Source organism: Dasypus novemcinctus, chromosome 20 (assembly GCF_030445035.2).
Source record: "Dasypus novemcinctus isolate mDasNov1 chromosome 20, mDasNov1.1.hap2, whole genome shotgun sequence".
NCBI lineage: Eukaryota > Metazoa > Chordata > Mammalia > Cingulata > Dasypodidae > Dasypus > Dasypus novemcinctus.
In genome coordinates, this window is record NC_080692.1 from 12,750,872 (window position 1) to 12,895,050 (window position 144,179).

General features: G+C 44.3%; 1 protein-coding gene across 1 annotated transcript; it reads left to right on the forward strand.

Annotated features, from left to right (window-relative positions):
* Nucleotides 1-7,085: 7,085 nt before the first annotated feature.
* ITIH5 (inter-alpha-trypsin inhibitor heavy chain 5) lies at nt 7,086-112,160 on the forward strand. Its single transcript, XM_004480071.5, has 14 exons — nt 7,086-7,296; nt 16,093-16,134; nt 32,831-32,994; nt 33,946-34,047; nt 38,214-38,464; nt 53,031-53,200; nt 53,894-54,010; nt 85,458-85,626; nt 88,033-88,342; nt 91,656-92,206; nt 98,595-98,648; nt 100,738-100,854; nt 103,812-104,189; nt 105,372-112,160. The coding sequence occupies exons 1-14, from the start codon at nt 7,180-7,182 to the stop codon at nt 105,665-105,667; spliced, it is 2,838 nt and encodes a 945-aa protein (XP_004480128.2). The 5' UTR covers nt 7,086-7,179; the 3' UTR covers nt 105,668-112,160.
* The last annotated feature ends 32,019 nt before the right edge of the window (nt 112,161-144,179 follow it).

Consider the following 144,179-nt stretch of genomic DNA (forward strand, 5'->3'; position numbering starts at 1 on the left):
TTGAGGAGTTCCAACTACATTGTTTTTTGAAAAGTATCTAAAGTCTTGCATCCAGAGATATGCTGTGCATACTGGTTTTATAAAAAGATGGACTGAAATGCACAGCATGAAAAGCAGTCCATTCCAGTACTCCTCAAATCTTGGTCTATTCCTCAGTAACCAACTTTTGAGGTCTAGAACCCTCTGCCTTTTGCTCAGGCTTGGAGCATATGCTGGATTCTGACAAGGCATAAAAAAGATGAGCAGGGCACAGAGCCTGCCCTCCGCTGGGTCTTGGTTTAGTGGGAAAAACAGACATAAACAAACAATGTGGGCTCTCTCAGCATCACGGATAGCACCTACCAGCCTGATGAGTTCAGGAGACATCTGGATGGAGATCCATGTGCAGGGGCTGGTGTGGAGTCAGAGGGAGGCTTCCAGAAAAGAGAGGAATCCATGCAAAGATGGGGCAAGAAAGAACAAGAGTGGTTAGGGGACCAGAAGTAGTTGAGCATGCAGCACGCATGCTCTTTCTCACCCCCTCTCTTTCTCTCTCTTCTCTGAGTCCTCAGGAGGTGCAGCAGAAGGCTTTCCTTTCCCATTGCATGCTATTGAAGTTACCCAACAAGACCAATGAAGATAAGACTGCTGAGAAGTGGCATCTTTTCCATTATTATTGTTTTTTATTTTATTTTTTGCTGTTGCAGTTTCAATTTTAAATTAATTGATCAACTCAGAAGAGAAAATATGTTCACAGAGCCCCAAAGTCAAATTGTGGTTTGGGACTCTATGCTATGTACACCAGTAAAAAAACATGTTCTTAAACGTAGTCCATGCCTGTAGACAGGACCTTTTTTTTTTTTTTTTAAAGATTTATTTATTTATTTAATTTCCCCCCCTCCCCTGGTTGTCTGTTCTTGGTATCTATTTGCTGCGTCTTGTTTCTTTGTCCACTTCTGTTGTCGTCAGTGGCACGGGAAGTGTGGGCGGCGCCATTCCTGGGCAGGCTGCTCTTTCTTCTCACGCTGGGCGGCTCTCCTCACGGGCACACTCCTTGCGCGTGGGGCTCCCCCACGCGGGGGACACCCTTGCGTGGCACGGCACTCCTTGCGCGCATCAGCACTGTGCATGGCCAGCTCCACACGGTAGACAGGACCTTTTGATGAGGTGCTTCACATAAGAAGTGGCCCAGGATGGGTCTTAATCCTACGATAGGAGTCCTTGATGAGCAGAGTGAAATCTAGACACAGAGAAGAGAAAGCCATGGGAAGAACCTGAAAGTCAACGGAACCCGGAAGAGAGGGCAGAAGCCAGGAGAGGGTGTCATGGGCACTGCCAAGTGCCAGAGAAGCCACAGACCAGGAGCTCCAGCAGCCAGCCCCGGAGCACCAACCTTCTGGGGGAAAGCACTGCCTTGATGAAGCCTTGATTTTGGATTTCTCCAAGCCTCAGGACATGAGCCAATAAATTCCCATTGTTTAAGCCAACCCACTGCATGGCATTTGCTTCAGCAGCCAGCAAAACAAAAACACCAATATTAAATTTATACAGTATAAAAGAAATGCCTCACTTCTTCTCTTCTAATCTGTCCTGTTCCCATCCTCTCTCCACTGCACCCCCTTGCCTATAGTTAACTATTTTGCTTAATTGTTTCTTTTTCCTGGAGTTTCTTTGTGTAAATGCAAGCAACAATGAAAAAAAAAATCTCTTATTTTCTCCCTTTCTTACACTAATGACAGTGTACAATAGGAATACATTTTGCTCTTTTTTTTTAAACTACATATTATATGTTGGATATCTTTCTATATCAACACATAGAAATCTTCCTCATTCTCCATTACAACTACATAGTCTCACATTACACTTCCCTAGACTCCTACTAGTGAATTTTTCTTGCTTCTAGTCTGGGCATTCCAAACAATGCTGTAATGAATAACCTTGTGCCTACATCCTTTTTGTGTGTGAGCAGGTTGATTGTGTGATAAATTCCCCAAAGTGGGCTTGACAATCAAAGTAGATGTCTGTGAAGATTTGATAGAGGTTGCTGCTAGAGGCATCACATCAGCTGGCTTTTAATTATTAGGCAGATCACATAAATCTATGGAATTTTCTACCTATAACTCTTGACTGCTCTTGCAGTCACTTAGCCTCATGGTATACTGGATGGAGAGTGACTAGCACAGATGTCATTAAGAAAGACCTGTGTTCACTACGAGCTGTGTCGTCTTGATAAGGGGGCCAGTGTGGGTAATTGAAATAATCATAATTTTTAGAACTCCTATGTGTGTCATGCGATGTTTGTGGGGTGTATGAGCAGGATTTTGGGAATCAGTTGGGAGGTTTTTCAAACCACAAATGTTTCTTCTCATCCCTCCCTAAGATTCTGGTTTCACACCCTCGCCTTCCTGCCCCATCCCCCCAACATACACATCTCCCCAGGAGATCTATCCTTTTCACCATCTCAGCTCCAACGCCTACAGTGAGACACAATTCTCGATAAGAGTGGCAAACACCTCGGAGCAAAAGGCAGATCCTTAAAGTAAAAAAATTCAGCACTATGAAAAATATATACTATCGGGCCTTCATTTTTCTCCTTTTGTGAGGGCTGGAAACAAATAGTGCCATGAGAGTGCACTGATTTGCATTTGGGAACCACCGCACTATACTTCTCTCCTTTCAGCTAAACAAAGTTCTACAGGTGACTCCCCTAACTTGAAACTCCCTACCCCCATGTTTTGTCGTGTTTCACCCCAGTTCCAAAGCCTTTCCTTCCCATCCTTGTTCCCTCTCTTTCCCTTGTTCATTGGATGCTCTCTCATCTCCCTTTGACTTTCAAAATCTTCATTCAGGCAAAGATTAATTTCCACATCCTTCAAGAAGCCTTCTCTAACTATTCTCATCACAATCACAATCTCGCCCTTCTTTCCACTTAGCAGCTCATGACTGAGCACAAATTATGTTCCTTTTGTTAGTTCTACCTTCAGATCTAAATGGTAAATTCTCCTATGCCATGGGCCATGTCTCAAACGTCTGTTATATTGTACATAGCTAGTACAGGGTGGACATAGTGGTAAATTGGCATTTTTTCATTCATCTAGAAAATGCACTGCTTGCCTGCTAGAGTCCAGCTCATGTGCCAGCTACTGGAGATATAAAAATGAGCAAGATACAACACTAGCCCATGAAAAAATCAAAGTTGAATTTGGGTCATGGATCCGTAAGCTGATAAAGTAAAATAGCGGGAATGGATGTGGCTCAAGCAGTTGGGGGCCTGCCTCCCACATGGGAGGTACCAGCTTCGGTTCCCAGTGCCTCCTTAAGGAAGGCCAGCAGATGCACAGCCAGCAGATGCCACAACCAGCAGAGAGCAAATGTGACTCTGGTGGTTGGGCACTCGCCCCCCACATGGGAGGTACCGGTTCAGTTCCTGGTGCCTCCAAGATGAGATAAGCAGACAAATGAGAGAGTCTTTCACTGGGAGTGGGATTAAAAATTAATAATAAATAAATCTTAAAAAAATAGGATAAGGATCACACTTAGTGATTAGTTGATTAAATCAGCAAATCATTGATCATAGAAAACAGCATTTTTTTCATTAAACATTTTTTATTGAGTATGTCACTGATAATGACCATAGCCTAAATATATAGTAAAAGTTGTGAATTTACAAAACAAACATGCATATCATCATACAGGGCTCCCATACATCACCCCACTACGAACACCTTGCATGTTGTGAAACATTCGTTACAAACTATGACAGAGCAGCATCAAAATATTACTATGACCTGTAGCCAATATCTTACATTTGGTGTATTTTCCCCCAACCCACCTGATTGTTAACACCCTGAATTAGTATTATATATTTATTATAGGAAACCACATTCTTTAGCTCTGCTATTACAAATCTCTCTGGAGGAAACTCAATGGTTGGTAAAATAGCAGGAAAGTGGTTATAACTAGACCCCTGAGATAGGACAGGCTCCTGAGAAGTGGTGGAGCCACAGCCAAAAGGAACCCATTTCCTCCCCAGTCTCTTCAATCAAGAATGGGGGGGGGGGGGGCGGGGGGAAGCCAAGGTAATAAGAAACTGTGGCAAAGATGCAAAGTTGTCAGCCACCCAAGAGAAACACAAGGTCAAATGAGTAGATAAAACACCAAGGTGGGGGAGGATTCTCTGCCCACAGGAGAACAATGGCCTTACAGATACTCCAAAAGGAGCATGAGGTGGGGGGCTGGAAGGGGCGAGCCCAAAGGACAAGGGCTACTGCCTGGCTCTCAGAGTAGCAGGATGTAGGAACGAGGAATATGTCAGGGTATGAATTCAAGAGAAAGGAAAAGAAAAATATATACCCTGCTCTTTACTCTAATCATCAGACTTGGCTGGTTTTGCCATGGCATTGAGCCCATCAACTGGCAGTCTTAAGTGGGAGACCAGGATAAAGGTGATAACTCTAATGCGGCTGATTCTAAAATTCTGGAAGCTCTTGGCCCGTCAATCAGTTGCTTGGGGGAGCCATTTCCTAGAAGTTGCTGGGACAGAGCTACTTTGCTGACACAGGAGGAACAGCTTGTGGTCACCCTGGCACACTGAAACCCAGCTTCCGCCAGAGAGCATCTGGGTCCTTGCCTGAGAGTTGTCACTAACTGGTGCATGATCCTGCACAAGCCATTTGCCTGCTGAGGTGTCTCATTGGAAAAATCAGTATCGGACTAGATGTCCTTTGGCATTTTTTCTAGCTTTGAGATTTTATGAGGTCGTTACTCTTAAACTGGAAAATCAGCTCCTGATGCAGGTAAAATGAGAAATTTAGGCTTGAAGGACAAATGTATGGGGATGCCTTACCCCTTAATCAAACGTGCGCACTGTTGGGGGGTGGGAAATGGTTAACTTTTTTGGCCTTACTTATAAGGCCAATATAAATCATTCCCTATGCCTGTATACAGTTTGGGGAACCTTTTGCTGCGTCTGATTTTTATTCCACCTTCCTAATTTTTAAAGACTATCCCTGTTCATCCATATAAATGCTCAGATGTCACACAGAATCATGGACGATTGCAGAGACTCACCCAGATCACGTAACTGGTCAGTGGTCAGGTTCGGATCTCAGCACAGCCAGCCTGTGTTCCGCACCCACATGCCTCCTCCCGTCTCCTAATTTAATTCATCGAATGCTCATTGAGTGCCATCTATATATATAGCACAGTGCTTGCTGGCATGGAAAAGCCTATCAGCAGGGAACTGCTAATTCAATTAGAGACACTCACCTTAAACAAACATGGCAATGCATTACCACCCCCACCCAGAAAGAAAACTCGTCTTCTTAATGTCAGACCTCTGCAGAAACCACAATCAAAGAGCAGATAGAAGGCCAAAAGAAGAGTTAAGATGGGCCCTCCCAGCACTGGGAAAAAGGTGGACTGTGGAAAAGGAGTATCAAGATGCAGTCCCCATTCTGTTGGAGGATTGAAACAATTGTTGCTTTTGCTGTCTGCATCAAATAATCTGGCTTTGTCCAATTCAACTTTTAGTCCACAAGTAGTTATTTTTCTCTCAGGAGGAAAATAGTCACACCCTGATTCCAGAAGATTTGGGATTCTCCTCAGTTAAAAATGAGGCTGGTGTGTGCCTGCGATTTGCCTGCTGCCAGGTTTCTAAATCTGCCAGTGGCATGGGACTTATTTTGAAGTCACGGTTAATGATGTTAAAGAATTAAAAAGAAAAATCCACTCAGTTACTGCAAAGCGCTCTTTTACAGTGTTTGTGTTCTGTAAAAGAACCTTGCGGGACCAGCAGCTGTTAACTCTGATTGGTTGCATGCTTTCTAATTAGTCAATGGTTAGACTATTAAATGATTAAATGTTAATGACAGTAATTTTCCTTCCATTTATTGTACAGTAGCAACATGTTGGTTTGTTCTTCTTTCCCTCTCCTAATGACTTTTTGTTGAACAAACAGTATTTCAACAAGAGTAAATAAAATATTTCGAGATACCACAAACTAACTGCTTTCATTTTCCATGTATTTCTTTTAATTCTAAAGCCCCTGAAGAAGTATTTTACTTAGTTACGCTCCTACTGCTGGGACTTAGCTTGATATTTTCCCTCTTAGAATACATTATAAGCATTTTTCATGCCTCTATAGACTTGGCGACTTTTATTCAAAGGCTGCACAATATTCCAAGAGATGTTTGTCCCATTGCCGGATTTAATTATTTCCTTGTTCTTGAGGTTGCTCTCAGCCTCTCACCATTATCCAGCATATCAGTTTGGACGGAATTGTTACTACGGAGCCACACACACAGACGTCTGTAACGTGATTATCTTTTGGAACATCAAATGAAGAAGGGGCTTCAGCTATCAGATAAAAAGACAGCTCTCAGTCTATAAAAGGTCACGGTGTGAAAAAAAAAAAAAGTCACCGTGTGGACTGCTGGTAGGTAACAATTCTTCCTTCATCAGGACACAAATAGTCCCAATAGTTCGTAACCAAGATAAACACAGTGACATTCATGTTCATGATTAATAACCAAAAATTCAGACGTACAAATCCCAAGGGCCAATTCCACCTTCCTCTCTTCCCTGCCCACGTGCCTGACCAGCGAGATGGGACAGCACTGCCCGAACTCGGCCGCATTCGAGTGCTAAGGAGCGTCCCTAAATCTGGGTTTTAAGCATCCGAGGGGGATCCGCTGAGCACAGAGCGCTCCTTTCTCGACTTTCCGTTGGATTTAGGGCCAGCGGGTGAGTGCGCGGAGCGAGCCTGTCTCCAGAGCACCGGGGTCCAGGGCTGTGTCCTCGGCGACAGGAATTAAGAGTCTTTGGAGAAGCGTTTAGCCCCCGGCGGGAGAGGAAGAAGGGGAAAGGGGTGGGGTGGCAGGTGGGCGCCGAGTTTAACAAAGCCCCCCGCGGCGCGGGATGGGGAAGGCAGCGGAGCAGGCGGGGACGGCGGGGTCCGAGCTGGCGCACGCGCTAGGCGCGCGGGTCCCCGCGGCGGGCAGGGCGCGGAGCAGCAGGTGCGGGGCGCCGCGGGCGCCGAGCCGCCCCGGGTTCCGCGCGGGGCGGGGCGGAGCGGGGGCCGGGGCGGGGAGCCCCGGGGCGGGGCGCGCGGGGAGGCGGCGCCGGGGCGCAGCCCGAGCCCCCGCGCCGCCGCGCTGCGCTCCCCGCGTGTCGCCGTGGCTCTGGTCGCGCGCCCTCGCCATGCTCCTGCTGCTGGCGCTGTGCTTGGGGCTGCCCCTCTGCGCCGGGGGGCAGGAGCGCCTGGCATCCGGCTCGGAGCTGCCCGAGGCGCGGAGCCGCCGGGACCCCTTGGAGCGAGTGAGTCCAGAACTCGGGGAGCCGGGGAGGGGCGCCGGGCGCGGGCTGCGCGGCCCGGGGAGGCCCCCGCGTGACCCTGCCTTAACGCGAGCGCGGAGGACGTCACCCGGCTCCTCTCTCGTCCTTCCCCGCCGCCTCCTGCTCCGTCGAGTCCCCCCCTCTGGCCTGGGTGGGCGCGAGGGTCTGAAATGTCCCCGGTGCCCGCCCTCCGCCTGAAGCGTCTTGCAGAATTGGGTCGGGGACTTAAAAGTCCCGCAGAATCCGACGTTCTTCCTGGCTGCCGTCATCCGCGCTGCTTTCTGCCGGGGTTTTTGTTGGCTGGTCATTGATTCCTCCCCCTGAGCCCCAGGTGAATTGCAGGGTCTTAGAATCTTAGCGGCGCGGACGTGGGCAGTGTGTTGCTACTGCCCTTCCCGCGCCATCCAGGGACAGGGGACCGGCTGGGAAAAAGAGCCGACCCCCGGTGACCCGCCGCTCTTCCCATCGGAAAGCCGGGGGACAGCGCTTTTCCACTGGATCGTTAGGAATGGGCTGACAGTGGGACCAGGACGGGCCACCGGGCGGCCTCGGACCCCCTTGTGTGCCGGAGTTTGTGTGTGAAAGGCCTTCACCTTCGAGGTGAAGGGCGCCTGCAGGTGTGACATCTCCATGAGCAGGAAAGGGCTTTGCAAACCGTCAAGTGGGTCTATACGGATAGAACTGTGAGGTCTTATGCAGAGAAGTGGCTCTGTCGCTCCTAGAGGGTGGGCGTCTACACCTCCTGGTGCTGTGTAGGCATTTCACCTCTGTTTACACTATTTGCCTTTAAGCAGGTTCTCGCAGGGCGGCAGGGAGGTGTCTGGGTAGACGCTGGTTTTCTCTGCTTTGCCAGCGCCTGGTTCCCAGCAGTAGCTCTGGAAGGCAGGCTCCACCTGGACGGGGATTGTTGTGCTGATTCTGCCTTAAGAGTGTGCTTTTCTGAAAAATGGGAGTAAGGGTAATGCTCTCCTAGGGTTTTCGGGTTTTATTCTGCAATAACAATTCCAGGAACTGGAGTGGGAAAAGGGCAGGCTTTGGATGGGAGAGAAAGGCTGGGTCACTGGATTCTGAGCTCTGTGCATTCCATCTAGGCGTGAAGGACTGGTATACAGTGAGCACTCAATAAGTGGCAGGTGTTTTAGGAAGTGGTTGAGGGCATGGGCTCGATGCCAGGTTGCCTGGGTTTGATTCCTGGTTCTGTCACTTTGCAGCTCCGTGGCTCTGGGCAGCTCACCTGGTGCCTGAATTTCCTCCTCTGCCAGGTGTGGAAAGTGATGGGGTTGCGAGGATCGAATGAGTCCATACGCCCAAGCACCGAGCAAGAGTGGGCACTTAATGTTAGCTCTTGCTGTTAGGCTTGTGCAGCTGAAGTGCTGAGGGAAGGAATTTGGGGGAAAGAGCTTGACACTTGCGGTGGGGGAGGGGCAGGGACCGAGGAGAGTGTGGGAAGGCCTGAAACAAAGACTCTGCAAGTCCAGGAGATTTCACACCCTCCCAAGGTTTCCCGCATAGAATGACAAGGATTTGGCCCAGTTTGGTGATTTGCTGCTGACTTCAGCTGGTGGCGATATCTGTTCATCGTGAAAATGACTGCGTCAGAAAAAAGCCACAATCCCCAAACTCCAAAATATAAAGTTCTACGAAAATCTGCAGTTTCACTGTTATACCTTTTTTTTTAAGTTTTATGCGATGTAAAACGTAAGCATGAGCTCCAAAACTATATTCCCTGGGTTTAAACACTGGCTTACTGGCGAGTTACTTGACCTCTGTGAGCCTCTCTTTCACCAGCTCTGAATGAGGGTGAAGAGATTACTTAGTTAAAAGGATTATGAAGACTGAAAGAACTAATAGACTTAAAGTTTAGGGCAGTGCCTGGCAACGCAATTAGTGCTGCATTCTCAATAATTTTGATCTTCAAAACTGTAATATGCAAACTTTGTTTTTATATATGATGATTACCTTGCATTGCTTTTCCAGAGATATCTCATTTGTCACTTACCTTTAAATGCAAACAGTTACTGATGACAACTTAGATTCAAGTTCCTTCCTCCACACTGCCCTCCCCCCCCCCATCCAAATTATACTCATAGTGGAGGGACTCCTGAAAGCAAAGGTTTTCAAACTCTGGTATGGAAAAAGTCACTTGGGGAGCTTATTAAATATTCAGATTCCAGAATCCCACTACCAGTGATTTCAATCCATTAGGTTTGGGTGGGGACCAGATGACTGAGATGCAGGTGATACATGGACCACATTTTGGATAATACTACTTTAAGAGACTCTTTCAGGAAATTGGTCTGCTACAGATTAATCATTTTTGTAAATTTCTAATTCCTAGGGTTTTCTTAAATAAGGGTCGAATTATGTCCTGGTTATTATGACAGATGCTTTTAATTTACAAAATAATAGCCACCAATTTTTGAGCATCTATCATGTAGGTGCTTTATGTGAAAAAAATACGAGGTGACACGGTTAAGAGGACTTCAAGTGGAGCCAGACTGCTTGGGTTCAAATCTGGGACCCACCATTTACTGAGTGTTCTTGGGCCAGTAACTTAACCTTTCTGGGTCTCAGTTTCATCATCTGCAAAATAGAGTTGTTAACAGTTTCTACCTCATGGGCATGGGGGGATCTCGGTTTTTGGAGGGGATTAATGCTTACATAATTTGGAGGGCCCTCTTTTAAGAAAAAGAAAATTAGGAATACAAAATTAAGCTAAGGTAGGCATTCATTTGGAGTGATTACTAAATCACCACAAATTACAAACGCTAACAAGCTGACAAAGTCCTCAAACACACACGCTGTTGGGGACCTGTACAGGAGAGAGGCCCCAAAGCTTATCTTTTATTGGCTTCAAGTCAAGCCACGTCTACTCTTGTGGTTGTCGTGAGGAGTCGGTGACTTTATTCAGGCAAAACCCTTGTACCTAGGTACCTAGTAAGCCCTCAGGTAATGTTAGTTGTTTTCATTCTTTAGGTACAACCTATTTAAACTTTTAACTACCACTGCCAGATTGGTATCTGTGTACTCACTTTATTTTACCAGTGAGAACATGACAGTCCACCCAGGTCGAGGGTGTGCCCCAGCCTGATACACAGCGGCTAGACTAGCGCCCAGGTATGCTGAAGGTCAAGCTCTGGCCAAACCATCCTCCAAACAGCAAGCCACTTCCGCAGTCACCACTCAGTTTAAGTTGTTCCAGTGCGACTTTTATTTGTAGCACAGCTCCTGGCACAAAGAAAGCGCTCAATCCATATTTGTCGTCGTTCCAACATTGATTGCACTGATCCGTTTCTCATTCCCTGAATTAGGGATTCAATTCCCTGAATGGAGAATTGCTGGATTTTTAATTTCTCATAACTTCTCACTCAGAACTCAGCCTTTGCATTTGAAAATAAAACCAAACGCAAAGATCAAGACAACTGTGTTTTCACTCTTCCAAAAATAGTCAGTAAAAGATGGTGTGAGCTCCAGGTCACTCAATGCTGTCTCCCTTATGTACATGGATATGATTGTTGAAATGGAATTGTAAAGCCGAATGGGGAAGGAGTACACTGTGGGAGAGGTTCCAGAGATGGGCTCCCTCCCAAACCAGCCATATCGAGTTTCTTGGGGGAAAGGAAAGGTGGACTCCTGAGAAGGCAGTGATGAGCGGAATGTGATTTCACGATCCTAACTAGCATTTCCCCCAAAGTCTTGAATGCTCAAGCACATAAATCTTGCCTAATGAGCTGTCACAGTTCCAGTTGGGAATCCCAGCAAGGTTTCTGTATCCAAGGAGTAGCATGGTATATTTAGGAAGAGTTGACACTGAGATGGAGACCAGTGCTTTTGTTCTGGATCCCAGACTACCTTGTTATTTTCCCATGAGCAAGGTGTGCCTCCTTTTTTTTTTTTTTTTTAAAAAAAGGAAGGTATGGGGAATTGAACCCAGGACCTTGTACATGGGAAGTAGGTGCTCAACCACTGAGCTACTTCTGCTTCCCATCCTTAGATTTTACCAGTGAAAAAAAGAGGCAGGTTAACTTGCCTAAGGCTAGTTGCTTTTTTTTTTTTAATTTGCCTGGAAATTGACATTTTAGCTCAGATATGAATACTTTTCAGCTATTAGTGTAGTTATGGGTACCCCAAACTGTGAATAGTTAATAGCTGAATAACCTGCAGCCACAATACTCCAAAGGAAATGAGTTTTGTGAGGTTGATATGGAGGTACCCAAATGCGAATACTCCCAGGCTAACGGTTTCTTAGCCCCGATGATGGATGGCATCTCCAGTGCTGTCCAACCTCTAGCCCTTGACGATTGCAGGTCCTAGAGCAGAGCTGTGAGGTAACTGACTCGGTCTTGGTTTCAGGATTTCAGACCTCCCTGAGATGCTGATAAATTCTTGGTGCACATCCTTCTAGGAGCTCACGATTCCATTCGGTTGAAGGTGTTTGACTATGATCAGCCTGGATGCAGAATCTCTTAAATCTGTTATGGGACCCGGAGTCACAGACCCAGTGACAGAGCTTAAAAGGAAGAGCAGAGGCTACGAGCCTCACTTTCCGTCTCTCTTTTGGTTATCCTGAGTCACTGAAGCCTCCTTTCCCAAAGGAAGTGATCTGATTTGTGCATTCAGAGTATCTTTCTCCATGGGTACAGTTAGGTTTTGCTCCTCTGATCCCCTCCCACTGTCTTTTCCATCGGGGGACTTTTGGAATGCTTTATTTATTTATTTATTAAAGAGTTATTTTATTTACCCCCCCCCCATTGTTTGCGCTGTGTGTTATTCTGTGTCCTCTTGCATTCTCGGTGGCATCAGAAATCTGTGTCTTTTTTTGTTGCGTCATCTTGCTGCATCTGTTCTCTGTGTGTGTGGTGCCACTCCTGGGCAGGCTGCACTTTTTCACATGGGACAGCTCAATGTGGGGCGCACTCCTTGTGCGTGGAGCTCCACTATGTGGAGGACACCCCTGCGTGGCACATCACTCTTTGTGTGTGGCAGCACTGTGTGTGGGCCAGCTCACCACACGAGCCAGGAGGCTGTGGGTTCGAACCCTGGACCTCCCATATGGTAGATGGACACCCAATCAGTTGAGCCATGTCCGCTTCCCTGGAATGCTTTAAGGATATTTCTTTTCTCTTAATGAAATGATCAAATACTGTGATAGATCCAGAGGAAAAATAGAATCCTTATTATTCAAATTTTAAACATTTAAGCAGCTCCTGCTATTTTTTTTTTTTAACCTGTAGTTGGACTAATTGACGATGGGGTAAATGGGACAGTCCAAACTCCATAGTTCTCATAGTATTCTAGCTGCATTCTTTGTGCAAAGGAAACATTTGCCCAACTTTCTACATCCTGGTCCTGGGTCATGCTTGGTCTATATAGTTGGAGGGGAAGGGGCAGATCTACAAAGTCGGTGCTTTCTTCAGCATAGTTCTCTTATGCAACCAGGTTCTCTTTACATTTTCCTTCCCTTTCATCCCATGCCCACAAACATCCTACATGACCTTTTTATGGTCACTTGGGAAATGAGTGAACTTTTTTCCATTTCCTTTGAAACTTATGAACATCAGCTTGTCTATTATGATTTTATATGTTTCTTTAAGTTAGATGATAAGGTCCTGATGCCAGGGATTGTGGCTCTTATTTGTTAATAAATACCATGTTCTGAGCATCTTCTGGTGTGGGAGATATAGGCTCAGTTCAGGAGCACAAGAGAACCCTATTTGAGCCATCTCATAAGTCAATGAAAGTGAGTAGAAGCTCTAAGATGATTATTTATTGTAGTCCTTTTACCATTAGGGTAGAAGTCAGTTCTTTATCTGCCCCCAAAGTCACATCCACACTTTCTTATAAGGCAATGGGAAGACACTCAAACCATTAAAAGGATTAGAGATTCCTAACTAAAAACAATGGTGATGACATTGGTCATTTCCACTTCCAATCTTAGCTGGCACCAGGAATCTGTACGTACCAGGAAGCTTTGAAGCTGGTTCAGTCTGAGTTTAGACTTGGACTGGAGAACAGCCATAACGATCTGAGACATTCAGATAAACATCTCAAAAATGAAAACCCTTCTTTTGTTCTCCTGAAGACTTGTTTATTTTCTTGGATTTTTTTTTTTTTTTAAGAAGGAGAAAACTTCAAAGAAAATACTTTAGCTCAATCAGAAAACATGATGCCTGAGAGGGGTCAGGCTTTCCTTCTGATCGAGGTTATTTTACACGGTCCCCAGCCTATTCCACAATTTTAGGGAGGGAGGGGCTTGAGGTGAACCTGCAGAATTTGGTAAAGAATTTGTCAAGATGCTAGTTATAACTCTCCTTCTGACAATTCCTCATACATCACACCTCATTTTAGGAATTAGAAAGCAGTCATTCTGGGGAGTCAGGGTGGATGATAGCCTAAATTGTATACTTTCTTTTTCTTTCTGTTCCATGTTCTATAGAAGAGGAGACTCTAAAGTGGATTATAACGGTAACCTATATACCTCTCGAGGGGTAGGGATCAGGTGGAAGATGAAGGTTAAAACAATTTCTGTTTTACTTTTAGTTTTCAAAATGGAACTATCTTTTTTGTTTTCTCTGTTTTGGAAGTAGCGCATACTAATTTGTTAAGATCTGAGGTAATACAGAAAAGTTTAAAGAAGAATTCCACCACCTAAAGGTAATAGCCATTAACATTTTAATGTGCATTCTATACACACTAACACACTTACAAAAACAAACTCATGTCAGATATACTGTTTTACTACATAATTTAATTATGTAGAAATATGTCATGAATATATCAGTCAGGATAGGCTGGCTTATATTGTGATAACAAATAAGCTGCAAATCTCAATATCTTAAGTAACATAGATTTATGCTTTATTTCTTCCCTATGCAACGTGTCCATCTTCCCTTTACAACTATGTGTATTGTGGCCACTTGAAATTTGGGCTGATGGAGTAGCTACCATCTCAAATGCTGTGATTACTGTTCCAGAGAGAAAAGGGAGTTCTGGTGGACCTCACATCTGAAATTAAATATCATGTTCTAGAAGTGACAGATGTTGCTTACATTAAAAATCATTGACCAGAAATTGTCACATGGTTCCATCTCCCCATAGAGGGGCAAGTTCAATCTTTCTGGTGGAGAGCTAGAAAAATATCTAGCAGTTAAGCAGTGAACAGCAGTTAAGTCCTGTAAAATGAACAACTTATGGATGTCAGTAAATATAGATCCACATCAGCAATTTCAATAGCTAGATTCTATTATAATTGACTAATACATCATTATGTATTTAACCAAATCCCCTTTTAAAGGATATTTTAGACTTTTTACAAATATTGACAACTGTTTTAAATGTTGCAAGAAATTTTCTTGTACATTCTTTACATTCTTTTTTTTTTTTTTTTAACCTTAGAATACCTTTCTGTAAGTTGAATTTCTAAATGAAAAGATATGGATACTGGTGGGAAAGTAAATGGTATAGCCACTTTGGAAAACTGGCAGTTTCTTAAAAAGTTTAAGTTAACTTTACCACATGACCCAGTAATTCATCTCCTAGGTATAAATCCAAGAGAGTTGAAAGCATTTGTCCACACAAAAACTTGCACATGAATGTTTATAGCATTCCTCATAATAGCCAGAAAGTGGAAACAACCCACATGATGTCCTTCATCTGGTGAAAGGATGAACACAATGTGGTATATCCATGCAATGGAATATTATTTAGCCATTAAAAGGAAAAGAATTGATACATGCCACACCATGAATGGACCTTGAACACCTTATGCTAAAACATTAAGCCAGTCACAAAAGGCCACATATATGATTTCATTTATATGAAATATCCAGAAAAGGAAAATCTATAGAAATAGGAAGTAAATTAAAAGTTGCCTGGAGCTGGGGGGTATGGGAGAATTGGTGCTGTTGGCTGAGGGGTGCAGGATTTCTTTTTGGAAAGATGAAAATTTCTAATATTGATTATGGTGATAGTTATACAACTGTAAATATACTAAAAATCATTGAATTACATACTTTCAATAGGTGACTTTTATGGTATGTAAACTATACTTCATAAAGATGATTGAAAAAGATTTGCAGAAAGTCTAGACATATTTTTCAAATATTTTAAATATATAGTGTCAAATTGCCCTCTTATAAAGATGATTTATTACAGAATAGCAATTTACATTCCTATTATTTAAACAGTGATTTGCCATGAGTAATGCTCAACAACCAACTAAGGCTTTTAAATTAGTCCAGAGGGGCTGGTTAATTATTAATGGAATTTTCAGAAAGACTTATCATCTTCCCATACCCATCCTCTACGTGTGGGGAAGTGGAACAAGTCATCCAGAAAAGACACGGTGAGAAAATTCAAGGTTAGTTCAGTTTTGCTTCAAAAGTTTCCCGGAGTCTAAAGTTGAGTGATTGAGCTGGTCAAAGTGAGGCTGAAACTTTTACTCATTGTAATAGACACAATAGCAAAGAGGGTCATTTCAAGCCAAAAATAAAACAAAACAGAATACAGATATTTTGATTATCTCTTTGTTCTTGTCATCTCACGCATACTCTTCTCACTGATTAAGCATACTCAGGTGACAAGGTAGTATGACATCCTGGGCTAAGCGGTCAACCAGCTCTGAACTGGATGTATTCTAATTCTGGCCTGGAGACTGCCTGATAAATGGTCGAAACTACTTTTCAGGATGGATGGTCCTTTTTGCGAACTTGAATAGACTTTAACCCCTCTTACAACTCACTTCCTGATGACCTCACTGACCTTCTTCTCTTTTTATAGGTTGGACACAGGGTCCCCAGGCATCTCAGGTTGCCGAGGCTGGTACGTATATTCCTGGCACACCTCAAAAGCTGATGACCTCACGTCCCTGTTTCTCTTGAACTGTGTTTCCAGCTCCTCCAAAACTTGCTTTTAAAAGAATTCAAGCACCAAACAGGGTAGCTAATTCTTTTAGAAGGCTTTATTCAAATAGACTTTTCCTTCTAGAAAGAGAACTGATTATTTCTGTAGGACTGTAAGGGCAAAATATTTAAAATGCTCCACTAAATAGAGTTTCACACGCTTTCTTTTTTTTTTTTTTGAGAAGCAACAGCTAAATATGACCTTTACTTTTTTTATGGCATTCCTACACAGGAAATAAAGGCTTTGTTGTGAAGTAAACAACTAAAGGAACCAAAGAATTTGTTTGTAGATTAAGGCTTGGTGAGATGAAAGTTGGGCCAGTCTCTCAATACCTGTTGGAGGCAAACAGATTCAACTTGGGAAATGTTCAGAAATTCTAAGAGCTTATTTGAAGCTACTTCAGTTCTTCCTTCTTTCTGAATATGTGGTGAGATATAAAAATGTGAAGACATGCCTTCAGATTCTAGGGTGTGGATTACCCAGCAAGTTTCTCAGGGGTGAGGCTTTTTATCCAAGCTCTCCTTATATCTGATCTGTACCTGATTAGAGTTTGAGCCAATTCCAAATTTCTTATTGTTACTGTGTCACCGTGATTACCATCTTGGTTTGGACTGGGACTTTTTTTTCTGGCTTGGCTTTCTCTTCCTCTGATCCTCCCAGCTTTCCTCTCCATCCTCCAAAGTTGGCCAGTATTCATTCTTTCATGTGTTTCCCTATGTTCATATAATCATAGACAAACATATACCTTCCTAAATGTGTCAAGCATTTTAAAGGGTCTAAGATTGTACACTCCTTACCAGAGAAATAAATGAATTTATGACCATTTCACAGATTTTGGCAGAAAACAGGAGACTCCTGGGTCAGAGACAAAGGATGATTTAACAATAGCAGTAGCCAGAGAATCAGTATTTTCACCATTCCTTGAGTTCCAATTTCCATATGTTCATGAAAAGAGGACCAAGTTATGTCTACACATGCAATTGGTTGCATTATAGGGGGGGAACCACAAGCTTAATCTTTTATACTGAGCCTTAAGTTTGCTTGGCTTTTGTTCCTAGAGGGAGACATTATCTTTATTACACTGGACATTAAACAGACTCGCCCTTTGTTCTGGAAGGATTCACCATCTCTGCTCCCAAGGCTGTTCACTCTACACACATCCTTAAAAAGATAGTCCAGATCAAAGGCAGTCAGTGCCTCTACTTATAAGATGTGCTGAAGTGTGAGAAACTGTACATATATATGTTAATTAATTAATTAATTAATTCAACAATTATGTTTTGAGTGCCTACTATCTGCCCAGCATTGTTCTAAGCATTAGGGATACTTCCATAAACAAAACGGACAAAACCCTTCTCTTTTAAAGAGCTGAATTCTAAAGGAGGCCAGAGATAGACAGCAATACAAAGTAAATAAGTAAATTAAAAGTATATTAGTAATTGAGAAGATAAGTGCTACTGAGAAAAGTAACACAGCAGAGGAAGATGGGGCAATTTCATATACATTTGCATACTTGAGAACTTTATCATTGTTTTAAAACAATGGAATCATATAATGACAGTTAGTGTTTATTGACTGCTTACAATGTGCCAGGTTTTGTTCTAAGTACTTTATATGTTATAATTCCATTACCCTTATGACAATTCCTTTAGGTGTCTTACAGATGAGAAAATTGATTGAATAACTTGCCCAAGCCTACCTAGTTGTCAAGAGATGGTAGAACCAGGATTTTAGTTCCAACAATCTGGTTTCTGAGTCCATGCTCTTAACTAATACACAGACTACTTCTCAATTATATGAATTTTTCTATTCTTTATTATTCTCACTCAAAAGTATTTCACATGGCATACGTCTATTCATTTTTAAATGGGTGAATAATATTCTATTTTGTTGGCATATAATAATTGTTTAAGTATTCCACTGTTGATGAGCAGTCAATTTGTTCCAACTTTTGGCCCCTACAAACAATGCTACAAAAAAGTTTTTGCAGCAAACCTTTTCTTCATTTTTGTGTTTCAGCCATGTCACACTAATTGAGGTGCTCTGTCTGTTCTGTATTGAGTAGAATTTGGATGTCAGCCACTGGAAGTCTCCTACCACTACCAGCTCATGGTCCACAGGGAAGTGCTTGATTTTATTCTGAATTTAGACACCGTTTTTGTGAAATTCTCTGGCATTACAACAAGAAAAATGTTTACCCTTAAAATGAGAGGCATTTAGGTTTCATGAAGAGCTTTGGACACAGAGTCACCGACAGCCAAACTTCAGCTGTTTCTGTAAAACAAGGGGGCTGGTTAGAGGGTTTCTGAGGTTCTCTACCACCTCCAGAATTATTTCTTCTAATGGCCACTCAAGTATTATTAGACCAGAATAAAACTACAAAAAGTTAATCTTCTGGGCAGAGGCACTGTACCCTGCGTTCTGGCAAATGCCTCCCCAAACCTTCCTCCGGAACTTTTCTGGACAGCATCTTGAATATTTCAGGATGTCCTCAAGGTGGTTCGGCATTAATGACTCATGTGAGTCATACGTAATAAGCCTTAGTCCCTTGAGCTCTTAATTAAGACACGCCTTACCTCAAACTGCCCTTCCATCTGTTTAGCCTTTGTGGGAAAAACCATGAAGAAATTATGTTATGTCACGTAACATTTTCACAGGAAGATTTGGTGTTTTGCCTCGTTTTCCAGTTGATGTTCCAAACTGGGATAATTAATTAAATATGAATATGGAAAGCATGTTGGAATTTCAAGAACCGTGCACTGGGAAAAACTGAGGCAACCATTTTATGTCCTTCCTTTCATGACAGATTTTCATGTGCCTCTTCCATCCAGAGTTCTGTGCTCAGCTTTTAGTATTGTCCATTTCCTATTTTATCTACCTGTCGAGTCCTCAAAATGTCCCCTTCTATCTAATTAAACTGGCTTATTCATTGTTCCTGGAATGTGCTCTGCTCATTCTTATTTCCATGTCTTTTGTGCTATTAGAATGTTCTTATTGTTCTCTTTTATGACATACATTTTCTACATCTGGTTTTTAAATTGTTCCTTGCCTTTGCAGACCTCACTGCTTTCTCTTTCTTCTGCACTCTGAAAGCTCTTACAGTACATAATTAAGTATATGTAGTACTCTGTATCTTACTTTATTGCTTCCTATAATTTGCACTTTCTTCCCAAACTGATCATAAGAGCCTAGAGAGAAGAAACTGTTTGTAATATTTCTTCCCAAACCTTCATAGAGTTTTAGCCTATGTTGGTGTTTAACAAATGATGATTGGTTACCTCATCCTTTTCTGGGGAAATATATTTTTTCTTTAATTATTTAAGATTCAGAAAATTTGATTCAATTCCATAAATATGTTTTGTGGTTTACTCTGTGCTGAGACCTCTGAGTGGGGAAAAAGAAAGGATTAAGCCCTAAGTCATGGTGCCTGTCCCCCACTTGATTACAGCTGCAGCCAGCAGGGAAGCAGGTGGGTAGCTGGGAGGGAGAGAGTGTTGTACATAATTGAGACTAATATAGTACTGACCAAGAATGCTATGAAAAAGAAGCAAAGGCTTGGCGTGTAAGCAGGGGCTCCTATGGGAAAATAGTAACTGGAAAGGAGCAGTAAAACAAAAATAGTTTCTTGAAGCTTTTCTCAGCCTGTCCCTTGGGCACCTCATAGTCTTGGTGTAATATTGTGGAAAATTCTGCCACAGCCATAATCTTAATTAAAGGCAAAAGAAAAGAAAATAGATACTGTAATAGTTGAATTTTGTGTTTCATCAGGTGCCTTTCTGTTTTCACACTGTAAGTTCAAAGAAATTATAATTCATCAATAAGAGCCAATCAAAATGACATTAAAAGTAGTCTCAAGTGTCCCAAATGAAGGCAATTTTTAAAAAAAGTACTGGGCAAGGGCTAGCTACTGAAGGAACTAAAATTTTATTTGGAATGCTATGCAGCTAGCTATACCTTCTGTTTATCTAAAGTCTAAACTTAATAAATTTTTTTTTTCCTCTCTCCTCCCCCTCCCCCCCCATTGTCTGTTCTCTGTGTCTATTTGCTGTGTGTTCTTCTTTGTCCGTTTCTGTTGTTGTCAGTGGCATGGGAATCTGTGTTTCTTTTTGCTGTGTCATCTTGTTGTGTCAGCTCTCCGTGTGTGCGGCACCATTCCTAGGCAGGCTGCACTTTTTTTTCGCGCTGGGTGGCTCTCCTTACGGGGCACACTCCTTGCACTTGGGGCTCCCCTACGTGGGGGACACCCCTTGCACGTGGGGCTCCCCTACGTGGGGGACACCCCTGCGTGGCAAGGCACTCCTTGCGCGCATCAGTACTGCGCGTGGGCCAGCTGCACACGGGTCAAGGAGGCCCGGGGTTTGAACCGCGGACCTCCCATGTGGTAGGCGGATGCCCTAACCACTGGGCCAAGTCCGCTTCCCTAAACTTAATAAAGTTATTCCCACTGGTACTCTACTTTTATGTAAAAGCATTGCACATTACACTGATAGGAAGAATTTTTACAAAGCACCAACACTGCAGAATGGATCCAGCTTAATGTTCTATGTCTCGATTGTTTGCTATTCAATGGCTAATAACTGAGGTTCAGGAGTAACTTTTGAATCAGAAGCAGAGCCTGAATTGCATTTAGTATGCTTTTGGAGATGTTTGTTTTATTGGTTATCTAATGAGTACCACTGTGGAAGGCCTTGGACAACCAGGCTGCCCCAGGCATCCTTTTCTGAAAGAGGCGAGACCTAAGTCAGAGACCAAAGACTCCCATCCTGGATTTACTACCTCCTGCTGTGTGGCTTTGGGAAGTACAACAGGTCTATATTAGTAAAGTGAGGGGTTGGACTTGAAAGTCTCCTTTTTGTATACTTGGCCTTTGTGATTCATACTGTAGCCTCTTCCAAAAAGCTTTCAAGGGAATTTCTAATATGCAATGGCCTAGTTTACAAAACAAAACATGTAGAGATCAGAAATAGCATTGTGTCTGAAATAAGCAATAAAATGCCTAAAGCTCATGCAAGTGCAAGTCGCCCTGAACTAGGATTGTAAACTCGGATACCTACGGCGACAAAACGGGCTCGGTTTTCTATTGCTGCAAACAAATCTTCCCCTAAACTAAGAAATCACTGGATTATGATATTTTGTAGGGCAGGAATTGGGGCAGGGCTCAGCTGAGTGATTCTTCCAGCGCATGATGCTGGTGGACATCACTCAGTAGTTCTCAGCTGGCAGATGGGTTGGCCTGGAGACAGCTTCGCTTACCTGCTGGGCTTCTTGGGAAGGAGGGCTGAGCTGAGCTCAGCGGTTACTGCCTGTGCTTGGCCCCCCAGCATGGTGGGTTTGGAGTTCCAATGAGGCGGCCCGTGGTGGCTGGATTCGCTTTGTGGTGGTTCTGGACTGCCGGACACCAAGAGTCCTGGATGGAAACTATGAAGCGTCTTTTTATCTAGCCCCAAAGCCCTGCAACATCACTTCCAGCGAGTTCAAAAGGAGAAGTAAATCACTGAGGCACAGATTCAAGGGAAAGTGAATTAAACTTCCCCTTGGAAGAGGAAGCAAAGAATTTAAAGTCATTTTTAGTCTACTAGAGCTGAAGACCTCCTTGAGCGAAATAGGCTGGGAATAAGGAAACTTCCAGTGAACATGGCTATAGACTCAGTGTCAGTGAGACATTTGGGATTGGTAGGGTCTGTGGAGAAATGGGAGTCTGGGTGTCTGGGTTTGTCCTAAAGTGATAGCTACTATTACTGTGGCCAGAACTGCTGGAAGAGAAGTGGGAATTAGGGGTTTTCATGCAAACCTTGCCAATTAAAAAATATCGTTACTTCAACTTGAAGAATTTTAAAAACTGTGCAAGTCAAACAAAAATGTCTATGGGCTCTGTCATTTGTGATCTCTTCCTAAAACACACCAAGCAGTAAAGATATGTAGAGCAACAAAGCTATGTCTTAAGTGCATTAATAGTGTGGAGCAGAGGTTGACAAGCTCTGTCTTAATGGACCAGATAGTAAATATTTTAGATTTTGCAGGTTTCTGAGTACAGGAGGGAGCTATGTAAAGTGACAGCTTCCCACCAAACTGAGAGGGATTTGTCAGACCAAAGAAAGACTTGGGCAAGTCCAGCTTGGGGAGCAAGTGTTTATTAGGGGGCTTACGTGGGGCCTCGGTGGGGAGTCCTCTCTCTTGGAGAGTCCAAGCCTGGTCATGGCCTAAAATCCTTGTCCTCCATAGTGGGAGGGGAGCACGGTGCTTCCGAGGCTTGACGTCCACACTTGCCACAAAGCAAGAGGGTTTCTTATACCATGTGTCTATGTACAGATGGAGAGGGCACGAGAGGGGGGAGCATGATTTGAAAATGTAGTGCCTGGGACAGATAATCAAGCATGGGACATACACAGTGTTTCCCAGCAGGGCAGAAGTTACATCGTCATGAAGCATACATTTACAGTGTTTGTCACTGGGCTGGAGTTACACCTTACGGTAATTAAAGGGATCTCTTGGTATAAAGGTGGCCAAGCAGTTCACAGAACAGACTAGTCTTAGAGTTTCTGGGAGAGAAGTCTAAGCATCCAAGATTTACTTATCAGTCACGAGTTCACAAACAGTTATTTCTCAAGGTTTACTGTGTAACTGAGATACTGGTAGGGGAAAGAACTGGAAGGGTTGTGGGAAAATGTAAAGCCATATATGCTATAAGTCCACCCCATCCCACGACTCTTACAATCTTTCTTTCTTTTTTTTTTTTTTAAAGATTTATTATTTTTTATTTATTTAATTCCCCTCCCCTCCCCTGATTGTCTGTTTTCTGTGTCTTTTTGCTGTGTCTTGTTTTTTCTTTTGTCCGCTTCTGTTGTCGTCAACGGCACAGGAAGTGTGGGCGGCGCCATTCCTGGGCAGGCTGCTCCCTCCTTCGCGCTGGGCGGCTCTCCTTATGGGCGCACTCCTTGCGCATGGGGCTCCCCTACGCGGGGGACACCCCTGGGTGGCAGGGCACTCCTTGCGCGCATCAGCACTGCGCATGGGCCAGCTCCACACGGGTCAAGGAGGCCCGGGGCTTGAACTGCGGACCTCCCATATGGTAGACGGACGCCCTAACCACTGGGCCAAAGTCTGTTTCCCTCTTACAATCTTTCCACCACCTCTTCTGCATAAAGCCCTGAGCCTGGAACTGGGAGCAGTTTACACACGGAAACTACACACGGTAGTTTTATGCCATTAGGCCTCAGCTACGGTATACACAGCACCAAGACAAGCAAATGGCTATTATAATAAGACTGCCAAATAATGAAGTGTGACTCCAATGTGCAGGTAGTTTTGTAAACCAGGAGGAAAGAGTCCACTAAGCTTAGGGTTTTCATGTGTTAGGTAGACTTTTGTCAATGATTGCAAGATTGGTAACATCTGGCATGTAAGTACAGTGAGCAGTGCAGATTGCAGCACCAGGGCTCCCCTGTGCAGCAGTGTGGATCTCTAAGGCCATATGGTTTTATAATACCGCTTTTTAAAATTTGACGTGTTTCTTTATTTCAGAGGCTTATACCACATTTAGTATCACTAACACTTTGGGCAGTGAAGTTAGCTAGGACAGTTACTTGTGTTAATGTACCTAAGGCTCCGACACCAGGGAGGAAAATACTAAGCGGCCACTCCCACCATGCTAGAGAGCACTTTATTTTAAGGCCAAAACCATCTTGTAGAGTTGGGAGGATTAGAGGGGTGCTGGGTAAATTTTGTATATACTCCCTGCTGGCAAAGGATACATTAGGTTGTAAATCTTCCCATCCAGTTATAAGGTAGACATAGCTAAAATTGTGTTCCACACAACCAGCCTGCTCCTGAAGGAGGTATATACGCTTCTGTCATGGGGATGCATTTTGCCGTCCAGTCCCTTCAGTCTGCCAGACGATCGTGACTCGGCTGCACACCTGTGATGGCCGCCATCCCATAGGACACCGGGTTCTTTCATCAGAGGCGTTGTTTCTGTCCAAAAAACAAAGGCTGCTTGAGCATCTAGGAAGCCAGGCTCTGCCATCATCCAGGTTGGGCCATCCCAAACTGATCCGAGGGATGGACAGGTTTTGTTGAATGTTCCCTGACAATTGAAGAGATATATTTAACAGAAGCTGAGTAACTTTAGGACTGTGTGGTTTCTGGAGTTGCCACCTAGAAGGGTGGCTGTGATTTACAGTCATTGACCAATTACCCCAATTAGTCAAAGATAAGGGGAGGCCATTCTAAAGATCAGAGCTACACATATCTGCATACCCAACTGTCTGTCTGGTTGTGTGCAGAGGCTGTGGTGGCAGCCCAGTTGAGAAAGACATTGGAAGAGCTCATGTGAGGCAGGAAGATTAGCCTAAGGACACAATAGTAAGTGTTTAGTGGGTCCCCAGGGAGGGAGATCTTCTCCAGTAAGTAAAATGACAGTCAAGGTTTCTCCCATGGATCCTAAGACATGGACCACCAATGGGTGAACTCCACGTTTGCAATACCATATAAGTTGTCCTTCTGTGGGAGCAGGCCATGATGCCAAATGTGTCTCTTTAGGTTCTACCCACGTTACTCTGATGATTATTGCTCTACTGAGCATATCCTTCACACAGCCAGCATACTGCGGCACTATTGGGCCTTGAGGTAACAGGAAGGTAGGCTCCGTGTCCCACCAGCCTGGTGCGGTGTGTCTTCCTGCACTGTAAAACAGTCTGGAGTCATTGTCCATTGTAGATCTAGAGATATCATCACCAGCTGGCAGAGCCACAGGAGTCCGAAGTGCAATGTGTTTCCATCTAGTTCAGGAGTATGGTCAGGGCATGTGAGAGATCCCTTCATTGTCTTAGGGGCCATAGTGGCTCATGTGGCCAATGAGTCAGATGGAGAGTCACCATGCAAGGTGCCGGGGGCCTGGTTTAAATGAAGTCCCTCCCCGCAGTGCGTGGCATTATGGATATGTCATGACAGAGCCAAGAACAGACCCTCACAACTTTGTATGATGTGAACCAGGTCAGAACACTTTATGGAAGGGGTTCTTAACCAGGGGGCATTTCAGGGGGCCTGTGAGCTTGAATTAATTTTGAATAATCCTAAAATTTAATTTAAAGACATGCTGACGCTGAGTGTCATAAAACTATCTGCTGCTATATTCTGAGAATGGGTCCATGGTTTCCGCCTGACTGGCAAAGGGGTCAGTAGAACAAAGCAGGTTAAGAACCCCCACTTTATAGGAATGTCTAAAGCCTTAGCCATGCACCACCCCACGGGAGTGGGGTAGACCATGCAGATACGAGCAAAAGCATCTGCTTCCCAATTCCCAGGTAGAGAGGTCGTTTTGTGGCAAATAACAACTTAAAAATAACTAAAACCATGACTAACAACATTATACAGTTATCTAATATTATGCAGAAAACATTGGTAAAACTTTAGGAATTTTATGCAATTTTTAAGTATTTCTATGAACATTTTACCCGTACAACTTTGATTAATAGAAGGTTTGAAAATCCCTTTTTAATTTTTTATGTAGTCTCTAAACACTTTTCATTCAATTTATAACATATCAAATTTAACTTTTAAAAAAAAAATTATTTATTTCTCTCCCCTTCCCCCACCCCCACCTCAGTTGTCTGTCCTCTGTGTCTATTTGCTGTGTGTTTTTCTTTGTCCCCTTCTGTTGTTGTCAGCCTCACGGGAATCTGCTTCTTTTTGTTGCGTCATCTTGTTGTGTCAGCTCTTGTGTGTGCGGCGCCATTCCTGGGCAGGCTGCACTTTCTTTCGCGTTGGGCGGCTCTCCTTACGGGGCGCACTCCTTGCACGTGGGGCTCCCCTACTCGGGGACACCCCTGTGTGGCAGGGCACTCCTTGCGCGCATCAGCACTCACTATACGTGGGCCAGCTGCACACGGGTCAAGGAGGCTCGGGGTTTGAACCGCGGACCTCCCGTGTGGTAGACAGACGCCCTAACCACTGGGCCAAGTCCTCTTCCTGAACTTGACTTTTTAATACTTCTGTTTTTACAAGGTGAAAGAACAAATCTTTTGCAATAGTTTGAAATAAAAAAGTACTTTTTAAGGTTTGACTCTGAGAAAGCAAAATGTTAAAGGTTGTTAGGTTTGAACATTATGTTCTTTTAAAAGTGAGAAGACTTGTTTTCCTTAAACAACCAAGGATAAAATAAAGTTAATGTAAAGTAAAGAAGCTATTTTGATAAGATAGGTTTTCTTCTTTGTATACTGATTATTCAGGGAAAACCCTTTATAAAACCTTTTACTAAAATAGACTGCAGATTTAAGAACTTTTCTCACTTTAACAGAGAAAGAACCAAATTTTAGTTTTGCCTCAATATACTATTTGATAATAAGGCCGTGTGATATGAGAGCATTTTCAGGACTTGGAGTTGTCCTGAATGATATTGCAGGGCCAGATGCAGGACATTATATATCCTTCCATAACCCACTGAGTGGACTGGGAGAGAGTGTAAACCTATAAACTATAATCCATGCTATGTAGCAGTACTCCAAAATGTATTCAACAAATGCAATGATAATGCCACACTGTTGAAAGAGGTTGTGGAGGTGGGAGGAGGGGGTGGGGTGGGGAGTAGGGGTATACGGGAACCTCTTATATTTTTTAATGTAATATTTTGTGTGATCTATGTATCTAAAAAAAAAAGCTTAAAAGAAGTATATACTGAATTAGGTTACCATGATGTTTAAATGAAATGGCACATGCATCAAAGTGACATGTAGTAAGGGTTCAAAAACACTAAATAAATAGGCAAATTCGTACATGAATCACACACACGCAAACCTTTATAGATAGAGCCACCAGCTCTTACCCAACTTAGACCACAAAAATTCCTTTTCCGCAAGCCCTCTGCGCTTTCCGTACTCGTTCAGGTTTTGCCCCACATTGTGTTCTCCAGCAGTTAAACCAGTTCTGTTTGCTCCACTACCCCACAGTCGCACCACATCCAGGTGGCAAGGGGTTTGTGGAGTTGCTGCTGGAATGTTTCCCTTATCCCAGTTAACTCTCCAGCGGAAGATTCTCTTACAAACGTGGTTTCACCGACAGGGGCCCTGTTTAGCACTCTGCTTGTACGGGTTGTTTTATCTGTGATTTAGTCATCCTTTGCACAGGCAATATAACATTAAGATTTAAAGATTCCACATCTGAACCACTATCTACTTCTTTCCAGGGATTCCAGGTCTTAGGATCCCAATCCTTTTTTGCCAAGATAGCCTTATCTCGGGTCTGGGTTTTTTATGACCCCCTAAATTTTAAAAACCGACAGCCAGTGTTTCCATATTTTCATCCTTTTTATCTAGCTGTTCAGAGAGACCTGTCACTAAGACAGAGGTGGAAGTCCACAGAACTCTTCCCTTAAATGGCAGGTTTCTTTGTCTTCCTCGAGATGATCTGCTGTCATAGTGGCCGTGCCCTGCCGTCTTTACAAAACTTCATAGTTTTCTGTTCCTGCAACGCACACCCCACTTCCATCAGCGTTTTCGGTGCGTCCCTGCACTCATGATGAGGCCCACAACAGTCAAGCAAGTGGGCGACGCCTCCCCACGTGGAGGTGGCAGGCCACCCTGGGAATTTGTCCCCTGAGGATTCCCCGCCCCAGCTCACGCTTTGGTCAGCTAGGCCAGTTGTTGTGAGTACAGCAGGGAGCTGTGTAAAATGACAGCTTCCCTCCAAACTGAGAGGGAGACCTCAGACCAAAGAAAGACTAGGACAGGCCCAGCTTGGCGAGCGAGTGTTTCACAGGGGGCTGACGTGGGGCCTTGTGCTCAGTAGTTGAGGAGCCCTCTCTTCTTGGAGAGTCCAAGCCTGGTCATGGCCTAAAATCCCCGTCCCTAGCAGGGGTAGGAAAACGTGGTGTTACCGAGGCTTGACGTCCACACTTGCTGCAAAGCAAGGGGGTTTCTTATACCATGTGTCTACATGCAGATGGGGAGGGCATGTGAGGGGGGAGCATGATTTAAAAATGCAGTGCCCGGGACAGATAATCCAGGATGGGACATTCACAATGTTTCCCAGCAGGGCAGAAATCACATCTTCACGAAACGTACCTTTACAGTGTTAGTCACTGGGCTGGAGTTACCTCTTTATAGTAATTACGTAAGGGATCTATTGCTATGAAGGTGGCCAAGCAGTTCACAGAAGAGGTTATTCCTAGAGTTTCTGGGAGAGTAGTCTAAGCTTCCAAGATTTACTTATCAGCCACGAGTTCACAGTTATTTCTTACGGCTTGCTGTGTAACTGAGATAGGAAGTGCTGCTGTAATTAGAATGGGAAAGAACTCAAGGGTTGTGGGAAAATGCAAAGCCATATATGCTGCAGCAGGCCATATGTTCTCTGTTGCAACTGTTCAGTACTCAACTACTCTGCCATTACAGCCCGAAAGCAGCTGTAAGCAATATGTTAACAAATGTTTGTGGCTCAGTTCCAATATAACTTTATTCACAAAAACCATGTGGGCTGCCCCACCCTTGATGTAGTTGGATTAGAGAATAGAGGCGTCTGGATGGAGTTTCCAATAATAATAAAAGATCAGTAATTAATTAAATTATTAATTTGTGTTAGTTATACAACAAACTATTGAACAATAAATCAAATTATTAATTTAATACCTTTTGCAGTAATTAAATAATTGAAATGAAACTATTATGAAAGAGCTGATGGACATTAGGGGGACTGGTTAAAGTCAATATAATAAGTCCATAAAATGTAACACTATGCAGCTACCTAAAAATGAATGAAGTTTTTTTTCTGTACAGGTCATTTTATACAGCGGGACATTGTGTTTTCCAGAGATGGTGGCACTTTGATAATTCCACTTTACCATTTGAGTAGAGGTCTATGCCCTCTGCCCTTGAAATTGAGTATGCTTTTGTTACGTTTTCACCAGTTGACTATGACAGAAGTGATGATATGTAACTTTCAAGGTTAGGTCCTAAAAAGTGCTATCGCTCCCACCTTGCTGTCGGGAAACACCCTCTCTTGAAGCCTTTAGCTGCCATGTAATCAGTCTGACTGCCTGATGGGTGAGGAAGCCCATACTGTGAGGTACTCCAGAGTTCCCCATGAGCAAAGACCACATGGAGAGGCACTGAAAACATGAGGCGGTGGAGAAATTGCCAGCCAGCCCTGAGCTGCTTCAGCAACCCACTGTCCCAGCTTCAGCTCCCATCTGACAGCAGAGGGGCCAGGTCTCCCAGCCAAGCCCTTCTACATTTCCTGAGCCACAGAAGTCATGATTGAAAATGCAGTGATGGTTGCTATTTGAAACCATAAAGTTTGAGAGTGACTTAGATAACTGGAACATGTTCAGATAAAGAAAGATGAACAAACTATCTCATTAGGTGAAATGGAAGTGAATCAGTATAGCATGTATTTAGGGAAGGAGATATCAAGAACTGTTAAATATTGCCTCAGGAAAATGGAACGGTGGGTCTGGGATAAGAGACTGTATTAGTTTCTGGGCTGCTAAAACAAATACCATACAATGGGTTGGCTTAAACAATGGAAATTTATTGGTTCACGGCTTTGAGACTAGGACAAGTCCAGAGGTGGTGATGCTTTGTCCTACAAGACTTGGCACCCTGGAGTTGGCTGCCAAGGCCTCTTGGGGCTTCTCGGCTTTTCCTTCACATGGGGATATCCTCTCCTTCCTCTTCTGGGTCCCTTGATGTGCAGCTCCTACTCCTCCCTTCTCTATAAGGACTCTGGCAATAGGATTAAGACCCATCCTGATTCAGTTGGCTACACCCTAACTAAAATATCATCTTCAAAAGGTTCACATCCACAGGAATGGATTAGGATTGAGAATATTCTACTCCTCCTCTCAAGGGACATGTAACTCAGTGGACTGCAGGAGACTCTTACTTTTCATTTTATATTCCGTATAATTTCAGGTTTTTCCCATGTGCATATATTACTTGATTGCTAATAAATACTGATTTAAATTTTAAATCAAGTAGAACATGATAAAACTAGACTTTTCTAAGTTCCCAGGAGTTATTTAGTTACTTATGTGGTATTGATTCTTATTTTCAACATATCCAGAGAAATTTGAGCTGTGTGCAGTGATGTTTTAGATTATTCACAAGAGCACAGCTGTGGGCCATCTGATGTACACCAACTCAGCTTTGGCGATAGATGAGTATGTTTAAACATGGATAATTTAGGAAGAAAACCTATCTCCAGGTACAACATAAATAAGACTAAACTACCTCAATTCATAGTTTAATTCATCATAGGACTCCTTTGTTTTGAAAACGATAAGACCAAAATTTTAATAGAAAAAAATCCCCACAGATGGTCAGGTTGTTAGGTCCATCATCAGTCTCATACCCATTGTCTTTACTGCAACACATTAAATGTTTTTAATGAGCTCCTTGAACAGAATCATTTGGTGAAACCACAACTGGAATCTCTTTTTAATCCAAATCACTTCTGGGGAGAGATTTTGCCTTGAATAGACTAGCTTTGCATGAAATAATGTAGTACAATCCAATTATTTCTGAATTCAAGAACAGTTTCCTAAAACACAAGTTCAAACGCTTTCCAAGGTTTTATTCCTCACTTGTGGCTTTGCCTTGGATTCATGAAGGTAATCTTAGTGGTTTACTCACACTTTCTTTTCTTTACAGGTTACGAATACATGAAGAGGGCCTTCTAGCTATATTAGTTCTAAATAGTGGTTCTCAAACTTGAGTGTGCATCAGTTAGAACATGGACTGCTTGACCCCATCCCCTGAGTTTCTGAGCCTGTCATCAGTTTGGGTTGGAGTCTGAGAATGTGCATTTTTGACAAGTTGCTAGGAAAATGCTGATGCTGTCGGTCCAGGGGCCACACTTCGAGGACCCCTGCTTTGAAATCATCTCTTCTCAGTCCTGCAGGTGAAAATCTTTTCCTCCTGCAGGTGAAAAATTTTCACATACTTGCTGATCTCTTTTCTACTTGGTCATTATTTAGTTAAACTCTCTCTGTTTTGCTTTCCACCTTTCTAAGAGAGATACACATGCACCTAACATGTTCCCTAAGCCTGCTCACACTCGTCTTTATCTTTTCAAGTCATCAGGAAAGGAAATTGAGCCACAAATTGTCTCAAGGACGGGTAGCCCTGAGACCTCTGCCTCTAACCCCTGGGCCACACTCTGGCCTGGCTCACGTGTTTGGGTCCGATCCTTGCAACTCTCCTTCTTGTGGGTGTTTGAGCATGTTCTCAGATCTGTTTTGTGTTGAAGAAGTCTCAGCTCCATTTCTCCAATGCTTCACTTAAAATATCTCTTAAGTTTTAAGAAAATATTTGTTTAGGTAGAATAACCCTCTGTGATTAGTCTTTTGGAACAGGGTTTATTATCACCATCGTATATCACGGGAGCAATATATCTAGATATCCCCAGACCATAGCCTTATATATCTTGAAAACTAGCCAAGGGCTGTCAGTAAATGAATAAAGTAGGTGAGGGTTGGAATCGACATTGACCACGGAGGCCATGGTCTTAAAAGGAGAGTAGAATTCAATCAGAACCATCGAGATCCATTCAACTAATATTTATTGACAGCCCTCCATGTGCTGAGTACACAAAGCTAGAGTAGGACATGTCCACAGCAAGCAGACAGCCTAGCATCGTGGTAGAAAGTGTGGACTTGGGAGCATCTGGGATTGGGTTCAAGTCCCATCTCCATTACTTGCTGCCTTGGACCAATATGTAACCTCTCTATGCCTGACTTTCTTTTATCTGTGAAATGGGAAATAAACCACCTACTTCAAATTTCTGTCCCCAGACTATCTCATGATAGCTGGTAAATTGTTTAGCCAGTTCCTGGAATGAGATGATGACTCAGTTAGTGTGGCTTTCCTCATGGGTGTTTCCTTGCTCTTTCAGGTGTCTGCTACCAGCTGTCAATAGACTGATGCAGCACTATTGTGAAGGCTAGAAAAAATCGAGTTGTTCTTGCAGGGCTTTGAACTTGCACCATCTGCAAGTGCCCTTCCCAGGGACTCTTGGGATCAGTTTAGTTAGCACAGATGTAAGCTTTCCTTTTCCTGCATTCTAATTCCCTAAAACATTCTGAAGCTCACTATTGATTCCTCTTGTACGATAGTGGTGTTGTAGTCCAGCTCGGAGAGCTCTGGCTTACTGGTGAATAATTTCTCTGAATGGACGTGGAAGCAGAATTGAAAATATGAGAGTTTTTTTAAGCATGTTCTGATGTTCTGATCAGTTCAATGATCCTGTAAATGTGATCTAAAAGTTTAGAGCAGAAAAGTTTTATAAACCTCACATTTCTGATTTCTAAAATTTCAGTGATTTGCTCAGTCATTGCTTAGGCAGTGTGTATTCTCTGTTCATTTGGAAAACTTCACTGTATGCCTTTGTTAAAGTGACATTAAACAATTTGCTTCTTTGTCATGAGTTAGTTGTTCAGCCAATGTTGTTTGGCAAGTGGAGGCTAGTAAAATGTAGGAAAATCAGGAGAAGGCAAAACAAAGAAGAAAGAAATCACATGCTACGGTTCCCAGATTGAAGAATGAAAAAAGACCCACACCTACCCCAAAATGTTTTGAATCATGCCTAAATGTGCCACTGAGAATACTGTGTGTTTTAATTTCAACAGAAAACCAAACCCTTGATGACAGACTTTTCTGTGAAGTCTACCATTATTTCTCGTTATGCCTTTACTACGGTTTCCTGCCAAATGCTGAACAGAGCTTCTGAGGACCAGGAAATTGAGTTTCAGATGCAGATTCCAGCTGCAGCTTTCATCACCAACTTCACTATGTAGGTGACACAGTGGAATGAAGATTTCTCTGTGGGTGGTCTGGGTGAGCCTGAGGTACATGAGGTCTGCAGCCTCTCTTTGTTTGGGAGAATTTATATCCCAGATATATGGATCAGAAGGTTGATTCCTTCCTACTTTCCTCCCTCTCTTCCTCCCTCCTTCCCTTCTTTCCTTTTCTCCTTTCCTCCTCCTTCCCTTCCTTTCTCCCTCCTTTCCTTCCTCTCTTCCTTCCATTCTCCTCTCTATCCTTTCTTCCTTTTTCTCTTCCATTCCTTCCTTCTTCCCTCTCTCCTCTCGCCTTCCTTTCTTTCTTCTTTTCTACCTTCCTCGATCTTCAAGGTGATGGGTGACAATGTCTCTTTGCTCCAGAAGTTCCAGTAAGGAGAAACAGTCAATGAACAGTTAACAAATAAATACATGAGCTAATTTCAGACAGCAGTAAATGCTATAAAGACAGCAAGACAGCACATGGGGCTGGGGAGCTTCTTTGAGTAGGAAAGTCAGGGAGGTGCTCAGAGGAGGTGATGGTTAAGTTCAGATCCAGGTGACAGGCATAAAGCTGTGAATATCCTGGGCTGAATATATTTCTTCTTTTGTTCTGAACTAAGAGGTAAAGACATGAAAAATGGGGTAGGCATTTGGGTTTAATTTTCAGTTTGGGCAAGATTCAAGTGTGTGAATCTTCATGGAAGTTGGAGCAGATTTTATGATCTAATCCTGGAGAATCACAGGGTACCTGGAGTTGAGTCTTACCATTTGAACCTGTTCAGAATTGCCCCAGAATGAGATAAATGAGTCCATCATGATGCCCTGGTCTGGAATGCTTTCTTTCTGCAAAAAAAAAGAAAGACAAATAAAAATATTTTCTAGAGTTGCCATGGTTATGATATCTGTGTTTGAGTTTGTCTTGGAAATGCAAGCTGGTAATGCAGCTGTCTCCTGTGTTTCAGGCTTATTGGAGACAAGGTGTATCAGGGTGAAATTTCAGAGAAGGAAAAGAAAAATGGTGATAGGGTAAAAGAGGAAAGGAATAAAGCCAAAGAAGATAAAGGGTAAGTACCATTTCTTTATGGAATTAAAAATCCACTTCAGGAAAGTATCAGATTTTCACCCCTTATCCTTCTCATCTTGCTTCTTCTCTGATGCCAAGTATTTATCTCCTCTGTATTTTTACTGAAGTAATCAATATACCTGTTTAACAATACAGTAGATAAGGGTTTATAATGAAAAGGAGCATTTACCCCCCATCCCACAGGTCTCACTTTCTGGGAGCATCCACTTGTAATTTTTCTGTATTTGTTTTGTTTTCTTTGTAGTTACCTCCCTAACTCTAAATATTATGATAGCCTTGCTTTTCCTTTATTTCTTTATTTTAAAAAGTAAGACATTATCTTTTGACTCTGTTGCAAAGTAAGAGGATTTGGCTTATTTGCACTACTTCCACTTTCCCTCTGCATTCCAATGTTTTATATTATTATTTGATTTCTTCTACTTTTGCCATCAATTTAAGCAGTGTTTAAAGCCCCCTACTCTTTAAAGTGATGTCATTCCCTCACCTACACTTTACCTCTCCTTTTCATTTCTTGTCCCCATCTGTTGTTCCCTAATCATTTACTTTTTTAACTTTCAGAATGAATGTATAGCTATATTTGTCTTCTTTATATCGTCTATAAACTAAATCTAAAAATTAAATGGCATTTACTTTTTAATGACTGTATAAAAAGCACTAACTGCAGAGCCACCTAGTATACTAGCATTGTATTTCCTTCTCTATAAGGCCAACATAAAGGAAAAAGGATCTTAGTATCCTCATAAAATGGTGTGAACCTGTAAGCCTCTTTTGTTAATTAGTAAGGGTTGTTCTCTAACATCACAGACTGTCAGAAGCTTTGCTGTTTGATGTCCTCTTAGTGAGAAAGAACACCCTACTCTTGCCCAGAAGATCAGAGCCATTGATTCACCTTCACACAGAAAAACACCTCAATTTCTACCTGAGGTCCAGGGCTTCAGATGAAGAGTTTTCACAGACACAAAACTACACATTTATCTTAATTTTGTAGTTTCTAAGGAAACAGAACCTTGGGTCCAGGCTGACAGTAGCTCCTTTATACACAGCCCTGTTTTGCTTTGAGTCTGTCAAAACACAATGGCATTTAACTTTTACCCACACTTCACCGTTTCCTAAGCCTGCAATGCCCTGTCTCTTCCTTTATTTGGCAAGATGCCCCATGGTTCCCCTGAGATGTGGTCTCTCTTGCAGCAGCAGTTATTAAGCCTCACTTAGTCAGACTGCAAGTGTGTCCTAAGAGGCCTTTATCAGGATAAAATTTTCTTACACGTCATAAATTGTTCAGAATCATGCCAAAATAGTTTAGTTCTATTTTGGACCATAACGTATATAAATTTCAGTTTTCTTGGAGTATCTAATTGTTTTTCTGTTTTCTTACAAGATAAAGCTTATTTTGCCACTATTATCATCTAGCAGGATATATAACTGATTTGCAATGATGACAAAATGAACAGCTCTGGCCGGTCATTGTGCAAGCCACGATGTCTGTGTCACCCCTGGTGTCTGGCCAATGGCAAGTGTATGACATCACTGATTGTGAGACACATACTGATTTCAGAGCTGCTAAAACATGGGAAAAAATGGGTTTCTCCAGCTCCAAGTAATAACTGTCATTGCTTTGAAGTCTTGCTGCAGCACAATTACCCTGAGATTTCTTTTCTTCTGAGTTGGTTTCATTATTTCTTATATTCCATATCTTCTTTCTTGGGTTTTACCCTTAATTTGCTTGAATATATTCTGGAATAACTTCCTTAGAGTTGGTGTGTGGGAGGTAAGTTTTCTGAGAACTTGATTGACATTTTGGCTGAATATGGAATTTAAGGTTCAGAATAATTTTCCTTTGGAACTCTGGAGGCATTGTTCCAATATCTTATAACATCGAGTATTGCTGATGATGCATCTAATGCGGTCTAATACCATTTGTTTTACTTATTTTTTCCTCTATCTGATTTTCTGTAGTTTTACAATAATGAGTTTAGGAGTCAATCTTTTTTCATTCATTTGGGTCAACCTTCAATGGAAATTTTCCATTTCAATACTTGTGTCTCTTTTGAGCTCTGAGAAATTTTATATTATTAATATTTCTTTGATCAAGTCCTTCTCTCTGCTTTCTCTAGTTTACTTTTCTAGATGATTTCTTTCTCAATTGAGCCTTTCAGTTTTTGTTCTCAAGTTTCCAATCTCTATTTCTTTCTGTTTATACTGAAGAGCTCCTCAATGTTATCTTCTATTTTTTTTTTTTTGGCAATTATAAGTTTCATTATTAATATCTCTTTTTTTAATGATTGCTTATATTTTTACAGTATCCTGTATGAGGATATTAATTATAATTGGAGATTTGTTTGTTGATTTTTTGCTGTTTCCTGAATTATTTTTTGAAGGATTAGTTGCTGTTTTTTTTCTTTTTCTTATGCTGCTGGGTGACTAGATGGATGTTTTTAGGTGGTTGCTAGGAGTTTCCTCTACTTTCCTGTTGTTAGGTCTAGTCTATTTTTAAAGTCAGAATTGATCACAAATAGGAAGGCTTACCATTTTGGGGAAGGTAGTCTTCAGGCTGCCCCTTTTCCATTTCCCCATACCCAGCCTATTAATTCTCTGTAGGCAGTTCTCCTTAGGAAGACTCCCTGGATTTTTGCCTGTAGATAAGTTCCAGGCTGCTTATGCTCAAGGGGAAAGGGAAAAAAAAGACTGTGGGAAACCTACAAACTTAGTTTTTCATATGCAGACATGTCCTCTGTGTGCTAGGTCTCCCTTCTTACTCCCATCTCAAGGTGTCCTGCTGTCCAAGGTTCAGCCAGATGACTTGGTTCTCTCTGCTGTAGGTCTTTCCTACATATTCTGAGCTATAGAGTTCTTGCTCTACCGAATCTGATGGCTGGAAAATGTGCTTACGAAAAATTTCTTTTCTTAAGCAGCTCTGAAAAATCCAAATACCCAGATCTAGTTGAATTGGTTTTCTCTTAACCGAATCTTAGTAGTTGACTTTTTGTTCTTAGTTTCTTGAAGGACAATAACCAGACCTTCCCAGTTCCAATCCCAGGAAACTCAGGAATAAGATAACATTCCATGAAAACCACAGGGTGGTGCCAGGAGCACCTTAGAGCCCAGGAAATCTGCAACTTCCCTGGGATAAAAGGAGAATGGCGCCAGAAGCATCTTAGATCCCAGGAAATCTGTAACTACTCTGGGATAAAAGGCTGAAAATCGGGACATCAAACAGGAGTTTTGCATGCAGGAGATAACACAGGAGATCCTGTCATTACCCACGTGGCAGGAATGCATCAGGCAGTCGTCCCTGGTTCCTCAACCCCTGTTCCCCCTATAAAAACCCTAGCCACCCTTCTCACTTTGAATGGTTTTGTGAAGATTCTTCCAGTTCCTTGCTTGTGTAGTGGCAGGATCAGGCAGGCCCTTCTATTGGAAATCGCCAGCTTAGGGTAACAGTTGCCCTAGGTCTTCCAGAAACTTTGGAAAGGTCATCCTCTGCTGGTTGCCCTTCTTCCTCTTTTTCTTTTCACTTAATTCTTTACTACCCTGTTGCTGATCCATCTGCCATGCCGAACCAGAGAACCCTCACTCCAAGTCTTTGAAGATTTCAGAATTGTTTGTATCTTTGCAAGTTCTGCAATTTCTTTATCCCTCACCTTTCCCTCAAAAAACACCCATCACACATTACTAGGTTGTAAAATCTAATGCATTTGCTATTTTAAAGATGCATAACATTTCAAAATTCATTTGGCCATCACTGTAAAGAGGAGAATGTCATTCACACTTTGATCCCACAGCGCTCTGGTCTAGCAGTTCACCTGTTAAATGTCCCCTCTCCCCACTGCCCCCTTGAGCCACCCACCCTACAATGATAAGCCTTCCTATCCCATGGTCTTTGATGTCTCTACCAGCCAGTATTCCTGGAACCTTCGGCAGCTTCCTCTAGTGCAGGCTGTTCCCTGGCCTCCCAGGACTAACTTTTACTTTTCTCCTGGGAAGGACTCCCCTCGCTAAGCCCCCCTGGCCCTGCTGGCTTTGGGCAAGCTGGTTAGGAGAGCACGGCCAGTGCCCTGAAGGTCCTCGAGGGCATCTGGCTCTTCCCTAGGCAGGCAGGTGGAGAGCTTAAGCAGTAGCCTTGCTCCCTTTTTCTCTTCCTTCCAGGGAGAAGGGGACTGAAACGTTCCGAGCCTCTTTAGTGATCCCCAGCAAGGACAAAGCTGCCTTCATCTTAAGCTATGAAGAGCTTTTGCAGAGACGGCTGGGGAAGTACGAGCACTCCATCAGCGTGCGGCCGCAGCAGCTGGTCGGGAGGCTGACGGTGGAAGTGAACATTCTGGAGCAGCCGGGCATTGCCTCGCTGGAAGTGCTGCCTCTACGTAACAGCAGGCAGAAGGGCAGCGGGGGTGGGGACGGTGAGTGCCTGGTGGACACGCCCAGACCTTCCGGGGTACGCGGAGCTGGCTGTTGGGTTTAGAGAAGTCTACAGAAGGGATGGCACCCCCTTGACCAGGGGTTTGAATTTTTGCAGAGATTTGAAAGATATCAACAACCAAAGACAGTGCCCTGTACATTTTTTTTTTAAGACCCATGCTCTATTGGGAGATTTTAAAATGTTGAAATCATTTGATCTAGTAATCCCACTTCTGGGATCTTAAGTGAAACGTCTAAAATATTGGAAATGTTATATGGCTGAACCTGTTTGACAATATTTGCGGTAGCAGAAGCATGCTGTTCACATAGGTATTCAACTATAGGAAAATGATTAGTGAAATACAGTTATAAAAACAATGCAGGGGAGTGGATATAGCTCAGTGGTTGAGCGCCTGCTTCTCATGTAGGATAGGAAGTCCTGGGTTCAATCCCCTGTACCTCCTAAACAAAAAACAGAACAAAACAACAATGCAGCATGTGGTAAGAGAAAAAGAAAGAAAAAGTCGTAGGTACACAACCATCATAAATATGAAGATGGCAAAAAACTAGAAAGTTATATAAAACAATAGTTTTACTAGAGTTGTGGGCTTATGAAATATCTGTTTTTTAAACATTCATCCATTGTGTTCTATTCTTTCTAAAATTAAGTTATGAAAAATGCATGCTACAGATTTAAGATATAGGCATTTTGATTCATTAGGAAGAATACTGAGTTTAACTTTCCTTCAAATTTTGATTTTTCAAGTAGCATTCCTTTTGTTGAGACGATTACGACAAATTCAATCGAACCACTGTATATTTATTTCCATTAATTAGTCTCAAAAACTGTAGTTGATCCAGGTTCTGTGGTAGACTTGGGTCCTTTATTCTGTGTTGAATCCAAACACTGAGTTTGACACTCTTGATCCAGATCTGATTGAAAAATAAAAAATATTGTTGGTCTTTCTTGATATTCAGAAATGTCATAAGATATGACTCACTATTCTTATGTCATGTAGGTGGCAATGTGTATGGCTAATGAGCTTTAGTTCAGTTATTAATTATGACCTCGTAAAAATGGCCTAACCCCTGTAAAACTCAACGTGCACATCTCTAAAACATGGGTATTAGCTGTCTCATAGACTTATTGTGAAATAGTAATGTGTGTAAAATGCCTGACCCTGAGTGAGAGCTTAATGATTGTTGATTGTTATTATTATCATCATCATTATTCCCAAATTACATTTGCCTTTTTTCTGTGCAAGTCCAGTCTTTGCTACTAGAGTAAAGTGCTTTTAAAGGCAGGTCTGAGTTTGATTAATCTTTGTCTCCTTACGGTATTTAGCACAGGGGTTCTTAACCTTTTTTGTTCCATGCACCCCTTTGCCAATCAGATAAAAACCATGGACCCCTTACTAAGTCCACACTATACTGTTTATTATTTAATAAGTATATCACACCCACACCAACACATCCCCACAAAATAATGTTTTTTTGACTTTTCAATTCAAGCTTACAGACCCCTTGTTAAGAACCCCTGATTTAGCACAGTGCCTCTTAACATTACACAGCTCGTTGAGTGTCTGCTAATTAGGAGAAAGGAAGAAAACAAAAAACTATAAACCCAAGAATGTTCTTTCTAAGCATAATTTGTGGAGAAGGTTTACAATGGACCAACATGTGAAAGAAGTCTTTTTTTTTCAGAAGGGAGAAGGTACTTTCAGGGTGGTAGAGAGGGAGAGTTCCTGTGCCTTCTGTCTGGGTGAATACAAGTTTTAGTCAGTGGACGAAGGTCTCAGTGGGAGATTCAGAGGGTGGCCGTGCTGCCGTGATGAAATGCATGTGTGCCTGCTTCATTTTCAGAACCCCACGGTGGCACTTGGGCGATTTATGAGCGTTGTGGTATGTGTTTATGTGTGAGTTGTGTTTGAGGGTGGAATGTAGTATGGTTGCCTGTTAGCTGAAAAGTTGCTTTGTGTTTTATTCAGGGCCTTGTAATATCTCAGAGGAATTTTTCCAGATGGTTGATCTCATGGGATCCATTTACTTTTAAGAAAAATTGTTTTCCCAGCTCTTCGTACCAAAGCAGATATTTTGCCTTTCCAGAACGTGGGATTTCACATGCATTTACCGCAGACGAGGTGCCGTGGCCAGATTTCCTTTCTGCCGTTCCCCATTCTCACCTCGCAGAGCCCAGCTGTTGGGGTTCTGATGAAATGGTGTCTTCGGCACGTGACGCACAGGATGTTGTTGTGACTTTGTCTGGACACCGCTGTGTTTGCAAAAGCAATCCAGGGTAGAGATCAGATTTGAATTTGGCTTGCACCAGAACAAGAGCTGGAATTTTGTGACTGTGGACCCGAGCCTCTAATAGATCTGGCTGAGGATAGGAAATCAGACTCCTGGAATTTGTCTAAGCAATCTCTGGCCACTGGGCCCACATCATCTTGAGGGATGTAATTCCAGATAATGATTACCGTGGACTAGATCCTGCACTAAGCACTTTACATGTATTATTATCTCATTCAGTCTTTTTTTTGACACTCCTCTTAGGCCATATATTTTATCCCCATTTTATTTATGGAGAAGCTAAGGTTTACAGAGGTTAAGTAATATGGACAAGTCTCATGGTTAAATATTGATAGAAACAGAATTTATGCAAAGATCTATTTGACTCCAAGTTCATGTTCTTAACCCCTCTACTATACTACCTTCTTATTAAATGGAAGATTTAAAAATACTGATAGTGTGAGTTCAAACTACCCCTAATTCAGTGTAAAAATGAAAAGAAAAGCGATATATTCTGCCTTTGGCTCAGTTTACTCATCTGGTGGATCAGGATTGGGTCCATACTGATTGAATCGTAAATTAATGAGCTCCTTTCCAGCAGAAAAGCCAATTCTGCGAGAAGGGGTTTGTAAGCCACAACATTACCATTTCCAGATTTTAAAATAGTTAGTACATGCCCGTGGTTCAAAATCTAAGAAAACTACAAGTTGAAATAGAGTGAAAGGCAAGACTCCTTCTCTCTTCAGTTTCTTCCTGTCCCCAGTTCCTCACCACTAAAATGTTTTGATGGTCTATGGGCTCAGTGGAACAGTTTGAAATCTGGGCTGTCTTGGAGAATCTTCAGAAGGCACATGACGAGCTAGCTGTGCCATCAGTGTGATCAGTTCAAGGCTGATTATTTCATTCTCTATAACAACATCTCATAGATCTCCTACTGTCCCATGTCATCTAAATCACTGCCCTTTCTATGATTCCAATTTTTTCTTATTGTTAAAGAAACTCCATTTATGGTAAGGTCCTTGATGACTAGGAGTAAAAGAAAATGAGATAAAGTGAGAAATATCTTACGTGTATTCCTTTTTTGGCTTTACATCAGTGGCTCTCCACCTTGACCTATAATGAGCTGGAGAGGCTAAAAAACAAATACAGATGACAGAGTTCTACCCCAGACAATTGAATTAGAATCTATTGGGGTGGGGTGTGTGATATTCTATGAATTCATATGAGAAACTAAAAAAATTCATATATGCTTTTAAAGGTTTTACCTATTTGTCAAGTTAAAGAATAATGCTGAATATTTTCTACCATTATATGGGTATGATTCCGTGGCTTTCAGAGTCGATCTTTCATAGTCCTCACTTTTTTTCAAAACAGTTTTGTTGGGGTATAATTTACACACCATACAATTTACTTATTAAATATACAATTCAGTGACGTTTTGTACATTTACAGAGTTGTATGACCATCATCACAAATCAGCTTTGGAATATTTCTAGCACCCCAACAAACCACTCCCTGTTCTCACTCCAGCCAGAGCCAACCTCTAATCAACTTTCTGTCTCTGTCCATTTCAGACAGCTGTGTTTGTAAAAGCCTCCTGAGGCTCCTCAAAGGTTGGGAATCCTTTCTTTGGACTTTTCAACAGAACTTGGGACACAAATATGTCAGGATCTTGACCAATGGAAGCAGCTTTTAAAATAAACAAGATCGCCCCTTTAATCTCACAGGGCCCTCAGAATCCCGGCATCAGGGCCTTGCTCAAGTATATATTGTTCCTCTTTTCCACCAACACGCTTTTACTATTGGGCACAGGCCAACAGAGAATTACTCACACAGTGGATGGAAATAACCTCTTCCCATGTCCAGCTTTGCTCACTCGTCAACACAGAAACTTGAGCTGGAAAAGTACCAACAGACAATCCCAAATGGGGCTGGCGTGGCCTTGGTAATATAGCCTCAAGTTCACTCGGTTAGGGATCGTGTCTTCTCTTGGAAAAGGCAAGCATGATCATACAGTAAATATTCGATGCCTGAAGAGTGTCTCTAATTTTAAATCCCCATCCCAGCCTCGAGGGCCCATGGGACTTGGTCCTCACCCATCCCTCCCCACTTCATCCTTGCTCTTGACGCAGCTCCTTTGCCTACCTAAACATTTCCCAAATTTGCTGCACGTTAGAATTCCCCTGGGAACTTTTATCAGTCTGTTGTACATGGCTCACCCATGCTAGTTAAATCAGGCTATGTGGAGATGGAAACCAGGCATCCATCCATCTATCTATCTATCTATCTATCTATCTATCTATCTATCTATCTATCTATCTATCTATACGCACACACACGTATATATATTTTTTTTTCATAAACATCTCCAGGTGATATCAACATGCAGCAAACTTTGGGGTGTAGACCTTGACTTTTTGTTTTTATGATTATGTGACTTTAGATCTCCTCTTTTTTTTTTTTAAAGGTTTATTTATTTCTCTCCCTCCCCCCCCGCCAGCCACCTGCCCCGATTGTCTGTTCTCTGTGTCTATTTGCTGCATCGTCGTCTTTGTCCTCTTCTGTTGTTGTCAGCGGCATGGAAATCTGTGTTTCTTTTTGTTGCGTCATCTTGTTGTGTCAGCTCTCCGTGTGTGCGGGCACCATTCCTGGGCAGGCTGCTCTTTCTTTCGCGCTGGGCGGCTCTCCTTATGGGGACCACTCCTTGATCGTGGGGCTCCCCTACACGGGGGACACCCCTGCGTGGCACAGCACTCCTTGCACATCAGCACTGCACATGGGCCAGCTCCACACGGGTCAAGGAGGCCCGGGGTTTGAACCGCGGACCTCCCATGTGGTAGATGGACGCCCTAACCCCTGGGCCAAGTCCACTTCCTTGACTTGAGATCTCTAAGACTGTTCCTGGGCTGCTGATTCTGCAAGCCTCCGAGCTGGGATACTTGGTGTATCTCAACTCCCCCAGGCGCTGTCAAGCCTGATGTGACTTTAATCTAACATGAAAGGGAAATTGTTACATTTCAGGAAGAAGGAGACATTGGTAACTGTTTTCATGTTCTTCTGATATCTGGTTCATCACTGAAGGATGCTCCACACTTAAGAACATGGAAGAGGAATAAGGAAACAGCATCAGCTGGTCTTTACACACACACACACACACACACACACACACACACACATACGTTTAGATAGAAACCCATTCCCCCCAGGTGCCCTGGAGGTGACTTTTGCTGTGCATTATTTATAATAGTTAGCTCTGTGTCCTTTACATGCCCCGTGCAAAAGATAGGATTAGGTGGAACTCAATTTACCTTTTTCAATACTATTAAAGGTTTTTTTAAAAAAGCATTTATTTATTTACTTATTTTTTTCTCTCCAGATGATTCTCTTATCTGCCTGCTCATTGTTTGCTTGCCCTCTCCACAGGGCACTGGGAACCGAACCTGGGACAGCCCACATGGGAGGCGAATGCCCAATGGCCTGAGCCACATCTGCTCCCCGTGGGCTGTGTTGTCTGCTGGCCTGTGGCATCTGCTCATTTAGGTGTCTGCTTGTTGGGGTGGGTGCCGGGTCTAGCTCATTGCAGTGGGTGTGGCATCTGCTCGTTTTCTTTAGGAGGCATCAGGACTCAAACCCTGGACCTCCCATGTGGTAGGTGGGCACCCAACTGCTTGAGCCACATCTGCTTCCAAAACGTTCTTCAGTAGTATCACCCTTATACGGTTTTGACCATCCGATAATCCTAAATACTGAAGAGGTGTAACCTGAAAGAAGAGTACCACTTGAAATTCAGTGTTATCTTTTTCTTGGAAGAGGAGGTTGTTTCCACTGCTGCCCTCTTTGACTTGAGGCAGGGTCTTCTATTTCAGTAGATGCCCAATCAAGGGTTGAACTGAATCTGTTTTAAGATTTTATTTGTGTTTTACTGTTTGGTCTGTGAGCTCTGCCTTTTGCTGTGAAGATTCTCTTCGGCATGGTGCCTGGCCTAGAATGGGGCTCAGTATTTGTTGAACAAAGCAACGAAGAAGTAACTCTTGGCAATCAAATTGCTCTTAGATGTTCCGCACTTTCCTGGGTTCAGTTGGCTAATTTTGACAGACCCTGGGTATAGCTCTCATTCGGAGCCAGAATTAATGATCCGTCATTGGTCTCAGAAGACTCTGGTTACAAAAACTACTTAAGTACCCCTAGCTGGGGGTGCCAGATAAAATACAGGACGTCCAGTTAAAGTTGAGTCGCAGACAAACAATGTTTATATTTAGGACCTATTTATCCTAAGGAATTATTCGTTGCCTCTCTGAAATGGAAATTTAACTGGGCATCCTGTATTTGCATTTGCTCAGTCTGGCCACCCAGCGCTTTGCCTACCCTGTGAAAGGGTTGCTATCCTGGAGGGGGGGTTTCACCACCCAGTTCTGCTCCCTGCTGTGTGAGTTCTCCCCTCTGCAGCTGGAAAGGCATGCCCCTGTCGGTCCCCTTGCCAAGAAATGATCTGGCTGTTAAGTAGTGGTTTCCAACATTGTTCAGCTCAGAAATTATTTGGGGATGAATCATTTAGCCCCGTAGCTGTAGGATTTGGGGACTGCCGATACAGGACCCCATGTTACCTTGTTTGTCCTGACGTTGGCTGTAGCTCCGTCAGGGCCAGCTGTGAGCCGGTGACTCAGAGACCACGGCTCTGCAGGGAGATGGGCAAAGGGCTTTGGGTGTTCTCTCTCTCTCCTGACATTCGGAGCAACCCGCTTTTCTCTGTGAGCTCTCTCTTTACTTCCACCTCCTTCCTGCTGTCTTGGTTGGATGTGTTTGACGTTGTCCACCCCAATGGTGGCTGAAGCCAGAGGTGGGTCCAGAGATGTGGCACAGGTTGCCCAGAGCTTCTGCTATGCCCACCAGACACTTTCAGTGGCAGACACTGAGGTTCACTAAAGGGCCTCCCCATCCATCGGCGCCTCCTTGACCCTTCCACATTCATTGTTCGACAAGCGGAATAGAGTTCTCGCAACATTCCCGGCACTGAGCTAGATCCGTGGAGTCCAAGGATGTTTAAGACATGGTAACTGCCCTTGAAGAACTTGGACATGGCAGTTTTTTTTTATTGTGGTCACACACATATCACATAAAACTTGCCATTTTAACCAGTTTTCATTACACTTACAATGTTGTGCCACCCTCATCACTATTACCAAAACTTTTCCACCACCCCAAACAGTAACCCTGTATCATTAATGTTCTCTATTCCCTTTCCTCTCAGCCCCTGTAACCCCACATCTACTTTCTCTATGAGTTTTCTTATTCTAGGTATTGCATATAAGTAAAATTGTACAGTATTTGTCCTTCCGAGTCCTTTTGAGTGCATAAAATGTTTTCAGCGCTCACCCATGTCATAGCATGGATCAGTCCTTCATTCCTTTTTATGGCTGAATAAAATCCCATTGTGTATATATATCACATTTTGTTTATCCACTCATCTGTCAGTGGACACTTGGGCTCTTTCTGCCTTTTGGCTATTGTGCCCAGTGCTCCTCTGAACACTGGTGTATAATTTTTTTTTTTCATTGCATTAAAAAAAATTTTTTTTTAATTAATAGATCACAAGGAATGTTACATTAAAAAACATAAAAAAACAAAAAACATAAGAGGTTCCCATATAATCCATGGTATATAACTATTGGTTTGAGTCTCTGCTTTCCGTACTTTTAGCTCTATACCTAGGATTGGAACTGCCCGGTTATATGCTCATTCTAGGTTTAACATTTTGAGGAATGGTTTTCCACAGTGACAGCACTTTTTTACATTCCCACCGACAATATATGAAGGTCCCTATTTCTCCACATCCTTTCCAACACTTGTTATTTTCCATTTTTTAAAATAATAGCTGTCCTGGTGGGTGTGAATTGGCATCTTATCGTGGTTTTGATTTGCATTTCCCTGGTGGCTAATGATATTGAGAATGGCCATTTTAAGTAACAAAATAAGAAAACACTCTGTAACGTAGAGTCCATAAAATATCACATTGGTTTCCCTAGGGATTAGGCCTTGTTCTGCCCAGGTGCAAGAGAACAGTGTAAAAGGAATTTAACAGAAATCTGTGCATCTTATATTCCTTGCTGCCTCAGCACTGCTTTCTATGGGGTTCTATTCAGGTCAGTGTCAAATACTTAGAGCAGTTGGTACCTGAGGTCTTTAGTGGACATGTAAGTGATATTAGGAAGGGATACTTTTTTTCAGGGCTAATTGCTTTAATTTTATTTTATTTGAATTTTATTTTATTTGAATAAGGAGTGAAGAAAGCTAATTTGCTAAGAAGTCTGTGTAAATACTATTTAACTATAAAATGATAGAGTTGAATTCAAACCCCTTCAGCTATGAATTTACATTAGTATTCTATGATGCCCTTTTCCAAAAGGATTGAAAATACCCAACATTGACAAGAAAACACAATAGAAAGAAAACTATATGTAATAAGGGCTTGATGAAGGTATTTAACCAAATTTCCTCAACTCCATGGTCTCAGCTCTACTACTTTATTTATTTATTTATTTGTTTATTTATTTATTTATTTCTCTCCCCTTTCCTCCCCCCCTCTCTCCCCAGTTGTCTCCTCTCTGTGTCCATTAGCTGTGTGTTCTTCTGTGACTGCTTCCATCCCTATCAGCAGCACTGGGAATCTGTGTTTCTTTTTGTTGCGTCATCTTGTTGTGTCAGCTCTTCATGTATGCAGTGCCATTCTTGGGCAGGCTGCAGTTTCTTTTGCACTGGGCGGCTCTCCTTATGGGGCGCACTCCTTGCGCGTGGGGCTCCCCTACGCGGGGACACCCCTGCGTGGCACGGCACTCCTTGCGCGCATCAGCACTGTGTGTGGGCCAGCTGCACACGCGTCAAGGAGGCCCGGGGTTTGAGCCGCGGACCTCCCATGTGGGTAGGCAGACGCCCTGACCACTGGGCCAAGTCCGCTTCCCATACTACTTTTTCTTTTAATGCCCTCCTGATTTGCTTGAACATCACCCTCAGTGCTACCATCAAAGTGTAGTTGTCCAATTATTCACAGTCTTTTTAAGAACTCGCCTCACTGGATCCCAGGTGAGCAGGTTACATAAACAAACAATTTAGCCTCTTTTCCAAGGGGAAATGAGCAGGCCGTGCTTGTTTGGAAAACCTTTTGTGAAATCACCAGGTGTTGGCTGCTTTCCTCTCTCAGGAGCCAAACCTGAGGTCCACAGGAAACAGAGGCCAGGAAGTCCTCTGTCCCTTGACCCAGAGGGGTGTAGCTTCCAGCTGATGTCCTTGAGTGTGGTTCTTTGCTCCTAAACCTTTCCGCTGTTAGTCATTTTACATCGCAATTGGCTTCCTAGTTCCCCATGTGGCATGTCTGGGTAGGAGAATGTTTATCTGTGAACAGCATCCATGATCCAGGCAGAATTAAGGATATGCCTTTTGTTTCTCACATCCCTCGTCTGCTACATATGAAGTTCTTTGTAGCAAGATGGAACCAAAGGGAGGAATATTTAATAGCACTTATATGCATGATTCTTAACCGTATTTAGATCTCTTTGACAATCTCTTTGACCTTTTCTCCAAATACAATTATGTACACATGTGTCCTTCTGTGTAAACTTCTGCTTATAATTTTAGAGGTCTTTGGGCAGCTAGTGATGCCATCATACTTCATTGAAAATGTTCTTATATAAGCAGACTTGAATTACCTGGGATGAATGTTTATTGTGATGTCTCTGTCCTTTCCAAATAACGATGATTTGTTTTTACTAAGCTCTGAGTGGTGTAGAGAAATCTGTTATGGCACAATGTAAACTCTGTGTTATTGAAGAGCATTTGTTGCCCTCATAGTAGACAATATGTACAGGAAGCTACTTCTGAAAGGGAGAGGTTGTATTGAGCAGCTACTGTGGGTGGGGTACCATGCTTGGTACCTTAGACCTGTGGTCTCGTTTAATCTTTACACTGAGTGTATGACTGTGGAATTATTATTCCAATTTGTCAGAAGGGTGGTGAGACCCAGAGATACTGTCAGTCATTTGTTGGAGACGGGCCCCTCAAGCTTTAGAGCCCACTCTCTTTCTTCTGTGTTATGTGGCTTCCAAAGATAATACAAATCTTAGTCAAAAATATGCAGTTTCAGACGGGAAGAGAGCATCATGGAATCTTGGTGACTTGAGAAGCAGGGGGCAGTTGGAGGGTGGAGAAAGAGTGGTCAGTACGTTGCCGATGGCCCTGGAGGCAGCGTGGGCTCCTGAAGGCAATCTTGCAGCTCAAATGCAGGATTACCACATGGCCACCAATGCCTGAATTAAGGCAGGAAGGGGACATTAGAAAACCTGGCCTCCCCCAATTCAGAGCCATCACCACAGTTCCCTTTCCAAGTGGGCAAGGAGGAGAGACACAAAGAGGAGGAGACAGTGCATGGCTTCTCATTAGGAAAGTAGGTCAGAGTCCCTCCTCCATTTTGGTCTGCTCCCAGCCCCTCTCCTTTGCACTTGTCATTGGCTACAGAATCCATCCCAAGCCTGCTGAGGGCCTGACTAATAAAGCTCATTGTGCCTTTATTTGTGGCTGTATGAGTTCCAGTAAGGAGTTCACAGCAAGGAAAAGTTAAATAATATGGTTTTGCTTTGGGATTTTGGTCTGAAAGTGAGGCAGCCTACACTAACCTTATTAATTAACAGCTTTTTCCCTCTCATCTAAGAATAAAAAAGTGACTTTATTGGCTAGACGTTTTACTTTGGGATTTTCCCCAATAAACTTTTTTTTTTTTTAATAAGTAGTAGTAAGGTCATTGGGCTGCATTGGCTATCTTGTAACTTAATGGGTTGAAATCTGCATCAAGACCTAAGCTTCTTGGCGAACCAACCAGATTTGGGAACCAGTCTACTCTTTGGGCCTATGAAATAAGCCCATTGGTAGGAATCTCATGAACTTTCATCATGAATTAGCAAACACCAGAGGAAACCAAAATAATAACACACTACGCTTTCTCATGTTCTGTATCAAAGAGCCTTTCAAATGAATTATGAAGGGAGAAATTATGCTTCTTCATCCCCAGTCCTTTCATTCAACCATGAATGGTATCAACTCAGGATAGTTGTAAAGAGCGTTTTCATGAGAAGGATTTAGGAAGCAAGAAAAAGTAGGTACACAGATGTAATTATTGTAGAATTGTAAAGTGAGAGATAATCTAGAGCTGCTAATCATATATAACACATGCTATGGAGAGCTTTCACTCTGTCAGGCGTATAGACTTGGTGTAGGGTAAGGCACATGCCTGTTTCCACACATAAGAACCAGAACCACCTGGAGGCCTTGGTAAAATGCAGATTTCCTGGACCCACTCCCAGAGTTTCCAGGTTAGAGTTTTTGGGGTGAGGCCCGAGAATTTGCATTTCCAGCAAGATGCCAGGTGATGCCTTGCTAGCCTGGGACTGCCCTCCTGATCTTCCCCAGTCAGCACCCCACCGACCAAAGGTGGCTGCTCTTCTGCTTCAGTCGCCCTGGTTAAGTCGTGCTTGCTCTTGACTCTTAACATAATTGGGAGCAGAGAGAATATGCTTTTTTCCCCCCATATCTGATGCTTTTTGCTCAACATGGCACTGAGATTCCACCAAATTGTTGTATATAATAGTCGTCGTTTTTTTGATTGCCGTGTAATATCCCAAGTTTGACATGTTCTTTAGTTTTACACTGAATTCCCTTGCCCTTCTTCTATTTTGTACATATTAGCCACATGACCACTTACCATGGACCAAAATCAGTGCTAAGTACGTCCTTTAATCCTTTGAGTGTGAGCGACGTCCTACCATTAATCCAGTTTGCAAATGATGTAACTGAGGCCCTGTAACTTGCCCACGGGTTCACAGCTGGTAAGAAGTAGAGGCAGTATTGCTTGAAAGTGATTCTGACTCACGGTCCTGAGGCCTTAGCTAGTATATTATCTTGCCTCTGATTCTTGGTGCTTTACCAGTGATCATCAACGAGACACTGATTCCAGAGAATGTGAGGTTTTCTTGGGTTTCATGGATCTTCCCATCTTTAGCCTTTTTTCCCCTTCCTTCCAGCTAGTGGTTCCAGAGCATCTTCAGTTGTGCCGATGAATTGTCAACACGCCTTCTTGACTTTCCCACCTCCTTCTTCAGATGAGATCTTTTGGAAGCATTTATCTTTTTTATGACTGTCTTTCTGCAAGAATAAATGGTCCCACTCGCTAGCTTTTGACCACTCCCAAAATTGCTCCCTTGACAAGTGCAGAGCATAGAAGAACCTTTCTGCCTTGTAGTTCTTGTTAGGGTTATACCTAAATTGTCTCTTAAAAATAATCATCGGGAAACGGACTTGGCCCAGTGGTTAGGGCGTCCGTCTACCACATGGGAGGTCTGCGGTTCAAACCCCGGGCCTCCTCGACCCGTGTGGAGCTGGCCCATGCGCAGTGCTGATGCATGCAAGGAGTGCCCTGCCTTGCAGGGGTGTCCCCCGCGTAGGGGAGCCCCACGTGCAAGGAGTGCACCCCGTAAGGAGAGCCGCCCAGCGTGAAGAAAGCGCAGCCTGCCCAGGAATGGCGCCGTCCACACTTCCCGTGCCGCTGACGACAACAGAAGCGGACAAAGAAACAAGACGCAGCAAATAGACACAGAGAACAGACAACCAGGGGAGGGGAGGAATTAAATAAAAATAAATAAATCTTTAAAAAATAATAATCATCATCATCTGCTCTGTTGAGGGAAACATTTGAACTTAACTGGACTTTAGAGTCTTATAAACCCAGAGCAGAAGGAAGTTTGTTCTTAAGTAAAAATTACTGTGGCCATTTATGCCTCATTTCCTTTTTTATTCCGCTAATTGGAGATGGGAAATTGCAGGTCAGCCTCTCAGTAGATTTAAAAAGATAATCAGATGCTTTGCAGCAGTATTAAACTTGACTTTGGTTCAGTATCTGGATAAAAGGTTACACATATACTGATGATTAGGAATTTTTATTTTCATTTTCATATTTTCATTGGCACATGCAGATCTCAAAAATGGGACTTTCTACTGCTAAGTACATAGCCATTGTGATGTTTGGGTTTATAAAAGTGGGTAGTCAAGGGGAGCGGATACATCCGCTCAGTGATTTGAGCACCTGTTTCCCATGTACAAGGTCCAGGGTTTGAACCCTGGTACCTCCTTGAAAAAAAAAGTAGATGATTCTCTGGATGACATAATAGGAATAAACACTAGGACACTATTTAATCTGCCATTGACGAATTTTTCATAAATCACTTAAAATCTATCTTTGGTAATTCTAATTTATATCCTAAGGCTCATGGCTGGGAGAAAGCTTTGGTTTTTTTTTTTGTTTTTAAAGAGATATAAACTTTCTGGACAAACAGTATGAAAAGGCAACCAAATGATTCATGAGGGAAAGGTTTTCTTTATAGAATTCCATTTGGAAGGATGATAGAATTAGAAACCACCATTTGCAGCCCTTATGAAATGGAGGCTCTAATCTGTGAAAGGGGGTGGGGAAGTTCATGAGTATCAGGCAAGTTTGGAGCCACTGGAATAGGAACAAGTTAAAAGGCACCAGGTGGAAGCAGTCATGAAATCCAGAATATGCAAAATGCCACTAGACAAGTGACCCAGGTTTTTATAACAAATATTTAGCATTCCAAATAAGGAGAGGCACTGTTGTTGATTGAGGGACTTATGAAACGTACCAACCAAATATGATTTGGGGCCTTGTTTTCATCCTGATGTGAATAAACCAGCCACACAAGACATTTTTTAATAGAATCAGGGAAATTTAAAGACGGATTGAGTATTAGGTGATATGAAGGCATTAAGGGTAAAATTTGTTACTTGTAATGGCTTTGTGGTTATGTATGTTATTAAAAGGTTCTTACAGTTAGAGATTCATATGAAGTATTTGTGGATGATATATGATACCTGGGATTTGTGTTAAAATGCTCTAGCAAAAAAAATGGCCAGTGGATCAATAAAACAGATAAAAAGATTTGCAAAATGTTGATAATGGTTAAAGTTAGGTGATGGGTACATGGACGTTCATTTTACTATTCGCTTTTATTTTTGTGTGGCTTAAAGGTGCATAAGAAAAGATTAACAAGGAGGCATAAAGAGGAAACATGACATGTGTCTACAAGTCTTAGATGTTCATGTGAAATATAAACCTGAAGTAAAATAGAGTCTAAATCTCTGTCCATGCAAAACAGTCCTTATTTCTTTTCAGAAAAATAATTATGAATTCAGTTATTAGTTATGTTTATGTCTTGTTTGCAGAGGATTCTGGACCTCCTCCTTCTACTGTTATCAACCAAAACAAAACTTTTGCCAAAGTTGTTTTTAAGCCCAGCGTGGTACAACAAGCCAAGATTGCCCAGAATGGCGTTTTGGGGGATTTCATCATTAGATACGACGTCACTAGGGAACAGAACATCGGGGACATCCAGGTAATGGTGTCACTGTTACTGTTTCCTGTTGGTTGTTGGATACGCTCAGTCAGACTCAGAACTAGGGATCCTAATGCTTACCGGAGAGAGAGAACTTTCTGATTCTTGGAAAATTGGTTGAAACATAAACTATGTCTCCAAAGAGACTGGAGGTTTTCCCTGGCTGGCAGCTGAGGGTCTCTATTTCCTGCTTCAGTAACCTGGACAGCAAATAAAATCTCTAATATAATTTCCCTTGCAGTTTTTTAGGTGAAGTTAAAATTTTAGCTTTCATTTTTAATGAAAAGAGACTGCTCCATGGCTTGTGTCCCTTTATTGCTCCAGAGACAGGGTGGGAATGTTGAAATGTGATAACGTGTGTGTGGAATGGAGATCGCCTTTTTGTCTCAACTCCTAAGATGCTCGCTCATGCTTCTCAAATGGCAAGGGTCAGAGGATAGGAATAATTAAAATGGAATTAGCATATGTATTTGATACAATTTTAAGGGATGATTCCATCCCTGTACAGGTTAAATTAGCAGCGAGCCCTTTGGAAGTACCAAGATCATAGATAACTTGGCTCTGGGTATGGAATCTGACCCCAGACTCTATTCCCTGCTCTTTGACTTCTAGATGGTCCATTGACTTTCCACTTTATTTCCTTTTCCTCCAATTCTGGGTTCTACCATTCTTATTTTTCTTTCCCTCCACCAGGTTCTAAATGGCTATTTTGTGCACTACTTTGCCCCTAAAGACCTTCCTCCTTTACCCAAGAATGTGGTATTTGTGCTTGACAGCAGCGCCTCTATGGTAGGAACCAAACTCCGGCAGGTGAGTGAGTGCCAGCTGCTCATTTTGTCCTCTTTCACTTCTTTCACTTCTGCCTGGGACAATGATCTTTGTGAGTAAAATTGAGTTGATGCCAAATGTCATTACTCAGCTTTACCATCCAGCTGTTCTGCCTCCTGAGAACATTCCAGAACTGATCCCCTTAAGCCATTGACATAGATTTTCCTTTCAGCCCAGTGGTGAGGAGGGCAGAAGGATATGTTCCGGAAACACCTGTAAATAAAGGGGTCTGGCAGAGTGGATGATGTGAGCAAGACAGGAATGCACTGAGAGGGCCACACAATAGCACCACTGTTGGTGCAGAAATTCTGTTCAGTGATGATGCCCGCTGACACCAGTGAAATAGAATCCTTGTAGTCCCCTTAGCCTAGCCTTAAGACTTAGTTAGGGCCATGAGGGTCAATAGAGGGGTATCTGGTCTATGCCAAAAAATTAAATTATCCTGAAAATACAACTATTTGCTTTTGCTATTCCTTATCTTACTCTGGAATCATAAACATCACAAATTTACATTTATAACATATTGCCAATTCACTTAATGGAAAACAGAAAAGCTACTGGTTGCCATACCAACTATTATCTCTACTTACATCAAAAACTTAGGTCTCTCAGCTTTTTAAGTCAAATATCTATTTTTATAAATTAAATATATATATATTTGTGTGTGTGTGGTTTAATGAGTCAAATAGCGTCTAAGAACTTGTAAGAACCCTCTAGTCCTACCTATTTCTTTTTTTTAATGTGTTTTTTATTTATTTTTAAAAGATACATAGATTACATAAAATGTTACATAAAAAAATATAGGGGATTCCCATATGCCCTACTCCCCACACCTCTCACTTTCCCCACATTAACAACTTCTTTCATTCGTGTGGTACATTCATTGCAATTGATGAACACATTTTGGAGCACTGCCACATGGCAATTGTAGTTTACACTCTCTCCCATTCTATTCTGTAGGTTATGACGGGATATATAATGTCCTGTATCTGTCTTTGCAATGCCATTCAGGACAATTCCAAGTCCCAAAAGTGACCCCATATTACACCTCTTTTTCCCTCTCCCTGCCCTCAGAACCTCCAGTGGCCACTACCTCCACATCAGTGATCTAATTTCTTTCATTGCTAGAATCACAGTAAGTCTATAGTAGAATACTAGTAAGTCCACTCTAGCTCATATTTTATTACCCAATCCTGAGTATTCTGGAATAGTGATGCCCACTCCACCTCTAATTGAGAGGGGACTTCGATCCCATATGGCTGATGGATGGGACTCTCTTGCTTGCAGTTTAGACTCCTTGGTGTGGTAGTTGTCCTCCTTGCCTCCCTGTGAGCTGACCTGGGTGAGTCCAACGAATCAGAGAGTAGGAGTCACAATTCTGCTGAGGCCCCGGGCCCAGCTGGCACACGGGCAGCCCAGAGATTCGTTTCTTGGACTTACACTTACCAACTCCTGCACCAACTATAGGTTCAATAAAAGGGACAGAAGAGCCATGTGTAGAGAAGTCACTTCTGAGTCCAACTCTGTCACACTCAAGTCCCACCTATTTCTACACCCAGTTCCCCTTCCACATGCAGTGGAACCTGATCCTAATTGATAAATGATAGAAAATACTTTTACACAGTCTATTTTTTTGTAAATGGTTTCTTTGGCCCTTTGTATTTCGAATATTTTATAGTAAAATCTGTCTTTCCATGGCATTTGGGTTCTTTCTAAGTTAAAACAGCAAAAATATATTCTAAGATGTGATGTAAGGATAAGGCTTAACTATTTTTTTTCAGAGGACAACCAAATATAATTTCTATATTGGGGGAAAATAACCTCACCCTGTATACCAGCATCTTTAGTTCTCCATCACATTTTGACAGAGTTTAGTCTACCAATTTGTCTCTTTATTGCTTTTCCTTCTTTCCTGCATTTCTTCTAGTGAATAATTCTCAGTTTTTGTTTGCCTGAAAATGATTTATTTCCCTTTCATTCTTCAAGAATAGCTTTAATGGTTGGCAGTTATTTTTTTCCAAGTATATTGAACATACCTTCCATTGTCATCTTTTTTTTTTTTAAAGATTTATTTTTTATTTATTTTTCTTCCCTACCCCCCCGCCCCAGTTGTCTGCTCTCTGCCCATTCACTGTGTGTTCTTCTGTGACCGCTTCTATCCTCATCAGCAGCACCGGGAATCTGCGTTTCTTTTTGTTGCATCATCTTGCTGTGTCAACTCTCTGTGCGTGCAGCACCATTCCTGGGCAGGTTGCACTTTCTTTTGCACTGGGCGGCTCTCCTTATGGGGCGTACTCCTTGTGCATGGGTCTCCTCTATGCGGGGGACATCCCTGTGTGGCACGGCACTCCTTGCGCACGGCAGCACTGGGGTTTGAACTGTGGACCTCCCATGTGGTAGGCGGACGCCCTATCCATTGGGCCAAGTCCACTTCCCATTCCACCATCTTCTGACTTCATTTGTTGCAGTTGAAAAGTCAGTAGAATTTTGACTGCCATTCCTCTGAAGGTGATCTTCTATTGCTTTGAAGATTTGCTTGTCTTTAGTTCTCTGTAGTTTTAGTATAATGGTTCGAGGTTTGGATTTCTTTTTATTTATTCTGCTTGAGGTCCCTAGGGCTTCATGAATTTGTGGATTCATGGAAAATTCCTTAACCATTATCTCTACAATTGCTTCTGCTGACTTTACCTGCTGGGATTCCAATGATAGTTCTTTTCTTCATTTCCTCTGCATCTCCTATGCTGTCTTCCATATATTCCAATTTTTGCCTTTCCATGATTCATTCCAAACCTATCTTCCAGTTCAAAAATTCTCTTTTCAGGTACATCTAATCTGCTTAGATTCATCTATTGAGTTATTTCAGTTATTGCATTTTTTAGCTCTGGGATTTCTTTTTTTTATTTTCTTGAGCACAGTGAACATCGTTGTTTTAAAGTCTAAATTTGGAAATTCCAAAATGGATCCCTTGTATGGCTGTTTTTCTCATTTCTTGTCTTTTCTCCATATGTGAATAGTTATCTTTGATTGTATGGTAGACATTATGTTAGAAAATTTGTTTGTAGAAATAATGTGAGGCCTGAGATGATGCTTTATTCCTCCAAAAAGGGGTTTGTTTTGCTTCTGTAAGATGCCTGGGCAATCTGGGACATGTTAGTGCATTTTCAGGGCTTGAAAAAATTTTGGGTCACTTAGGTGGCACAACCCTGGACTGCAGTTCTTTCATGGGCTCCTTTATTTCTGATTTGCACAAAGTCTGAAGGGTTTATTAGAGTATCCATTCCTGGCACGCTCTGGATTTCAATTTTTGGTCTCCTAGGCTACAGAAGTGATGCTCAGTCTCTCAACCAACTCTTCCGTCTTGACAAACATCCCTTAGATAAAAGTGATTCTACATGCTGGGCTCACCTCTTTGAATTTCCATCTTCTCCCAGATCTTTTTTTTTCTTCCCTATTTTGTTAATTCTGTGATACTTTCAAGAAGATACTTAAAAATATGCATTTATGTGGAGCAGGAATAGCTCAGCATTTGAGCTCCTGCTTTGCATGTACGAGGTCCCAGATTCAATCTCCAGTACCTCCTAAAAATATATATATACAGAGAGAGAGAGAGAGAGCATATATATGTATATATGTATATACACACACACACGTTTGTTTAGCTGTTTTTTAGTTGTTCTTAGTGGAATGATGGGCCCAAATTAGCCTTAGGTTTTCTTTATGGGCACCTTTCCCAAAGTTTTAATCTTCTGAGATGAGTCTTCTCCAAAAGAATATAGTGTTGGTTACATCTTGCATCCAACCCAGGATGATAATTCCTGTTGGGATTCAGAATCAGCGAACAGTTACTAAGTAGTTGCCATGTGTCAAGTTTTCTTCATGAATTCCTCTGTACATATGAATCTTCAGATTTTTAAAATTTTAAATAATGAACTTCATGATGGTAGACTTTGTGTTTCCTCTGAACAAGCACAGCTTGAAGAATATATTTATGATTAAAATTACTGCTACCAACCTGAATTCCTGTTACCACCAAATATTTTGAATTCTGATATTTTTACTTACTATCATATCATGAATATTTCTTGTTATTAAAAATTCTTTAAAAACTTGATTTTAATGGCACAGAACAGCCCTATCCAGCAGAACTTTCTGTGTGAATGGAAATGTTTTATATCTGCATCATCCATGCAGTAGCCACTAGTCACCTTTAGCTTTTCTTTTTTTTAGAGTTTTAAAGTTTATTTCTCCCCCTTTCTCCTCGCTGCCCACCCCTCTGCCCCCATCTGCTCTCTGTGTGTCCTTCTGTGTCCGCTTGCATTTTCGGTGGCACCGGGAATCTGTATCTCTTTTTGTTGCTTCATCTTGCTGCGTCAGCTCTCCGTGTGTGTGGCGCCACTCCTGGCCAAGCTGTGCTTTTTTCTCCATGGGTCTGCTTTCCTTACGGGGCGTACTCCTTGTGCATGGGGCTCCCCTACGAAGGAGACACCCCTGCATGGCACAGCACTCCTTGTGCCCATCATCACTGCACATGGACCAGATCACCACATGGATCAGGAGTCCCTGCGTTTGAACCCTGAACCTCCCATGTGGTGGGCAGATGCTCTATCAGTTGAGCCAAATCCACTTCCCACCTTTAGCTTTTGAATACTTGAATTGTGGCTAATGCAATGAGGAACTTGGTATTTTATTTTATTTTAATTAATTTAAATTTAAATAGCCACATGTGGCTATTACCATATTGAACTGTGCAACTATAGAGTATTTACTTCCCCCTCATTAGAAACATTTAAATTATTTCTATTTTTCCTATTGCAACATAATTGGGATTCCTGTCTTCATGTTGAAATTATTGGCCAGTCATTTTCCTAAGATAGACTCTTAGAAGTGGAATTACTAGATCAGAGAATACCAGCTAAGCTGTGGTTTTGGATACATATGAAGAAAACATTTTCAAGAAAGACTGTACCAATTTATAACATCTAAAACTGTTACTAGAGTAAGAATTCCAAGTGGATTAAGGCTTTAAAGGTAATCAATGACTCACAACCCAAAATATGTAAGAAAATATGAGTACGTATTTAACTTGTTCTGAAGTGGGGAAAGACTTTCTAAGCCTATAAACAATGAAAGTGATTACAAAAAAAAGATCGATAATTTTAGCTACATAAAAAATTTTAAACCTTCATTATAAATAAAAACAAAATCAAAGTAAACAAGTGACCAGAAAAATTTGTGCCACAAAAAGGCAGCAATGCTGATAAAAAGAACCAGAAATCTGTTGGCTTTTATAAAGGGTATTAATCTGGGGTAAAAGCTTACAGTTCCAAGGCCCTAAAGAGTCCCACTCAAGGTTACTTCCTCACCCAACTCTGTTGCCACGTGTTGAAGCAAGATGGCGAGCAACGTCCGTGAGGGTTCAGCCTTCCTCTTCCCTCTTAAGACTCCATGGGCCCCACCTCTTCTGATCCCAGCTGTAGGCTGGCATAGGGCTCCTCTCTCTTCTCGGGGCCTCTGCCATGTCTAAGGAGCTGTTGTTCTTCCTCTGTGTATCTTTTCTGTGTATCTACTTCTCTGTGTCTCTTTGATTGAGTGTCCGTTTATATAGCCCACAAAGGGGGCGGGGAATCAACCCTGAGTCACGCTCTACTGATGTGGTTAAATCAAAGCTCTAATCTTAACATAATCAAAGACATCTCAGCTGAATCTAATACAATCAAAGGCTATCACACCCAGAGGAGCAGGTGGTTTACAAACATAATAAAATATATTTTTTTGGTATTCACAAATAATATCAAACTGCCACATTGTTTTTAATAAGTGGAGAGCTGTTCCAGATCAAGAAAAAGTTATACTGTAAAAGAAAATGGACAAAGGACATGAAACTATAAAGAAAAAAAAAACAAACCAAAAAGTTTCAATAAGATTATCAAATATAACTAGTAATTTTTAAAATGCAAAATGGAAGAAATAACATTTTTACCTTATACTTTAAACCTTTAAATCATGTACAGTATGGCAACCAATTTATATGGTTTGCATTTGTAGAATTCAAGCAAAATTATGTATTTAAATTATTTCCTAATAAATATTAAGAAGCACCAAAGTGGTAAAAGGCACAATCAGTTCTACTGCATCTTCATCCAGAATCCTTAGTCACCCAGATGTTAAGTAGCCTGAAGGGCACTGAGTCACTTCAGGGTGTGACATCAAATCCAGTCCATCCCAAGACACAAGGGTCTTTCACTTATGATGGAAGAACTGTAGTAATATTACACAAATAACCCCCAGAAAAATAAATCCTGCTTCAAATTGTATAGAGAGAACCCATCAACTAAACCAGGGTCTCCTGAAGTTATCTTTAATGATAAAATAATTGGGGCATTTCTTAAAAGTATAGAATTGGGGACACATTTTTAATAGCATGGGGACATTTTCAATCTGCTGGGCTGTATGGTAGGGACAATTCGTGGATTATTTAATAGAATCCTTGGAACAGTTTGGTCATCACCCCCATTTTACTGATGGAGAAACTGAGGTTTTGCAAAGATAGATAGCCCAGTTAGTAAATGGCAGGGTCAGGCTGCAAATCCAGGTCTGATTCCAAAGTTCTTGAGCCACATCACGGTGCGGTGGTACCTCCGTGCAGGTGATGGTGTGGTGAGGCCATACCCTCGTGTACAGGGACGGAAGGGAAGATGGGTACAGGTTCAGTGCAGTTTTACGTTTCAAGCCCCAGCTGAGAAGGCTGCTTTTTCAGAAGAGGGGGATTCCCTTGCAATGTGCAAGAGCACATAATGGCAGATGTTGCACCATTTCTCATTTTCCTCTCTTCCATCATCGCTACATGTTAAAATCCCATTCCTTGCTAGTTACTGAAGTTCTGGCCTGCACTCTACTGGCTTCTAAGCTCCAGCATGGCTTCTTTCCAGGAGAACCACCCAGACCAGCCAAGCAATGTCAGATGGCTGTGAGCGATTTCTAAAACCCACACGAGTGCCTTTGAAAACTGCTGACTGTTTTAGCAGCTTTCAGCTTCTCTTAAGCCACAACACGGAGAGAAAAGCTTAACTGGCCCCTTCCAGAGTCTTGTATAAAATGTCACAGGGAGCAGATGTGGCTCAAGCAGTTGAGCACCTGCTTCCCACATGGGAGGTCCTGGGTTCGGTTCCCCATGCCTCCTGAAAAACAAAAACAAACAACACGCAAACGAACGAAAAAACCAACTCAGGGGAGCCCCTGTGGCTCAGTGGTTGTGTGCTAGCTTCCTTAGGGTTCAATCCCTGGCACCGGCACCCCAAAAAAAAAAAGTCATGTCCACAGGCGAGGAGACAGTTACCCCCAAGCACAGAGCTTTCGTATTGGGTCGCCAGGCTTGGCACCATCAGACATTTGTCACGGGTCCACTTGCCTTCTATTAGGAATCCTGTACTACTGTTCTGGATAGTCTTTGCCCCCCTCCTTAGCAAACCTGAAATACTTCTCTGTATGTATCGCAATGTAGGGCATGCAGTTTGCGTTGAATAATTGCTGGAACAAATGATTGTTGAGGAATCGTAGAGATCCTTCCACCTTGAGATGCATCCCCAGTAAGGGAGGGGAGGCGCCTGGGCCCGAGATGTACCCAGGTGCCTTCAGGATGTACCTGAAGCTGTGCACACCTGGCTCTTGTCCTGATCGCAGCGGGAACATGCACCGTGCTGCCAGGACTTAACCAGCTCATAACAGCTGCAGAGCCTGCTGCACCTGGCGTGGCTGTGTTTTCTCTCCCACATGCTTTTGCAAAGAATGTCTTGCCTTCAAAACATGCTTTGGGGCTGGGTCAAGCAAGATTTCTGCCTCCCAGTTTGAGCTAATAAAATGTCTCAGTGAGAAGAACAACAAGAAGGAAAAAAAAGAAAACTGTGATTAGATAGAGCTTTTTTCCGCCTTGTTTGTTGCATCCTGAAAACATTGGCACTAGCACATTTGTATGTCCTTGGGAAGATTAAGGATGATGTGTGATCTATTAAATACATTTTTCTTTGACCGACACCCACAGGGTTTTTCCTCTTTTCCTTCCCTAATCTGTGAAATTTGATCTACTGCTTTTGTCCTCATATTGAAGACATACTCAAGGCCCGTCTTTGGCAACCAAGCAGTGACTAATACATCATTTAGCAGATGTTTTCCTTGCTCGTTCCCATCGTCTGTGCCAGCCTATACCCATTTTAAGTTAATTTCCCATGTAGTTTTGAAAGGTTGGCTTCACTTCTCTATTGAATTTAGTCAACAATGTTAGAGGGTAAAGAACAAGCCGGATTATTTGGATCTGAAATTGTGAAATTAAAATGAGGGACAGTGTGGACTACTGTGACCTGAGTGTACTGCCTCATTTGCTGGTTTACTTTATACTCCAGGGCGCCATTTTCTTCTTCACCATCCAAAACTGGACTCCCATGAGTCATTTGGACATTTGATATGTAACCTTACAGGTTACGTAAACTTATAAATGCCATGAGTTTAGGAACTATTTTGGTTTTGATCATTATATGTATTGCCAACTTCTAGCACAGTACCAGATGCATAAAAGGTCATTATTTTTGTTGAAAAGACATATTGGCACATAAACATTAAATGCAGCCTGTGTTTTTAAAGGCGCAGGAGCCGCCGTTGTGTGATGGGTAAATACCAAGAACCTGGAGGGTTTTACATACATTTTTCATTTAGTCTTTTTTTTTTTTGTACCTTTTTTTAAAAAATTTCTCTCCCCTTCCCCACCGCCCCCCCCCCCCAGTTGTCTGTTCTCTCTGTCCATTCGCTGTGTGTTCTTCAGTGTCTGCTTCTATTCTTGTCAGTGGCACCAGGAATCTGTGTCTCTCTTTGTTGCGTCACCTTGTGTTAGCTCTCCGTGTATGCGGCACCATTCCTGGGCAGGTTGCACTTCCTTCACCCTGGGCAGCTCTCCTTACGGGGCGCGCTCCCCTACGCGGGGGACACCCCTGCATGGCACGGCACTCCTTGCGCACATCAGCACTGCACGTGGGCCAGCTCCACACGGGTCAAGGAGGTCCTGGGACCTCCCATGTGGTAGATGGACACTCTATCCATTGAGCCAAGTCCGCTTCCCATCATTTAGTCTCTTGGCAGTTCAATAAAGTAGACATGTTGTCCCCCTTTTATCAATGAGAAGGCTAATGGGCCGGAAGGTGGTGTGAAATACACACAGGTCTAAGTCGAAGAGTTAGGATTCAAACCCAGGTCTACCTCACTGTAAAGCCCACACACATTGCCATGTCATTAGAGCACCTCTCAGGCTTTCAGGCTCTACCTGTCCTCCTGGCCAGGTGATGTGCCCTGAAGTGCTGCCCACCTCAGGTGAGTGTACCCAGGTGTCCCCTGCCCTAGGAGTCTTCAGCCAGCAGCTTGGCGTTGGGAACCATCAATAGAGCCATTCTGCTCTGGTCCATGAGAATGAACTAGTCGTATGTTATTGTCTAGCATTAAGAACGTGCCTGGCATGTAAAGGGGTGCAGGCTTCTTCCTCTTTTATGGCTGGGAATGCACAGGCTGAATAGATGCATGAGGCCAGTAGCCGAGGTACAGACAGAAGACAGGGTGCAGGCCCAGGAGGCCCAACAGTGTCAAGTGCTGTGTGATGTTCTCGCCATCCTCCTCAAGGACGTGTGGACCTGTCACACATTGAAAGGAAGGAGTCTGGAGAGACACTAAGACAGGATGACAGTAGCTTTTTAAGTGATGAGGTATCAAAGGAGACCGTTTGAGGCTCACCGGGTGGCACGGAAAAATGCTAGGCAGGGACAGAGAGCTGGAAGGGCCTCAGAGGAGCTGTGATCTGGTTAGGAGGAGAAAGCTGCCCAAAGGAATAGTGGAGTTCAGAAAACAGGAGGGATGCAAGCACACCCAAGGAGATCACCCCCAAACACTGGGAAGGCACTCTGTGGCTATCATGTAAAAATATTGTCAGTGTAGAGCTTTGTGTACTTCTGTTCAGGTCACAGGTCTTGTGTATAAGCATCTGAAGGCATGACCCCAGTTAGTAAAAGAGCCCAGCGGCCCCCTTTCTGGTTTCCTAATTTTTCACTCTGAACAGAGATCAGGAAACTTTCTCAGTAAATGGGCAGATAGTAAATATCTTCAGCTTTGCAGACCAGAGGGGCTCTGTCATAACTACTCAGCTCTGCTGTTGGAGCACAAAATCAGCCATAGACAATATGAAAAGAGATGAATGTGACTGTGTTCCAATAAAACTTTATTTATATAAGTGTGCGGCAGGCTGGACTCAGGCCCCAGGCTGTTGTTGGCTAACCCCTGGTCTAAAGCAATGACTAATTGGCCTGTGTCTAGAGGTTATGTCAACTGATAGTATTCATTCTCATCTACTGAGCAGTTCTTGGCAAGATATCCCCATCAGCAGAGCTGTGTTTCAGAAATATGTTGTGAAATAGAAACCTGGGACTTGAGGCAGTTAATAGAATGTAGGGGGGAAAACTGGTGTTTTTTAACTCTAACTTAGAATATGATGTAATAAATGGTGGATAGAGGGCAAAATATTTTTCCCCTAGGCTACCAGTGAAAACTTGGATATTTAGTTTCAAGGAGAAAAAATCATTCTCCAACAATGAAAATATGCCCATTTAAAAAATAAATTGGAGGCACCCATTTTTAAAAAATTTTGTTGAGGGAGTTAAATATATCCAGAGGAGATAATGTCTAAAAAATTTTGGAGGATCTTTGAATGTACAAAAGCACTACACGGCTCTCTTGTTAATACAAAGGAAAAATTAACAATATAGAACTTTTAATACTCTTGCATTATCTGTTTGGTCGCAGGCCTTGTTGATAGCATCTAAAAGCATGACTCCAGTAAATAATGGGAAAGCCTTGCTGCCCCGCTTCTGGTTTCCTACTTTTGCACTCTAGTCTTGGGTAAGGGTTGGCAATTTTTTTTCTGTAAAAGGATGGATAAAAGGAAACCTTTTCTATAAGTAACAACAAGATAAACACCATAAGTTAAAGAGAATTACACGAGATAACAAACGTGGACATGCTTATCAGAATGTCAGAATGCTTCGTTCCCCCTGGGATTGATGCCCTTGGTCAGCGGAGTGAAATTGTAACATAGGTCTAATCCCTAGACTCTCCCAGTGCCTTGTCTTGTTCATGGTATCCTACTCTCCTTCCAGTTCTCCTCTTGCCCTTGACTCTGGACTTCAGATTCTCCAAGAATGAAACAAACATTGATTATATGCTATTGGAGAGGTGCTAGGTGTAGGGGATATTCAGATAAATAACACAGAACCTTTTCTCTCAAGAAACCCAGAGAAGAAGAAAAAGTCATGTAAAAATTGTATGTTATGTGCTACCGAGAGTGGAGCTCAGTATAAGATCTAGTCATGGCACAAAGGAGGTGCCATGACTCTCTATGGGTGGAGCAGGACATGACAAATTCTTTTCAGAGGACAAGATGATTGAATGAGTTTTGAGGGTGTCTTAGAAGTTACCCAAGTAAATGGGATGAGAAGGGGAAGAAGATCCAAGGAGAGAGTGACATGGATAGTGCTAGGCTGCCAAAAGCTATATACCAGGAATGGGTTGGCTTTTACAATGGGGATCTTTTGGCTCACAAGCTTACAGTTCCAAGGCTGAGAAAAAAATGTCCCAATCAAGGCATCATCAGGTGATGCCTTCTCCTGAAGACTGGCTGCTGGCGATCCTGGTCGCTACTACATGGCAAGGCACATGGTGGTGTCTGCTGTCTCTCCCTTCTCTTCCAGGATTCACTGCTTCAGCTTCTTGCTTCAGTAACTTTCTCTTTTTCTCTTTCTTTATCCCATTTATAAAGGACTCCAGTGAGAAGATTTTTTTTTTAAGATTTATTTATTTATTTCTCTCCCCCTCCCCCCCACCGGTTGTCTGTTCTCTATGTCTATTTGCTGCGTCTTCTTTGTCCACTTCTGTTGTCGTCAGCGGCATGGGGATCTGTGTTTCTTTTTGTTGCGTCATCTTGTGTCAGCTCTCTGTGTGTGCAGCACCATTCCTGGGCAGGCTGCACTTTCTTTCATGCTGGGCAGCTCTCCTTACGGGGCACGCTCCTTGTGCGTGGGGCTCCCCTACGCAGGGGACACCCCTGCATGGCAGGGCACTCCTTGCGCACATCAGCAGTACACATGGGCCAGCTGCACATGGGTCAAGGAGGCCCAGGGTTTGAACTGTGGACCTCCCGTGTGGTAGACGGACGCCCTATCCATTGGGCCAAGTCCTCCTCCTCAATGAGATGGTTAAGACCCACTCTGAGACACGCCTCAAACAAAAGGTCCTACTTAACAATAGGTTCACACCCACAGGAATGGTTTAGCTTAAGAACATGATTTTCTGGGGTCCATAGAGCTTCAAACCATCACAGATCACATGTGCAAAGGCATGAAAGGAAGAGAGAAAGTATATACAAGAAAAGCATCACTTAGTCCTTTAAATAAGGACTTAAAAATTTTGCTGAGGATGAAACATGGGCAGTTCTCTCAGTCAAATCCAATGTGTCATGTAGATGATGGAAAATAATTTTAGGGGAGGGAAGGAGCACAAAGTAGTCAGCAAAAGATTAATGATAGAGGTAGAACCAGAACTGGGACTTGACGATGGGACACAGTTTTGTTGGCAGAGTGAATTCTTGTTTGGAGAACAACATGAAGAAAGGCATGAAGCAAGAAAGGATATGTATTAGTCCAAAGGTTCTGGTGAAATTTTCCAGATAACTGGAAAACCTTCAGGATATGAACATTTGGAAAGGCAGGTAAATTGTAACAAGTCTTTTGAGTGCACAGCTGAGCTTTCTAGGGAACTAGAAAGCAAAGTGGTGAACAGCTGGGTGTAAGTGACAGTTCCTCAGAAGAGCTGCCAACTAGGGGCGTAGGTTTTCTCACCCCTGTGGGAACAGTAGATGAGAGCTTGGGGTCTCCAAGGTGGGGAGTAGAGCCTGAGAACCTGGCATGAAGCTGGTTCCTTTGAAGGACTACAGCCCTCAGTGTAGTAGGCTAGAAGAAAACTCCACCCACTGATATGGGAAAACAACATGGAAGTCTGTCCAATTCTGTATGGGGTTGGGTAGAAAAAATAAAGACTCCCCTTATGACTGTGGAACTCAAATAAAAGAGACTAGGAGACATATGGGTTGGTAGTCGAATTTGTATTACTGTATAATAAAGGAACTCCCTGATAATCTACCTATAAAGGGTTCTGGACCTGTGATAACTCCAAGGGGCCTGTTAGAAGCTTCTGGACAGAATGGCATGAGCTCAGTTTCACAGGATTCCCAAAGATAAAACTTCTCTGAGAAGGAGCTCACAGCCCAACATTTCAAAATACACAAGGAAACTATCCACCATGAGTAAAGGACAGACACCGTGCCTTTACACACACACACACACACAGAGTAGTTTTATTGAGGTATAATCCATATAGCATAAAATTCATCCATTTAGGTGAAAGCACATCATAGTGTTTGGAATTAGCAGCACTAATATGTGGGTATTGATAGTGGTTGAAAGGGAAAGTCTGAGGTCATGTATATCACTAGATGGAACACTGAAACATGAAACATGGGCCAGGATAGCATAGCATACCCTCTTGTGAAAAATGAGTATTCTTCATGGTGCATATGTAAGAATGTTTTTCTCTGAAATATAACAAATGTACATTGATGCTATAAGATGTTAATATCAGGGTGACATTTGGGCAAAAATACAACCAGGGCAAACTATGGAAAGTGGTGTATAGTGATAAGTTGATGGCCTTCAGTGTAAAGGATGGTAAAGAAAGAGGAAGGGAGGTGTTCTGGGTGGAAGAGATGATAGAGGGTGCTGCATAATTGTGTTTGGCTCAATCTATACCAAGTGTAGATACAGATGAGTTTTGGAGATGGAAATGGATAAGGAGTTATGTAGGGGAAAGATGGAGGGATTGAGAGGTGACTACTAAGGAGTAGGATTTTTTTTTTATTGCTTGCCCTTCCTCCTTCCCTCCTTCTCCCCTTCTTTCCCTACTTCCCTCCCTTCCTTCCTTGATGGAAGTGATGAAGGCCCAAATCTGTGATTTATACTGGGTGCCATTGATTACACACTTTAAATGGATTGTATGGTTTGTTAAAAACAGTAAAATTTATCTTAAAAAATTCACCCATTTAAAGTATACATTTCAATAGCATTCAGTATATTCAGAGTTGTGCAGCCATCATCACTATCTAATGCCAGAATATTTTCAGCAACCCCCACAAATAACCTGTACCTATTAGCTTCCCCCTCCCCTCAGCCTCTGGTAATTCTTTTTTTTTTTTTTTTTTTTTTTTTTTGAGAAGGAAAAATGGTTTATTGATGGCTGGCCGGACTCGGGAGCTTTCTGTTTGAATCCCGAGCCCCGAACAAGATTTTCAAACGTCTTTTATACAGAGAGGAAAGGCCAAATGGTCCCTTTGTTTCAGTTCTCAATAGGCTTCAATTAGCATATATATCTTCCACATCTTAGGTAAGCTTTTAGCATGGACTCCAGACATTCTAGATAAGCTTTTAGCATATTTGGTTTTTGCATTTCCCCTAAATACTTAAAGTTTATAGCCCTTGCATTGTTAAACTGTTTCCTGGGACTGGAGCCTGTTGCCATTGTTCCTAAGGGCAGGACTGCAGCCTCTTACCGTTCCACACCCACAGCCTTCAGCTTAGGTTATCTCTGAAGAGACAAAGAGCCTTCCACCCATAGCCCACATCATTCCCCCCTTTTGCCAAAGTTTAACTTGCTAAGCTTTGGCATAATTATTGTTGGAGCTATGAGGTGGATGGCTGTTTGTTGTTTTGATTGATTATTTATCAGTCTTTAGTACAGCATCCAGGACTGTTTTTAGAAGTTTAGAACTTTTCATTCTGGACAGCAGAATCTTGGGCAGGGGCCTCCTGCAGTTATTCTGCTGCCACTGGCACTCACGTGGATTTCCAGTCAGGTTCCAGATCCATCTATTACTTTTATTTTACTCTTAAAGAGTTTACACCTTTAATTTAAAAGGGGTGCTGAAGGGAGACGATCTCTTTTCTGTAACTGCTTCCTGCTGGCCACGGGCTGTAGTCATTGCCTAATAAGGTGTAAAACTCTTATTAATTTATTTTAACTGGAGGAAGATGGATCTGGCATTCTGTACGAAGTTGGATGAAGTTTTCATATGGTTAATAAGATGTTCACTCTGAAAGAAACAAACTTAATTAAAAATTTGGAATACCCGTTTTTAAAAGAGGACATTGGATTACAGAGGTAGACAAGGTTAGGTGCCTATAAAGATGGCACTCCTTCTTAAAAGCTGGTGGGAACAGCATATATATTCTTTTTTTTTTTTTTTAAGTTATTTATCTTTAGAGAAAAATTGCAACAGACACTTAGCTTTGTCTGAAGACACATTCCAAGCTGTTCAATGATTGGCACTCATTCGCTCTGTCAGATGCTCCTGGTCAACTGGCACTCCTTGGGCAATTGGCTTCACTCAGGATTAGAACACTAAGTTGGAAATTCTCTAGGTTTTCACCTGTGGAGTGATTAGAACTTCTTCCATGTTCGGAGTTCTTTTTCGTTCCCAGAATCTTTCTCTTCAGACCTTCCATTGCCCTCGATTTTTGTTGGGAAGATTCTGGTGGAGCCCACATTTTTTCTGGATTAAATTTAATCCAGGGGCGCCCAGATTTGGGGTTCACCCGAGTCCTCCCGGCTTCCTCGGGGATTTGGAAGGGGCAGCAAAATGCTACTGTCTCTGGCCTTCGTTTGTTGTCCCACCAGAGTCGCCAAAAATGTTGTAGAATTTGAGAGAAGTTCAATTATTTGAGTATAGAGAGGCCAGGACTCAGGAATGATTTTGAGAAGGAAAAATGGTTTATTGACGGCCAGCCAGACTCGGGAGCTTTCTGTTTGAATCCCGAGCCCTCTGGTAATTCTTAATCTACATTCTGTTTCTTTGGATTTGCCTCTTCTAGACATTTCATATAAATGGAATTATCCAATATGTGGCCTTTCATGATGTCTTCCTTCATCCTACATGTCATCTTCAAGGTTCGTCCATGTTGTGGCATGAATCTGAACTTCATTCCTTTTTATGGCCAAATAATATTTCATTGTATGAATATACCATGTATTTTTAGGGGTGACTCCACCAACATGAGGCAAGTGAACTTGCACAGAACTTCCACCACCAAGGCAGCTAAACCGAGAGTTGGGTGGTAGCTGTTTACATCAGGCTAAGGAGTACAGAATATATTCAGTGACCAATGGGGGAAAACAGAAGGAGGTGTACAGTTAGCATGGTGCTTTAGGAATATACTTTGTGGGCTGTGGGTAGGAAAACTAGGAAACAGAAACCACAAGAGACAGAGAGCTGGCTGGAATATTGACATGTGCCTCACAAGAGGGAACAAGCCCGAGTGATGACTGGGGATATGGGAGTAGAGAGAACAATGGGCCTTTTGGTTCAAGAAAAACCAATGTCTTAGCAATTAGCTGGATGTAGGGCTCTTAAGAAAGAACCTAAAGGTAGAAGTATGGAATTCTAGATGAAGAGCTGATTTGAAAGTGAAAAAATATGATATTTTAGAAGTAAATTAAGATTGAGATGATAAAGGCATCCCGATGGAAGTGCATATCACTTCAAGAGTAATGCACATCGAAAACTTGGGAGGGAAGACACATTTGGAGAGGTGAACTTGAAAAACAGCTCAACAGAAGTAACAGCTGAAGAATGGAGGAGATTCATTCAAGGACGGAGTCTAGCGAGACAGAGCAGAGGGCCCAAGGGAACAAATTTAGGGAGGAGGAGGAAGGAGTAGTGTACATGTGGTAAAGAATTCTAGAATAAATGGAGAGAAGTCCCATTGAGGGGATTCAGCTCAACAAAAAGCCCCTTCTAAGAATGAAAGTGGCTGCCCAACAGCGGGTCGTCTGCCTTGGGCGATGATGCTCCCCATCGATGGAGGTGTGGATGCCACTTTGGACAGCCACCTGCCAGGACCTCCAGATGCAATTCCTACATTGTGCCTAGAGGTTGGAGCACATGGCCAGCTTCATCCATCTGATGTATCCAGTGCTGGAGAAAGTGTGAGGAATATAGGAGTAGAGGCTGATGTTGCTAAGAATGTTCGGAGTTGTTAGGTATTGGGCCTGTGTCTTCAAGAGAGAGACAGGGATGGAAGAGGCAAAGTCTCCAGCAGGTTCTCAGGACGGTTGTGATTAGGATTTTTGTTTGGCAAACTCCTTTATTGTCTAACTCTGGCAAATGAACATCCGTGGGGACCAAGCTGTCCCCCCACTGGATAGACACTTGGCACTTGGCCTTCTTGTCCTCCAAGAACCTCCTTGGGCAGGCCCCTGTCTCTAAGGGCAGAAGGAGAGGAAACGCTCACCATCGCTGTTTTAGATGGTAACTTTCTTCGATTTTCTGAAACATCCAACTTTTGCTTGACATTTGTGGTCATAATGCAAGTCTCAGCCGTTTGACAAATGACCTCAATTGCTGAGCCTGCAAGAGTGGTTAGAAAGATGGATTAATAAGATTTGTGGGGATACAGGTAAGCTCAAAATAAAGAAAAAATTCAGTTAAAAACCCTTCCTCTGCTAGTAGCAAAATAACGGTGTAGTTAGCAGTGTCAGAGTCTGTGTGCGTGGTGGCTGTGTTGTGAATGAAACTTTGTTTTAAGTGATTAGAAATCTTTCCTAGCACACGTAGGTGTCTAATCCCCATGTGTTAAACAGGTGACATTGGAGCCAATTATTGGTCAATGTGATCTTTGTAAAGATTTATGCTATTTATGCTATTTCATGACTCTTTCACAATTACCATTTCATTAAAGTGGCGATTTCCACTGTGGTTGGCTGGATGCTATTTATAAATAACTGGATTGAAAGAGTGGAAATTTGGCCAGTATTATTGGTTATTATTGAAGAATGCACTCAAGCATTAGGGATAGTTCAACCAAAACTTTTCTTTCTTGGCCCACATAAGGTTATCTGAAATCAGCCATTATTTCATACTTGAATTTGGGCAGCAGCCTTTTGCTTGGGCTTCTCCATAAAATAAAAAAAGGCAATATTGAAAGGGGAGCTGAAGAGGTGCGCCCAGCTCTGGGCATGAAGCAAAGAAAAAAAATAGGCTACAGGCTTCTCAGAGCAGTGGTTTTCCAAGTGTGGTCCCCATCGAGGAGCATCAGCATCAGCCGGGATGAAAGCCAGATTCTCAGGACCACCCAGAGTCACAGAGTCAGAAACGTGGGCTGGGGGCTTCCACGAGGCTGAGGCAGGCTAAAGTTGGAGAACCATTGTCTTAGAGGAAAGAGAACCAAGTTCAGGAACTGCAGCAAAGCAATAGGCCTCTGTGAGTAAACGCCCTACAGTGTGCTCCTGAGAAAGGCCAGCAGGGCCAAGTGGACAAGACGCAATCCAAGACTGATCTCGAGGCTGGTTTGCTGCAGCCTGTGTACTCAAAGGTAACAAGAAGAGAGTCAGGACTCTTTGGGGAATGTGTGGACTAAACGAAAATACCTAAAAGAAAGCAGAACGAGAAGGTTGGGGTCAGAGATATTAAGATTATTCATGCTCCTCCATCCAGTCCACCAGCTCAGATTCCAGAGACGTTCTGCTATTCTGAAACCCCAGCCAATGTACCTCCTTTATTATAGATCAAAGCTTTGTTTTGCTGCCTGTTTTGCTTTCCCTCCCCAGGTAATTGAGCTAAACAATGTAGGAAGAGATGTACGGTTTCAATGAGTCCACGTATCTCAAGAACCTCTGCCTTCTCTCTTGTAGCCCCTTTAGATCCCCAGAACCAAAGTGATCTAGTGTAAACAAGGAAGACGAGGAAAAGTTATAACCAGAGGATCCTCTCCATGCCCCAACAATTAGGTTCCTGTCATCCTCTTGCAATGAAGGTGTCTCACTTTCCAGTTTCATGGTGTCTTAAGAGTATAGGCAGATGGAAGGAGACACAGACATATCATCAACTCTCCCTGCTGTATGGTGGAGGGAACTCTACTTCCTCTAAATATTTCCTTGTAGACACAGTCTACATTTGTGGCTGTGTTTATTTCTTTTACAATTGTTCTACTACTTTACATTTCAGCATGGGTTTTCCACAGCCTTCCCATATCTTTCTGTGTTTTATGTTCTTGATATTTGTCAAGGCACATCCCTGAGAGTATTCAGTGAGTGGGATAGGATGGACTGAAGCCAGGAAAGTAGGAATCACAAGAACACAAGTTGAATGGGTCAAAGGGCAGCCAGAGAGTCAGAAACTAAAATACTCCCTTGACTGAAACAGCCAGGACTCCAGAATCCAAACATGCAGTTGTATGATATAAACTTCAGAATATAGACCAGGCATCGGGGACCAAAATTCAATCACGTTAGTCAGTAAAAGGGTCAGAACAATAGACAAAGGACACCAGTTACAAAGGAGAGCCACAAACCGAGGTGAATTTCTTTTGTTCAACATCCTCTTCCTGTTCTAACAGGAAGCAATAGTGGAGGTCACCATGTGGAACACGAGGTGGTAAGGCTGTGCTCTCAGCTTCAGTGAGACATATGGACTTGACCATTAGGGTAAATCCTGGGAAGTTACTAGTCTTCCACATGAGGAGAAGTGAGAAAAAACCAAACCAAAACAAAAAAACAGCACATTAGTTTAGGCCTTGAGTTATGTACACTAGTATGAAAAATGGGTATGCCTAACATCACAAAGAATTAAAGAAATATTACTGGCAAAGTATTGTAAACTTTTAAGAAAAATGTTGCACAGAGATACTCTTAGGTAAGTGATATGTTTGTCAAAACAAAGTCAAAACATTAGATGATGAAGATTAACATTAGCCAGAGGATTAAGATGAAAGCGTGCTTGCTGCTTAAGTTACAATGTTATTAAACACAAGAACTTGTGCAATTTGTAAGTTTGCATTGCAAAAAAAAGTTCTAATACCTAAACCTATCCAGACATTCTTTTTTAAAGTTAAGGCTGAATTTAGCCAGAATTTAGTTTTTAATATAATCATTCTATTAAATATTTTAGTACCAGTCGTGACATAATATTGGTTTCTAGCACCCAATAAAAGGGTGCTTTTTATTGTGCTATAAAGAAATAACCATTTTGCATATTTACACAGGTTGGTTAAACATATGTGTAAATAGGTAATAGAATCAGAGTTGCAGCATTGCCTAGCATAGTATGGCATTGAAAGAGCATTTGAAATGCAAATTCAAGCATTAAATAAAATTATAATAAGGAGCGGATGTGGCTCAAGCTCCACATGGGAGGTCCTGGGTTCCATTCCGGTGCCTCCTGAAAAAGCAAACAGCAAACAACAAGCAAAACAAACAAACGAACAAAAACCAATTCAGGGGAGCTGATGTGGCTCAGTGGCTGAGCACCAGCTTCCCACATACAAGGTCCCAGGTTCAATCCCTGGCCCCCGGTACCTCAAAAAAAGTTATAGTAGTTCAAAATTGTATATATATTCTGAAATATGGGAGCACTATGATTTTGCTCAATTTAATAAATATGGTTTTTCATAATATTGTGGACACAAATGTAGAGACCAAAGAAACATTGTTTTCTACATTTGCTTCTAAGTGAAATTTCAAGTTATTAGTTAGCCATCACTAAACAGCTTTACATGATGACTTCTATTTCAAATTTTCTATTTATATAAAGTAAGGTTTTTTTTTTGTTTCTGGTGTTTCTCCAGAAAGAACATGTTGGCCAGTGGAAAAATAGTTTTAGCTCCTTTCAACAAGATTCCACAGATTTGACAGAGATACTGTTTTGGGATACTTTATGTTATTATATTATATTATAGTTTTAACATACAATATGTAATTTGATTTGTTTCATGGGACTTGGATGGCAGAGGGGCAGCAAGAGGGAAAGGGTGTTGCATGATCGTTGATTTCCTTTATAGGTTTCCACAGCCTCTTGAAGTGTACTTATATTACAGTCAGTGGAATAACATTATTTTCCAATGTTTTGGTTTCTTCTCTGATGTTAGGTTTCTTTTAAAAAGAGTGTAACAATGATATCGGCATGGGTATGTTACAGAGAAATGGTCTCTCTCATTCAATTTCTTTGCTTGTTTAAAAAAGTTCTGATTGCTTGGTGTGCAGGCAAGAGAAGATTTCCGAAAACTTTCCTTGAAATCTTGGAAAGGCCTGTAGAGTGTCAATATAAGGTGATGTTTCTTTTAATAGGATAAATTTTGGTGTTTTTTCAAGACCCCACTGAAGCATGTTTGATACCTATGGGCTGGCGACCTCTGCTGGCAAAGCTTGGCTCTTCTAGTCTTAGCTATGAAGCTGATCCTGACGTGGACGGGGCGTCGTGGATGCCGCATGACATGTAGGGAAGGGTGGCAGGAGAGAACAGATGCCCGGGGCGGTGGTTGTCTCCATTCTCCTCGCTGCAGACAGGCTATTCAAGATGGCAGTGGGGATCTGCTCTTGCAAGCTTTGATGGAACCACAGACCGTTCATATCTGTCCCTCCAAGTGGAATGACTACAGAGCCATTTTGCCATCCAAGAGCAGGACATCTGGGGCTTTGAGGACTTCCCACCTGTTGGCATCGGGGACTAAAAGAGGACAATGTCAATGTGCCCCACCTTGGTGCCCAGTATCTCTGCCCCCCTCCAAAAGGTTGAAGGAGGACCTGTAACCAAGATTTCTATTGGGCAAATTCCATTTTCTAATATTTTCTCTAAGAAACCTAGGGTTGTTCCAGGGTATGTATTTGTTGATCTCAATTCTCTTCCCTTCTTCCGTTTAGGAGGACTTATATTTTTGCTGTGTTATTTTTAATTGTTCAGCATAGAAGATTTCTTTCTTGGGCTCATTTGAAAAGCATGTGGACCGATGAAGGAAAATGTAACTCCTTGGTAGGCGTTTTAGAATGAGGCAAGTGGTAGGACTGCTTAGGAGAACAGGACTATCACTGTGCTGACAATATGGAAATGGCTAATACTTAACTTTTGAACTTGGATTTCATCTATGATGTCATGGACTCTCCTTGTCTTTATGCCCCAAAACCTTGGGCTTGTGGCACAAAAGCCTTTTGTGTCAGAGTTTGTCCCTATCTAGACTGGTCTGATGCGGACACAGAAATGTTTGAGAGAATCTACGCCCAGGGGTATCCCAGGAAGTAGTGGGCAGGCAGCAGGTGTTTTCGTGGGCTCCACCAAGGTCTCGCTCTTCTGCTTGCTGAAATTTTTAGTTGCAGTTCACAACGTGCGGTGCCTACCCCTTTGAGGGCCATGCCAAGAGCCTGCAGCTGCAAAGGCTCTGTTTTGTAACAGGGTCAAGGGGTGAGAAGGAAACGGAAGGTTCTGAATCTTGCGCCTAGTGCAGCTTAAGGCAGGGGACAAAGAGCACAAGTGCCCCAAAGAAGGGGCTCTTGGGGAAGAATGGAGGCGGGGGGCCCAGCTCTCCAGGACCCCGCTCTGCTCCTCTGTGCACACCCCATTCGAGGAAACAATCTTTTTCTTTCCTGAAGATTCAGCAGGACAAGAGGGACCATTGCCAACCATATTGTGAGGGTGGAGAAGCTAAAAGGGTGGAGAGTTCAGTTTCTTTATTTCTATCCTGCTGTTGTCCCTGAAAGAATTTGAATAGACAAAACTTAAAAGATGCACTTAATAATAAGCCTAAGGCAGCACTAACACATTGTTTTTAAAGAAAATACCTTTTTTTTTTAACCCCAACAAAGTACATTTAAGAAGAGGAATTCCTCTCCATGAAATAGTTTAAAGCAAAGAGCAATCCCCATCCTTTGTGATTCTAAATCGCTAGAATTAGAAGGAATCTCATCCTGACTCCAGACCAGCGCACTTCTTCAGTGCTGGAGTCGCAGGAAAGGTGTCCTCTCCCTTTCTTAGTGCTCTTTGGGTACCTTTTCAACTTCCTTCAGTACAGGCACATTCCGAGCTCGTTTCAGATCTTTCCTGAAGATGGGCTATGCTCCAGGGTCTGTGGGATCCCCTCTGGCAGCTCCAGGAAGCCCCTGGGTGCACATCCTCCCGGCCTTGGTATTTTCAGGACCTGGCACCTACCCCACACCGAAGCCCAGTAGCCTCTTGCTAGCTGACCCCGTTAAGAAGCCTCTGCTCCTCCTTAGCTGGGCTTAAATGGTCCATCCATTTCTTTCCCTTGGCCCGGGGGCGTGGTTCTCTTGGCCCTTCACGACTGCCCCCCACCCCAACACTCGCTCACTCCTCTCCCGCTGACTTCCTGCTGGGAGTTGGACGAGGTGGCCTGAGCCCCTCCATTCTTTTGTTTTTACCCCCAAATAAGCCCTTGTCCTTGTCCCTAGCCACCCAGGTGAATGAGGAGGATGCCTGGCTGGAAGGTATCCTTGGGGCCTCCAGGAGCCATTCAACCCTCCTCACCAATCAGCCCCATCCCCACTCCCGTTCCGTCATTCTCCATGGCAACGCCACGCAGTGTGGAAAATGATAAATGTCTATTTTTAAAAGCCCTCCAAGGAAGACATTTTGACATTTCCTTTGGTCACTTAACAATCTAGTTTCAGAGCATCATTACCCCAGCTAGTGTGTTTTGGGGTTACTTGTCTGTAGACCCTGTTTCCATTATGTCAGACCATAGTTGGAGCTTAGGGGGAAAGGGGAGACCTGCTAGGACTGTGGCACCCGGGGATCCAGGGTCTTCACATTTGATTCAGCTTCCTCGGGAAGGGCATTGTGGGAGCAGGTACTGAGCAGCTTTGCCCTTCTTAGTTAGGATCATATAACCTCGGGTTTGGGGAGGACCTCAGGGGGTCCAGCCCACCCTCTCCTCTGATGCTCTGCTGCCTTCAGGGTAGTTCAGGTCTTCTGAGGGGCATGGATCACCTTCTCTGCCCTCTGGGCTTCCTCTGATATTTCTGGAATGTGAAATGTTCTTCCCTGGCCTGCACTCTTGGGAAAGAGTCTGGCTAGCTTTAGCATGGAGACACGGTGTGCAGACATCTCGGGGTAAGCCCTCTACCTGCCAGCTCACTCTTTGTTTCTTACCTGCAGGTCATCCTTTTGGGCGTTATCTGCCTTAGGTTCTCAGAAGGTTCTCATATGAACTCACCTTTAGCCTCTTGTGGACGCGCACCTTCCTCTGTGCTCTTTAGCTCTCCGCAGAAGGCAGTTCCCGGGCTCAGCAGCCTATCTAAGGAGAAGGGAAGAGCAAGCCAAGGGTTACTGGCCAGTGGGGGCTGGGGGGCAGCTTCTGCTCGGGCGCTCTGGAATGAGGGGTGGGAAACCATCCAAAAGGTCCTCAGGCAACTGGAAACACAGCCGGGGAGCCCGCCGGCGGGGAGGAGACCTTGCAGCTGTGGCCTTACAAGGTCATAGGAATCTGGAGTTGCTGAGCCAAGGGGTGGGAGGGCGGTAAGGCTCAAACAACTATTCCTCCAGCAGCATATCCATCCCGATGGGGGCAAGAATCAGCAAAGGAGGCAGGCCGGCTCGTCTCGGAGGGCCTGAGCGAACTATTTGAGGATCCCTGAGGATGCCAGCAGCTAAGCACGCGGCCGCTTTGACAAGGCCTCCCCCAGCCTGCGCCCCTGGAGCTGGCCGTTTCTGAGCTCCAGAGGAGAGCAAGGCACAGATTTTCAAATGCAGCCCTTGGAGAATCGGGCTCCCAAGGGTGAGCCTTGAGCTGCATGTCTGGGGTGAAGGCTAGGGACCCACGGGTCCTGAGTGGTGGGAAGGGTGAAGAGTCAGGGTGTTGCCAGCTCCCTGCTAATGCCGTAAACATCCCTGCTTCAGGCTCCCCACCCACATCTGCTTATTGTTATTATCAGATGTATTTATTATTATTTTAGCATTATCTGCCAGCCAGCCTTTGTTTCCTACCTGCAATCATCCTTTTCAGTATTATCTGTCTTAGGTTCTCGAGGAAGATTCTCCCCTCCTTTGCGTGCACGCAGCGGAATTCCTTGCACCCATCTCCCATACTCTCCCTCTCCCTTTCTCCTTCCCTACTAATTCAACAGATGTGTGTTCAAAGTCTACAGTGTGCAAAAGGGCAAGGGGCAGCTGCTTTAAGGAGCCGCCTTCCAGTGTGACACTTCCTTCACCTTTCATTTACTCAGAAAACATTTCTCAGGGATCTATTAGGGGTCGGGCACGTCTGGATATTAATAAAGAGGGCTAAACAAAATAGAAAATGTCCCTGTACTCGGAAGCTTGGGATTGAGCAGGGCAGAGAAGTCAACTAACAAATACACAATTACATGCTCTTAAGCGTCAAGAAGGAAAAGGACAAGGGAACACACGCGAGAGAATGGTGGGATGGGGGCGAGTGGGCAGGGGAGGGCTCTCTGACATGAAAAGATAAGAAGGGGCCAGCAATAGTGAAGTCCACAGAGAGGAGCCTGGCATGCCAAGCAAACCGCAAGTGCAAAGGTCCTGAGACGGGAAAGGGCTTGGACAAACAGCAATAACACCATGCTGGTACATTTACCTTCAACAAGGCAAATGCCCAGAATAGCTGTGCATATCCAGTGCTGCAGGGATAGTGTCACCAAGGCATGGACGCGTAGTTTAAGGATAGAAGAGAGGGAGAGGGTGGGCGGGGGCAGTTAGCATGGCAGCACGACGTCATGAAAAAGCACAGTATGTCTGGGAAAGCTGGGTGGATGGGGAATTGAACCTTAGAGTCTCTGGTGGTTTGGAGCTCTGTACCCCAGAAAAGCAAGTTCACAAACCTGATCCCAGCCTGCGGGAGTGGCCCCTTGTAATGATGTGGGCTATGGGTGGGAGGCTGTTCGCCCCTTCGTAGATACCCTAAGCTGTCTGTGTCCTGACCTGTGGGTGTGGGACAGTGAGAGGCGGCAGTCCTGCCCTTGGTGACCATGGCAACGACTCCAGTCCCGGGAAACAGTTTGGCAGTGCAAACTCTATAAACTTTAAAGATTCAGGGAAAATGCAAACCAAATGTGCAAAAGCTTATCTAGAATGTATGAAGTCCATGCTGAAAGCTGACCTAGGATGTGGAAGATACATGCTAATCAAGCCTATTGAGCACTGAAACAAAGAACCATTTAGCCCTTCCTCTGTATAAAAGGAACTCAAAGATCTCGGAATGAGAAGCTCCAAGCCAGGCTGGTCGTAAATAAATCAGAGGCCCTTTTGATGAGGTTCCTTCATATAAGGTGTGGCCCAGGATGGGTCTTGAGCCTGTCCTTGAAGGCCTTATTGGGAAGGTCACAGAGAGGAAGCACCATAGAGGGAGCGGCCAGAAGCCGAAAGTCAGTGGAACCCAGAAAAGGGGAGGCCAGGAGAAGCCCCAAGTGCACGGCCACATGACAGAGGAGCCCAGGACCCAGGATGGCCAGCAGCCAGCCCCAGAGCACCAGTCTCCAGGAGGAAAGCAGTGCACTGACGACGCCTTGGTGTGGGCGTCTTACTGTGAGCCAGTAAGTTCCCGTTGTCTAAGTCATCCCATTGCATGGCATTTGCCTCAGCAACGAGGAAATGAAAACAGTTTACAGTGGAGATGGGAACAGCAGGAAATAAACAAGAAAGATGGATTGGGAGCTCTTTGCCACGCCAAGTGGGTGTCTGGGAATTTACCCTAAGGAGATAGTCATGGGTACAGAGGTTTGTGAATGATGAGCTTCGTAGCAGTACTATTTAAATATTCAAAATATTCAAGGATGGCGTAGGCTTACGGTAGAATGGGGGCTGCCATTAAAATGGAGCAACATAAACTATCCCTTGACGTGAATGCTGTTTGAGAGGTGGATGGGCAGCCTGAGAAAAATGCCCTGTCACTCTCGCACAAGGTCTGGCGAGAAGAGGGCATCGGCACGTCAGAGGAGGAGGTCAGGCAGGTGCCAGGGAAGCCCGAGGCTGGAAGTTTCAGGAAGGAGGGTGTTTCAGTTTCCTTGGCTGCTCGAGCACATGCCAGGCAGTGAGTTGGCTTAGACTATGAGAATTTCTTGGCTCGCAGTTTTGAGGCTAGGCAAATTCCCAATTAAGGCATCATCGAGGCGATGCTTTCTTCCCCAAAACTGCTGTTCTGGGGCTGGCCGCTGGGTTTCCCAGGCACCCTGCAGTGCACTTGGCGGCCTCTCCTGAATGCTCCCTTCTCCTCTGAGTTTTGTTGACCTTCATCTCTTGCTTCCGTGGCTTTCCCTCTCTCTGTCTGAATTTTCTTCTGCTTATAAAGAACTCCGGCGCTAGGATTAAGTCCTATCTTGTCCAAGGTGGGCCACCCCTTAGTGAAGTAACCTCATGAAAAGTCCTGCTTACAGTGGGCTCACACCCACAGAAATGGGTGAAGTTTAAGTACATGGCTTGTTGTTTTTTTTTGGGAGGGTTGGATACATACCTCTAGATCACCATAGAAGGAATGGGAGAAATTGCCCTAATGCATTGTTGGTGGGAATGTAAAATGATGCAGCTTCTGTGGGAGGCAGTTTGGCAGTTACGCAGAATTACCATATGACCTGATGATGTCACGTCTAGGTATATAGCCAAAAGGATCAAAAGCAGGGGCTCAAATAGATACTTGTACACAAATGTTCATAGCAAAATTACTCCTAATAGCCAGAGGGTAGAAGCAACCCAGATTGGAATGGTTAAACAAAATGCGGTACATGCAGACAATGGAATATTACTTAGCCGTCAAAAGGAATAAAGTGCTAATCCGTGCTACAACATGGAAAACTTTGAAGACATCATGTTGAGCGCAATAAGCGAGACAGAAAGTACAGATATTGTATGATGTCACTTAGATGAAATAACTAGAACAAGCAAAATCATGATCAGAAAGCAGATTAGGAATTATTAGGGCTGGGGTGAGGGTTGGGGAATTATTGCTTGATGGGTGCAGTTTCTTTCTGGGGTTATGGAAAGTTTTGGTGATGGATGGTGGTGATGGGGGCACAACACCGTCAGTGCAATTAACAGCACGGAATTGTAGGCTTGAAAGTGGGTAGCAATTTTTTTCATCTTGCCTATAAGTTACCACAACAGAACTTTTAAAAAGAAGGGGAGAATGGCTGTCTTGGTGAAACATACTTGAAAATGTCTTCTGGATAAGGCTGACACATTTCGGGTGTGGATTCTGTTTATTTTTTTGCAAGACACAGACCCATTTCCTAGGAGGCAGGAGGCGGGGTTGGGAGAGGACAGGAACTTCTGCTGCCAGTGAGTACGTCCTCTGCAAAACCCAAGTATGATGGGAAGGGAGGAGAAAAGGCCCAGAGCCAGGAGGAGGGAGAAAGCAGCAGGAGGAGGGTTTGCTAGACCCAAGAAGGGAGATGAGCAGGTCCGCTGCCGAGCTGTCTTCCCGGGAGCACTGGGTGGGGGCGGGGGTGGTGGGAGCACAGTCCTTTGTAGGGTGAGAAGATGAATTTCATGAAATCTGCCTCCCGTTCGTGTTCCCCCCGGTGGAGGCGGAATTCAGGCAGTGCTTTCCAGGAGGAAGCTGTAGGAGATGAAGCCATTTGCTGCTGCCAGAAAGGCAGTGGAAGAGACCAATGGAGCCCAGCCATGTGCAGGGACCTGGAAGGAATCCCAGACCGAGCTTCACATGAGGGTTCTAACTCAGAGTGCTCCCAGCCCCGGCGCCTTGGGGCTGCAGATTTCAATGATTGTTGGTATAAGTGCTGACATTCTGGGTTCTAATCCAGCCTCCCATGGGGCATGCAAGGTTTAAGCCTTCTAGGCTTCACCTGTATCATGGAAATATTAATACTTTGCCCCAGGTGGGTGGTAAGGGTTAAATAAGTCCAGCACCTCAATATATAAAAAGCACTAGCAGGTAGCATGAAATGAAGAGAGGAGAAAGCTCTCAGGAAATGCTTGCACTGACATCATTGCCATCATCATCAGTATGCGTTTTTTTAAAAAGATTTATTTATTTACCCCTTCCCCCCACACACACCTTGTCTGCTCTCTGTGTCCATTCGCTGTGTGTTCTTCTGTGTCTGCTTGTCTTCTCTTTAGGTGGCACCAAGAACCGATCCTGGGACCTTCTGGAGTAGGAGAGAGGTGCTCAATCTCTTGTGCCACCTCAGCTCCCTGGTCTGCTGTGTCTTTCATTGTCTCTCCTTGGTGTCCTCTTTTTTTTTTTTTTGCGTCATCATGCTGCACCAGCTTTCTGCACAGGCCAGCTTGCTGTGCCAGCCAGCACTCCTGCGCGGGCCAGCTCACCACACAGGCCAGCTTGCCTTCCCCAGGAGGCCCCAGGAATTGAACCCTGGACTTCCCATATGGTAGACGGGAGCCCAATCACTTGAGCCACATCTACTTTCCATCGTCATGTTTTTAACGCTGGTATTAAACTCCACTGCTTTTCCAACCCCAAAACGGTGGTAGGTTGAGGTACAACTGCTGTTATTTTAGGGAGGATCACCCAGAGAATGTTGGGTGGAGCTTGGCTCAGGCTAGAAATTCTTACTTTACTAAACTGCACAGTAAAAGATTTAACATTTGGATTTACAAGTAGGCACATCCAGAATGGTTTTCTAAAGTGGATTTTGAGTTGCCTGTGAAATTCAAGGGCTGCTTGATGGGACAGTGGAGTAAGTAGTTGGATACAGGATTGAAACGTGAGACAAAGCCATGAGGAAGAAGGAAAATTCAAAATGGGCAAAAATCAAAAGGTAGTGGTTACTTCACACTGGTGGAGAGCTAGAAGGTGTGGAGTGAAAAGTGGGATAATCTCCAAATCTGGGGTGTAAGGCAAAGGCAGTTAGTCGTAACATTTGGAAAATAAACCCACGACGTATTTTCAGAGTAATCATATAACTCCTTAACAGAACCTCACTGTGGATGTCACTTCTCTATGCTGTCCTATTTCCCCTAAATTCTGCTGCCTCTCACTCCTGGCAAATAATCCCCAGCCCGTGTGTCACGTTTCCTCTGTGTCTGGAACTGTTCTGAGCACTTGTTGTATACTAACCAGTTGCTTCTTTACGACAACTTGATCAGTAGGTCCGAGTGTAGATCCCGACTTCACAGATGTGCTAGCTGAGGCTCGGGAGGTGAGGAGCTTGCCCAGGGCCACACGTGTAAGATCAGGGACGTGATGACGTCGTGTGCACACCCAGACATGCAGCTCTGAAGGCTGAACTCTTAGCACTGGAAGGAAGGTGCCAGGTGTAATCATGAGGGCAATGTCAGGAGAGTCCATGGACCCATAGGCGCAATTGTTATCTAAATATCTAGCAACATTGGGGAGCGGATGTGGCTCCGTAGTTGAGCACCTGCTTCCCACATGGGAGGTCCCAGGTTCGGTTCCTGGTGCCTCCTAAAAACACAAACACAAACCACAAGCAAACAAATGAAAAAACCGAATGCCGATTTCCCACATACGAGGTCCCAGGTTCAATCCCATCCCCTAATATCTCAAAAAAAAAAAATGTTTAGAGAGGATTTGGTGCTTTCCTGTGATAAGTGGTGGTTATATTAGAAGCTCTCTCTAGGCCCCAGGAGTTTTTCTATTCTCGGTTTCATGTGGTTTCCTTCTTTCCACAGGATGTGTCTTCCTTAAATACACACCTTTCCTCCAGTCCGCATCCCCTGAGCTCACCTGTATCACCTCTTGGCTTTGCTCAAATGTGCTGACTTTTTTGCTTCTTTCCATAATGACCTTATTCCTTTTTCAAGCCATCCAATTCCTTTACGCCTCAAACTCAAATTCCTCTTTTTTGGCAAGGCTGTCTCATGTCATCTCAAAGTCATCTTGTTCTCTTTTTAAATTCCTCTGCTATTTATCATTTGTGTCTTTAATTCTGGGGTTCACTAACTGTTCATTCCTTCATTCACTCACTGACCTTGGGTCTAGCACCTCCTGTATGTCTGGAATTCTGCCTTGCCTTGGGTGATAGGAAGGTGAGTGAGGCCTGCCTACAGAGAGCTTACAATCTGTTCAGGAGAAGAGATGAAAACAAATCACCAATCTGTTAAGGAGAAGAGATGAAAACAAATCACCACTGCCATGCGACACGTACTTGATGAGAGTACTGAGGACAGAGCCAGCCTAACGGAGGGAATGAGCAGGTGCCAGTAAGAAAAAGTTTCCAATAGAGATGACAGCACATGTCACTGAGTCTTGAGTGGATTGAAGGTTGCCAGGTACAAAACGGGGTGAGCCGTGGGGAAGATACCCCAAGTCAAGAGCACAGAGCCCAAGGCGACACAGAGGCCCGGCCCCGGAGGCTGGAGTAGGACGTGCCGTTTTGTGTATTAAACACACCCTTATGTCCTGTGTACAGTTGTAACATATTTTTGCTGCCTTTTCAGCTGGGTGACAAGTTCCTTGGGGTTTGGCCAAGTGTCTTTGAACCCTGAGATTTTCCCTGGTGTTCTGGTTTCGAGCCATGTGGACTCCGGCGACTGGATGTGACTCGTGTTGCTTCTGTGTTTGTCTAGACCAAGGAGGCTCTCTTCACTATTCTCCACGACCTCCGACCCCAGGATCGTTTCAACATCATTGGATTTTCCAACCAAGTCAAGGTGTGGAAGGACCACTTGGTGTCGGTTACTCCCAGGAGCGTCAGGGACGGCAAAGTCTACATCCACCACATGTCGCCCACTGGAGGTAAAAACGGGGCCTTGCCGCCACCTGCTCTGAGGTTATAGTGAGTGTATGGCCGGTTTCCCACCAAGAGATGAGGATGGGAGAGCTGGCGCTGAAGACAGGAGAGGAGGTCACCGGGGAGCGCTTTTCCAGAAGCTTGCGTTTCTCTGGATCCCAAATCTGTCAATTCTCCTGTTCCGGTTCCCAAACAAAGATGGTCAAATAAGTTATGAGGGGCCTTACCCGATAAGAGTTGGGAGACAGTCCTGGTTTTATCTCATGGGTCCCGAACAGTGAAGCTGTTTTTTAAATTGTTTTTGGGGGGGAGAATTAAAGCCAGATGGACACTCTACTGTTTTATGTGTGTGGGTCTCACCGCCTTAGGAAGCAGCAGATGGACCTGGCCTACTAAACAGTTAGTCATCGTGGCAGGAATACGACCGCGTTGGTAAAGCAGGAACCCCAGGCAGGCTGAGAAGGCTGTGGGTGTAAAATGATGGAGCAGATACTGGGTGTGGAACGCAGAATGCTCAAAGAGGGAGAGGGACAGGTGGTAAAGAAGTCTAAGAAGGTGAGAGCATCAGGACAGTATGTTTCCCAGCTGTACTAGACGTAAGTTCCTTCCACACTGGGACTGGCTCTTAACGTCCCTGTCATTTCCATCACGACTGCAGTGGACACATAAGAAGTGCTACTATAGGAACGTTTAGCAGAACTGAAGTTCCGTTCCTCCCTCCCCCTCCCCTCCTTCTGCAAGGCCCTTTACAGAGCCACCACCTCTGGAGTTGTTGTCTCAGTTAAGTCCTGTTTTGGTTATCTGGAAGCACTTAGAACAGTCTTCTTCCAGCTGGGATTTTTCATCTTGAAACTATTCATTATTTAATACCCAAGACAAAGCCCTTGATTGCCCAAATAACTTCATTTGGACTTTGATTTTGCTTGGGCGGTACTTTGATTTCCAATGGGATTTCTACCAGACTCCAATATAATATGTTTTAGCAACCTTCCTACTGGTTTAAGAAAGAAGTAAAAGATGAAATATTGTAGTGATGAGCTCTGGCAATAAGTTGACAACAATGTAAAGTCCTTGGGGGAAGAGATTCTTCTACATCTCTCTATACCTTTTAATTCCTAGCACAGTCACAGCTCCTGATAGATAGTTAGTGCCCAGCGAGCATTTGGCAAATTGAATTTAATTATGCTGTTTACCATTATAATGGTTTGTGTATGTGTGTGTAGAGGATAAAGAGCTATAGAAAAGAGCCAATAGGTATTATGCTCCTTTTGGGATCTAAACCTTAGAAACCTTATCAGTTTCCTTTTGTTCTTCTCAGTGCTCATTGACCCAACCTCCTCTGGTGAATAGAAGATTAATTTGGTCCTTTCTAAGCAAAGTAACCTTGTGATCGGGTGCAGATGCCAAAGACAGACTGCCTGGATTTGAATCCACCTCTGCCGTTGCCTAGTCATTGAACTGTTGGAAACGTCCCCAGGCATTACCCTGAAGTACTGTCTAGTGTTCCTAAGAAGGTGTGATGTGCCTTAGGGAGGAAATACCTGCTTTAGAAGAAAATGTGGCATTGGTGTGGAGAAGGTGGCCATGGTGGCTGCTGGGTGTGGGGAATGGGAGGAAGAGATGAGATGTGGAGGCATTTTTGGGATTTGGAGCTGTCCTGGGTGGTGCTGCAGGGACAGTTACCAGACATTGCATGTCCTCCCATGGCCCACTGGGTGGACTGTGGGAGAGTGTGGGCTATGATGTGGACCACTGACCATGAGGTGCAGCGGTGCTCAGAGATATGTTCACCAAATGCAATGAATGTCTCATGATGATGGAGGAGAATGTTGCTATGGGGGGAGGAGTGGGGTGAGGGAGGTGGGGGATATATGGGGACCTCATATTTTTTGAATGTAATATTAAAAAAAATGAATAAAAACAAAAAATAAAAATAAAATAGATGAGCTTCAGCCATCCAGGGCTGCGTTATAGTGCTGTTTGCTGCGAGTTTGATGTTAATGTATCAACGGTATATATCAGATAAGATGTCTTTATCAGAAACACACATAAAACAAGGTTGTGTATTAAACGGTTGACAAAAATGGTGTGATCAGAGGCGTTTCCGGTACTTAACCAGTTATTTCCCCTTGGCGTGATGGTTCAGCATTCTCTAATTCAGTGTTCTCAGTGACTTTGTAGGATATAACTACTGCCAATAACAAGAATCAACTGCATATTCATTTACCAAACACGTGCCAAGCTTCTGGACGGGCCATGAGACCTGAAATCGTCCGCTTTGGGCAGATGACTTCTGTCTCCACCCACCTCCCTCCCTTTAGCGCTTGAGCTATTGAGCGTCAACCACGGACACGGACGTGGCTTTGGGGGGTGGTGAGAGCCGTCCTGAGCTGTGCTGTTTTGTTCTACAGGCACCGATATCAACGGCGCCCTCCAGAGGGGCATCGGGCTGCTCAGCGACTACGTGGCCCGCAACGACATTGAGGACCGGAGCGTGTCCCTCATTGTCTTCCTGACGGACGGGAAGCCCACCGTGGGGGAAACCAACAGCCTCAGGATCCTTAACAACACCAAGGAGGCCACCCAGGGCCACATCTGCATCTTCACCATCGGCATCGGCGGGGACGTGGACTTCAAGCTGCTGGAAAAGCTGTCCCTGGAGAACTGTGGCCTCAGCCGGCGAGTCCACGAGGAGGCAGATGCGGGCTCTCAGCTCATCGGGTCTGTCTGTCTGTCTTCTCGGGCCTGTGCAAGGCTCTCCGGAGAGGGTGGAGGGCTGGATTCGAAGAGAGACTTAGAAGGGAGGCGGTTTGGCTGCACCTCACCTTTGGGTGTGCTCGGTTATAACGCATGACCCTGGGAGGTGGCGTAACGTGTTTCGAAACCAGGAGATCTGGGTTCAAGTTCTGGCCCTGCTTTGTGACTTCAGGCACAGTTTTTTTTTTGTTTTGTTTTGTTTTTTTTTAAAGATTTATTTATTTATTTTATTTCCCCCCCTCCCCTGGTTGTCTGTTCTTGGTGTCTATTTGCTGCGTCTTGTTTCTTTGTCCGCTTCTGTTGTCCTCAGCAGCACGGGAAGTGTGGGCGGCGCCATTCCTGGGCAGGCTGCTCTTTCTTTCACGCTGGGCGGCTCTCCTTATGGGCGCACTCCTTGCGCGTGGGGCTCCCCTACGCGGGGGACACCCCTGCGTGGCGCAGCACTCCTTACGTGCATCAGCACTGTGCATGGGCCAGCTCCACACGGGTCAAGGAGGCCGGGGGTTTGAACCGCGGACCTCCCATATGGTAGACGGACGCCCTAACCACTGGGCCAAAGTCCGTTTCCCGAGGCACAGTTTTTTAAACCAGTCTACGCCTCACTTTCCTCATCTGCAAAATGATGATTAAAGCCAGTTGTCAGACTTTAACAAGAGAAGATATGCAAAGTGTTAGCAGAGTGTCTATTGCACATTAAGTGCTCGATGAGCCCTTATGCTTCGATTGTCTTCTTGACCTTTCGGAATACTTGCTAGTAAATTCACTCTTAGTCCATCCTGTGAGGTAGTTAGGAGAGGTAGTCTTGGCACCCTGCTTGCTACACCCATTATCACCTCCAGGGTGGGAGGCAAAGAGCACAACGGAACAGCAGTCCTAGGGCCCCAGCGCACTCCACGGTGTGCAGGCGATGGGGTCGCCAACAAAAGCGTGACGTACCCCGGCGCCAGCTGGAGCACCATTTCCTCCCATGGAAAAGAGACAAAGCCAGGGGGTCACTGATGGGTGTCGGTCCCCCGTGGCCAGCAGGTCTTAACCTGCGGTTGACACCTGGTGCTTGTGGGTGCCGTGGTCTCCACTCTGCTTCCTCCCTGCCAGGAGCAGCTGTACCAGCAAGGGTGGGCCGGGCACCAGGAGATGTGCCTTCTTTAAGCTCGACTCTCTCCAGAAAATGTTTACAAATGCTTGGGGCCGAGAGGGCAAGGGGAAGGAGGGTGCCAGCAGGCACTCTGTAGGACAGCGCTGTGCACCAGGGCACTCCAGGGGGCCAGGAGGAGGGCGAGCCCACGTGCGTCATCCCATCCTGGGAGCCGGGTCACAGGTCCCCAGCTCAGGGTGTGCTTGTGGAAAGCGGCAGGCTACCTTTAGCCTGTCCCCTCCCGCAGGTCATGTTTTTTCCATTTGAAAACTGGCTAAATGGCTTGGCAATGGTCACACTGTTATTTTGAGGTGGAGAAAAATCTAGAGCTCAGGTCCTCTTAACAGTTTAGTGCCTTCCCTCGGACCTCATGCCGTGGGCCGTGGTGGAGAGCTTTGCTGTTGATTCAGTGAAGCGCTGACTCCGAGTTCAGCGTGCTGTGCTTCCACCTGCTTTGTGGTGTATACCTTAGAAGGAAAAGGGAGGTTTAATAGCCATAACCAAAAAACATTCATTAATGATAAATTTAATTGGGCATCTCCAAGGGTGTGCATTAAAGGTAAGTTGTCTGTGGGGCTAGCCTCTGTTTTTCTCCTCAGCATTTTCATCAAAGATTTACATGAAATCAGAAATTTGCTTTCCTGCACTTTCAAAATTTTTCAAAACTAGATTTAAAGAGGGAGATTCTATTGCATTGGGTAACAGAGTTAAGGTTCTGTAAGGCATTCAATAAGCAATTACATTGTCGTTGTAGTGAATTTTGTTGACATCCAACATTGATTGAGAACTCACAATATGCCAGGCATTTCTATGTGCATATGTCATGCGATCCTGACAAAAATCCTGGGAAGTGTGTGTTTTAGGGTAAAGGTTAAGCTTCCATAACAAAAAAGGACAGAATCCAAAGGCTGAAATAAGACAGGTGTTTATCTCTCTCCCCTGTAGGAGACTGGACAGGCTAGATTCTGCTCCGGGAAGTTATTCAGAGCCTCAAGTTCCTTCCATTTTATTTCCCTGTTCCCGTTAGGGTATAGCCTTTAATTTCAAGGCTAAGTTTAGGTCACTGTTGCTTTTATCTTCCAGTCCAAGGGAATGGGGAGAGAAAAGAAAGTGAGGGAAAGCCATTTTCCTTTAGGCAGGAATGGTGTGTCACTTCTATGTGTGTTCCCCTGGTGAGGACAGTCTCACTGGGCCACAATGGAAGCTAGACAATGTAGTATCTCTCTGGATGGGCATATTCCTAGTTAAATATTAATTATTATGAAAAAAAAGGGGAGAATGGATTTGGGGGGACAACTAGTTTTCTGCCCAGGTAGGTACTGTAGACATCTCAATTTCATGGATGAAGAAACTGCAGTTCAGAGAGGGTAAGTCACATGCCCCAAGACACACAGCGGGGAAGAGACAGAGATGGAAGTCCACCTCCATAGCCTAGGCTTTCTAGAGCTTTGAAAGGGGGATTCTAATTGCCTCCTTAGAAAGAAGCAACCATAAAACATACCTATAAGAAAAGCAAAGGCAAGCAAATGCTGCATTACATCAACGACAGAGTAGAGTCAAAGTCAAGGTCAGAATTCTCAGGTATAAAGTGCTGGTTAGAGCACATCTAGAGTATGTGTTTGGTTCTAAGAAAAGTGTTCCAGAGGCCGTTTGAAAAACTTAGGTGTGTCCGAAAGAAAGTTACCAAGAGTGGTTAGGGAATCTTGAAATTTTATTGTAGGAAGAATAGTTTGTGAAGCTGGAGTTGGATTAGGCTGCTTGAAAGACTTCAAGGAACACACGGCAGTGCTTTCGCAGCCTCTCAGTGGCTGTCTTGCTGGACGTGAAGCAGACTAATTCCGTAGCTCTGGAGGCAAAGCTGAGCTCAGGGGGTGACAGCTTCAGGGAGGAAGATGTCCATGTCCTTGCAGGAGGTTTTCTCATCGCTGAAGTAGTGGAGAGACTCAAAAGCCCTGTGAGATAGAGAGCTCTCAGCAGTGGAGTCCAGGCCACTGCCGGGTGACCTCCCACCAGAGAGGCCGCGCGGGGTCAGCTGATGGGCTCGGTGGGTTCTGTGGTGACATCCACCGCCCCGACGGTGCCTGATTCCTTTAGGATCTGCGCGGCCCTGACTCTCGATCTCTCTCTGGTCTTCCGCTCCAGGTTCTACGACGAGATCAGGACTCCTCTCCTCTCCGACATCCGCGTCCGCTATGCGCCCGGCTCGGTGGAGCACGCCACCAGAACGCTCTTCCCCAACTACTTCAATGGCTCGGAGATCGTCGTCGCTGGGAAGGTGGCGGACAGGACGGCGGGTCAATTACACGTGGAGGTCACCGCCAGCAACAGCAAGAAATTCGTCGTCCTGAAGACGGACGTGCCCGTGGAGTCCCAGAGGACGGGGAGTGTCTTTGCGGGAAGCGCGGGGCCCTGGGGGGACGCCAACCACCTGGAGCGTCTCTGGGGCTATCTCACCGTGCGGGAGCTGCTGAGCTCCTGGCTGCGGAGGGGCGACGGGCAGGAGAAGGAGCGCCTGAGGCAGAAGGCCCAGAGCCTGGCGGTGAGCTACCACTTCCTCACCCCGGTCACCTCCATCAGGCTGAGGGACCCAGCGGGCCAGACGCGGGGACTCGAGGACGGCTCCGGCCCGGCGGCCGCCACCGGTCCCGACGACGCGGTGATGCAGAGCCTGCGAGGGGCCAGCGTGCAGCCAGGTGACACGACCCGGGGGACGGCAGGTGGGGGGCGTCGGGCTGCGGGGGCCAGCGCTGGTCCTGGTGCGAGGGCTGCCTCGCCAGCAGTCTCCTTCCTTGTGGGTTGTCGTGACTGTTGTCAGCAACCCCTCTGACGCAGCTCGTAGTCTCAGAGGGGTCTGAGTGTTGTGTCTGTGTTATTCTCAACCACAGAGTGTAGCGGGATGCTAGGAAGGGACATTTCATTCAGCCACGTTGCCGGGGAACTCACGGTGAATTCTGAGCCTAGCACGTGCTAGGGACTTTTTGGGAGGCAGTGATGGGAACAAACCAATACACAAGAGTGTATTTGCGTGTTTATTTTTAAGAGTTATGTTTATTTTATGTATATGTTGAGACCTTCTGCAGAGAACCAAGATCTGGATTCTTTAGAGGACTTACCACTGATATACCCTATTGCTCAGTCTCAGCAGAGTTGTTACCAATTTGGTGCCAACTTTTCTTTCCTTCTCTTTGTATTTTATTTATTTGAGAAGTTAAGGGTTTACAGAAAAATCAGGCAGAACACAGAGTCCCCATGCTACCCACCCCAGGCAGTTGTCCCTATTAACACTTTGCATTACTGCAGTACCTTTGTTACAATTAATGAAATGATGTTATTATAATTATACTAATTATATTTCATAGTTTGTATTAGGATTCATTGTTTCTAATTGCCAGTCCTATGTGTTTTTTAAAAAAAACTTTTAAGTGTTTGATTACGGAAGTTGTAGGTTTACAGAAAAATCGTGCATAAGAGTTCCCGTACCATCCTATTATTAACACCTTGCATTAGTGTGGTACATTTATTACCATTTATGAAAGTACATTTTTATAATTGTACTATTAACTGTAGTCCATTATTTAATTACAGTTCGCTGTTTGTTATACAGTCCTGTGGGGGTTTTTTTGTTTTTAATTTCTAATGTTTATTCTAGTAACATGGCTAAACCTAAAATTTCCCTTTATAACCACATTCAAGTATATAATCATTTCTATTAATTACATTCATAATGTTCTACCACCATCACTACTGTCCATTACCAAAACTTTTCCATCACCCCTAACAGAAACTATACCGATTAAGCATTAATTTCTACTTCCTTTTCCTACTTCCACCCCTGCTCCTGGTAACCTGTGTTCTAGTTTCTGACTCTATGGATTTGCTTATCTAATTATTTCATATCTGTGAGATCATACAATATTTGTCCTTTTCTATCTAGCTTATTTTACTCAATGTGATGTCTTCAAGATTCATCCATGTCATCATCACATGTATCAAAATTTCATTCCATTAGAGGGCCAAGTATCCCATTGTATGTAAAGACCACATTTTGTTTATCCGTTTATCTTTGATGGACACCGGGGTTGGTTCCATTTTTTGGCAGTTGTGAATAATGCTGCTATGAACATTGGTGTGCAAATATCTGTTCAAGTTCCTGGTTTCAATTCTTTTGGGTTTATACCTAGAAGTGGGATTGCTGGGTCATACGGAAATTCTATACTTAACTCTCTGAGCAACTGCCCCACTGCTTTCCACCATGGCTGCACCATTTTGCATTCCCATCAAAAATTAACGATCATATCTATTTTTCTACATCCCCTCCGGCACTTTAAATTTTCTGCCCTTTTTAGTAGTCATTCTAGCAGTTGTGAAATGGTATCTCATTGTGGTTTTGATTTGCATTTTCCTGATGGCCAGAAATGCTGAGCATCTTTTCATGTGTTTATTGGACATTTGTGCATCTTTTTTGGAAAAAATGTCTATTCAAGTCTTTTGGCCATTTTAAAAATCATGTTGTTTGTCTTTTGTTGTTGAGTTGTAGGATTTCTTTATAAATTTTGGATATTAAACCCTTATTGTGGATGCGGTTTCAAAATATTTTCTCCCATTTTGTAGGTAGTCTTTTTACTTTAATGGTGAAGTCCTTTGATACACAAAAGTTTTTAATTTTAATGAAGTCCCATTTATCTATTTTTAGTTTTGTTGCTCATGCTGTGGTATAAAGTAAAAAAAAAAGGAAGAAAAGAAGAAAGAGACATTGCTTACCACAAAATTCTGAAGGAACTTTACATTTTGGTTCTTACATTTGGTCTTTGAATCATTTTGAGTTAATTTTTATATATCATGTGAGATAGCATTCCACCTTATTTCATTTGCATATGGATATCTACCTTTCCCAACACCATTTGTTGAAGAGACAGTTCTTTCTGTATTGAGTGGACCTGGCACCCTTGTCAAAAATCAGCTGGTCACAGAGATGAGAGTTTATTTCTAAACTCTTAATTGGATTCCATTGGTCTTTCTGTCTGTCCTTGTGACAGTACCATGCTATTTTTATTACTGTAGCTTTATAATTTTAAAATTGAGAAGTGTGAGTTCTCCAATTTTGTTCGTTTTTAAGATGATTTTGGTTCCTAGGGACCACGTAAGCTTCCATATTCATTTGAAGATTTTCTATTTCTGCAAAGAAGACTGTTGTTTTGATTGTGATTGTGTTAAATCTGTAAATCACTTTGGGTAGAAGTGACACCTTAACAATATTTAGTCTTCCAGTCCATGCACACAGAATATTCTTCCATTTACTGCAGACTTCTGTGATTTGTTGTAGCAATGCTTTATAGTTTTCTTTGTACAAGTCTTTTACATCTTGCTTAAATCTATTCCTAGATATTTGGTTCTTTTTAGTTCCCATTATAAATGGATTTTTAAATTTCGTCTTCAGATTGTTCACTAACAGTGTATAAAAATATGACTGATTTTTAGCTGTTGCTCTTGTACCCTGCCACTTTGCCAAGTTTGTTTCTTGGCTCTAGCTTTGCTGTGGATTTTTCCAGAGTTTTCTATATAGAAGATCATGCTATATGTAAATAGGGAAAGTTTTACTTCTTCCTTTCCGGTTTGGATGTGTTTTATTTCTTTTCTTGCCTAATTGCTGACTGGAACTTCCAGTACAATGTTGAATAAAAGCGGTGACAGTAGGCATCTTTGTCTTGTTCCTGATCTAGAGGGAAAGCTTTCAGTCTTTAACTATTCAGTATCATGCTAGTAGTGGTTTTTCCTATGTGCCCTTTATCATGTTGTGGAAGTTTCCTTCTATTCCTAAGATTTTCTAAACATTTTTGTCAAGAAGTGGTACAGTATTTTGTTAATATCTTTTCTGCATTAATTAAGATGATTGTGTCGTTTTTTCCTTTGTTCTATTAATGTGCTGTATTACAAGAATTGATTTTCTTATATTGAACCACCCTTGCATACCTGGAATAAATCCCTCTTGATCATGGTGTATAATTCTTTTATTAATGTGCTGTTGGACTTGGTTTGCTAGTATTTTGCTGGGGATTTTCCATCTATATTCATGAGGAATAGTGGTCTGTAATTTTCTTTTCCTTTGGCATCTTTGTCTTGTCTGGTTTTGGTATTAGGGTGATATTGACCTCATAGAAAGAGTTAGTTAGTGTTCTTTCTTTTTCAGTTCTTCGGAAGTGTTTGAGCAGGACTGGCCTTAGTTCTTCTTGGAATGTTTGGTAAAATGCCACAGTGAAGCAATCTGGTGTTGAAATTTTCTTCATTGGGAGGTTTTGATGCCTGATTCAATCCCTTTACTTCATAGTGGTCTGTTTAATTCTTCTATTTCTTCTTGAACCAGTATAGAGAGTTTGTGTGTTTCTAGGGAATTACCCATTTCATCTAACTGTTGGCATGCAGTTGTTCATAGCACCCTTTTTATTTCTTTGGGGTCATAGTAATAGCCCCCTTTTCATTTCTGATATTAGTTATTTGCATCCTTTCTCTCTTGCCTTTGTCAGTCTAGCTAAAGGTTTGTTGACTTTAATGATCTTTTCAAAGAACCAGCTTTTGGTAGTTCCTCCATTTTCAAAGCCGCATTTTCTTGATTTGGTGCCTGCTTAGGTCGCTGAAACCCTTTAACTGATTTTTGGAGCATTGAGGACAATGGTGCTGCCGTTTTTTGCTAGTTGTGCAGAGCTTCTCTTTGAGAACGGTACCCTGCAGGACCTGAGCTGCCATCTTGGTTGGCCAAATGCCTCAGTACCATTTTGAGGTGAGGAATGGATAGGGACAAGGGTGAGGAAAAAGCAGTTCAACCAAATAGGAGGCTGCACACTCTCAGTGATAGCTGTCTGTGGGGCACAGCTTGTTTTTTACGTGTAGTGTTTTCACTAGGTTCCCACCTAGTTCACAGCTCCCAGGTCGGTCCAGTCCCTACTGGACACCGACAGCTGCTCTCTCACCTACTCCTCACACTCTACACTCTGAGAAACACCCGGATGTGGTGGAGCCAGTAGAGTGTGGATCCAGACACAGGGGCCTTCAGTTCACAGGCTACCCCCTGATTCACCAGGGACTGGGGCAGGTTTGTAAACCTCTCTGAGCTTCCTTTTCCTGGTGTGTAGAAGAGGGACACTACTAACCTCCCTGGGGGCTGTTGCAAGGATTAAAGTGCTTGGGCCACCATGAGAGCTCTCCCAACTTCAGATCCTCCTCCCGTGAGGACTACAGAACTAGAAATTTACTGAAAAGCTTAGACCCTGTTTAGTAGTTAAAAACAATATGCTGCCACATTAGATAGCATGGAGATTGTCTTGGCAAAATTGGTGCATTTTAGTTCCAATTAAAAGCAAGTTCCTGGGAAGCAGATGTAGCTCAAGCAATTGGGAGGTCCCTGGTTCGGTTCCTTGTGCCTCCTAAAGAAAGACAGTGAGCTGGCCCAATGAGCAGACACGGCAAGCTGACACAACAAGAGAAACAAAGAGAAAAACATAATGAGAGCCCCAACAAAGCAGGGAATGGAGGTGGCTTGAGCAATTAGACATCTCCCTCCTACATCGGAGGTCCTGAGTTCAGTTCCTGCTGCCTCCTAAAGGAACAAGGTGAACAGACACAACAAATGCAAACAACGAGGGCATGGGAAGAAATAAATAATAAAAATAAAAAATTTTTTTTTTCAAAAAAAAGCAAATTACTTCCATGATGCTATTACTTCACCATAACAAAATCTTTGCCACCTCCAGGAAAAACAGCTTTTTGAGTAACATCTTTATTATATGCCACAGTTCAAATTTCAGTAGCTTCAGGAGAGAGCAAACTCAAGTGATACAAGACTCAGAGGTTGAGGAACAAAAATGAGGAAAATAACCAACTGATTTCTCAAAGGCGTTTTTCAGATAGGGTTTTTCTGATGCATCAGTTAGTTCTCAGAATGATCTTCCTGTTCTTAAAGCTCTGAAGGCATTTTTTTCTTTAGTTTTACTTTTTTGAGTATCTATGACAGCTGACACTCTCCCAGGCGCCTCAAAGCAACCATCCAACAGAGAAATCCCTTCTCTGTCGTGGTTTCTCTCCATTGTACCAAAATGTACTGGCCAGGGACCAGTGTCAAAAAGGGGTGGAGGGAAGGGACATTTAAATACAAAAAAGATACTTTTGATCTTTAATTGCTGCGAGGAACAAAGAGCAGTGAAGCAAAATATGAGTTTTCTTTAGGGAAATTAATTGACATTTAGGGAAACAGATGTGGCTCAACCAATTGGGCTCCCGTCTACCATATAGGAGGTCCAGGGTTTGATGCCCTGGGCCTCCTGGTGAGGGCAAGCTGGCCCATGCAGCAAGCTGGCCCATGTGGAGTGCCAGCCCACACGGGAAAGCCGCCCTGCACAGGAGTGCCAGCCAACACTGAGAGCTGGCGCAGCAAGATGATGCAACAAGAGACACAGAGGAGAGAAAATAAGAAGAGGTAGCAGAACAGGGAGCTGAGGTGGCGCAAGAGAGTAATCGCCTCTCTCCCACTGTGGAAGGTCTGAGGATCAGTTCCCAGAGCTGCCTAATGAGAGTTCAAGCAAACACAGAAGAACACATAGCGAATGGACACAGAGAGCACACAAGGAAGGGACGGGGGGTGGAGGGGGAGAAGGAGAAATAAATAAAATAAATCTTTAAAAAATAAAAATTTACATTTACATTATTCTTTCCATTGACGACTTACTTTTGCCTGATATTTTAATGAATTATGCTAACACAGCTATAGACACTGAATTGTAAATATATCAAGTATGAAAGAATATTTTCCCCTATTATGTACACAGAAATCTCAGAAAAGTAGAATATTATCTAATTTTTAAAATCGGGAAGTAATTAAGCTTCATTTTATGCCTTCACTAATGTCTGGTGAGAACAAGCTTCCTCTTTAAAACATGCGATGGGTTTAAGATTTTCTTTTTGGAGGATTCTTTAAATTGCTACCAAGGTATTTGAAAGTTGCATTTTACTCATCTCAACCCGCTGCTCTCTATACCCTTCCTTTCATCCTCTTTGATGAATAATGCTTGTTCTCCTCCCTCTCCATCCTAGGACCTGCTCTCAAGAAACCATACAACCCAAGAATTAAAATCTCTAAAACATCAGGTAAAGACAAAGAATGCGATTGTGCTGGAATTAAGAGCAAGGGTTGTTTGGGAAGAGGATGACCAGGAATTCCTGGAAGCCAGCATGCCCGGCTCTTAGAACACGGCCTCGGGGCTCATGCTGATTTCCCCCAAGCCAACAGCTTGAGAGACAGCTAAGAACTGGGGGCATCTTTAAGCCATTCCGTAAACACCACGGAGATGACTCAGCACCGAGGACTCCTGGCAATGGCCCTAACGAAAGGACTAGATGGATAGCAGGAGTGCATCTTGATCATCACTGGGCTTAAAAGGCATTTGTTTTAGAGATCTGAGGCACACGTGCGTGCAGGCTCTGGTGTCACAAATATCAGTGACATGCAGGGATTTTTGTTTTCATTTCTTTTTAAATGCTTGGCTGTCGAAGGGAAAAACAGATAAAAATGTCATAAAAATTTCCCCTTGCCAACTTCCCGGGATTATAGTAAAAATCCAGATGGAATGACAACATAAGGGCTAGGTGTTGTTCTTAAAATGTTGCAAACCTTAGTATTGTCTTTCTCTGATGGGCTCTGGCTCTGTGAACTTTGTATGTTAAAGCCAGGAGCTAGGGGGATAGAGACACACATGCCTCCAGCGGACAGGATGTAACTCCTTTGAACACACACCTGCTTTATGGAATGGTGAAAAGCCCTCTTGATGCTGCATGGATATAATGACTTTGAGTCCCCTTTCCCCCACCCCCATCCTTTTGGAGCAAGCAGCCTCTTTCTTTGGGGATTGGAATATTTGAGTAGGAATGATGCAATACAAGCACATACTTTCACAAGGAGCAAAGTTGTTTGGGTTTTTTTAGGTTCTGGGCCGGGGATTGAACCCAGGACCTTGTATGTGGGAAGCCAGCCCTCAACAACTGAGCCATATTGGCTCCCCTTCATACTTTCAGAGAACTGTCACATAAGCTCTATTCACACTTAAAGAGGGCGAGAAATATGGGTGTCACTTTTTTCTATCTGCAAAAGACTGACACCTTGTATTTCCTTATCTGTTGCTATTCATAGGGTGATTGAGGCACTTCCCAAAGACAAGGGCCAGATTCTCCCAAGGGCCTCTATGAGCCAAGCTGGAGGCAGAGAGGGCTTCTCAGCAGGTGCATCAAGGGCATCAAGTTTCTTGTCGTTTGGAAAGACTGAGCTCCTCCTTCCCGCACATCTCCCACCACAGACATCCACTGCACACACATGTGCACATAAAGTGGAGAGGTGTTCGGAGATGTGTATTTGGTATTTACTTGAGAGACACCAAATCTCCGATCTATAAGATAGGAGAATTGATAGAGACTCTTGGGAAATATTTTGTCTGTATAATAAGAGGCAAGGCTGTTTGCCTTTAATAGAGGTGAAAAGGAGGAGAATGGGCAAGGGGCAGGGGCCCAGCCAAACATTGTGGTCTCATCCGTGGACAGAAACTGGAGAGCAGTCAAATCAGTGTGACCCAAAAGAAGGGTTTCCGTGCCAGCACTGACCACCCCACAGTCTCCTACCGATGTTTACGCATCGGGCCTCACCACCCCTCGGTGGACGTGGCTATCACTGCCCTTCTCCAGGACTGGCCCCAGCTGGTGCTGTGTTTCTGATGGAGCCTGCAGCTCCCAGGAGAGGACCTTGGCCCTCTAATAGGAAAGGAAGGGTCCTCATTCAGCTCTCTTCACCTGGGTAACTAAGGAGAAAGTCAACAATGTGGGGAAAAGCCCATGGGTTGAAATGGAAGAATGTGGCCTCCGTAATAGCTGAGAGCATAGGGCACTAATTCTTTCCTTTTCATGCCCCGTCTTCCTATCAAGGCTTAGTTGTCGATGTTTAGCCAACTTGGGGTGAAAGGAGCATTGTATTTGAATTTAGAGTACTTCACCACATACTACCCAGGTAGCTTCGGTGAGTTACGTCACTTCCCAGTCATCTTCCTCATTTTACAATCTGAGGATACTTACCATACAGGATTGCTGTCAGGGTTGCAGTAATTCATTAGAAAAGACAAAACAGTACTTAAGCATGGAAGGTACCCTGCCAATTTCTTTCTCTTTCTCTCCTTTTTCTCCCCTGCCCTGGCAGCTGATGGAGATCCCCATTTTGTTGTGGATTTCCCCTTGAGCAATCTCACTGTCTGCTTTAACATCGATGGACAACCCGGGGACATCCTCAGGCTGGTCTCTGACCACCTGCATTCTGGTAAGTTCTCTCTGTCCTCCTTTTTTTTTTTTTAAAGATTTTTTATTTATTTCTCTCCCCTTCCCCCTCTCCTCCCCCCAGGTGTCTGCTCTCTGTGTCCATTCACTGTGTGTTCTTCTGTGACTGCTTCTATCCTTATCAGCAGCACCAGGAATCTGTGTTTCTTTTTGCTGAGTCATCTTGTTGTGTCATTTCTCCATGTGTGCGGCGCCATTCCTGGGCAGGCTGCACTTTCTTTCGCGCTGGGCGGCTCTCCTTACGGGGCGCACTTCTTGCACGTGGGTCTCCCCTACGCGGGGGACACCCCTGCGTGGCACGGCACTCCTTGCGCGCATCAGCGCTGCGCATGGGCCAGCTCCACACGGGTCTAGGAGGCCCGGGGTTTGAACCGCAGACCTCCCATGTGGTAGGCGGACACCCTATCCATTCCTTTGTGGTAGGTGGGCACAGGGCAAGGTCGTACTTACACACCATCATCCTTAAGATGCGTGTCCAGCTGTAAAAGGAGCATATTAGAGATGCTGAGTGACTATGGTGGAAGATGAATGAAAGGGAGTGGATTGTGTTCTGGGCTTGGAGTCAGAAAGGCAGGCATTTGAAGCCCTGCTTTATGACTGACTTACTCGTTGTATGGCCTTGGGCTTCTGTTGCCTCCCTTGCAAGACGGAGGTAATGATCCTTGTTCTACCTACCTCACAGGACTCTCATGATGATCCCATTAAATAATGGATATGAGGTTGTTTTATAAAAGTCTAAGTGTATAGAAATCCATGGTATTACGTTATTATTACTATGTCGTAGTGGTAGGGAGATGCTAGACTGACAAACTCAATTATCTCCATTCATTGATTTAGAGGTAAACCCCAGATGTTCATGACACAGCTCTGTGTGAAGCGGGCCCCTATGTAAGATGGGCCCTGACCCCCTTCTGTCTATAGAAAGACCCGGTAAAAGGGATTCGTGTATAAAAAGCTGCTCTTGTTCAATGCCGGCGACAGTCCCTTGGTGACAGCTGTGTGGACAGGCACGTGAGCCTGGCTTTGTGAGGGCGAGATTGGACTGGACATGCTGTGCAGCTGATCCTCATTATTCATAGAGTCCATATTTGAGAATTTACCTACTTGCTGAAATTTATTTGGAACGCCCTAATCGATACTCGCCCCGCCTTCACGGTCATTCGCGGGCACGTGCGCAGCCGATGCCCACGAGCGCCCGGGGGCACCCGTTCTCAGCTGAGGTCGAAGGAGGCGAGGCTCCGCCTTCTGGTTCCAGCTCTTGTGCCGTAAGCAGGTGTCCCTTTCACAATATGTTTAGCACCATGTTTGTCACATTTTTGTGCATTTTTTTTTTTTTTTTGCTTTCACTGTTTAAAATGGTCCCCAAGTATAGAACTGAAGTTCCTCGGTGCAAGGAGGCTGCCTTGTGGAGAAAACAGGTGTGTTAGATAAACTCGACTCAGGCGTGGGTTACAGGGCTCATGAATCAACACTATGTATTAATTATGGTGTCTTTTAAACAAACACACATGAAACCAGGATATATACTGATTAGTTGACGAAAACGTTGTGAACAGAGGTTCGTCGGAACCTAACCGCATATTTCCCCTTGGAGCGACGGTTCTGTATCCAGTCATTCAGGGTTGGAGGTGACTTTATGGCACGTAACCACCACAAGTAGTGTGCGTTGACTGGATTGCTCAGCTCTGAGTAAATGGACTTCTTGGAGGGTTAAGTTACGGATGGCCCATGGCCGGCCAACACGTGGCATGTCATTATTGAATGTTTGATGCTGGGGCTGCGTTCCCGCCTTGTTCTCTTACAGGCTTTGGCCTCAAGCTGAGCCTCTTCTCGTTTCTCGAGAGTGAACTGCCGTCCTCCGTGAAAGCGCCTGCCCTCCGAGGCGCTGTTTCCTGGCGTCTTTGCAGAGCAGGGGGTGTAGGATGGGAGACGCAGCCCAAAGATGCTTAGAGCCTTGAGGCTGAAGCCCCTGGCCTTTTCCTTACTCTGATTTCTCCTCTGCCCCTGGCCTCTCGCCCCAGGGAAGACTGTTTTTCCCCTGGAAGGTCAAAGACGTTGCTAGTCAAGATTCATTGGGAAGATGAGCCCCAAAGCAGAGAAAACAGGACTTAGTTAATGATATAGTGATGGTTTATTATTGCAGTTGCCTCTTCGCCTGAGAGCAAAATACGTTTAACATGCGTCACCTAATTCAGCCTCACACAGCCCGGGTGGAATTGCCATCTGTTGGCTCTTGGGCATGGAACCTCAAGGGCTTGGTTCACAGGCCTTGCTCGGAGTCAAGAAAAGCTGCAGCTGTATTAATATGGTGAATGAAAAAAGAGAGCAGTTACATTTGTTGGCAAATTACAGCTAATGCATACATATGTAATCCCAGGGGAGCCTCACTGTGATTTTGTTAGGTAGCTCTTACATTCCGCCATTTTACGGACAAGGACATTGAGGCTCAGTTTGTAAAACTGACTTGTCCCAGAGATGCACACCTAGTCAGTGGAAGAACTTGAGCTTTGGGAGTCAGGAAATCCTGATCTTTGCATTATCCCACCTTGCTGAATGGCATCACAAGATCTCCAACTTCAGATCAGTGGCACCTGGTAGAGACAAAACATGTTGGGGACGTACAAGCCTTGGTACCGCTCTAGTCGAACACTGGAATGAAAGCAAACGAATAAAATCCCCTCGATGGTACCTTGACCTCAGCGTGGTTGATGACCCTTCCCCTTCCAAGATACTGGTCAGATGTGGAAAAATGGAGTATGACTCCATTCCCTCATTCTGTAAGCACTGATGGCCTCCTTGTGTGTCAGATAATATTCCAGGTGATGGAGCTGTAAAGATAGACCCAGAGGAGGAGGGAGATTCTGATTAGATGACTTAAATGTGAAAAGGGGGTAGGAGGTAGCTCTTCTCACCGTTGTTCTCTTCCCCTCTGCCTTGGAGGTGTGACAGTGAATGGAGAATTAATCGGGGCCCCGGCTCCCCCGAATGGTCACAAGAAACAGCGCACCTACTTCCGCACCATCACCATCCTTGTCAACAAACCAGAGAGGTCTTATCTCGAGATCACGCCCCACAGAGTCATCTTGGATGGTGGCGACAGGCTGGTCCTCCCTTGTAACCAGAGCGCGGTGGTGGGGAGTCGGGGGCTGGAGGTATCGGTGTCCTCCAACGCCAGTGTCACCGTCACCATCCAGGGCACCGTTGCCTTTGTCATCCTCATTCACCTCTACAAAAAGCCCGCGCCTTTCCAGCGAGACCACCTGGGCTTCTACATCTCCAACAGCAGAGGGCTTTCCAGCAGCTGCCATGGACTGTTGGGTAAGCAGCTGCCCTCTTGCCCACCTCGGGCTTAGAAGCTACAGTGAGCTCCCCAAAGGGAAGCGATGGTGCCGGTGTTAGCTTGCTCAGGAAATTCAGTAGAATGTGGTCGTTTGTTTTTGTGTGTGTGGGTGCGACAAAATGTTGATTTCTTGTCTTCTATGGCTTTCTGAGAATAGGAGTGGGCTTTACAAGCCAGTTCTCACTAGCATTCTGGGACAGCGAGCAAAGCAACGGGGACATAATCATCGTGGTGTCTTAGTGTGTGGTGTCTTACCTCTCAGCAAGAAGTCACACATAAAGGGCAGTGCACAGCGAGCCCCAAGCCCGAGAAATACATTCCTTCCTCGGGAGCCAGCCACGTGGCTGCGAGCAGCAGGCGGTGTCCCCCCCCCTTCCCCCGGCTGGCTGTCTCTCTTCAACGTGCAGCTTCAAGCAGGCCTCTTGCCCCAAAGTAAAGAGCGAGCCGTTGCCAGGGCTCGGTTGAGAAGGCAGGATTTCCTGGCACTTGAGCTGGAAGCCTCTGTGTAGGGAACGCCTGCCAAAGGCGAGCTCCCTCGCACAGACGCGGAGCTGCGTGAACCTTCCCTCACTTGACCTGAGCTGCCCTCACTTGACCTGGGGGAGCCTGAGTCTGAGTAACGGGTGGACCAAACCGATGGCTGAGCCTGAGTCTGAGTAACAGGTGGACCAAACCGATGGCTTTCCATGCCCCACCCCTATGCAAATCCACTAAGTGGATGGAGTGGAGGGCATTTAACGTCAGGGAGAGGGGGAGAAAACCTGACCTTTCTTCCCTGGGTGTGTGCCCCATTTTATCTTCCCCAGTTCAGTAGGAGTCTGAGCTTATCTCTGGGAGTTAGGCAACTTTCCAGTGTCAGCATCTAGCAGCTTCCAGAAGTGGCAGGTCACTAGGAATAAAACCTCAGCCCTCTCCTCTCCAGTACTCTCCCTTCCCCAAAACACATGCTGCAGCACTGATACAGAAAAACATGGGAACGCCTGCGGGAGAGCCCAGCCCTAGACTGTGATCAATTAAAAACCCTCCCGCCACTGACAGCATGCTTTTCTTCCCTCCTCTTGATAGTCCATGTGCATTCCATGGCCCAAACAGAGGTCCGATTTCAAAACGATGTTTTGCATTTACCTTAGACCTGATGCTGTTTTTTTGGTTCCTCCCAGGTCAGTTCCTGAACCAGGAGGCTAAACTCACAGAGGAGCCCACAGGACTCGGCAAGAATCTCGATCCTCCGTTCCCCGGGGCGGGCGAGAGGCCTGAGACGGTCCTGAAGGTGAAAGGGCACCGAGCCCCGGTGGTCTGGAAACAGAGGAAGATCTACAATGGGGAGGAACAGATAGACTGCTGGTTTGCCAGGAACGCCGCCAAGCTGATAGACGGGGAGTACAGCAATTACCTGGCATCTCATCCTTTTGACACAGAGATGGCATTTGGCCTGGGAAGGTCCAAGGGACTCTGAAAGCGGTGGCCTTCCAGGCAAGAGGGCATGCCAGGGGGTGGCCTTTGATGACCACGTAGCACAGCTCACCGTGTTCCCTGTATGTGCCTCATCTCTTGGCAATGAACTGCATCCCATAACCTACCCCTGTGGAGTGTCGGTCCATCATCTGCTTGAGCAGAGGGTCAGGGCGGGAAGCTTGAGTGAAAATGTTATTTCCTTCTCCTTCCTCTTCCTGCCTTCCCCCTCCCTATCTACAGAAGAGACATGACAGCACCCCAGGGGGGAGAGGTCACAGCTACAAACAAGAAAGTATATGTCTTGTACCAATTGTCTTGTCCAGCTCACAGCCTTCCGTAAGGTGACTGTTTCCGGTGGTCACAAATTTTGTTTTTCTGTGGAAGCAGCCAAGTTTGGGTCCCCTGCTTTTTTCCTTATACTAAAGGATAAGACTCTCTCCTTTCAGTAGTCTCATTCTCCAGGAGTGTGGCCAAGCTCTGCCTCAAGGGAATCTCTAATCGGGCCCAGAACAGGGGTCTTGCAAATAGCACATAGATTTGATCGTTGTAAACAATTAGGTCTTTTTCTTTGGAGAGGATTTGCCACTGCCGTGAAACGCGTGGCCATTTCCAAAAAAGAAGTGATTGAAAATAGAACATCCACATCCCAGAAACTGCTGCCTCGCTGATTGGGCTTTGTAAACCAGTTAGTTGCCTTTGCTGGTGAGCTCTCTCCTCGGCATTCCACTACCTACATGCTTTCAAAGCCAACGTGGATGTGTTTTCCCTGGCCTGTTCCTGGGGCTGGAGAGTCGACCAGTTGGATGAGACCTCTTTTACTTGGGAGTTTGTCAGCCTTTGTCATTAATTCCTGGACCTCTTCTGCTCCGGTTCCCCCAGGAGGTGATAAATCACACGGGGCGGTGCTGGCCTGGAGGGTAGAACCTGTCAGGCCCGACTCTTATCAGCCCAGGAAGCCACGGGCACATTCAGCCTACAGAGTCCTAAAAGAATCCCATATCTCAGCATGAACCAGGGGCTTTCTTTGATTTCAGAACTTGAAAAGCTCTGGCCCTGTAAGGAAAAGTTTGCAATCCAGGGGGGCTTACGAAGTCAGTCGATGTCACCCTCCTGATTCTGAATCCCCCCTCGAAAGCCAGTTCACGCTACCAGGGGGCCGTGAGCCCGCTGCTGCTGCGCAGCGCCTCCTTTTTAGCTTTTTGCTTTGCTGGTCTTTTCAGGAGCCCAGGGTGCCATAAGCCAGATCCCAGCTGATTGCGGGGTGCGGTCGGGAAAGCAGACTGACGCAAGGGAGGGACTTGAGCCAAACGGAAGACAAATGAAGACTGTGGTCAGAGAAATACAGTATTTGGACACGGGCTAGAGCTGAAGGCTTTGCGTCGGCCCCCCTAAGAGGCTCCGTAGGGCTGGGAATGCCGAGCTCGTGTATGGAATGTGAAAGCGCCTTTAGAGCTTGGGGAGAAAATCAGAGTTAAGAAAATTGTTTATCGTGTCGATCCTCCTGTGGGAACCATCAGGGCAGCAAAATGTCATCCACATGTTCCGGTCAGACGCAGACAGCTTCGGGAGAGTAAGCCAGGCCTGGGGCACTGCAGCGTCCTGCCCCAGTGACCTGCTCTCTCTCTCCAGCCTTTCAGCCGTGGCCAGTCACAGACGTGGGGGCCTCTCACCTTGTTATTTATAGATGCCCCCATCCCCCACACCCCAGCTGGCCCTTTTCGTGCCGGACATTAGGAAGCCGACCAGCCCAGACTGCTGCAGGTTGCTTACATATTTTAGAACTTGGAGAAAGCAGAGCAGGAGCCAGAGCTGGCCAGGGGGCCTTGCTCTTCTCTCCGTCCCAGGTGGGCAGACAGTCCTGGAGCCAAGTGGCCCAGCCCCTTGGGTAGCACTTGGAGAAATAAAATGCTGTCCCGGGTGTGGGCTTGCACACGGCAGAGACAAGGAGGTTTCTAAGCAATGCCTGCCACTGCCATGCCCGCCTTATCTAAGAGCAGAGAAAAACTACTCCAATGCGGTACCCATCGCTGATTCTCCCCGTCGGAAAAAGAAACCCACAAATAAGGAAAAAGTAGCAAGGTTGAGCTTCTATTTTAATGTTTTTGCTTCAGACAGACAGTACTTTTCTCTCTCCTCTGGTGTCCTGCAGTGACTTTAGATCAAGCCAAAAGCGAAGACTAGTTGTATTCATCTCTTCTTTTTTTTCGTACAAGGGATGCCCATTTGATTTTCCTGTTTTAGCAAGAAACTGATATGTGTGAGGTTGGAATCCCACACCAGTGTTAGCTAAACTTAAGATATTCGGATGTGATTGGAATACATAGTATTTTCTGTTGGCCATGTGCAGTTTAATTAGCAGGCTCTTTAAAGGAGATACAGAGGAAAGGAGGAAATTGCTTTTCAGATGGGGAAACTGAGGCAGAATGCAGCTGAGTGATTTTTCCCCAGGTTATTAAAAGACTTAAGAAGGGCCGGGCCAGACCTCCAGAATTCATGTTGTTAGCTTTGACACTCTCCCGCCACCTGGACAAGCATTTCTTTTCCTTGGGCATCTATAAATAAGGGAAATTACTAAAGGAGTAATTGAGCAAGATTAAGAAATACGTTGCAATTAGAGGAGCTAAGTCTGGTTTTCATCAGAATAGCTAATGTTATTGAGTCATAATCCTTCGCTAGCAAGGGCCTTGAGCAAAACCACTGACTCTAGGTTCTGATCCCCTCTCCCATCTGAAAAAGGAAGACATCTGAATGGGTCTTCCTGCAGGTTCTTTGAATTGCAAGTTTCATATTCCCAAAATAAAAATGAAGAGCTGTGGGCCGAAAGTTTTCTACTCAACGGTGCTAGGTGCTTTATCTTCCTCCATTTGACTTTTCAGTGATTCGCTACTTGAGGCTAGTGGGAGGGGGTGTTGGGAGGGAAAAAACCATCTGAGCATCCCATCAGAGCCAGGCAGCTGCACAGAGGACACAGGACCACTGGGAATTGGGAAGCATGTCTCTCTGTTCCTATCAGCGCAACATTAAATATTTAATTGAATCATGTATCCTCATAGGTGCATTAAGGACAAAATTAATTCCTTTAAATTTATCTCTTGGCTAAACTGAATCAATAAAAATATGGGTTCCTTTTTTCCTCTCCTCGAACAACCCAGAATATTTACAATGTTGCTATTAAAAGATGAAGCACTCTTAAGACCATAAGACCTTGATTGAGCTAAACAAAATAAAATGACACAGCTAGGGAAATAACTTAGAAATGTAACTTTATTTATTTCAGTCAGTTTTTAGTAAGAAGTAGGGGACAAGATAGTTCAAATTCAAGAGACATTTTTCTTTATCATTTGTAAGAGGGACATCTAAAAACAACATATTGGTGTGTTTAGGTTTTGAGGGAAAATGGAATTGTGACTGTAGAGAAGAAAGCATGATGACTCTGACTATATTGCTTGTCAGAATTTCTGAATTACTCAAAATGATACGTAGATGGGAGTAATGACCTGGGGAGAATAATAGTAAAGTAATGCAAATTACCATGTAGAAGAGCAAATTTGAAGTATTCATTCCTGAGCTTCTCTGTGGGACTTATACCCCTTGTCCATAGCTTTAGTGTCTTCTCATTGAGTCATTCAAAATAATCCAAGCAAACAAAATAAACCATCACACCACGTGCACGCACTTTGACCATCTGCTTGCTTGTTTTCTCATCCTTTTGACTCAGGGACCTTTTCCCTCTTCAGATAACAATTCAGAGTTCTCCCAGTCCTGAGTTTGTGCTAGATCTTGTTTAGATTCAGATTGCTCTATACTAAATTCTGAACGGAGCAACACATAATTAGAACAAAAACAGATATAGAACAAGCGTGAGGCATCACCACTAGTCTGCATTAGAGAGAAAACAAGTAAGGAACGGATATAGAGGACTGCAAAACGACCTCTCTAGGCTTATGGTTTCTCTATAAAATGAAGAAATAGGACTAGATAATTTCTAAGGTCCTATGGTCTTCATTCTGAGGAAGACGTTTTCTGAGTTGCCAAATAAATGCTAAATTATTCGTTTGGTGACCGCAGTATATCTTGAGTTCCAGTATGCCAGGCCCAGGGCTTCAGGGGGAGACTAATACAGTTCATGCCTCCCCAGCGTTCACAGTTACAGCAGGAGACTGGAAAAATAATACAAATCTTAAAATAGAGTATGACAAATATGATAAGAGAATTTTGCCATGGGCTGTTATTTGAACACAAAGATGGGACAACCAAGAAGATAGGACATAAGTCAGGAAACCATTCCAAAGATGGAGAGTGTTCAGTGCAAGGAAGAGAGCAGACAGAGCTGCAGCAAGTGGGAACATCTTCGGAATTGCAGTGTCTTCTTTTTTTTTAAAGATTTATTTTCTTTCTCTCCCCTTCTCCCCCCCTTCCCCCCCTCCCCATTGTCTGCTCTCTGTGTCCATTCGCTGCGTGTTCTTTTGTCCGCTTCTCTTGTCAGTGGCACGCGAATCTGTCTCTTTTTGTTGTGTCATCTTGTTGTGTCAGCTCTCCGTGTGTATGGCACAAGTCCTAGGCAGGCTGCATTTTCTGTCGTGCTGGGCAGCTCTCCTTACGGGGCGCACTCCTTGCACGTGGGGCTCCTTTACGCGGGGGACATCCCTGTGTGGCAGGGCACTCCTTGCGTGCATCAGCACTGCACGTGGGCCAGCTCCACATGGGTCAAGGAGGCCTGGGGTCTGAACCATGGACCTCCCATCCACTGAACCAAGTCCGCCTCCCTGAAGCGTCTTCTTATCTCATTCAGTTTCAAGCACGGCACTGTTGATTCAGTGGTTGCTGAGCACCTACAATGGCTAACACTTAGTGGAATCTGAGGTTCCTTCACCCCCTTGGCCCAGTGTCACACTGATCCCCGGCCCTCTGTCCACACCATCCATTTCCTTCCCTTCTGCTCCCAAGGTAGAGAGATTGCCTTGAACAAGTTACAGCCCACCAGAAGGGTCTCTTCCTTCAACCGGGCTCCTGCGGGCCTGGAGCGTCTAACTTAGAGCATCTGTTTTGACTGAAGTACGGTTCCTTCAATGACTGTTCCAGGCTTTCAGATTTCTTAGGCTGCTTCCCCCCACAGCGCTTCACATAACCTATTTTGCTGAGAAACCCGAGGAAGGAGCTTTGATACTCTTTTCTTTCTTAGTCTTTCTCATATCACATTAGCTATATCATCACATGGCTCTATCACCTTGTGGTCCCCTCTCCTTCCAAGTGTAACTTTGCCCACCCCTATCCCTGACCCCACCCCTTTCCACCTACATTCCTGACCCCATCTCTTCTCACCTACTTGGGTGGTTGTCTCAATTACTCCCTTTCTAGATCTGCAGACTCTTGTTCCCCATCAGCTTCTTCCTGCTTGGTTTTAAATATTTCCAACGTCTTCTCTCTTCTGGAACTATTGTCCCTGGAGGCTGTTCTCTTGGGGTTTCCATATTTCTTTTATTTTGGTGCCAGACCTGTTCTAGTAGTTGATATTTGAGAAATTTCATTTTTTCCCACTTCCTCATCAGTTGCTTAGCTCATCAGATTCAGCTTCTGTGTTTACCATGTTAATGGAAACACTTTTTCAGATGTCATACTACTATCCCCAATGTCCAAATCCAGCTAAGCCAGACGTCCCCAACCTCCGTGGCGTGACTCTGTTGGCTTCTTCCTCTGTCTTGACATGCTGACATCCCTTTGCCTATTTTATGTGAGTTAAAAATCTTCCCACATCTCCTTGGTGGAATTTCTTTCCTTCTACCAACCTGTGCCTTACTGTGAAGTTCATCCTTGGTCCTCCATACTTGCTTCCCTGCACTGTCTCCTTTAGAGATCTCATGCACTTCACGGCTTCAGCATTCACCTCTACAGAAATGACTCCTAAATATAAATGCAGTGTTGACTTTTCCTCTGAGGTCACTTCCTTAGCTATTCTGGCTTCACCTCAAACGTAGGAATAATAGCAAACTTTCCATCTTCAAAGTGTCTCCGTTTATAGTATAGGTATTTGGGATTTAGATCTGGGAGACTATGACAAGGAAGTTCCAGCAATGTGCTTTTCTATTTGGATGTTGCAAGTTAAGGTAGAAATATATGTACATGCTGAGTGCATTTCATAGGAGGACAACTCAAAATTAATTTTCATTGACACAGTTCTTCCTGAAAATTCTGTTAATCATACTGTTTTTTCAAAACAACAGCTGTGTTTTCGCAAGAGAAGGCCTAGTGTCTTGATTGCCCACTGGGACTTCTTGGTTATATAAGTTGAAAATTAAATGTACTAAGCTATTGATATGTCAATTAAACAATTTCATTGTACTAAGAGTACATACATCATTGTAAATACATCTTTATATTGCTTTTTTCCACATGCTTTTTTAAAGATAAACTTTATTTAAACTGTATAAGGGCAATATAAAAAATACAACACTCCAGATATTTAAGTGTGAATAAATGTACAAGTGGCATGCAAATATTCTTTTATTCTATTAAACTTCCATCTGGAAGTCTGCTCACATTGCTAGGATTTTTCAGCCATAAAGGTAACATACACTCCATAAATGCTTAAAAAATAAGAGATTCACACAATGCTGAAGTCTAGCTTCTATTCTGAAAGCCAAAATGGAATGTTACAGAAGAAGCAACCTTTTCTGGGAAGGCAGAATGGCTTATTGGCTCAAAAGTGAAGAGTATTTGTGTTTGAAGAAGGCTGGAGTCCAGGAATATTCTACAAATGAAAAGTTTTTCTATACAACTGTAGCCAACTAGCTATCCTTTTACTCTTTTCATCTGCCTGCCTGAAAAATTAATTAGAACACTGAGGATTTTTGATGAAGGAAACATCATAGAAAACATAATGCATTGTTGAATGACAAAAACATTTTCAGTTCATACGGTTTTCTCAGAAGTAAGAGAAAATGCTTCAAAATACATAAATTCACTTATTCATTCATTCAACTAATATTTACTGGGTGCTAGGTGTGGAATGAGTATACTTTTGTATGAAGATGCAAGCTCTCTGGCCCTGGAAATAATGCTTTATTTAATTAGTTATGATACAAGATAGAAAGCGGCATGTTCTTATGAAGGTTCAGATAAAATGTACAGGGGGTTAAAAAGAAGAGAAAGCTTTCAGCCTGGGCCAGAAGAGGAGCTGGCATTTGATCTAGGTCTTAAAGGACTGGCTAAGGCTTGGAGGGAATATGTCTATGGGCATTTTATATAATAAGTTATTTAGTCTTCATAAAAACATTATATGGAAAAGGAAAATAAATTGGATAGAAGAATGAAAAGCGCAGATTAAATAACTTACTCTCAGGAAAGTGGATGTGGCTCAACCCCTTGGGTGGCCACCTATCACATGGAAGGTCACAGGTTCAGGTCCCGGTGCGGCCTAAAAGAAGACAAGCAGACACTGCCCCCTGCTGCCACGCGCTTAGGTGCCACCCCCACTGCAACAAGCAGAGGCCACAGCCTGCAAGGAGCAAATGTGGCTCAGATCGTTGGGCACTCACCTCTCATGTGGGTGGTCCCGGGTTTGGTTCCCGGTGCCTGCCGGAGAAGACAAGCAAACCACGAGCAGACAGATGAGAGAATCAACTGGGGGAAGGGGGATAAACAAAAAGAAAGTAAATAAAATAAATCTTTTAAAAAGAACACCTTGCTCTCTCATTCCTGAGCTAGTATTTGAGAGTCAGCTGGCCTGGCTGTAGTGCCTTTGCTCTTTCATGACTCTGGCATGCTGCTAACAAAACCAGAGCAGCTTCCGGTTCTAGATTCTGAGTCCAAGATACCATGGTGTCTATCCCCTGAATTTCCCAGGGCCCAGCAAGTTAAGGATGATGAAAGTGTCTTCTCTCACCTGCTCCTGAATTCACTGATTCCAGCTTTGCTCTTTCCATTTCAATGGGATTGGCCATTGTATTGAACACTGTGTGACGTTTTGCCACTGGCCTGGGTAGAACATGGGCAGAGGATTCTGGTGGGGCAGGAAGATGATGGGGACATCCTTGGGAAGCATGGCCACCATCTTCCAAGAGTTTGTAGTTGAACGGGATTTTCTTGGAAAGAAGCATGGCCAGCAAGGTAAAGAGCATATGACCCATGCGGGAAGAGCCTCATCTTAGCAGCCAGGTCTGCTGGACCTGTGCCTGGGTCTGCACTGGCTCGTCCTTGTTCCTCAGAGCCCAGGAGGTCTGGAGACCACAGAATTGCTCCAAGCTTATCTTTCTGCCTTTTCCTTAGACACGACAGCCTAGAAACACTTCTCAGCCTAGAAACATCTCTCACGCCTCAAAAGGATTTGCTGAAGCAAATCATTGTTCACATGAAGGACATGGAAACACATCTGGGGAGCTAGAGGGTGTGGGGGGCTGGTTTGGGAGTGGGGTGGGGTGGTTTGGATGGCTGAACAAAGGAATAACAGGGATGACGTTGGTGCATCTGATCTGGTCCCAAACCCCAACCCTTGGGTTAAAGACACAGAAAAATACAGAGACAGACTCAAATGCATATTCAGTGGCTTTTAAATGTCACTTGTCTTCCTTGGGCGAGACCTAGACAATGCAGCTATTGAAATGATTAATGAGCTGGCCTGGCCACATCTGGCAGCGAGAGAATCGGGTTGAGGAGGTGAAAGCACGAGGAACTTCCCTTATTCTATGTCAGACACCCAACTGCTGTGCCAGGGTGACGTGCCCCAGTTTCTACGGAAGAGATAAGCAAGTCCCGAGAAGAACATGTGAGTTTGACAGGGAGTGAGAAGGAAAAGGGCTGAACGCGAACTTGAGATGCAGGGCCACAGGCCAACGGGTAACTCCGTAAGGGTTAGAGGAAAGGAGGATGGGGAGGCACTGAGCTGGGTGCTGCGAAGAGTACCGCCACCCTGAGGTAAAACACTTGGGATAAAAGGTCTCCTGGGCCACGACACATCCTTGATCACTAGGCTAAGGTCAATGAAGCACAGGTCTTGCATTATGGGCTGCCATCGCTAGAAGTGTTAACAGACTTTGGAGGAGCTTCTGGGCTTCTACCGGAAGGTCCCTTTGTTCTATTTCTCGGTGAGGTGGGTGCACTTTCCACCCCTCCACCTTCACCCCAAGGCCTGAGGTCCAGCAGAGAGCGCTACTGGCTGCTCTGAAAGGTTTGCACACCCACATCCAATACCTCCCCCTGTGTCCACCTCAGCTCTAGAGTTGAGAGCAAAAGTAAAACAGGAAGGAAGTGTGCAGTGCCAGCCTTTGGGGCTTAAAGGGTTAACAGGGACCTTAAAAACTGCCACATTTGTGGAGCATAATGTCCTTTGACTTATGGACACTTGAGCATCTGATGAAATCTAAGGTCTCTCTCTCAAAAAAAAAGTAGACACCCAAAAACCCCTACTAAGTGCCAAGTTAATCCCTGAATTATCCCCACTAGCAAGTTCTCCAGGTTTTTACATGAAATTTAAACTCTAGAATTCTTTGCTGCCATATTCTGGTGACAGCCAAACGTTACGGTCAGTTCTTTCCCTTCTCAAACCTCAGTTTCTGGTGCTATGATTTAAGCCTAATGCAGTTCGCAGGGATCCTCGAGTGACCCCAGTGCCCTCTGCTGACTCCCCGCGGCCCGGCCTGGGAGGAAACAGAGCCGGGTTCCAGGCACCAGAGCTGCTGCTGGGCTTTTCGCCCCTTTCTCTTCATTCTCTTCCAACTCTGCCATCGCTGTCCTCCCTGCAACTTCTACAGGGAGCCCCGCGAGGCCGGCGAGAAGGGCATCTATTCTGCCTCTGTGACAGGGTGGCCCCGGAAGCAGAGCCCCGGCCCGGCTGCTGCTCGCACGCCCGGTGGCCCGGGGAGGCCTGGCCCCCAGCAGCTCCCCACAGGCTCGCACCCCGCGGCGCCCTCCCTGCCTGGGGGCTGCTAGGGTTACAGCTGGCTGCGCTGCGAAGAAAGGGGGGGACAATTCAACCCAGCCGGGCAAGGAAAGCCGACTCCTGTCCCCGCAGGCCGGTCCCTGAGCTGGAAGAGAATGGAGCTCATTATGTGCCGGGCGGAGCTGGGGGGGGCCAGGGTGAAATTCAAGTCATGGGGGGGTAGAGGGGGCTGGGGAGCTGGCGGCGCCTGCAGCTAGACGGTCCTGATGAACCCCGATAAGCCCCGAGGCCCTCTCCTAGCTCCCCATCCCCTCCAGGTCTGGGAAACCTTAGCACCTAGGGAAGAGGAGGCGGGGAGGGGTGGAGGCCAAAGGTGGGGGAGCCAGGGCGGGGGTGGCAGGGCCAGGGCGCCGGCGGATGGGCCATTTCAGGCTGCCCTGGGCCCTGCAGATGTCACTTGGAGCCTGCAGGGGACCCGGCCTGGAGGACCCCTTAGGGGAGAGAAGAAGGGGGAGCCGAGCCCCCAGGAGAGCCAAGGCCCAAGGAAGCTGCAGCTGAAACCCCAAGGGTGCTGCGGGGAGCCTGGGAACGTTGAGTCCTCGTGGGAAAGTTCTTCCCTCCGGGAGAGGGCCAGCTAAGGTCCTAGCCTCTGACAAACACCCCACTTTTCTTCTGTTTGGGCCTAGAGGTTGGGGTGACCCCACTTCTCGGTGGTATTCGAACGTGTGTGTTTTGTCCCCAAATCCTCTGAGCCCTTTACCCTTCAGTCCGCTGAGAAGCCCCCAGGGGCTACGGGGCTGGAGAGGGAAGAGGAAAGCGAGCTGCGCAGGGGGGCTGACCAAGACCTGCAGGCTGTTTGGGGGGCCTGGGAAAGCCCCTGCAGGCACCAGAACCGTCTGGATCCTGGGGTCTTCGGCACAGCTGGGTTCAGAAGCAGGGAAGGGAAGCGGATGTGGCTCCACAGAAAGAGCATCCGCCTACCACATGGAGGGTCCAGGGTTCAAACCCCAGGCCTCCTGACCCGTGTGGAGCTGGCCCATGCACAGTGCTGATGCGCGCAAGGAGTGCTGTGCCACGCGGGGGACACCCCTGTGTAGGGGAGCCCCACGCGCAAGGAGTGCGCCCCATAAGGAGAGCCGCCCAGTGCGAAAGAAAGTGCAGCCTGCCCAGGAGTGATGCCGCCCACACGGAGAGCTGACACAGCAAGATGACGCAACAAAAAGAAACACTGATTCCCGTGCCTCTGACAACAACAGAAGCGGACAAAGAAGAACACATAGCAAACGGACACAGAGAGCAGACAACTGGGGCGGGGGGAGGGGAGAGAAATAAAATTTAAAAAATAAATGAATCTTTAAAAAAAAAAAGAAACGGGGAAGCACCCAGGGTATCCTGAAACACCAGGATGTTTGGGACTCGTGGTTTCTCTGGGCAGACACGCGGGTGGGTGAACAACTCTCCAGGGCTGTCTGTGAGGCAAAGGGGGCCCTCCACGTGAGGTCGGGATCCTTGAGAAGGGCCTCGTTTTAAAGAGAGAAAGTGTCTGGAGAGGGAAGGGGCAGAGAGAAGATGGACTGGATGGATTAAAGAACCAAAAGACATTTTAAATCCTAAAAGGAAACACCCAGTTTCTCTGTAGAATGGGACAGGAGAAATCCCTCTTCCTTTCCTTTTGTTTTTCTTTCTTTTAAAATGATAGTCTCCTTAAGACATCCCTATGGCGGCTCCCTTCCTTCTTAGTAAGTTATCCAAATACTTGTACATGAGCCATAGAACATAATTTTAAAAATTTTCCTCTCTTCTAATTCGTTGGGAAGGGTATGATTGGATTGACACACTTGGGTGAAGGCAAAGTCGAAAAAGCATATTTTTTTCATCTAATTTCAAAATAATACTTCATTGAAAAAAAAAGGAACTTGGAAAATACAGAAGAGCACAGAATCGATCTCTTTTTTAAGGTGAATTTTGTGTCTTTGGGTACTGCGCTCCCGTGGACACGAGTGTCCCGTGTCCTTGGCCTCTCTTTGCCATCCATAAACCTGCAGCACTGCTGCAGATCTCTCTCCTGGCGAGAGTCGAGACCTTGAAGAAGAAAACTTTTTAGTGACTAGGGAAGCAGGCTAGTAAGGCAGGGAATCAATAGACAGATCTGCAACCTGGCAGAGAGTCCACGTGGACATCAGCAACCCCCAAGACGGCTGCTGGAGGAACCCACCCCCAGGATTCTGCTATCCAGAACAAAGACTTCTTCTGGGAGCCAGGAAAAGCCCCGGATATTCCCCAAGGATTTTATCATTGGGTCCTCACTGGGGGATTGATGGGTGGGGTGATCAATCGAAACAGCAAATAGCTGGAAGCCCTCCCCTGCCATGAGCCAAGAGGTGGAATAACTAACAGTTCAAAAAGCCAAGTGGGGGGAAACGGACTTGGCCCAGTGGTTAGGGCGTCTGTCTACCACATGGGAGGTCCACGGTTCAAACCCCGGGCCTCCTTGACCCGTGTGGAGCTGGCCCATGCGCAGTGCTGATGTGCGCAAGGAGTGCCCTGCCATGCAGGGGTGTCCCCCGCGTAGGGGAGCCCCACGCGCAAGGAGTGCGCCCCATAAGGAGAGCTGCCCAGTGCGAAAGAAAGTGCAGCCTGCCCAGGAATGGCGCCGCCCACACTTCCCGTGCCGCTGACGACAACCGAAGCGGACAAAGAAACAAGACGCAGCAAATAGACACAGAGAACAGACAACCGGGGGAGGGGGAGGAATTAAATAAATAATCTTTAAAAAAAAAAAAGCCAAGTGGGGCCTGAACAAGCGCCCTTGCTCTCGCTCTCAGCTCTCTGGACCCGTCCTGCCCTCTGCACTCCGCTGTCGCCATTTTTCCTCTGCCATGTGGCCAGGCAAGTAAACCTGGGCATTTATAATCGGTAATGGAAAACGGTAGCCTGCAAATCAGCCTGCTTTGTCATTTCTCAACCCTTTCCTCTCTACCTGGGACCCCTGACCTCCCATTTCTCATCCCTCCCTACCTGAATAAATTACTGGCCTAACTCACCTGGCGTGCTCTTGAGGTTCATTTCTGCAGCATAGCCAAGAACCTAAACAAAATCAGGTAATGCTAGGACATGCCATAATTCAAAATAAACAAAATGGGCCATCATTTAGAGAGAAGATTTCAACTATTTTATCAGCACCATATCTAAGGAACTGCTGAAAATAAATAGTAAACCTGCAGTTAAACCCCGGATCACAATTAAGAGTATAATTACAAAAATGTGCTTTTATCACTTGTAACTAATATAACATACACCAATGCAAGTATTAATAATAGGGTGATATATGGGAACTCTGTATTTTTCTGTGAACCTATACCTTCACTAATATATAAAAAAAGTTTCCTCAAAAGGGCATATAATTCCTAAAAAAAAAAATCAATTTCTTTTTTTTTAAAGATTTATTTATTTATTTATTTATTTATTTCTCTCCCCTCCCCACCCTCCGCCCCAGTTGTCTGCTTTCTGTGTCTATTTGCTGCGTCTTCTTTGTCCGCTTCTGTTGTTGTCACCTGCACAGGAATCTGTGTTTCTTTTTGTTGTGTCATCTTGTTGCATCAGCTCTCCGTGTGTGTGGCGTCATTCCTGGGCAGGCTGCACTTTCTTTTGCACTGGGCAGCTCTCCTTACGGGGCGCACTTTTTGTGCGTGGGGCTCCCCTATGCGGGGGACACCCCTGCGTGGCAGGGCACTCCTTGTGCACATCAGCACTACGCATAGGCCTTCATTTGATTTTTTTTTTCTGTTAGTCCTTTTTGGGTCCTTTCTGGGAAAAAATACTTTCAAAAGAGACCTAGTCCAGGCTTGAATAAACCAAACCAGTAAGCAGTAAGAAATGTAGTCTTAGAAATGAGATATTTAACCAAAATTGAGAAAAAAATGGGGTCCCAATAGCCCAATGTAAAAGATAAATTTTGACCCAAGCAACAGGAAGAATGGAGGTGTGCCATTTACTGAGTTGGGGAGAAGGTCTTCTCATAACACTTTTAGAATCAAGTGATTCCTGGCCAAGAAACAAAAATAGAATCGTCCCATTCCTCAGTGGATTCAAATGAAAACTGACAATAAAATCAGGTACAACTCCAAGAGAAGACACTGGAAAAGAACTAAGCTGGGTCTGTAGGGATTCGCACATGTGATAACTCACATAGTTATGCTGTATCAAGTTCACTTACATCTTGCTGAAAAATTCACCCTTTCTAAACAGTTGGGCTTCATTGGAGGAAAATGCTGTTTTGTTTTGTTTTTTAATGCTTTGGCATAAATAAGTTGGTTCAGTAATAAAAAGTGAGACCTTTTGTTTGAAAAAAAGAATAGCCCAGTGTTGCTCGGTTTTGTCTTTCCGTGTCCCTCACAGTGAATCAGACTCTTGAGAAAGACAACATGGCACAGTGAAGAGTGCTCAAGGAAGGACCCACATTCTCATCCCACCGGGCTGTAGCTGACCACATGTCTTTGGGATCAGCATTTACCAGCTCTAAGGCTGGTCTCCTCATCTGTAAGATGGAGATCTTACTGACTGCCTCCCTGCCGTGGAGAGGAACCAATGAGATGATGCCTGGAAAGAGTCTGGAGAGGTATCAGGCACATACTAAGTATTGGAAAAATAGCTATGTATCCAACAAATGTCAATCACTTGGATTTTTCTACAAAATGAACGTGTGTGTAAAATACCACTTGAGTCATCACGGAGGTTGACTCAGTTTCTTAACATACCTTCTGAATTAAGACACCTAAGACACGGGCATACCCATGGAGTTACACTGGCTGGTCTTTTTCTTGACTTGGCTTCTGACACCACGAGCCTGCCCAGTGTTATCAGACTCTTGGCAAATGGGAGAGGGTGTGAATCCTGAGTATATGGATGAAACCTCATCATGTTTCTGTCTTTCTGTTCTGCTTCAAGTGAAGAGCATGTGATTCTCTGGACCATATGCCAGAGAGAGTTAGAACGTGCCTCTCACAAAGATGGGAAATGAATGCTTTCCTCCTGCACTGAGTTCCACGGAAGTCACTTTATCCCCATGCATTGTTCAAAATGATACTGCTACCAGCAAGGGAAACCAAGATTGAGGGATAGGACTGACCCGATTCTTTGTCTAGTATTCAGCAAGGAAGAAACCAATCCAACCCGACGGTTACCTCCATCTGAGGAGTGTGGAATGGATAGGAGGCAGGGTATGAAGCGTCTTACTCTGGCTTCCTGTGCCTAACTTGGGGCCCCACCTACCCTCACCCCTTCTGCTGTGTAAATGAAGATCGGTGAACAACCTGTTTTAGTTTTGTTCTCATAGCTGGAGTTTCAGTATCTCCATGAAAGCCCTGCCCACGTCGCTGTAGGGCCGAGATTCACTGATTAACTTTTGCTGTAGGGTATAAACGCGTCTCCACATTCCTAAATCCATGGAATTCAAGGAACAGTCACGGCAACAGCATCTTAGGCAACCAGCCACTGAAAGGAAGTGTCCAGTCGGGAATTAGAAGGCCTGGACTCTGGTCTTGTTCACCAAAGCGACAGAAGCCTTAAGCAGGTCCCATGCCATGGGCTTCACTTTGGTTCCTAAATTCTGAAAGGAGACCACTGATGTGGCAACAAATATTTTAAGAGTTCTGGCTACAAATTGGTTATTACTATTAAGATCTGAGCCCACTAGTTGGAGGGAGGAAAGCACATTTTTCAGCAATTCAGAGCTGGCATCCAAACGCCTGAATGACTTGACCACAAACCGAGTTTCCCTCTCATGGAGAATGAGCATCTCAGTGCAGTGGCTCTTCACCCAATGCCATAAACAGGGTACAGACCAAGTGTCCCCAAAGGTTTGGGGCCCTGGACTCCACTTGGAGGTGTTTATTTTCTGCCTGTGGAATCTGTGGGTGATCATCTCATTTACCACTTCACTTTTTAGAAGAGGAAACAGAGGCCCAGAAATTTAATGGCTCAAATTTGCCACACAGCTTGTTGGGACAGTATTTGAATGCAGGGCCCCCAACTCCTAGGCTAGGCTTCGTTTAATTTTGGAGAACCATATTCTTGTTATTTGGGCAGTCATTCCTTCCTCAACATTTTTGAGTCTCCTCTGACTTAACCTGGATTCTACATTGAATGTATTCTAGTATCTATTAGATAGAATCATACCCAGCAAAATGAGCAACACTATACACGCATATTAGAGGGAAAATTGGTTCCATCTGTTTGGAGGGCAACCCTGCAGAAATTGCCATCCTAAACATTGGCTTACACCTTGACCTAGTAGCCTGCTTCTAGGCATGTGGTCCGTGGATGTCATCAAGATGTGCGCAATGATGCCACCAAACCAAAAACAGCTAAAAAGTTTAGCAGAAGGGGATTGAGCCATCCCTGCTCCCCTAGTTCCTTTTTCATATTTAGTAGTAGTATGCAAAGTTCCTACCATGAGTATATGTCCAAAGTTTCTGCAATGAATAAATACTCATTTTATAAGTAGATTTGTGTTGTTTTTATATTAAATATTACAAATACAATTGCACCCTTTCTGTACCCAGAAGCTTGACTTAATGCATATGGACTCAACCTACAGGATCATGTTTAAATTCACATGGACTAGCCTGTGCTTGGTACTCTTCTTGCTTTGTGACTGGTAGAACATTCACCTCCCACCCGTAGTGAGGATTGTCACGACTATTTGCCTCTTTTTTTTTTTTTTTGCCTCTTTATACTTCTTCATAATCAAGTTGTTCATCATCCAGAACATGACAGCCTCCAAAAGGAAGTAAGACAGGTGGATTATTATTTTTTGAGACAGAAATGGATTTTGAACAAAACTCTGAAGCTAAATCGAGAAAAATGGCAAAGCATGTTCCCTATTAAAAAGGCTTGGTAGGGAAGCGGCTATGGCTCAGTCAGTTGGGCTCCTGCCTACCATATGGGAGGCCCTGGGTTCGCATCCTGGGGCCTTCAAAGTGAAGGCAGGCTCGCCCACACGCTGCGGAGAGCTGCCTGGCCTGTGAGCACCTCCAGGCCCGCAGACGGCAGAGCGCTGCCTGGCCCGCAGACACCGCAGGGTGCACCCAGCCCACGAGCAACACGGAGAGCCAACTCAGCAAGGTGATGCAACAAAAAGGGAGACAAGCAAAAAACAACAACAACACAGAAGAGCGTGCAACGAATGGACACAGCAGACAGCAAGCAAGCCGTAAGGGGGGGGGGAATAAAATAAATACAGACACAGAAGAACACACAGTGCATGGACACAGAGAGCAGACAGCACACAAAAAGACACCAGGGGAGGTGTGTAAAAAAAAAACGCTTATTAAAAAAAAGTCTTGGTAAAGAAAGGGAGAAGAATGAAGACAGAGGACTTTATGATTCTTTGCTCAGTGTGTCTCTGGTTCTGTCATATAACTGGACTCATTTCCAACCTTCCAGTCACTTGCTCCTGCTTGTCTGATGATGCACCTTTGTTGAAAGAAGACCCTACAAGCTAAGGAAAGGTAAGAAAAGAATGTGCGGAACAATACTTATTAACTTGTCAGTGGGCCCTACTTTGAAATTTGTGCTCCTGAGTGTGATGGAGCTGGACTCATATGTGACTCCTCTACTATGCCTCTTCTGTCACTTTTACTGAACCCGTAGTTGGTGCTGGGGTTGGTGTATGCCCAGGAGACTTGAATCTTTGGACTGTCCATGTGCCAGCTGGGCCCTGAGCCTCAGCAGAGTTGTAACTCTTACTTTCCAGTTCGTTGGACTTACCCAGGTCAGCTAACAAGGAGGTGAGGATGGTCAACCACCACACCAAGGAACCAAGAGAGTCTACAACTGCAAGCAGGAGAATCCCATCCATCAGCCATGTGGGATCTAAGTCCCCTCTCAATTGAGAGGTAGAGTGGGCATTGCCATCCCAGGGTCCTCAGGATAGAGGAATAAAATATGGACTAGAGTAGACTTACTGGTATTCTATTGTAGTATTATTGTGACTCTAGCAATGGAAGAAATTATATCTTTGATGTGGAGACAGTGGCCACGGGAGTTGCTGAAGGCGGGGAGAGGGAAAAAGAGGTGTGATATGTGGGCACTTCTAGGACTGGAAGTTGTCCTGAATGATATTGCAGGGACAGATGCAGGACATTATATATCCTGCCATAACTCAGTGAATGGACTGGGAGGGAGTGCAAACTACTACATAAACTATAATCCATGCTGTATAGCAGTGCTCCAAAATGTACTCATAAGTGCAATGAATGTACCATACTAATGAAAGAAGTTGTTGATGTGGGAGGAGTGTGGGATATGGGAACCTCTTATATTTTTTAATGTAACATTTTGTGTGATTTATGTATCTTTTAAAAAGAAAGATAAAAAAAAAAACTACTTTGGAAGAAGGAAGGTGATGCTGGGGATGGTGGAGAGACCCCAGTCATTGCAATAAGCCCCAAGTATCTAAGGTTCTAAAGAGCTAAAGGGTCATTCTACTCTTTATAATTGAGGCATTCATGGTTAAAATAGATTATTTTTTCCATTTCCTAACTTTTGACTGAACCAAGACAATGCACTGTAAGCCTTCTTATAATCTAAACTTCCCTTTGTGCCTCCTTTATTTGGGGCTGATTCTCACAAACAGGAAACATCAGGACAGCATTCAAGTCGCTAAATGTTCCAGTTTGTTCACAGAAAACTGGAATAGAACTGCCCCAAAAAGAACACTTAGAAAACAAGCAAAGCAAAACTCCTGTACAGTACAGCTGAAGTAAACACCTCATGAAATTGCTCTGCTCTCCAGACACACTCAGTGGTTCTTCTCTTTTGACTGAAAATGTTATTTAATTGCTTTAAGTGTTCCTTGAGGAAATGCAAATCTCGAGAGGACATCCTTTGAAAAGGGCCATACTCAATTTTGCTTGCAGTTCACATCTTGACCTGAGGGGGGCTCCAAGGCCAGTTACCTGCCCTGACCCATATACCTGGCTGGGCTACTCCATTTTGTTTTCAGAAATCCTTTTCGACACACTTGCATTGACAATGAAAGGCACAATAAGTCTGGCTAGGATCAGCTTGAGCTGAGAACCTGGGATGGAGTCCAGTAAAATCTCCTGAAGCTGTGGGGAGGAAGAGTAACAATCACCACATACAACAATGGAGTAGAATAAATCCTAGGATCTTAGTCATCGACACTTGGCAACCCTCTTCCTGGAAAACTAAATCCCCTTAGGTTTCTACTCCTATCAGGTACAACAAAGTAACATGAATATTAAGCATTCAGCTCAAAAGTAGATATGGCAAAGGGAGGAGAGGTACTTTGGGGACAGGGAATTGAAATCAAGTAGAGGCAACTCTCAATTATTCATGCCAGTGGGAGCACAGAGGTAACTTGAAATCCACAAAATGTGCCCAGCCTTGAAGGTGCTCTACTGAAGTTTCATTTTCTATTCAATACGTATTTTACCAAAATTGCATTAAGATGAGCAAAACAGACCGGTTTTCATTTGCCTAGAGGACCCCAGAAATGGTTTCAGTGTGCTTGGCAGGTTGACTCTGTTTAATCAGTTCTTGATTGGCCCAGGGCTGCCCAGAGCCCATCTTTCTCCTGGCTCCAAACTTCACCAGTCTCTTGAAGATCAACCGAGAGGACGGTCAGAAATGTTCCCCACATTCTTCCCATGATCCACCTGGGATGAGCAGAACAAAGGTGGTGACCGTCCTTGGGGATGAAAGAATGAGCCCAACAGCATGTGGAGAAACAAGACTCCTTAAGTACTGCTGGTGGCATTGCACAACGGCACAGCCACTGTTGAAAACAGTTTGGAGGTTTCTCATAAAGTTGAAAATAGAATCACCATATGACCCGAAATCTCATTCTTGGTATATACTAAAAAGAATAGAAAGCAGTGGCTCAAAAAGATACTTATACACCAGTGTTTGTAAAAGCATTATTCACACAGCAAAAAGATGGAAGCAACTCGAGACCATTGACAGATGAATGGATAAACGAAATGTGGTACATACACACAAAGGAATATTATTCAGCTATAAAAAGGAACAAAGTTCTGATGCACGCCCAACATGGGTAAACCTTGAAGACATCATGTTGAGTAAAATAAGCCAGTTACGAAAGGACAAATGTTGTACGATCTCACTTATATGAAATACCTAGAAGAAGAAAATTTCATGGAGACAGATTGTAGATTATGTATTACCAGCAGCTGGGGATGGGAATGGTGGTCATTGCTTAATGGGTGCAGAGTTTCTGTGTGGGGTGATGAAAAAGTTAGGGTAATAGATAAAATTATTCCCCATCCAATTTCTTGTGAATCCCTCTGATTCAGAAAAGGAAAAAGAGAAGGTCCCAGATAATGTTAATATGCTTTAAACCCCTCTCTAATTTCCATTTTAACAAAGAAACCACAGAGCCCAGGCTCTAAAACCATCGGCAGGCAACACTATCCAGCTCTAATTGAAAAATGTTTTCTTTTTAAACCAGTAAGACTCATCTATTTACAGGGGTGATTCAAATTTTCTTTATAAAATAAATTGATAGAGTTAACTGAGTTAGCTTAAAGGAAAATATTAAGTAAATCACAGTAAAGGAAGTACTAGATTATGACGAGAAAAATGTGAAGGTGGTATGTGAATGCCTTATGCTTGTGAAACACTTGAAAAGCGAGGCATATTTTCCTTCCGTACATGGCCTTGCTATGACCGACATGTAGCCTGCTTCTCCAGATCAGCTTGACCATTTCAGAAGGGTTAGGAAACCACCGGAAAACCTGGTCAGAGGTGGGCATGGTTCAAACGGTGCTTCTTCCATCAACACATCACGGCTATACTATATGCTGGCACTATCTAAGTCAGTTTGTGGTCCCCAGGTAAAGAAAAAATTCAACCCCTAATGAGTGTTGCTCAGAGCTCCCTTACTCGCCAGCTCCCTTACTCAGTTCTGTGGAGTCGCCTTCATCAGAAATCACTTCCAGGCTCTGCGGGTCTGCAACCCAGGAGGGCAGCCCAGATCCCTGGCAACCGCTGATAGGGGCGAGCATCGGCAGAGGGACCCGTGGTGGCTGAGGTCTCAGAAGAACCAGGGGTTTCCATTATCCTCAGTTTTCTGGGTAATACAAGCTGAAAATCAATTCTCATTAAACACAAGTGATACTAATGCCTCTGACAGGTTACATCTTAAGTGTTAATTAAAAGCACATTTCCTGACACTTAACTGCTATGAAATGCATCCCTATTTATCCCACAGAAGGGGGCTCATGCTATGACCCAGTGGACCGCCATTAGCTCCCTTCTTCCCTCCCCCAAAACTTCCCAGTTCCTGGATTGTCATTCATTATTTTCATCTGATTTTCCTTGTTCAAGTGAAATAGAATCTGGCATTGACGCTCTCTCTCTCTCCATCTCCACAAATATACCTTTAAAAATGATTAACGCTGCCGTAAGCCGAGGAATAAAGACTTGATTTTGCATGTATGTCGTCTTCGATTTAATCTATAGATGGAGTTTATTGATCATTGACAGTGTCCCACTCAGTTTTCTGAACCTCTAAATTAACAGAAGGAGACACGGTGGCTGAAATGTTCATTCATTCATTTGCAAGATTTTAGTGGGAAAAATCTCAGTGTCTGGGACCAAGAAGGAAGAAATAGGTTCCCCAGGTGCCTCAGGAACCCAGACTTACAGAAATGGGTGGGAATATTTGCAATGGACGATAAAGTTACTGATTTGGCACATTCAAGGGTCAAGATGTCAGGTTTGGTCTCAAAAACTTTCCGTTGGAAATAATGGGAATATCCAACATCTCTTTTTTCTGAACTGCACCTACTGAACATTAAGACGTGTCACTAGGGAGAAAGAAACATATGTGTGGGAGTGCAGATCTTTCTTAGTCTACATGTTGAAACTTGACCACAAGAAACAAGGTCCTGCAAAGCTTCCCTTGTGGGAGGCAGGATTCAAGAAGTGTGAGAATTCCCCAAAAGTTGGGTGTGTGCTCCAAGGAGCTAGACAGCCAAAAAAATGTTACCTCAGTACACTGATGTTTTGTGAGCTTGGGGTTTCATTCATTCAATCATTTTACTGGTTATCTGTTAAGTGCAAATCCCTGTACCAGCCACACATTTCTTTTGTTGTTAACAGAAGAGAAATGATCTAAAGTTGTGCAGCACTCTTTTCTTCTGGGGATCACAAAGTGTTGCAAATATAGTATTTTATCCTTATGCAAAAAGGACCATCACTCCCTCTTAACAGATTAAAGAAACCAGGAAATGATTCCTGTTGATCGTCTAAGCAAGAAGGCCAGGTCAGAACTAGGGCTTCAGGCTCTAATTGCTGCTAGTAGGTATTGCTAGGGTTCTTGCTAGCAGGGAAAAGAAAATAAACTTCTTATTAGCAGGTTTCTGATTACTAGGTAATTATTTATATTAAATTCTGTATAAACAGCATATACCAGGCACTTTAGGTAAGGAATCTCATCAGAGCAAATAAACAGCCATAACTACATAATTAAACCAATCTACTAGCAGGAGAAGAAAATACTGGTTACGGCTTTACAGAATGACTGTGTAGTATATCAAATCATATCATATCATATCATATATCACATCATATCAGATATTAGGAGAGTGAGGTATTGTGGGGGAAAATGACCTGTATGTTCACCAAAAAATTTCCTGGTAGGCTAAGGGGTCCAAAATGGCACCAATGCCCAGTGATTGATATTTTGCTATGTGTCCCCTAGGAGATTTGATTTATGCTATTTAACAGGTATTTACCATGTGCTTATTTTGTAAACATATAATGTGCCAGTTATGAGATACAACATGGACAAGAATCATCTCTGCCCTTAAGGAACTTAGTATTTAATAGAGAAGATTAAAAAACACACAAATATATAATTTTTTTTTAAGGTACTGGGGCATGGGATTGAATGGACCTCATAAGAGGGAAGCTAGTGCTCAACCACATTGGCTCCCCTATATAATTATTTAAAACTTTATCAGCTGGGAAAATTTGAACAAATATTCTGATATCCTCCTCAGTTTAGTGACTGGGACCAACGGTGGAGTCAACTAGGACTGAGGGAGGAACGGTGAGACGGGGTCAGCTTGGGGCAGAGGTCGCCCCCTACACCCTGAGAAGGACTTGGTGCCTATTATAGCAGGGGTGGGAGCTGCCATGGAAATCCACAGCACCCTGGCTCTCCGGCATAGAAGTCCCATCTTTGTGCCAGGTGGACTCCCTCAGTCAGAGGACGACCCTTCCAAGCCCCGGTCAAGGTTTCTTTCTGGGTATGAGAAAGGTGCACTTGTGAACTGTGCTCCTTGGCCACTTGGTGCTCCGCTATAATTGCTGATTAAAATGAGAGAGGGGACCACCTGTGCATTCCCAGCCAGGGCCTCCACACTGAAACTGGCTGGTAAGATAGGGAATGGATGGATCTGGAAGCTGGCAAGAGGTCCACATGGACATCGATAACCCCAAGAGGGCTGCTGGAAGACCTCCCCCTCCCTCCCAAGATTCTGCCATTCAGAACAAGATCTCCTCCAGAAGCCAGGAGAAGCCCCGGATATTCCCCAAGGACTTTATCGTTGGACCTTCAAGGGGGGATTGATGGGCGGGGTAATCAATCAAATAAACAACTGGGACTCCTCCCCTGCCATTAGCAAAGGGGCAGAATAATTAATGGTTTCAAAAGCAGGCATGAAGACCTCTTGCTCTCTTGCCTTTACCCTGTCCCAGTTCCTGCCTTCTGCGCCCTGCCCTCGCCATTTCTCCCCTGCGATGGTCGCCACCCAAGTAAAACCTGGGCATTTATAATCTATAATGGGGAATTGTAGTCTGTAAATCAGCCCGCTTTATCAATCTTCAGCCCCTTCCTCCCTGCCTGGGACCCATGATCTGCTCTTTTCTCTCATTTCTCTTCCCTCCCTACCTTAATAAATTACTGGCTTAACTCACCTGACGTGCTCTTGAAATTCATTTCTGCAGCCTAGCCAAGAACCTAGACAAAATCTGATTACATGGGAGGTGGACTTGGCTCAATGGATAGAGTGTCCGCCTACCACATGGGAGGTCCAGGGTTCAAACCCAGGGCCTCCTGACCCGTGTGGAGCTGGCCCATGTGCAGTGCTGATGCACACAAGGAGTGCCGTGCCGCATGGGTGTCTCTCGCATAGAGGAACTCCACATGCAAGGAGTGTGCCCTGTAAGGAGAGCCATCCTGTGCAAGAAAAGTGCAGCCTGCCCTGGAGTGGTGCCGCACACATGGAGAGCTGATGCAGCAAGATGACGCACCAAAAAAGAGACACAGATTCCCAGTACCACAGACAAGAATAGAAGTGGACACAGAAGAACACACAGTGAATGGACACAAAGAGCAGACAACTGGGGGGTGGGGGTTGGGGAAGGGGAGATAAATAAATAAAAAAATAAAATGAAATCTTAAAAAAAAATCTGATTACAACTCTCTGCTTCTGATGGGCAGGAACCTGCTTTTCAGTAGCATATGCTATCCCCAGGTGATGGGTGGTTTCCCTCTACTTAGAACTCAAGTTTGAAGGAAGTTTTCTGAATTCCTTTTTGCTCTTTTGCAGAAAAGGTAGAATAGGGAAGTTTGTAAATCATTCCCTAAAAACTTTAAACCGCAGGAGTTAGCCATAGCCTGTGCATTTGTCATTAGTTCCTGCTCTCTACCTCCCCTCACTCCTTTGTCCACACTGCATCCATTCTCTACAGCTTCCCAATTCCCACCAACATGAGAATCCCTGCAACCAAAACACCCATACAAACCCTGCAAACTTACAACAGCCTAATGAGAGGGAAAGGAGGTAGACCATGTTTTGTACCTTCTGAGCAGATCATGACTTTCTCCAAGGTTTATTCATCCTCTTGTCTTGAGCCTATGCTTATAGTATGCCTGTATGCTTGTTTTCAGCGTCAAACTTTCACATGCATAAATCAGAATATCACTTGCAAAGCTTCCTTGATCACTTCCCAGCTTGATGAATAGCATGCAGGGCAAGCTGCCCAAGTTGACTTGCCCAGAGTGTGGGGAGCTGTGTCATGGAAACACAGCAGGGCGCCATGGCAACCCTCCAGGGAATGTCCCACACGTCACCCCAGTTGGCAGGGTACGCACCTCCAGGACATGACCGCAGAAGGCTGGCTACATCCAGAATCTATCCACTATAGGGAGGGGTTATGCCTTCATGTCCTTTGCACAAGGGATGACTCTGCAGATCTCAAGGGCTACACTTATAGACATTGTCATGGGAAACGAAGAGAAAGAGCCATGGCTCGTTTCAGTTCAGCATTTCTCTGAATATAATATTTATTTGTGTTCTTGGGTAAAGAGGGGATTATATGTCAAATTTTGATTCTGTTCTCTATAATGATAGTATTGAGCCCTCGCCATTGGCACCCCTTGCGCCCACTTTGAATGGCGTTGTGTGGCATGCGGTGGGGTTTTCTGGGAAGAGAGCAATTATTTCTGTTCTCAAGGCATGTACCTTCTAAACGGCAAAAAATAGATTGAGAGGGAGTGGATGTGGCTCAAGCAGCTGGGCACCCACCTCACACATGGGAGGTCCCGGGTTCAGCATGTGGTGCCTCACTCCTAAAGAAGAGGAGTGGACACAACAAGTGGACACAACAAGCAGACACAATGAGCAGAAAATAAGCAGACACAGCTAGCAGACAATGATTGGAAACAACAAGGAGACAAAAGGAGCCATCGGGGGTTGTGGGGGATTAGATTGAGACCTCTTTTTGAACTTGAATCTTTGCTTTAAAAATTTGAAGGGAACACAAATGACCATAAAAAGATGAATGGATAAACAAAATATGGTATAACCATACCATGAAATATTATTCAGCCAGAAAAAGGAACAATGCTCTGATGCATGCCTATGACAACATGGATGAACCCTGCAGATATCCTGTGGAATGAAATAAGCCAGGCACACAAGGATAAATATTATATGATCTTACTTACATGAAATAAATAAAAGAGGCAAATTTCATAGAGACAGATGGTGGATTATAGGTTATCAGAGGCCAGGAGGGGGAGGAGGGGAAGAGGGGGTTATTACTTAATAGGTGCAGAGTTTCTGTTTGAGGTGCTGAAAAAGTTGGGGTAACAGATATTAGTGATGGCAGCACAATATTTTGAATATAATTAATACCACTAAATTATATGCTTGCAAGCGGTTAAATAGGAAATTTTGAGTAACATACATGTTACTGTTACCGGATTTTATTTAGGCTCTTTGACTATGCTGCAAAAATGAATTTCATGAGCATGTCGGGTGAGTTAGGCCAGTAATTTATTAAGGTAGGAAGAGAAATGGTAGAAAATAGCAGATCACAGGTCCTAGGTAGAGAGGAAGGGGTTGAAAAGTGATGAAGAGGGCTGATTTACAGAGTACAATACCCTATTATAGGTTATAAATGCCCAAGTTTTACTTGCATGGCCCCATGGCAGAGGAAAAACGGTGAGAGCAGTGCACAGAGGGCAGGAAGAGAGCTCAGGCCTGGGGCCTGCCTTTTTGAACTGTTGATCATCCCACTCCTTTGCTAATGGCAGGGGAGGAGTTCCAGCTCCTTTGAGGGCCCAATGCTAAAGTCCTTGGGGAATATCCGGGGCTTCTCCTGGCTTCTGGGGGAAGTTTTCTTCTGAGTGGCAGAATCTTGGGGAGGGTCTCCCAGCAGCCATCTTGGGTTGTTGATGTCCACGTGGACTTCTTGCCAGGTTCCAGATCCTTCTATTGATTCCCTATCTTACTAGCCTGCTTCATTACCACGATGAATTTTTTTTTTTAATGGAGGGAGTGGAATGGTGCACTTGACGTGCTAGAATAAAATTCTCCCACCTTCTAATCACAGAGCCTTACTTATGGAATAAGGGTGAAAACCTCTCCTCTAGATTCTAATAATACCTGGTGGGCAGTTCCAGGGCCACAAACTCACATCTCCTCCGAATTTACTGCACTCCCAGGGTGCATCTCACGGCCATCACTTGGCGCCTGCCTTTAGGCAATTCAAAGAAATTGCAATATTAAACAAATAAAACACAATTCGAAAAGTAAAACTTGACATGAAAACAGCACATCACATTGTAAACCAAAAGGAACTGAATCTTGGACTCTCCACGCTTTCGGATAACTGGCTTCATCATTCCATTCCTCTGCAGTTGAGTGTGGCCACCGTTCATTGCAGGTTCTCAACCCTTTTTCTTCTGGTCTGCAGGGTGCCCAGAGCTGCTCAGCACCACCCATGATCTGCTTCTCTCTGCGAATTAGGGCACACTCTTTAAGTCCCTGGGGAAGAGTAGAAAGTCTGCCCACATCCTCTGTCAAGAACGTTTTTGAAGCAAGCTGGGAGTTGGATTATCAAGCAACGAGATGGGAGAACAACAAATGGGCTTTTCAGATTAAGAAAGAGAGAGAACTTTCGCTCAATAGAGAAAACAGTCTCAATAAGTCAGTGGAAATTGCCTGTGAAAAATCTTAAGAATTACATTAAGTAGAGCTGGACTTTTAAGCTCCTTCCAAACAAATACATGCCAAGGCTCATCCTCATTCACTTTCGTAACTCCAATCAACATTAACGTGACCTGACAGTGACTTTACTCCCTCCCACTCCCCGTTTTTTGGAGCAATTTGAAATAGCCATTCCTTCCACCCACCCTCTGGCCATCTGCTCTTCTCCCACACAAAGGCAGAAAGTGAGCTGGGGCCAACCAGATTTCATTAATTCTGACCCTTCTCAGCTTCTTTTCTTTTACCACCCTCAGGGCTAAATTCCTCCCTGCTTTTTAGCTCCAATCAAGTATGGGACTGTCCCAGTTCCTCTCATCCCTAAAGGTATGAAGCCTTGGTTGCATGAAGAGCAGGGAAACAAGACAAATCTGAAATTCATTTTCCTATCTTTGAAGGGTAACCCAAGCACTCAAGTGAAATGTCACATTTTTATGTGTCAGGGAGCGACAGTTTTTTTCCATGTTGATAAGTAATCCAACAGTGATAACATGAATACATATTGCCTTTCGGTCTCAGTGACGCCAATAAACTTGTTTATCAGGTTAAATTTCCCACTTAGGCAGCAATAGGATGAGTGACTTGCATCTCTTTATCTAGAATTTTCTTCCTGTTCCTGTAGCTCAGAGAGGTAAGTGGTAGGGTAGAGCTTTGTCTAATTACAGTTGTCTTTCCATCAAGCTAGTTGCTAAATCTTAGACTTTGCTTTGGAGAAAGAAACACCTATCTTTATTTAAAACAATAACAAAATTCCAGTTTCAAGTCTCTGCATATTTTCCCATTGTGCTGATAAATCAATACCGTGACCAGTTGCAAACATTCATTTTATTTTGTCACTATGTAAGGCATTGATAAAAAATCAACAAGGTCAAAACCGAGGGCTTTGGCAAGTGTAATAGTGGCAACCCAGATTGGCATGGTCTGTGTGGGCGGATGGAAATTATTTCATATTCAGTCTCTGCCTAAGAGTGCAGGTGGTTGCCAGAATCCCCGCCCAGCACGGCTGCCTAGAAGGGCTTCCCAGCATGCAGTTCACTGCTGGGTCTGCCTAGATGGGCTTCCCAGCATGCAGTTCACTGCTGGGTCTGCCTAGAAGGGCTTCCCAGCATGCAGTTCACTGCTGGGTCTGCCTAGAAGGGCTTCCCAGCATGCAGTTCACTGCTGGGTCTGCCTAGAAGGGCTTCCCAGCATGCAGTTCACTGCTGGGTCTGCCTAGAAGGGCTTCCCAGCATGCAGTTCACTGCTGGGTCTGCCCAGCTTCCAGTTCTCCAAGCCCAGTGGATTGTGACTTTTCTTCTTCTTTTTGCCTTTCTGCTTTCCTGGCTTACCAACAAAAGTGGGCAACAAACTCCAAAAGAAAGCTAGAGAAAGCTTGAGTGAATTCTTTTCAACTGACGTTTTAGATAGGAAGTAGTCTTTGGCTCACAACAGACAAATTACTTAATGGCAAAGGGCCTGCCTTCTTCCATCCTTAAAATGGTGATCATGAAACTTACCTCACTGGACTGCTGGGAGGCTTAAATGAGAAAATGCCAGACGAAAAGCACAAGGGCTGACAAGCAGGAGGGGCTCAGTGCCTGTTAACCAGCATTGTTTTGATCTGGAGAGGATCCACTGGAACTTCCTCCAGTCTTTTGTCATTTTCTAGAAAGCCCCTTTGATATCCAGTAAAACCAGGGTGAAAAAGGGCAAGTGGGTATCAGTTTACTTCAGGGAGACAATCACAAGTTAGCCAAGCCCCAGTCCGGCCATATAACTGGAAATACTCTCTGAAAGAGCTCTCTAGGGTAACCGAGGAAGTGCTCCCTTTGTAGGCAATAAAATTATATATATATAAAAAAACATCTTTCTCTCTCCACACAAAACTTCTTGCAAAGAGGAACAAAAATAAAAGCTACCGTCAAGCCCTTGCAAAGAACGGCAGAGTAGATCCCTTGATCTCGTCTTTAGGGCTATGGTTTTCATTGCTTGATGGCAGCAGAGCTACCAGTACACCTGCTATGCCTTGCTCCACAATTCAGACCCACCAAATCTGATTCCCCAGAGGTGAGACCCAGGCATCTCACTGGTCAAAAGCTCCAGAGGAAAGGCAAACCATAGGCTGGTAACCACTGTTCTGGGGTCTCCAAGTCATCTAATCAGGCTATTGAGATAGGAAACAAGGTTTGCGACTATTATCAAGGGGGAAAGTTAAGACTGTGAGATGGGCATTGGTACCAGGGCTGAAAATCTACTTAGCAGAAATGAGTGCTGGACTCAAGAGTTCAGTGTGTCCATTCATTCATTCACTCATTCATTCATTCAGCAAATGTTTGACTCCTTTGTACCCATCACCCTAACACACACTAAGAAAACAGATTTTCTAGTGCTGTTTGTGGAATACAAAGAAATACACGGCAGGGCCTCTTCCCCTAAGGCACTTACAGCATTAAATTAACATTATCGTGACCTTGGTTTAGGGGGTTGTTATAGCCAAGATACATGAAAACTATGTATGGGGCACAAGAAAAGGAGGGAAGGGTCTGATAAACTTGAAAGGAATTAATTATAAGAGACGGCCAGCACAGACTAAACCAGGGATGAGCCAAGGAAAGGGGGGGGTGAAGGAATAAGCATTACATTTAGCATCTACTGATGAGAAAACAGTCCAAATTAGGTGGGTTAAAACAGATTTTTTTACCAAATAAGAAGCTATAGCAAATGTTCTTAGAATTTCATTACAAAGGTCATAAATATCAAGTCTGGCTGTGCATAAGGAATGTCTATTACAAGACAGATTGTGCTGGAATTTTCAGCAACTCAAGGAACTCTTGTTGCCCCCTTGTGGGACTGTGTGAGAAATATTAAAACAGGAGGACCTACGTGGGGAGACTTCTAATAAATTTATGAGGAAAGGAAACATAAAACCATCTGTTTCACAAAGCCTCCGTGGACACATGAAGCCAACCAGGAGAACACTTCCTATATGTTTTCTTTATTAGTTTATGGCCTTGCTTTGTTGCAGTAACCCTAAACATTCATGGTGATAATGGGAATATTAGCCCCTACATGTAAGATAGTAGTTACATCGAGTTGTTTGCTTTCCATCCAGACTTAATAATAAGGAAAACTAAGAACAACAATGGTGAGACTTTGTCTCTAACATCCAAAAAGTCTTAAGCAAACTTAGAAGAGTTATTCTAGTTTCACCTGGATGTCTCTGTAGACGCCTGTGCCTGATTCTCCATACCAGCTCACTCAACATCTACTCTAGCTTCCCTCTGGGGTGCCTTCCTGTACTGTAGGGGTTGGGGGGACACATTTGTTAGACTCCCTTATAGTTAGGACACCGGAGGAAATTTAAGTTCCACCAGTCGGAAGCTGTTACCTGGGACCTGAATTCTGAACCAAGTTAGTGGGAGAGGGGCAGTGTGCAAGGCCTCTCTGTTTAAAAATTTCTTTTATTTATTTTGCCACACCCCCTCATTGTTTGCACTTGCTGTGTCTGTTTGTCTTCCTTGTTTCTTTGAGAGGCACCGGGAACCGAACCACTGTCCTCCGATGTGGGAGAGAGGCACCTAATCTCTTGAGCCACCTCTGCTCCCTGCTTTGTTGTGTCTCTCATTATGTTTCCCTCCATGTGACTCTTGTTGTGTTATCTTGTTGCATTAGGTTGCTACATCTGCCTGCCACATTGGCTCACTGTCTTGCTCGTCTTCTTTCAGGAGGCACCAGGAGCCTCCACTCCCTGCATTTGTTGTGTCTCTCGTTCTGTTTTCCTTCTTGTGTCTCTTGCGTCATCTCATTGTGTCAGTCTGCTGTGCCTGTCCACCGCATCAGCTTGCTGTCTCGCTCATCTCCTTTCAGGAGGCACTGAGAACCTCTGCTCCCTACATTTGTTGTGTCTCTCATGTTTTTCTTCTTGAGTCTCATGTTACATCATCTTGCTGCACCCGCCCATCGCTCCAGCTTGCTGTCTTCTTTAGGAAGCACCAGGAACCAAACCAGGGACCTCCCTGTGGTAGGTGGGAGCTCAATCACTTGCTCCACATCTGCTTCCTGCAAGGCCTCCTTTTTACTGGAGTGGGTGCAGCAGGAACAGTGTGCTTCCCAAGCACCTCTGAACCGGCAGATGGCTTCCAGGTGGCAGGACAGTGGCCTCCTTGTGGCCCATTTCTGCGCTGAAGCTTTGAGAGTAGTTCCTGGAAGCTCAGCCTATTTTCTTCAATTTCTTCAGTCCTGCCAATGAATCTGGGAGTCATTTAACACCCTGTAATAAAACCTTCTGTTTAAACCAGAACAGACTGTGCTCTTTGCAAATGAATCCTGGTCCATGCAGCACACTGGTCATATAAGCTACTGAAATGTCCAGAGTTAACTGAACCCAGGAGTAGCAACCATCCCTCAAAGAATCTTCTATGAAGGTCCACAGTGTGAGGGAGATTGAGCTGAAGCTCTGAGTAGACAGGACCTTCATGCCAGTGTCCCCTTCCATGACACAACGGCTGGATTTCCTGTTACTTACCATACTCTCCAAACACCAACCAAGAATATTCCCAAAATTCCACTATCCAGGACTCTAATTTCACTCCTGACCATATGCGCAGTGTCCCCAGAGTGGCATCTGGTGACTAAAAAAAAAACGAGGAAAAGGAACAGCAGCTGCTAAGCCAACACTGGTAGGTTTTGCCCATCTAAAAAGACTCATCGATGGTCTCTGCAGTGGAAAGCATGGTGCTATTTCATTGGCTTCCCAGCCTTAAAACCTTAGAAAGAATTCAAGGATTTATACTGGCGAACCATTTTGTAATGGCAATTCTGTTTTATGGACACAAACATGTCTTTTCCCATTGCTCTTTGGATGAAGAACAAGAGTGTCATTTCCAGACACTGAGGATAAAGTGTGAACAGAGAGACATGGCCTCTGTCCCTGGGGAACGAATAGCTTGCAAAATAATCAGAATTTTAAGAGCCCACAACATTGTCTTCTTCTACCATTTTCTTTTAAAGATTTATTCATTTATTTCTCCCCCCAGTTGTCTGCTCTCTGTGTCCATTCGCTGTGTGTTCTTCTGTGACTGCGTCTATCTTTATCAGTGGCACCGGGAATCTGTGTTTCTTTTTGTTGTGTCATCTTGTTGTGTCAGTTCTCCATGTGTGCGGCGCCATTCTTGGGCAGGCTGCACTTTTCTTTCATGCTGGGCAGCTCTCCTTATGGGGCGCACTCGCTGTTCATTGGGCTCCCTTATGCGGGGGACACCCCTGCATGGCAGGGCACTCCTTGCGCGCATCAGCACTGTACGTGGCCCAGCTCCCCACGGGTCATGGAGGCCCGGGGTTTGAACCGCGGACCTCCCATGTGGTAGGCAGACGCCCTATCTATTGGGCCAAGTCCACTTCCCTTCTTCTACCATTTTACTCTATGTTCTCCTAGTTTCTTACTACAGAAAGATAAGGAATTAAATCTACTATTTACTTCAGGTCCTAATGGCTGTAGCTCCATTCCCAGAGCTATTGGCCTGTTCTGTGAGATGAAATAGGACCAGCCCAGCAATTCCAGAACACTGAGACTGGTGCTCTCCCCTCAGAAACCATGAAAGACGACCCATCACGGGGAGCTCCACTAATGCCTCAAGGCGAGTCTGTCCTGACCTTCGGAATCACAACCTGCAGCAAGGCATCCTTCAATGCGTTCTCTGCAAAGAAGCCGGAAAGATAATTCAAAATCCAAGTCTGATCCTGTCACACCTCCATCCAGTACAACTTCTGCACAGCCTTCCATGGTGTCACTCGAGCTCCCCTTTCTTATCTAATCTTCCACCAAACGAAGCCCCTCCTGTCCAGTCCTATCTTCCCTGCTCCAGCCTCACCATCTGCTTCTCAGTTCTCAGGGGGAAGGAGAACACCTCCCTGACCTCTGTGCTTTCTTATCCCCTCCTCTACCTTCAGATCTAGGGCCTTGACTATCCCTAACCCCTTGACTACCACATGACTCACAGCACCCACTGCCTGCGTCTCTCTCAGAGCACTTGTCATGGGTGCAATTTTTCATTTGGGATGATTTTTTTGATTAGCATCTTTTCCCCCCACTAAATTGTAAGCTCCCTGCATGGGAACCAGGTCTGGTTTTACTTGCCTTTTATCTTTGGTATATAGTACAATGCCTGATACATAGTAGATGCTCAGGAAAGATTTGGATGGATGGAGGGTGGATGGATGGCTGAATTTAAAAAGCAGAGAGAGATGGGCAGTTAGACTTGAGAATACAGAAAAGATGGGGCCTAGGATCCAAGGCAGGAGAATCGGATGGCTGTCCTTAAGTCATATGTCCAAAAGCAGAGGGCAGAGACAAATTAATTTTCAGTATGTCCCAAATCTAGAACAGTGTCTTTCTGGAACATGGTGGGAGGTCCCCAGTGTTGAATTGAATGCTATGCACCAAAAAGGAGAGACTCTTACATTCATGACTCCTACAGCATTCTGAGAAACTGACCAATCCATTTTCACAGATCAAAGACAAAATGCAATGCAGCCTATCCAGAGAAAATGGATTGAGCTGTTTTCCCAAAGATGCATTCATTTAATATTAAATGCTATTAAGCAAATACATAAGGATCGAAGAAAAGGAGAAACTTATCACCATGACATCAATTTTTCCAGCCTAAAAATGCAAAGAAAGACTGAATATCAATTACAGAGGCACTTAGCACTGTTAATTGCTACTGAGAGTCCATTTTCAGCTCTACTGCAATTAATGAAATTCACATATTTTTTATATTTATATCCCAGATTCAATTAATTGTGGTTACAAACACAAGTGCATATTTTAGAGTTCAAGTCTGTATATTCACAAAAGAGTAAAGATCCTCTTCTGTAAAATCTCATCTGTAGTTGTTAGTGAAGTGTATGCAAAGCGCCCCTATTGCTTGCTTTGAGGTATCATAAAAGCTAGAAATAGGTTTCTGTAAATGCCAAAGTTTTATTATATAACCCCAGTCTACATGGTACTGTTCTATACCATCAATGTGCAAAAGTATTCTATTCTGTGACATTTCTGTGGGCAAATATTTAGAAATGAATGAGATGGGCATAAAACATATATTACCAGGTTTTGTGTGTTATGACACTTATCTGTCCCAACAACTTCAATGGAAAGATAAATGAAAATATTAATTTTTTTCATTTTCCCAGTAACTCTGGTTATAAATAATAATGCCATTTTATCTTCACCAAGTGAGGAAATTCAGTAGAAGTTTAAGAAACATCCTCAGACTACTCAAGACAGTAGAAAAATTAGAAATTTGGTCAACGTCCATATACCCAAACCAATGGCATTTAAAGACATAATCTGAAGTTAAAGGAAGTAAATATTTCTGAAATTTGCTTTTTTTTTTTTAAGATTTTTTTGCCCTGCCCCTGCCCTGCTGGTTTTTTATTTTATTTTTTATTTTTTTTGACTGTCAGTGTCCATTCACTGTGTGATATTCTGTATCTATTTCTCTTTTTTGTCTTCTCTTCATCTTTCTTCTCTAGGATTCAGAGGGATTCGATCCTGGGGACCTCTGATGTGGAGAGAGGTTCCCTATCAGCTGCGCCACCTCAGTTCCTGGTCTCTGCTGCGCTTCACTTTGACTCTCCCCTTCATCTCTCTTTTGTTGCGTCCTCATCTTGCTGCTTGACTCACTGGCATGGGTACTGGCTCACCTTGTAGGCATTGGCTCACCACGCTGGCACTGGTCACCAAGTGGGCACTCACGTGGGCACTTGGCTCACCCCACGGGCATTCACATGGGCACTGGCTCACCATGCAGGCATGCTGTCTCTTCTTCTTTTTCACCAGGAGGTCCTAGAGATCAAACCTGGGTCCTCCCATATGGTAGGTGGAGGCCTTATCACGTGAGTCACATCCACTTCCCTCTGAAATAGTTCTATGATTTTTTGTAAATATTGAGTTTATTTCATTTGACTGTCATTTGTGGATTGTGACAGAAATAAGAACAATAAACTATTTTGTGTTAAATGTTATCCTATAAACTTAAAATACCCCCAAGGGTATTTGAAATATTCAGGAATAAAAAACAATATGAATCCAAGTTATCATTGGGAGAAAAAATCCTAAGGAAACTGGTAAAGTCTTTCCACCTTCTTCAGTTTCACATTTTAGAAGTGGTAAAATCTAACCAGATTCTCGATTCTCCAAGGATGTCATTCTTCCTTTGGTTCCTTACATCGTTTCATGAGAACAGGGGTTCTAACCTTTTTTGTTCCACAGACCCTTTGCCAGTCAGGTGAAAACCACAGGCCTCTTACTAAGTCCACACTATACTGTGTATTATTTAATAAATAGATCACACCTGCACCAACACATCTCCACGAGAATAATGGTTTTTTGGTTTTTTTAAAATTTCAGTTCAAGCTCATGGACCTCTACACTAGAAGAAAAAGAAAAAGAATTCCCCACCAATGTTTCCAGATTTATTAAGGTAGGAAAAGTTTTAGGCAAGGATGTAAAAAAGAAAGACCCAAACCTGTACCCTACAACTCTAGTCTTTTTTCTTCTCATTAATCACAAGATCAAAACCTCTGAAGAGATCTCCATTTTCTCCCCAGGGGGCATTGCAGAGTCTCCTTTGTTACTGAAGCCTGATCCTTTCAGTAAATCTATTTGCAGCATGTGGCATTGTAATCAAGTGAGCTCATTGTCTGCTGTTTGGGGGACCCTTTTGAAAAAGCAGAAGGGCTTGGTGGGCCTGGTCTTAATTAACCATTATTATTTTGAAAGTGGCTTACTCACGGCTTGAACACAGACCACAGGGGTGCACAAGTCCCAGGAGGTGTCTAAGACTCTGGAGAAGTTTACCTAGAGAGTTTTCTAATATGACCTCAAGTTGACTGTTTTAATGTCTGGATAAAAGAGCCCCAGCACACTAGCTATCAGGGAAATCCCCCAGCTGAGGCCTGGGGGTGCTTTGTTGGCATGCAATTAAGCCTGCCACCTCCAGAGGTCGCTGGAGAGGTATGGAGCCACTCATTGTTTTCCCTGGGCTGGAGAGGTATGGAGCCACTCATTGTTTTCCCTGGGAGGTCTTTTAAGATGGAGCCTGGGGAAGTGGACTTGGCCGAATGGATAGGGCATCCACCTACCAGGTGGGAGGTCTGCGGTTCAAACCCCAGGCCTCCTTGACCCATGTGGAGCTGGCCCATGTGCAGTGCTGATGCGCCCAAGGAGTGCCGTGCCACACGGGGGTGTCCCCCACATAGGGAAGCCTCACGAATAGGGAGTGTGCCCCGTAAGGAGAGCCACCCAGGGCGAAAGAAAGTGCAGCCTGTCCAGGAATGGTGGGAAGGGGAGAGAGAGGGAAAAAAAACCTTAAAATAAAATAAAAGATGGAGCCTGTCATTTAAAGCCAGAAGAGGTACTGTTTTTACTATTCCATCTCTAAATTCTTACTCTGCTCTGCTGCTGCAGAAAAACTGAAAGAGACAGGACCTACTGCTCCCAAAGAGCTGCTCTTTCTCCCACAGACAGAGCTCAAGGCCGTTCCCAGCCCCTCCAGAGTCAGGTACCACCTGGCCGAGAAATCTCAGAGTAGATGAGGAATCTAGACTGCTCATTTAACCCAAACTATGCGGACAACTCAATCTTTCATAGGATTTCTGTGTGAAGGAAACTCAAATTAGTTGTGACTTTTCTTTGAATTGTCTTTAAATAGCTATGAAGAATAAGCTAGAGCATGACATCTATTCATCTTCCATCTATCATCTATCAATCATCTATCATCTATTTTTCTATTTACCTATCGACCATCTACCTATATCTGTCTGTATATCCTCTATCTTCATCATCGTTATCTTCCCTGTTAAATAAAATGAGCACTCTCAATGGCCTCTCTCAGGGGCCTTGCTTAGATTGTAAAACTCCACCCCCCTATTGCACAGGCTGCACACACTCACTCCCCTTCAACTCAAAAAAATAAGATCAGTTTTCAATAGCAACCGCTTTTAGCAAACGAGGCCTAGGTCCGCCTGATGAAACAAGCAGAGAAGGGACCGCAAATCGAGGAGGAGGCGGGACTGAGGCCTCAGACAACGCTAAAAGTTCAGGGAGCCCACGCAGGAACGGGCGTGGGTGGTACGCCTCCCCCACTGCTCACCCTGACCGTGTCCCAGCGCCTTCCCGACCGCCCGGGGCGCCTCCTGCGTGACGCTGACGGTAACGACGGCGGGCAGGCTCCGGGGTGGTCCGCGCCACTCGCAGGAGCGGGCACCCCCTTCCGAGGCCGCGGTGACCTCTCGGCCCTTTCCAGTGCCCCGGAGACTACAGCGCACCAAGGCCACGTCCAGGTCTCTGTGCATTTGGGGCAACCATTCCTTATACCCATTTCTACGTTTACAGGAAAATCTGAAAAGGAGGGAGTTTATACAAGAGACCGGCAAACTGTTCCGGCAGAGGTCGCCAAAGGGGCAAAGCAGGGGCAAAGCAGGGGCCTGATAAGAGAGAACCCGGACAAAGGAAGGGAGGAAGGGAAGGCGCCCGGGGCGGCAGGGGGCGCGTGAGGCGGGGCAGCCCCGCGGGGCCACGCCCGCTGCTGGGACGCCCGCCCAGCGCCGCTCCGCGCCAGCCAAGCCTTGGAGGTCGGAGCCGAGGAAGGGCCTTGAAACCTGACCGCGGTCCCCGCGACGGCGAGGGTTTCCCTAAGCGGCCCTTACGACTTCCAGATGAGGGGTCTCTCTCGGGCGCGCAGGAGGGGCCTCTTGCCCCTGCTCCGCCCATCTCCGGGATGCAGGGAAAACGCCCAGCGAGGACGAGTCCTCAGTCCCCCGCAGGGGCTCGGTGGTAGATCAAGTACGAGATCGAAGGTGCATTTTCCAGGGCAAGAGCAAACCTTTTCGAAAATGAATGTGGTTTTTCCTTGATGACATCTACATTTCCGAAAATCAGTCCTGATATGGCCACCACCATCCCCACTGCGGACTGTGTTATAGAATTTTATAAATTTTTAATCAATTTTAAATAAATTGCTAGACAATTTTACGAATTGTTATAAAATTCCCTCACATGTTTGTTTCCTTGCGTGAGCTGACACTTGCAACTTGAAGAGTGTACCCTT

Coding starts and splice junctions, on each gene's coding strand:
- ITIH5 (XM_004480071.5), top strand. CDS start 7,180: ATGCTCCTGCTGCTGGCGCTGTGCTTGGGGCTGCCCCTCTGCGCCGGG. Junction 16,135..32,830: donor ATCTCAGGTTGCCGAGGCTG/GTACGTATATTC, acceptor TAATTTCAACAG/AAAACCAAACCCTTGATGAC. Junction 32,995..33,945: donor TTCATCACCAACTTCACTAT/GTAGGTGACACA, acceptor CCTGTGTTTCAG/GCTTATTGGAGACAAGGTGT.